A 130,789-nucleotide genomic window follows, 5' to 3' on the forward strand; every position below is an offset into this window, starting at 1 on the left:
CTAACGGAAGAATACTAATGGAACAAATAGTTAAAAGGCTAAAAATAAATTATTACATGTGTCTCATTCTTATTGGCGGGTACACCAGCTAGCTGGTGTACCAGGTACCTGCAAAAATTTCTCGTTAGTTGGGTGTTAGTTTTTTCTTTAGGATGATGTGTCTACTTTCAAATTCCTTAGATTAAATTTAATGAGGTGGCGTATGGAGAACAAAAGTAAAGCAAATCACGAAAGAGAAAATCAGAACAGAGAATCCGAATCCCTAAAACAGAGAGTCCAAGAACTACAGGGAGCAAGAACACGTTCTTTCCCTTTGAACAAATTAATTTCAAACCATACAACTTTTAAATTCTTTTAGAGAGACTTTATTCTTTGTTTAATTTAATTAAAGTGAACTTTTTAAAAGCTTGAGAGAGGGAATTTAATATTTTAAAGCAACGCAACATGCGAGCACAACAACTTCATTTCTCTCACCAAAAATATGTGAAAACAGAATGACAACATTTCAGAAACTCATCATAATAAGAATTCAATATTCTTTTTATTTCATGAGAAACAGAGCCACCGTACATGCACCATATACATATCAATGAATTTTGAAACAAAGTTTTGCAATACTCAGTTAAGCAACGTGCACAAATTAATACACAAATTCAAATTTGAACAAACCTTAAAGACGAAGGCGATTCATTTCCTAATTATATGTCATACAACAATTTGGAAAATAATTTCATGTGCTCAGATTGCAGACAAAAGATAATTGATATACTCCCATCATTAGTTGTACTTGGTAACAACAAACACATCCCGTCCAACACAAATGGGCGGCCAGGCCCCATGAAAATGGGTCGACCCCAACCAAAATCAGCATCATGAATCGGCAGCTTGATCCAACTATTTATCGAAAGATTTGGGCACCGAATTGTTGGAAACCCCGTAACAAGTTGGGGATTACAATGAAGATGAAGCTCAAGAAAGTCAAGAACTGATCGAAGATAAGCATCGTCCCTCCGCACCAAAGCACTGCGAACACAGCTTGCAGCATACCAAGTTGGTTTCGATTGGAGATCTCCTGCTGCAGCTATTGGTGTGGTTCTGAACATGGCATTGCCGAAGAAACCAGGTGGGAGTGGGGGTCGCAATCTGTTCCGTCCATCTATTGGAATGTCTTGATCATCCGGAAGTTTACGTGCTTTGCAAACACATCTCCAAATATGACCTGCCAACATCTCAAATGTTGTATAGTTGACTGTATTAGTATTCTGGCCGTCTCCCTTTTCCTTAGACTTGGCTTTCAAGAGACTGAGCTGCTCCTGCTTGAATCTAAAAAGGGACGTAGTAATATTACTTGTGGTTTGCAGATGCTCATCAGAAGCTGATTTCATTTCTGGAAAAGGATGGTATTCGGTGTGGGGGAATTCAGGCTGAGGCGAGTCACGGGCATGAAGTAATGTCCTGTCCATAAAGAGTGGTGTAATATTTGAGAGATCCCCACGAGCAATACTAGACCATGTATTTACAAAATGGAGAGCAGAAACTCCATCTGCAATGCGGTGTTCGATTGCAACACCGAGTGACACTCCACCACATTTGAAGTAGGTCACCTGCATTTGTCAAATGGTGTCTAAACTTTACATAAATATTCATTGGGTGGCTGAGGGTTTCTAACCTCTACTTCGCATAAAACTTAAACTTAAATGGGCGTTTGATCTAGTTACCTGTAACACCAAAATGGGGTATGAGGATATGCCCGCAGCATAATCAATACGGGGGATGAGCGGAAGGAAATTGGGATAGGATGCAAAATCGCCGAAACCATAGACGGTAGAGAAGCTCTCCGCTACAACAAAGAGCACTCCCTCTGCATTGCAATCAACCTCCAAACGGCCATCCTGGTCGTTGAGCTTGAGGCGGCCGGCCATAGGCTAAAAGGGCACGAGGGCCTTGATGAGCGCCTGCTTGAGCCCTTCCGGGTGGAAGAAATTGTGCTCATGACCATGGCTTCGTCTGTAAAAGTAAACACTGGGCGTGTGAAGGGGCGGGAACACTAGGTCCAAGTTGGAGAGCCATAGGGAGCCCCGAGGCGTCGACTCCTCGGCTGGCTTCACCATGCTCGAATCCCTTATGCTAACTGTCACCTTCTCCCCCATCTCTTCACCTTTTTCTACTACTTTTTTCTTTAGGTTTTAAGAGGCTCACACTCTTCTTTTAATTTTATAATGGAAAGAAAATGAGGACCTCTTGGCTTTCTTGTGGTTACAACAGCTTAGAGTTCTCAGAGAAACATGCATGCCAATAGCCGTTAGGCTACATCTAACATTCATGAATAGATCAGAGGTTTGGTTTCCGAAGACCTCAAGAAGTGATTATTAAATTAATGGCCTTTGATTTCTCCTTTTGATAGTCCCAATGCCCCACTAAACCTAATCCCCAAATGCTGTCTTCATGCTCTTCACTAGTATAAAACAAACTCCAGCTACTTAAAATCCAAACATGCGATGTCACATGTCCGCTGGAAATCAACCAAGGGCCCAACAGCTCATCAAACTAAACCCTGATACATTAAGATGCACTTACAGACAAGGATTCTATATTCGTTTTGGACTAGTTGTTGATGTGGTTTAATTTTCAGTTTGGCCATTGGGCTCTAATCATCAATTTTAACAAATTGGTTTCTATCTGTCTGACTAAATTATTACAAGTAACCATAGAGTTTATACTCTGAGTGTGAGATTAACTAACTGACTACAGCCTAACTAAAACTAAGCATGTGCCTACTAACAACAATACTTACTAAATTGTTTTGATTTCTTGTTAGGTTGTACTATTGGAAGATATTGAAGATCAGGTTGCTGAGAAACTTGTGGCAATATGCCCAGTTAAAGTATTTGATATTGAAGATAATGGCAAAGGTAAAGGATTTTTCTTTAATGACATTTGTTCTCCAGCTGCTTTAGATACTAGACTGACAACAAAGAATTAGTCTAAAGATGATGCAATGCTGTAGGTTTGTCCCAATATATGGGTTTCAAAAACTATTGTTATATTTGCACTTGCACAATTTGTTTGCCTTGTTTGTCATTTTCTGGAGTGGCTTGATTGATGATTTCACTGGTTAGCAGGTAACAAGAGGGCTACTATAGCCAGACCACGAGCTTGCACACTCGTAGGGAAATGCAGAGAATGGAAGGGATGGGAGAATGCAATATCATTACGGAGTAAGAAGGATCATTTCATTTGCAAGTAATTTCCTCTGTAATCAAAGTTGGAATTATAAATTTCTCGTAGTTTCTCATTATTGTAAGTGTCCCAGAAATGTAAGGCAAGTAATCGCTAATGTATGAAATTTGTGTTTCAATCTTTTATTTGTAAAAATCACTTGCTCAGGAGTGAAAAATGGCGTCTATGCACGAGACAACCGGCATCAATTTTGTTTTTGTTTTTTTTTCTACTATAGAAGTTAGTAGGCACTGATCTTCAGTGCCTAGGGAATGCATACGGATGTATTTCATTAATAGAATACTTCAACGTGTATTGGGTATTACGAAAATGTGGGACCCATTGCAAAAATTAGGCACGGAGATTTATAATCAGTGACATAATATCAATAGAGGACCCCTTTAAAAGACACTGATATATTGTTTTCTTTCTTTTTTTGTCATTTCAATTTACTTACAGGGATGGTGGACACTTCAACTGGAGGGATGGAGGACACTTCAGTTGCTTCGATTAGAAAGTACTAGTTATAGGTCTTCTTAGGCGTGTATGTATTATTGTTTGTATAGGATTGTACAAATTTTTTTATTCATTAGGAAAATATTGTATTGCTTAATTACCACTAGCCCCTTGGCACATGCTCATGCATGTGCCAATTGATTTTCTTTTTATTTTTATTTATTTTTAGAATTGAGAAAATATAATATGGGTAGTTATGTTTCATAAAAGTAGGACCTATTATCTGATTTTGTTTTTAATTTTTAATTTTTTAATATTAAAAAATGTGTATTTATCATATTATCCTCATTTAATTGATAATTTCAATTCTAAATATTTGAATTAACCAATAGCATTTTTTGGTATTTTGAATGTTTCACCATTTTCTGCCTTTTACTTTATATATATAGATTATGTATCAATTGAATAATTATATTTAATTAAATAATAATATTAGAGGCCTCTTTTACACATGAAGTGCATTACCAAGGAATTATTATTATTATCTTATCAGAAAAAAAAGGAATTACTGTTATTATGCCATTAAAGTATATCAAAAGGAAATTGTAATTATTTAAAACATATATAATTCAGAAAATTATTAAACTAATTAAAGATGAATATATATATATATATATATATATAAGTGTAAAGGTACCTGAAAAGTCAACATATTGTTTGTCACTTTCTTTATTAATGGTGACAAAGGCCAATAGTGACGGTCACAAATCTCACCAACTCAAAATTTATAGCTGCATCGTTACTAAAGGTTTTAGTCACCAATAAAGGTGACCAATGCTTTCAAAAGTCAAGAAAAAAAAAGGTGACTATTGCAGATTTTTTTTTTTTTGATAGTGCGTGTTAAATTGTACTGTTAAAGTTTATCTAATAATTTATTGATAAATAAATAAAATAAGTTCTTCCTGCCTTATTCTCTATCTTAGATACTGTTCCTGTTTATGTTTATAGAGCCATTTTCTACTAGTGCGATTAATTTTTTTTTTAGTATAAGAGTAAATGAATAATGCCAAACAAATTTTAGTATTCAAAATCCTAAACATGAGATTATTTTTGTCGTTTATATATAAAACATGACTCACATGACTTCTCCGAAGATATGGAAAACCCAATAATATTGCTAATGTTACGTTTGATTAAATTGCTAATATTATCATGGGGACTTGAACTCAAGATCACTTGGGAGCACACCAAAAACTTGGGCTAATTCAACTAACACCCGATTGTCACAGTAATTGTTTGATCAACATACCAAACTGTTTCTTGACATATATTATGGGGTTGCTTGGACAGTAACTAATCAAAATGATTGTAGCAAACAGCTAGGAAAGAAGAAACTTGTAAATTCGTCTAGAAATACATTATAAAAACCATATATTAAAAACAAATACAAGGCTCAAATACGTCCCCTCCTCCTGTTGATCCTCTTGGCTGCCTCCACAAAGCATTCATGCTTCTTGTTTGTCCAAATGTCCCCAGAAATCACTCCAATTATTAAACCACTAATAATTCCTGGCAGAACAACGTACCAGTCTAGTTCAATTTGAAACCCAGAGTCTTCATCTTCTTCAAAGATTGATGGCGTTGGCGGTCTTGAGCTCTCACATTTCTTTGACAAAGGCTTTCTACACAAACCTGCGTTTCCAACATAGGAATCTTCTAGGAATGTACCAAATTGTTGGCCGAGTGGTATAGGCCCCCAAAGACGGTTATGGGAGACATTGAAATATGCAAGGAAATTGAGTTGTGCCAAACCACCGGGGATCCTTCCTGAGAACTGGTTTTGGGAGAGATCCAACGATTCAAGAGCAGTCAAGTTCCCTAAAGATGAGGGGATCTGACCAGTGAGAGCGTTGTTGGAAAGGTTAAGCGAGTGAAGGGCTCTTAGATTCCCAATGATACCTGCTGGAATCTCTCCTTCAAATCTATTACTTGAGAAATCTATCAACCTAAGCTGAGAAGGGGTCGCATCATATTTCAACTCAACACCTTTTGCAGTAGTCGTGATCGAGTATGGAACATCATAAGAGTCTGCATATGTATTTGACCTCTTTGACGTCGGAGAGACTCGAAAATAAATTTGGTGATTCTCATCGTCAACAAATTTCATGGAATTCCAGTTGTCTAAGTAGTTGGAGGGCAACTTACCTGAAAAACCATTGTTAGATAAATCAATGATGCACAACATTGGGAACTCATGGTTTGTTGCAGGCTTCCCAATCATGCCATGAAAACCATTGGACCTCAAACTGAGATACTGTAGAGCTGGAAGTGCCCCTAACCAAGATGGGAAGATGTCACTTAGCTGATTGTTTCCAAGGCTAAGAAACTCTAAATGAGTGCAATTGGCCATTGATCCTGGTACCTTACCCTGTAACTGATTGTTACTTAAATCAACCATTTTCAAACTATTTTCGGCCGGACATATTTGAGGAATACTGCCGTGAAAAGAATTGTGGCGCAGGTCCAATATTTCCAGAGAGCTGGAGTTCCCCAAACACCGTGGAAGCATGCCACTCAAGCTGTTGTTGGACAAATCAAGAGCTTGTAAATAATTCAAGTTGCAGAATGAGGGTGAAATATCTCCACTATAATTATTGTCTCTGACAACATAGTTTCTGATTGATTGTGGTGGAACTGGCAGTGTTCCTTGTAACATATTGGACTGGAGATCCAAAGAATTTAGATTCTTCCATGGGAGAATGATTGGATCTTGGTCAAATCCTGTTAAGAAGTTATGAGAGAGGTGGAGAGTGATCAATGTTTCTCTAGTTGCGTTCCACACCCATTTTGGTATTCGCCCGTGGATGCTGTTGTAACAAAGGCCTAGGTACGACAATTCGTATTGATATTTTAAAAATTCTGGAAACTCTGTTAAGTTGCACGAGACCAACTCCAGAACTTGAAGCTGTGGAAAAGTAGCACCCAAATTGGGTTTGCTCTGCAGAGATAACTTGTTGTCTGATAGTCGAAGGACCTTCAACTTTTTGAGCTTGGAAAACTGATCAAACTCAACAGTCAAGTTATTAGAGGAAAGGTCAAGATATTCAAGATTTTTAAGCTGAAAGAGTGACCCAGGAATTTCTCCTTGGAAATTGTTACCCATGAGGATTAGAGTACTTAACCGGGTCAGGTTAGCCACAAAAGATAGGAATTCTCCCTTAATGCCGGCATTCCCAAGGTGGATCGTGGTTAGCTTTCCAACCCATGACCAAGTAATTTGGCCTGTGAAAAAATTACTTGAAACGCCATAAAATGAAGACGTGTCTTGGATTTCCGGCCCCAAAGTAAAAAAGGACATGTCTAGGTAACTGAGTTGGGTAAGATTTCCCAGTGAAGATGGAACAAGGGGGAAAAATGACAGTGAGGAGATGTCCAATAACTGTAAAGAGTGAAGGTTTCCGAGGGAGCTAGGAAGTTGGCCAGAGAAATTCGTGTAGGCAACAGCCAATTCCTTGAAGAAATTACTCCTGTTAAAGGTGGGAAAATAACCTGTTAGGTTTGAGTTACCGTTCAGAACAAGAACCTCTAAGTTTGGTAGGTAGAAAATGCCTGCTGGGAATTCCCCATTCAACTCACAATTGCCAAGTTGGAGAGATGTGAGAGAAGATGCATTGACCAAGATATCAGGCACAGTGGATTGTATCACTACCCAATTAAGATGAAGTTGTTTTAGGTTGGTCGAGTTTTGAACCAGGCTTCTCATGTTTCCCTTGGTCAGTTTTAGAGAGTCACTATAAGCAGGAAGTTTCAGAGAATTGTAAGACAGATCAAGGGTAGACAGCTTCGACAACATTGAAATTTCTGATGGAATTTGGCCATAAAACAAGGAATTTGAAAGGTTGAGATATGTTAGACTCGAAAGATCTTGACCGAACCTTGATGGTATTTCAGAGAAATTGAAGTGATTATCTGAGAGGTCAAGCCTCTGCAGATGAACAAGGCGGAAGAGACTGTTGCTGGAATTGATAGAACCGTAGAGACAGGTGCTGCTGAGGTTAAGGCCAACAACATGGCCAGAGTCCTCATCACACTCTACACCATCCCATGAACAACAATTACTCCGATTTTGATCTCCTTGTAGCGTCCAAAATGCAACCTTCGGATAAGCAAGAGGATATGCAGAAACAGACTTGTTAATTGCGAAGCTTTCCTTGAACTGCAGCAAGGCTGAGCACTCATCAACCTGGCCAAGTGCCTGAGTCTGTACCAGTAAAAAACAGTGAGTGGCATTGAGTAATAGCAAAAGAAAACAACGTACATAAATAAACTTTGACGGCCACGATTCCATTCCCATCACAGCTATGTTTTCTGATTATGGTAATGCTTATGGCTCTTACGTAATTAAGGATCGAGAAATCCACCTCCTTTTACAGACACAGCTCATGCAAAATAATCAAGGAAAATGGGGATGATTGATGAGCGGGGATGAAGCCAAATCAATCACTCCAAGAATTGAAGTCAAAGTCGTCTGCTGGATTGATATTTATCTATAATTATTAAAAGTAGTGACATTTATCTATATTATTAAATGTGTTGCTTGCTGAGGAGGGAAGAGGGCATTTCCCTCCTCCACTCTCTTTTATTTCATTTTATTTTTTCAGGTTAGTGAAACAAATCTTGTGGTGACTTGGTCTGAGTCATGTCAGTTCGGCATCTTTGTTTGAAATATCTCCAGCGAAAATTCTACCATGCGCCGGGAGCATGGATGCGCCCAAATTTCAGCCATTAGATCACTTTGAATCTATGGCTCTTAACAAACACTGAAATTGAATCCCACCAATCCATACAACCGGTGAAGGAAGAAAGAGAAAGAACAAACCAATATAAATAGTAGGCTAGTTTTTTATTATTATTTATTACCTTCTCTTTTGGATTGATGTTTATGTATATGAAACTTTAAGTAAGAATGTAATTAACTGAAAAACCCAATATAAATTTTAAAAAAATTACAATAAACAGAAATTTTAAATATATTTAGATTAAAATAATAATAATAGGGATTAAAAAATTTGTTCCATGTTTTTCTTCCACTAATCTCACTTCTACTATTTCTCTATTACTCCACCAGTAATTAGGATGTAAATGATTTCTATAAATAAAAAACCAAATATTTTAGTAAAAGAAAAATAATAGAATGATCTAAAGTTTCAAAAAGTAGTAGTAAAACATTAGATTTTTACATGTCAAATATTTATTTATTTGTGGTTATGTTAAATTTCAATTTTAAGTAATAATGATAACATCTTGATTACCATTTATAAAATATATGTCTTGTTCATTGACAATTTTGTGTGCATAAAATACATAAAAAAAAAAATACAAATGTTATTTCACCAAATATTTTAAAATCTAAGGATATAGATTTTTATAAACTTGTTCTTAGTTTAAAGTATAGTTTATATTTGCATACAATATAACATATTATTGCTAATAATTTAAAATCTAAGAATATAGATTTTTATAAAATTGGTTCTTAATTTAAAGTATAGTCTTTTTTTTTGTCATATAATATAACATATTATTGCTAAGCAAAAGAACACTATCATACACAAGCATATGATCATATAAATACTTCTTTGTAAAATCGACCAATTATTAATCGAATTTTTTTCTTCAAGTTTTCAATGCGATTTCTTTTTTATTTTTTCATTGTGTTTTTATAAATATATATAAAATAAAAAAATCAAATATAATAATTCTATATTAATAATATAGAATTATAAATAAATATTAAATGAAAAATATATAAATATGTTATACCTTAATTTACAAAGAAAATGACCCATAGTACAATGCTAAAGTAAGAGTAGACATTGAAGAAGTAAAATTGGGTCCTTAGGCTTGTAAACACAAGAGTTTACATCATTAAGGACTACTATTACACTATCATGGACATATGCATTCCATAAGCTTGTAAATCATATCCTTAAGTTTGTACATTACAATATTTGGTTTTGCATTTAAGAGACTTTGCACCTTCGTTACAACGTTAAGGTGAATCCTAATCCATAACATTGTAATACTCATTTACAAAGAAAATGATCCCCTTACAACATTAAGGTAAATATGGACCTTAGAGAAGTAATTGTGAAACTTATTCTTGTAAACACTAGGGTTTACAAAATCTGATGTTACCTCCCTTCATCCTGAGATCTGCCATGGTCTTTGTTCTTCCACAATTATGTCATGGTTTCCGTTTAATCAAAGCAAAAAATAAAAAAAAACATGTCCAAACATTTTCACACTTAACATATATACACGTATCGTTTGTTTGCATCTATATAACCAGTTTAGATTTTATCATGTTGTAAACAAAAAAAGTTGAGATATTTATAGGCCCTCCTTGAAACAACTAGTACTAGGAAGCTATTGAAAGAGCTTGAATCTCAAAAGAGTTATATTTCTTGTAGCGAAAGTTTGTTGCATTCGGAATAGTGGTGAGTATAGAAAACGACATCTAATAATGTAAGGGACCAAGTTTCACGCTTAAAAACCCGGTGAAGAAACCAAAGATCAAAGAACTATAGCCGATGGCATTTTAAGACTGGGGAAAATGATATCCACTGAGAAAGAAAACAAATCCAAAAATTTTCACACTTCATATATGTGGGTTTGGATCTCAATGGTAATCGCATATTTGGGGGAATGGAGGCCATGACAGAACTGGGGATTGGCAAGGGTTTATTTGGTTTTTTACTTTTTTTCTATAAATGGTTTAAGTTTTTACTTTTAATTGTATACTAAATAATTAGGACAAAATATGAGTAATCAAAAAAAGATGATGTGGTAGTTGACACAAGTTGCCATGTCATCTGCCACATAAGTTGGTATCACTAAAATTGGTAAATAAGGTGGTGCCCGTAGCATTATTGTATACAAATATTCATTGAATATTTGGGATTTCAAACCTCTAAGCTATACCTTATTGATAAATTACGCGAGGGACTGAAGCTCTAAGAAATGTGGAATGAAATGAGTGAGAAATTTTTTGAGATATTTATAGACATATTTAAAATTTTAAAAAAATAATAATAATGAAAAAATTTTAAAAAAATACTGGCAGTATTTTAATGGTTCTAACCTCCAATGGTCATAACTAATTATATATATATATTCTTTTTAAACAAAACGAATTTAAAATATTTAAAAAGGTTTTAAATAATAATAATAATAAAAGTAACTTTTCAATCAATAGTTCTTAACTCCAACTGTCAGAAACCAATTATATACAATATATAAATATTTTAAAAATCAAACGAATTTAAAAACATTTTAAAAGTTATAAAAAAAAAAACTAATTGCTAGCTGACGTCATCGATAACGTCCGTACGCCTTTAATATTGGTTGTTAGATTTGTAGGTACACGAGATGTTTCGATCTTACCCACGCATGATACTTTCTCTCAAGGAAAGCACATGCGTTAGACAATAAAATTTGACCTAAGCCAAAATTGGGCTACAAGTGGCACAGTTGGAGGCTAAAGGGCAAAATGTGGCCCTTCAAATTTGGCCAAATTTTTTTTTTAGCCCATGACTGTAGATAGGTTTTTCATTATTTTAAGGCTATATTTGGCCTATGGTCCATTATTGGAGATGGCCTTACTTTCTTCAATTTATACTCATGCATGGCTCATTGCCTCAGAGAGTGAGAAATGGGGCACTTATTGTCGGATGAACAACATTCATTACTTCACAATTTATTTAATTTAATAAATAAATAACAACAACAATATATAAATTCCTCTCTCTTTCTCATGCCACTCTCTCTCCTCTCTCTCTTTCACGGCCACGCTCCACCACATACACGGCTCTGGCCACCTGACTTTCCTCGAGAGAGAAAACTATGACCTTTTCATTATTTTCGTATCTTCCTAAAGATTATCTAACTGATTTAGGCATTGGAGGACCTTTGGTCAACACCCCTCAATGTGGTTTATTGACTCCAATATATTTTATAGAAACCGAGGAAGAAGAAAAAGAAGGAAGCTCAAAAGGTGTAAGAATCTCTCGCGAATATTCTCCCTCATATCATTGTTCCATCCATGAGTATCGAGGTGAGTAACATTGATCATAATTGCGACCAGATGAAGTTCAACCTTGACCTGCCTGAGGAAGAATGTGAAAAGGCCATTGTTCGAGTTGCAATTTATAAGCAGTAGTTGATGTCCTACTACAACAAGAGAGCCAAAGTCAGAAAATTCCAACCTGAGGACCTTGTGCTTAGAAAAGCCTTCATTTCAGCATAAAATCAAGGGTCGAAGAAGATGAAACCCAGTTGGGAAGACCCTTATCTGATCAGCCGATCTGGAGGCAGAGGAAGTGATACACTTAGTACCCTGGTGGGAAATGAAGTTCTGAGACAGTGGAATGCCCATCACCTCCAAAGATACTATCCGTGAAGCTTCCGCTTACCAGCTTGGATTCCAGCACACGACCTAGCCTTCTTCACCTTAGTTGAAGAAAAAGCTACTTCAGATGTTTTTTTTAAAAAGTTGTTCATCCATTTATTTCCATGCAATAAAGCAATGTAATCACATAAACATCAATACAAGTTCGAGTTTTCATTCAATAAAGTGTACGAGAGAAGATCCAAAGCGTCCTAAGGGAGACGCAGACCAACGTCCAAAGCATCCTAAGGGATACGCATGCCAACGTCCAAAACGTCTTAAGGGAGACACAGGACAACAACCAAATTGTCTTTAGGGAGACACATGGACAACAACCAAAACGTCCTAAGGGAGACGCAAGTCAACCGTCCAAAGTGTCTTAAGTGAGATGCAAGGTAGCGTCCAAAGCATCTTAAGGGAGACGCATGACAACATTCAAAGCATCTTAAGAGAGATGCAGAAGAGCACCCTTTAAGTATAAGGACTTTGAGTTATATTTGAAGAAAGCTGCATATTGTACAAGCAATATAACAGATAAACGTTTTACATTAGGTTACTTCACTTTCATTGGGAGCAATTTGGTTACATGGTGAAGTAAGAAGCAACATGTAGTGGCTCGATCTTTAGTTGAGGCAGAATATAGGGGCATAGCACAAGGAGTTTGTCAGCTTCTCTAGCTAATGGTACTTTTGTCCGAAATTGGTTTTGCACCAAAGAAAGTCATGGAGCTTTACTGTGACAAGAGATAGCAAATAATCCAGTTCAACATGACAGAACTAAGCACGTTGAAGTGGATATGCATTATATTAAGGAGAAGATGGTAGATAAGCTAATCGATGTACCATTTGTAAAGTCAAAAGAACAACTGACAGATGTCTTAACGCATGGTTTTTCATGACTCACTTGACAAGTTGGGCATAGGAGATATCTATGCACCAACTTGAGGAGGAGTGTTGACGTGAGCTATAATTCAAGGATCTCGTGATCCCTGGTTTCCTGGTATAATTCACGCTACCTAATTAGAATCATTACCTAGTTAGGATTCCTTGTAATTAGCTAATTACTTTTCTTTGTAGGAAAAGTCAACTTGTACTTGTATATATATCGTCCTCTTAAAGAAATATAATATCAATCACAATTATTTAATAATGTGTTCAGTTTGAGTCTTGTTACTAGCTGGCATGCAAGGTGACATATGTCAATGATGATTTGATTAAGACCAATTCCAAGTCTCTACACATGGAAAACAAGAATGGTGTCATCTTTCACCTAAAGGAATAATCTCATACTTAACTTAAAATTTAATAACATATAGGTCTCCACAATAAATATTAAATAAGGAAAAGTCATCTTAATAAACCATAAATATGTAGTATGAATATTTCTTTAACATAATAATATATATAGTTTTTTTTAAAATTGAAAAAAGAAAAGAAATAGATTCTCACAATACGGGTGACATGACCTAACCCAAATTCCACTTTAGAATCTGAGTTGAACCCTGTGCATGTCCGACACCTGGCGGGTGCCGAGCACAAATGACTAAATTGCACTTCTAATTAAAATTCAAAGTTTATTACAAGTTCGACTTCTGCTGAAAATTCAGCAGAGCTTCCCCTGTAATTTGATTATTTCCCAATTCCAACCTGTCAACAAAGCATATACATAAATATCTCAACTGCCAGCATGCTTCCAATTTACATCTAAACAATTCTGCTCAACTAAACTGCCTTAGGCCACACAGAAAGTCCTAGGGCAATTCATCAGAGCAACTAATTCAAGAATATACAACAGAACAATTTGATTCAAAAGAAAATCCTACATAAGAGAGAGAGAGAGAGAGAGAGAGAGAGAGAGAGAGAGAGAGAGAGAGAGAGTGTGTGTGTGTGTGTGTGTGTGTGTGTGTGTGTGTGTGTGTGTGTGTGGAGCATTTTATTCAACCACGAGGAGGTCCAATTTGGATGGCAAGTGGCCAGAATTTCAATTCGAAATCTGGGCCAAAACCCAAGTTCAAAATTGAATTTCAAAACTCTACAATCGTTCAAATCCTACACAACAGGCAGCTAGGGCATGGAAAAAGAGGAGGAAACCTCACTTGATCCATCGGATTTGGACGGCGGTTGTGACGACGCGACGGCGGGAGGAGACCGGTTCAAACTAGTCGAAACTGTCGGCGGTTCTTGAGTTTTTCTGCCCGAAAAAGAGGTGGGTCGAGAAGGCGAGGTCGAGCCAGTTCGATCGTGACCGGTGCCGGCCCTTGCCGTGGTTGAGGTTGGGAGAATTAAAGAGATAGAGAGGGGAGAACAACGTCAGGGAGAGAGAGAGGGAAAATGTCGCGCGAGGAGGAGAGAGGAAATTCTGATTTTTCTAAAATCAAGTTCGAGTTATTTATGATTATGCCACTAGCCTATTTTTTATCACCATTCCTTCGTTACAACTCCGATTTGAGCCCACTACGTGTCTACGGACTCATTTCGAAGTGCTGTATGCAACGGTCCAATCAAAATTTTCAGATTCCTTCCTGGTAAAAAATTCAACTTTAATCCTAATAAAATATTCCAAAGGGCATTTTAGTTTTTTTCTTGAATAAATTAATAATTAAAAATTATTTAAAGTTTGGGTTGTTGCAACGGGCCCCACAAAATTATTACCCGGACTACAAAAAGGTTTCAAATTCCGCCACAAAACTCAGCTAGGTAATAATTTGGCCCGTTCCTATACGTGCGTTGGTGGAGTTTTTTGGGCTCAAATCCTAAATTTTGAGTTTAGCCCCTTGCATTGGAGATGGCCTTAAGAAGCTAATTGTCAACTCAAACTAAGGCCCTGTTTGGTTTGTGAAATGGTTCTTTTGGAAGAGGTCTTGGGCAGTGGACCTAAGAATCTTATCTCATAGGGTCATAGTGTAAAAGTTCAATTTTTCTTTTTTAAAGATTAAAATAACATTAAAAATGAAACTATAGTACATTCATTCATAATTCATGTCAAAAAAAACATTACAAATTACAACTGTCCACAACGAGGTTTCATATTTTGAAAAGGTAACATTATAGCTTCATTTTCAATACAATAAAAAAACATCATTCTCAATGTAAACAAGCAAGCTATCACTCAACCATTGATCTCCCATTTTGTTCCGAAGTGGACCCTTGATAATATTCATGACGGAAAATGCCCTCTCGACTTAAGCAATTGCAACCTGTAAAACTAAAGCCAATGTAATAAGCAAATACACATAATTGAATGCTCGATACATCCTTGTCTTCATCATTGTTTTTGCAAGACCAACAATCCCTTGCAATTTAGATAAATCACTATGAACGACGTGATAGGTCAAGTTGATCTTCAAGTGCCAAAAGATCCCCATTCAAAAAATCTTGAGGGCAAAATTGAGCAAGACAATGTAACTTTTGTTTATCAAAAGCTATGAATAAATCATTCAAACTCAAACATACCAAACAAATAAGAAACTCAGCATTTACCTTATTAAAATGATCATCTAACTCCGTAATTTGCTCATCAATAACATGGATGAGGCATTCATACTTCCAACGATTTGTCTTTATTGGAACATTACACCTTGACCTCCCTGGAAGTATGAATGCCTCATCCATGTTAGGAACATCAATTTGATGTTTGTCACAAAATAAAGATGCCTCATCAACCAATACATCAAACCCATTATTCCTCATCCAATGTAGCTTTTCCTTGCATGATTTCACTAAAGCCATTGCATTCACAATTTCTTGATCTTTCTTTTGCAATGCTTGTGACACATCATTTGTGAGTCTCAATATAGCTTTCATTAAGAATATGTGAAACACAAACTCAAAAGTAAGCATTTCTCTTTGAATCTTATTTGCTTCATCGGCATACCATTGAGATTATCATCAATAATCATTTGAAGCACGTAAATTACAGATGAAAACATGGAATATGCTAATAATGGTACCATAATGTGTGTTCCATCGTGTGTCGCCGGAACATTTGAGACTTATTTCTTGATGCAAACCTCGCCCTTATAAGACAATCATTGTCAAAAGCTATCACAAGCTCTTCTTGGAGTTGCCATCTAAGTGCATCACGCCGCTTACAAGATACTACAACATGGTTAACCACACTATTAGTGGTTGTGACGAAAGAGGCAATATCAATATTCTTCTTTCCCACGGCAACAAGTACTAGTTGAAGTTGATGAGCAAAGCAATGAACATAATATGCACATGGTTGTTCTCTCAAAATCTTTGTTTTAAGGCCATTCAACTCACCTTTCATATTGCTAGCTTCATCATAACCTTATCCTCATAGCTTGGAAAGGCTTTAATTGTTGGAAGAAAAGGATATGTGTCAATGGCATCCTTTAGTGAACTTGAAGTAGTGTCATGTTGAATCCCCACAAACCTTTCAATTACATGCCCTTAGTCGTTCACATAATGCAACGCCATAGCCATTTGCTCTTTCAATAAAACATCACGTGCTTCATTCACCAATTTAAAAAAGAATCTATCTTTTAAACCACTCATGATAACATCAAGTATTTCAAAGGCACATGCATTGACAATATCTTTTTGAATCTTTGGAGCTACTAACTTGAGAATCCCTGGAACATTTTCCAACATAACTTCTTTAACTTTCTCATCATTGTCTGCAATGAATTGCAATAGCTCCAAGTAATTTCTCATATTGCTTGAAGTGGCACTTTCATCATTTCCATGAAAAGAAAGACTTTGTCGTAACAGAAATTTAGTGCACTTGATTGATGCAATTAAGCATCTTCGATATGCCATACGAGCCTGTTCGGAGTGTTTGCTCACAGTCGTTTCAATATGTGTATTTTGATTCATCAAATTTGTGCAGCTTCTCTAGCTTTATTATGAACACTACCAACTGGTCTAACATGCACCTTCATTCTTTTTCTCCCTTTCTTCCAATTCTTAAACCCTGCTCCAGTGAAGGCTTCAGTACCCACTTGTTCAAAATTGGATTTAAAGAGATAGAAATAAAGACAAAATGCAGCATCTTTAAATACAATATACTCTAGCCAATCAAATTCATCAAACCATTGGGGAATGAAACGTCGATTAATTCCTGATATATTACTTTGTGGGAAAGAATGAACTCTAGGTTAACAATGTCCTTTTTGTAGATATGCTCCTCATCTCTAATATTAGTATCATACTCAATCATATGAATTCTTAGTCTAGGGTCTGTCTAAAGATTAGCCAAAACCTCGTCTAACTCATTTTGTCTTGAACTTGAAGTTCTTGAACTACCCACATTATCTGGACTAACCAATGATGACTTTCTCTTAAAAAATCTTTCCATAATTCTACATAAATTAATCAAAATAATAACTCAAATGATTTAAAGTGAACACCAAATTTATACCAATTAACCACAAAAAATTCATAAATGAAACATCCAATAAATCAAAACAATATAATACAATCATAAATTCAATTTCAATTCAAGTAATTTAGGTTTAGAGTTAGAATTTACTTCAATTGTGAGGTGATGGAAATGGAGGCAAGCTTTTGGCGGCGGTAGCACTGTTGACGAGGGCGGCAATGGAGGAACTGGGCTTAAAGGATTTTTTTGGGGGTGGGGGAGGGGATGGAGATTGGGGATTTAGGGTTGAGGAGAAAAGAATGGGGTTTTGGAGACACTGGGGTAGGTTGGAGGGTTTTGAAACTTTTTTTTTTTTTTTTAAGACTTGGACCAAAACGACATCGTTTTGGCCATGTCTTTATTTATTTATTTATTTATATATATAATTTTTTATAAAAAAATTGTTGGGCCAAAATGACGTCGTTTTGGCCAGCGTGTTTTAAAAAATAAATAATAAAAGCTGGGCCAAAACGATGCCTTTTTGGCAAGCATGTTTTTATAAATTATAAATAAATAAAAACGTTGGGCAGCTTCTTCTTCCTCACACTAGCATTTTTCAACTGTCTGGGGGCCTATCATTAGAATTCGTGTGAGAACGTTTCACAAACAGGTTGGGAAAAGGCACACCAATGCTAGCACAAGTAGTGACGACCTTCGTTATGAAACACCTATCTCTCTCTCTCTCTCTCTCTCAAATGGGTGGTGGCATGCTTATAATTTCTTGAACTCTGAATGGTTTTTATTGTTTGCATACTAGCCAACATTTCCCTTATACGGAATAAAAACATACTATCGAGATTTGTAGTACATTGGTTGAGAGGATCACGCTACGCCCTATCCACTCTCCCTAGCCTCCCTTGTAGCCAAAGATAACAAAAAATTAAACTGAAAACAGCACTTGTTCGACCTAATTAATGCAATACAACCTTATGTTTTGGGACATATATCTCTAACTTACCCTTAAATGAGAGGTGCTTCTCCCCAAAAATGATTAGAATTACTCCCAAACGAGTCCTTAAATATGATCATTGCATAGTGTATCACTTCACTATTGTTAAAGTCAATCACATCTATTATGTATTTCCCTATTTCATCTCCTGTAATTTAGATGATTAGTCAACTAAGTCTCTTATTTTATATGCTGTAATTTAGAGCTATGTTTCAGCTATGTAATTAGTCAACTTTAGGCTTGTATATATACATGGGTTCTCACCCAAGTAAATATATTGAATCATTATAATCAGAAAATCTTGTCTCTCTCAACATGGTATCAGAGCTTTTTCTCTGATTAGCTTTTCTCGTTTTCTTGTATCATTGCTACTATTCCCTATCCTGTATCTCGATGTCCCCTACAGCTTTGAAACTCTTGCTTTACATATGATATATTCACTATCCCTTTTCAATTATCTAATGGCCTTGGAATCTGCCCAACCTATCACTATTAGACAGATGGACACAACTACAACCACTGGTCCTTTCTCATGAGAAGCTTTATCAAGGGAAGGGGTCTTTGGAAGTACATTAGTGGTGATTCAAAGTGTCCTGGCAAAGATGATTCAAAATATGCTGACTGGGAGATCAACAACAACAAAATTCTCACATGGATTGCCAACACCGTCACACCGTCAATCAGCATGCAACTTGGGAAATTTGATACAGCCAAGCAAGCATGAGATTTTTTGCCTCAAAGATATGTCCACAAAAACTTTGCCCACATATACAAATTGGAAGGGGACATACGATCTCTTAAACAGCAAAAGGGACAATCTATTTCAGATTTCCATTCCGAAATGTCTGTCATATGGGATCAATTGGCACGCACAGAACCTCAATGGACCGTAGATGCACCTTTGTGGGATACCTATCGTGAGGAAACAAGACTGGTACAGCTCTTGATGGCACTTCGAGATGAGTTCGAATCTGTAAAAGCATCAATTTTACATGAGTCACCTCTCCCAATAACAGATACTGCCATGACCAAGCTCCTTACATAAGATACAAGAAATGGCATTAATCCTGACATAAACTCAGTATTTGTTGCCCCTCGCTCCTATAATACTTTTCATAAAGGAAATCCAGATATACCTCAACGTGATTTATCTCAAATTCAATGGCGTTATTGCAAAGAGTATGGACACAAGGTCAGCTTCTGTCCTCATCCCAACTCTCGCTATATGAGGCAGAAGAAAAGCTCAACTACTACTGTATCGTCTATAGCAGCCTCTGTTCCATATGATGGCAGAAACATCACTGCTCAATCCACTACACCAACTGCAGCAGATATCCAAGAGATGATTCATCAAGCTCTTAATATGAAAAACAATGTCAGTAATAATTCTAAGGTTGCATATGCTTTTTCTGTACCATCAGGTAAATATTAAACATAATGTTTTTTGGACTCATGTGCATCAAATCATATGACATATGATCCATCATCTTTTCACCACTCTACACCTATTACTTCATCACCAATAATTCATACTGCAGATGGATCACCTGTTACAGCTAGTCATATTGGTTATATTAAAATAACTGATGTTTTGTCACTTCCAAATGTATTCTTAATCCCTAAATTGTCCATGAATTTGTTATCTGTCAAACAACTATGTGATCTTGGGCTTAATGTTATCTTTTCTTCCTCTGGTTGTATAATTCAGGATCACTTGACAAAGAAGTAGATTGAGACCGGCCGTAGAGTTGGTCGAATATATGCGGTAGACAAGCTTCACATTCCTTGCTCACCCATCATATCGCTCTTTGCTGCCTCTACACCTACTTGTACACCGTTCATGTCTTGGCACTCACGTCTATGCCATATTTCATTTTCTCGTCTTCGCTATATGTTCAATAAAAGGTTGTTAGATCAATCTAAAATTGACAAAGAACCTTGTTGTGTCACTTGTATATTGGCAAAACAACTTGCTCTTCCTTTTAATAATAGTACAACATCTTCCTCCGCTCCTTTTGACCTTGTGCACTCTGATATTTGGGGTAAAGCTCCAATTTCCTCCATGGGAGGTGCTTTATATTATGTTTTATGTGTAGATGATTACTCTCGCTACACCTGGATATATTTATTACGTTCTCATTTAGATTTTCTTAAGATTTATATCGAGTTTAGCACCATGATTCAAACTCAGTTCTCCAAAACCATCAAAGTGTTTCGTTCTGATTCCGGTGAGGTATATATCTCCACTTCTTTTCTTGATTATCTAAAATCCCAAGGAACTACTCCACAACTTTCTTGTCCCGAAACACCACAACAAAACGGTGTTGTAGAACGTAAACACCGACATATTATAAAAACGGCTAGATCTTTACAGATTTCCTCATCCGTTCCTAGTCATTTTTACACTTCTGTATTTATCATTAATCGCATCCCCTCTTTGGAGATCTCGGTCGGGATTAGAGGAGTTCGCGGGCGGGATTGTGTGGAGATCTCGGCCGAGTATTGAGTGGTTGTTGCTACTGAATCTTTTGGGCTGGAGACTAGTGGTTTTGGCGGTCGAAATCTGGAAGTGTTGGAGCCTTGCGGAGTTGCGGCTGGAGGTATTTGAAATGTCGCAAATTGGGCTGAGGGACTTTTGGCTTTAGAACTGATTGTTTTAATTATATATAATATAGAGATATATAAATGGTGGCCGAATGTTTAGAGCTGGTGCTTTAGGAAGTTTTGCAAAGTGGGCGGCCGAATGGTTATTCTCATATTGATATAATATATATATATATATATATATATATAAGTATATATAAAAAGTGAATGAAGACGTGCAGCCAGGCTGGAAGTTAAGCCTTCCTCGTTCTATTGTATGCTTATACATACATACATATATATATATATATTGAATTATATGAAGTCTAATATATATTATATGGATGACAATATAAGAGAAATCGAATGCCCAAGTTTAAGCCAACGATTCAAGCCCAAATTTTCGGAGAATTATGTGCACTTGACGGAGGCCTCACAAGGAAAGAAATCAAGGGATTTTTTTATATAGTAACTTCAAGTGTTCCAAAGCAAGGAAGAATCAAGTATGTCAGAATATTTCAATCAATGCAATCCTACGGATTTAGGGGGGCCTTGAAAGGAAAGAAGTTTTAAAAAAGTTGACCTTTGGCCATTCAATGGCCAGCCCATGGGCTGACGAGTGCCCTATATAAACCTTGCTCAACAAAGACGAAGACACACAACATCAGATAAATAAACTTATCTTTCGTCTCACACTTTTCTTTTTCTAGACTTAGGATTTTACTTTTCAAGCACCTAGTGTAGTGAGTTCTTCCTTTTTCTAGTGTAAGTTTATATTTTTCTTGTCATTTAAATTCTTGTTCGATTTATATTTCTTGTCATTTAAATTCAAGTTTATTTCGATTCCTTTACATTTCATTGTTATCGCACTTCAATTAAGTTTAATTTCAAGTTTGTTTATTTTATCGTTTTTATCGTTCTTATTGCTTTTATTTCGTTCTTTCTTTATTTATCGATTTGATTTATTTTATCACACTTCATTTCTTGTCTTTACGTTTATACGCATATTTAGTTTAATTGCATTATTTTTATATAAAACCCTAAAAATCACAAAAATATCCGTACGAAACCTAACCATCCTCGAGCCAAGGAAGTGAAAGAATCTAGGCCAAGAGGAGGTTCCTTGCTTGGCCGATCAATCATTTGGTCAGAAGTTAGAAGCACAACACATCCATATATTCTCATTCCATTCAAGCCCAAATTCAAGGTTTGGTGGTGACACGCCCCGCATTCAAAAGAAGAAGGACCAAAAGTCCCTTCCGTCGGCCGTCTAGGCCGAAAAGAGGGAAACAGATCCACTGACCAAAAAATTACGTATCTCTCGCCATGTCACATTCTGGGGGAAAAAAAAAATCCCCTTTTACTCTCTCCCAAACACATAAACCTCATCTTCCCACACCTTTCAGTTTCTTGACCCATTCATTGAGTCCGCCTCTACTCATTCTCATAATCCCTCCTTGCTATCCATTGAGTCACTAACTAGCTCTTCCAATGCCCCATCAGTAAGCACACCAAGGGATAATTGTCTACCATTAATTTCAGACAACTCTATGCACCGCTTTCCATCTGCTCCTCTAGAAAGTGATCTGCCACCACAAGAAACTCATTTGCTGCCACTTGATAATGCTCTAATGGCTTCTTCTCGACCTCACCGTGATCATCATCCACCAGCTAAGTATTCATATTATCATTTTTATTTAACTAATATGTTGTCATTACATGAGCCTTCATCCTATATAGAGGCTTCTGCAAATCCCTTGTGGCAGCAAGCCATGTCCGAGGAACTAGATGCCCTGGCAAAAACAAGCACGTGGGAACTTGTTCAACTGCCTCGTGGTAAAATCACACTAGGGTGCAAATGGGTTTATAAGATTAAAACCAAATTTGATGGTTCTATTGACCGGTACAAGGCTCGCCTTGTTGCTAAAGGGTTTAATACGGAATACGGAGTCGACTATCCGGAGACCTTTGCTTATGTTGCTCGTATGCCTTATGTTCGAACTCTCATAGCAGTTGCTTCAGTCCGCCAATGGACACTTCATCAAATGGAAGTTAAAAATACATTCCTTCATGGGGATCTTCATGAAGAAGTTTATATGAAACCACCTCCTGGCTTTCCTCATTCCCCTCATCAAGTATGTAAACTTCAAAGAGCTTTATATGGGCTTAAGCAAGCTCCACGAGCGTGGTTTGAGAAATTTCGCACCTCTATTCTTACATATGGATTCTCTCAGAGTCCTCATGATTCTGCCATGTTCACTTGCACCTCCGATCATGCATTGTTATTCTTATTCTTTATGTAAATGACATGGTCATTACTGGCAGTGACTTAGATGGTATTCAATGTCTTAAATCTCATTTGCAGGCATGTTTTGAAATGAAAGATCTTGGCCAGCTTCGATATTTTCTTGGTATTGAAATTGATTACTCACCTGATGGTTATTTTCTCTTAAATTAAGTATGCTTCAGATATCTTACAGCGTGCAGGTTTAACTGATTCAAAGGTTGTCAACACCCCACTTGAGCAGAATGTTAAACTCCATGCTTCTGATGATACCTTGCTCTTCAACCCAATGTTGTACTGAGAATTTGTTGGGAGTCTTAACTATCTCACAATCACGAGACCAGATATTAGTCACGCCGTTCACATTGTGAGTCAATTCATGGCTGCCCCACAATCAGTGCACTTTGCTGTTGTGCTTTGCATCCTACGGTACCTCAAGGGTAATCTGTTTCAAGGACTTCATTTTTCCTCCAAATCTAATCTCACCCTTCAAGCTTATTTCGATTCAGATTGGGCTGGAGATATCGCTTATCGTTGTTCAACTACTGGATTTTGTATCTTGGCGATTCTCTGATTTCTTGGAAGAGTAAGAAACAAACAGTGGTTGCTTGTTCTAGCGCTAAAGCTGAATATCGTGCTCTAGCTCATACCACTTCTGAAGTTCTTTGGCTTCCCTGGCTCCTTCATGATATGGGTGTCATTCTTCCTTCATGTACTCCTTTGTTTTGTGACAATAAGAGTGCTATTCAAATTGCCCATAACGATGTGTTTCATGAGCGCACCAAGCATATCGAGGTTGATTGCCACTTCATTCGCCACCATGTCTCCCAAGGGACTATTTCTCTATTCTATCTTGCCTCTGAGCAGCAGTCTGCATACCTCTTTACTAAGTCTCACTCAGCAGTACGTTCTGGTTTTTGTTATCCAAACTTCACATGCTTTCTCGAGCATCTTCTGTTTGAGGGGGGTTGTTAAAGTCAATTACGTCTATTATGTATTTCCCTATTTCATATCATGTAATTTAGATGATTAGTCAACTAAGTCTCCTATTTTATACGCTGTAATTTAGAGCTATGTTTTAGCTATGTAATTAGTCAACTTTAGGCTTGTATATATACATGGGTTCTCACCAAGTAAATATATTGAATCATTATAATCAGAAAATCTTGTCTCTCTCAACAACTATTAGACCAAACATTGATTGTTTTACTTCCTAGAGTTTTTTCTTTTGGTTTCCCCCCTAAGGAAAAACCTTGCTAATATTGTTAAAACTACTAAAATATTATAACACATTGTTTGGGCCTTGAAGTTTTGCTTTTAAGATTTAGGCTTGATATTTGATGTTGGACTGTTAATGAGAAATCAATAAGGGACGACCCATGGATTTTGGCCCAGTGCGTTGAGAGGTTTCTTTTCTTGCTTTAATCACTAACTTGATTTAAGGCTTTCGACCAAGAAATAAACTTGATTTAAGGCATCCACCATACTACAACAAACAATTGTCTAATATGAATTTCTCTAATATACTACATTTCATTATGTTATGGCCAAAAAACAAACACAGCCTTTCTATTGGTTGAAAAGGCACCTCTTGTATAATAAATAAATCACTTTCAGAGTTCAAATATATTTCTTGTGAGATTTTACTATTTACGTATTATTTAAGGGTTTTTATCACAACAGAAGTTTATGAAATTATCAAGTTGCACCTTTATTTTATTTTATTTTTTGTCACTAATGGTTCTTGAAGTTAACCCCGTACTCAAAAGTAGTACATGCGGTCAGGTTCATCCAACATTGTATTCCCTATTTACTCTCCTTTGTACTTGAGAAAAATAAAAATGAATGCTGCTATTTCTACCTCATTGTCTCATTTTCCCACCCACTTTATCTTCAAAATTTTAAAGACAAATTTACCCGTTTATAAAATGAGTTCTAAGGTCACACAACCCACTCATTCTAGACTTAAGTTCCTTAGCTAATTTGTTCACACCTTGACACCAACTTAACTCTAAGTAACACTGTTGAGTCAACATAAAAGTAAAAATAAAAACAGAAAATTAGAAAGAAAAAACAAAAGCCCAGTAAACAACTACCAGACTATCCACTCGAACCCACGACAACCAACCTCCCCTCCTAATCTCATCACCAGCCACATCTCTCTCCCAACTGGGCAACTTGAGGAGGAAAGGGCGACCAAACTACCCACGCGACCAATTGTGTATTAGATGACTCTGTAACAAATAAGCTAGGCCATTCTTTTACCATTTGATGCAGGCAGTTGTGTTCTTCTAACCTTGTGTGTCTAGTCTGTACATAGGCAACCATCACACTAGGAAGTTGATTCGGCTCAATCTCATGCTTGTGTTTTGTCATTGAGGCTTAGGCAAATTGTTGAACTACTAAAACAGGAACTCAGAGAGAACACCATATATAAATCTTTTAAATTTATATAATAAATGGGAAGATAAGGAGTGTAGAAAAATAGGAGAAATAGCAGCACTCATAAGCGTAATTCCAAACTTACCCAATTAAACCAGAAATAAAGGCCCACAAAATACATCTTTCGTTATTAGCTCAAATAAAATAACATGAACTCAAATATATATGTCACAAGCAAGAGTACATTTTGTAATTTTTAATTAGATTTTTATTATTATTTTAATATTAAAGATAGAGAATGAAAAGGAATATGATAGTGAGAGGATAAAGGTAACAAATTTATAAAAAATTAAAAAATAAAAAATAAAAAGTAAAGACAAAGACTACAAAGCTGAATTGACTAGCTATACGATATTTGAAAATTATATTATGTTAAATTACAAGGTGTCGTGCGATAGTAAACTGTCACTTACAATTAACAAGCAATCTAGTACCTCAATGACAGGGGTTCGAAATCCATTGAATCCACTTTATGACCAAAAGTAAGTCAAATTCCGATCAGAGATTAATCCAACATACACCTTTGTATTCAATTTCATCCATTCGTCTCAAGAAAAAGATTAAAAGGATTTTAAGCCCATTGATCGAAGGGCGGTAGACATATTGGCTCAAATAAAAGCCCTCCACTTTTCTAAAGTTGCTCTTATACCCATAAAATTTGACCTTGAAAGGAAGATAAATTACTACAATTACCACTACCGCCCTACGAAAGAAAACGTTCTAAACATATACTCGGACCAAATATCAGCAGAAATCCATGGACTATTCATTATGGGTGGTTTTCGTCCAAAAAAAAAAACAATCATAATGGGTGGTTTAGTTTTTAGGTGTACATCTAATTATTTCTTTATATTAAATGATTAATTAAAGTTTCTATTGTTAAAAATAAAAAAGAAATATAATATAATATGGCATGGTATGCTATCGCCAATCAGTCAATGTACTATCACTGTCCATTGCCTATTAATGTCACTGACGCTTGCTGAACTGAACTGGTTTAGATTTCCAATATGACAGTAATACGATTTGGAGAGGTGACGTATAATCCGCATCTTATAGAAAATAGAAGCCTGCTGTGCATTTGCTCCCTCTCTCTCTCTCTCTCTCTCTCTCTCCCTCCCTGAGTGCCCCAGGTCATTCCTCGGTGGCAGTAAAAAAGAAAAGTAAATGAAGGAGTATCAGTTTAACTCTGTCTTTTTCCCTGTTGAAGCCAGAATGAGAAAACCTCCATGGTTTACGTTTTCTGTTTCTTTCACTCCTCCACCACCACACCCGTCTTTCATGGGGGTCTTCTTAAAACCATAGTAGTTTATTAGACTTCCCCTCTTTTCTTTTCTTTTTATTTTTTATTTTTATTTAGAATAAAGTTAGCTTTTGCAATAAAAAATAGTGATGATGTGACATATAAGTTCCATTTGTATACTTGTTTTTTGCAACTTTTGTATAAGAAAAGGCGGGATATACATATATACTGTTTTTTCGTTACCGAAGTTAGGAAACATGAGGGGTTTTTCGCTCACGCTTAGTAATTCGAATTTGAAATCATAGATCTACATATAAGAGTAAGACCATTCTCTCTCCACTGGGCTAGACTATACATATAAGCTGTTGCTCGCACTCCAATTTTAACCTTTTGGATTCCCAGATCAAAAAAATATGCAAACATGGAGTTGAAGGCAACAGTAAAAAAATGGTGTCAGTTTCATGTAAAACAGTGCAGCTAGGGTTTGGGTTTTAGCTAGACTTTATTGGTTATAAATTGTACTTGGTTGAGGGTCCTTTTTCTGATCCTGAGATCTCAGTGAGTGCAGTGCATAGAAAAAGGTCACCTATTTGGTTGGTTCTAATTGTACTCCGAGTTAAGGCCAGGAAATACTCAAAGTCTCCAGGCATACATCATCATCTGCTCAACAAAAATGTATGCTCAGCATTCAGTACGGATACAAGATAAAATCCTGCAAAATCAGAAACTTATCAGACTGTTACTTGAATGTATGTGTAAATATACCACATGAAGAATCTTAAACAAGGTCAAGCCTCGGAAGATTTCTTCAACACTAAAATCCCAGGTCACAAACATGATAATATTCTTGAAAACTTGAAATCTTAATACTTTATATATGGGCTACAAAATCCACCATAGCCATTTGCTTGCTTACATTGTCATGCACATCCAAGTTCCAACCCATGCATGACTTAGAACCCAGAAAGGAAAAATACCCAAAATAGAAAGTTAACTAAAGAACAGTTAGAACACATAATTTCCATTATGGGCTTGTTTTACCAATATCACTCACTCCAACTCCCAGCTTCAAATCAAGCTCCACATTTTCTTTGATCTCCATAACTTGGCTTCTAAGATGGGTTGGAGCCTCACTAAACAAATGAGCCACACAAGTCACCACTGAACATTTTCTCTTACTCTTCAAACCCTTAATATTATTTTTACCCCTAATCACTCTCTTTGCGTCTGAAGAAGAAGATGATGAGCAAGGTGAGGAGAGCGGAAACACTGATGGGATTTCAAAGTTGGTCCGAGCCTTTGCACCTCTCAGCCTCCTCGCCGCCGCGTCGTAAGCACGCGCCGCCTCCTCCGCCGTGTCGAACGTTCCTAGCCAGTGCCGGCACCTCCCGATTCGGTCTCTTATCTCCGCCGACCACCTTCCCCATGGACGCTTCCTCACTCCCCTGTAGTTCTTTTGCACCGAAAGGTTTCCGATACCCTTCTTGTGGTCGGCATCTTTTTTGGAAGTTTCGGCTGAACCGATACGCTCCGAACAGTAACCGAATTCCGAAATTTGTGTCGTTTCGCCGTTGGTTGGGACGTTACAACTCCTTTGGCTTCCATAGAGGACATGTTGGCCAACAACGGCCGCGATTCCGTCAAGAACCGGAGGAGTTTCGGTTTGGGACTCCGATTCTTTACTACTGACACCACAAATCGGGATTTCAGCCGACACGTTGGTATGACAAGGTGGGTTGAAGTTGTTAAGCTGGTTTGGGAACGAAACAGAAGAAACCGAGAAGTGTGTTTTGCTGAAAAAAGACTCGTAAAGAGAATTCGCCTCGGACAGAAACCGAAACGTTTCGGGTGCATAAAACGTTAACGGGTTATGACAGAACGGAACGGTAGCCATTGTCTTACTGTTCATAGTTGTGGTGAACGGAGAAAACGCGAGAGACATTAATGGAGGGTTTGTGAGCCCACAACCCCACGGCTTAAGAATTTATATATACAAAATAAAATAATAAAATAAAATAAAAATCCATTTTTAATATTAAAAAAACTCAGATTTTATTAAGATATTGCTGTCAAGTTCGATGAGACCGTAATCCCTCAGATTTACGTCATTGTCTATGCTTGGCAGGACGGGGATATATCTTTTAAAATGTCGATAGTACCACTATCATACTGATATTGGACTTGTCTGGTCAAGGGGCTGGCTGAGTAATTTAAGTTCCTTACAAAATGGGTTGAGTCATCATGGAAATGTAGAATTACGGAGTAGCCTCTATTGCTATGTCCACAAATTACTCCACTAAATAATTTTGCTCAGGTACTTGTTTTGTTTTATTTACGTAGACAAAGATTTGAAAAAAATGAGGTGTATACTTCGTACATGTGGCCCCAATACTTTGCAATAAGGAACTATTGCTTATGCACAAGGAGGCTCGACCTAGCCAAGCCCTCTAGGTGAAACACTTTCTTATTTTTGCATTGTTTTCTTTCTCTATTTCTTTTCTTATGTAAGTTATTTACATTACAAGAAACAACAAAGGGAAACAATGTAATTATGTAATGGATACAGAGATGTATGTCTGTTAATGAACATCTAACTATGTCCACAAAACTAGATTATATGTATTTTTTCTCGGTCACAAAAAATAGTCCAAAACCAGTTGATGAAAAATGATTTAGGTAGGATTTCAGTGGGTAGAAGAAGAATGGTTTGGGAAATCTTATATAATCAGGAATTTTTTGGCTAATTAATTTTATATGGTAGGATTTTTTTATATAGAAATTATGGTAGGATTTCAGTGGGTAGAAGAAGAAAAAAAAAATCTAATTTGGGTGGCTGGAATAGATGAATTCTAAAAGATAAGTGAGCTACTATTTAATCAGTGCGGATTTTATTGTACAATAAAGACTAAAGTACAAAATCAGCACTGGACTAAAGCCCAATTGAGACCCTTTATAGGGTCGCCTTTGCTCAAAACTTTATATATTTAGATGTGAAGTTCATATATCTAGTATGTGGTTGAATTGATCAAATACATGGATGAATTATATTACATCACAGAGAATTGTGGTTGAATTGTTGTTGACTTCTGGATAAATAGTCTCACTTTAATACTATGTTAAAGTTAAAATCATTCTAACTAAAAATATAGGAGAAAGAAACTGTTGGCACCCAAATTTCTCTCTACACCTGTTGTACTCGTACACCGTTACTTATTATAAATGTAGGGAGTGTAAAGAGTGTAGAGAGCATTCTAGAGGTTTCAAGGTTTATATTATATACCCCCACACAAGATACGTAGTCCATTGCATGGAGTCAATGAGGGTTCATCATGTACATAATGATTTGATGGGTTTTAAGAGTTTATGATCTCGAGACTTTGGATGGAGGGCAGTTAACGGCCGTTGGATTTAGTATCGGAGGGCGAGAAATGCGTCACATTGTGGTCAAGAAAAGATTGTTCGACTGATTACATCTAATTTGTGATATTATTTCTCGATTGCTTGCCTTAAGAGAAGACAAGTTCCGATGTTACGCAGGTGCGTGAAAGTGACCGTGAGGATGCAGGTGAAGAACCGCCATGCAAGAAGAAGATACCGTGATCAGGGATCTTGTGTAAAAATAAAAATAAAAGTTGACGATTGATATGATTTCATCATGTCAGTCAAAGGTTACTTGGTACCCACTAAAACGTTTTCATATTTTCCTATTGTAGCCTTGCGATGTTAGGTGATTGTCAGCAGATCCTACGGTCATGAGGTGCTACTGCAACTGCTGTATTTGTACATGAAATTTAATGGAATTATTGCCTCCATAATATAAATATACATTCTGAAGTTATCATTACATATATGTCGTCAGAGATATGCTCCTGGCTCATAGATAAAAGCAAATTGATGGCTGGGGACAAATCATATGGCATGCAATAAGAACACGTAGATGAACACGGTTTTAGAGGCCTTCTCAAAAGACATTTACCCAACGAAAACTTAGTTGCAATCAGAATACAAAAAGTTATTTCTGGCTAATTATACTATTTTATGTCAAAGTGTTATTATTTGTGTCATAGTGTTATTGGTTGTTGATAGCAAAATGATGATAACAGAAGTTTTTCTCCTATACCAGAGATACTAAAATGATATTTATCTTTACACCAGATGTCTTAAGTTCGATTATCTCATCTTTCAATAACGCTTGTATAGAAAGTTAGGTGGAAAAATAGGTTCATATTGATTAAAAAATATGCATAATTTGACTTGGACATCATTTGAAGAGTTGTGCAGGGTTTTTTAATGAAAGAAAAAAGGTTCAATTTTACTAAGACCCTTGAGATATTTGGCATAATTTTATAAAGGCACCACACGTTTCGTTTATTACACGAGAACTTTTTACAACATGGTATTGCAGTCTCATGAATATTTTTCTTTTCTGTATTTTAACAAATATGTTACGCGTCGGATATGAATGTCTAATTTGCAGTCAATGCATATATACACACAACACAAGACTTGAGGCTCTTCCCAACAAGATTCTATTGCCTGAGCTGAACCCTAATCCAACCACCTTAAAGAAAAGAAAAGAAAAACTATACAGTACTAGTGTTTGTAGGATAGAGATTTATAATTTCTATGCATATAAATCCACGAAAATTTAGGCTTTTCCCAACAAGGTTTGGTCACCTCACCTAAACCCTAATCCAATCACCAAAAGCTGCGTGCCTGTCTGAGGATATGCATGCATGGACAACATGGAGTTGATGCAACAAAAATAGCAATGGAGTTGCATTAAAATCTGCACGCAAAGGTCTATAAACCTAATAACGTTTCTCAGTTGAAGCCTTAAGGTCCCAATCTTTTCTACCTTATCAAACGTGTGCACAATGAGCACGCAAAGGTCACGTGAGAACCTCTCAGAACATGAGCTTTGGAATTATAAAATAATGCAAATCAATGTTTCTCATTTTGGTCTTAACCTTTGCAATAAACAAACCAACTTCAGAGGCCTTGTAGAAAACCGTGGATACAAAAAATTAATCGGTGGTCCATAAGGTGGACTATATTATCCTACCCAGAAAAAAACAGATTAGTTTATTTGAAAGTAAACTTTGAAGTTTGAAGTCAATCTTCTGCTTCTCGTTAATCTTCTCTCTGCCACACTCTCAGGCATACAGACGAAATGTGAATCTATTGAATATAAATTGTTGGCTTGTTTTGGGCAATACCCAAGGTGATGGTGTGTAATGAACTTATCGATGTTTTGATATTTGCAGAAACATTTGGTGGGAACAAAAGAGAATGTCTGTCTATATATATGACCCTAGGCTCACTCTATGTTATGTGTTTGAGAGAGAGAGAGAGAGAGAGAGAGAGAGATGTTTATAGAGAAAGGAAAAGATTGTTTTCCCAAGAGAGAGGAGGGGTGAAGCACGCGAGGGCTTTAGTGTTTTACACTCTTTGGACTGAGAGTTTTTTGTATTGCCATGAGAGAGAGAAGTGAAACATTTTCTCACTTGGGTTTCGAGAAAGAGAGAGAGAGAGTCAGTGAGAAAATCCCAAGAAGAAAGAAGACAAAGAAAGTGTGCTATCATGATATCTTTATGATTTCCTACTTTGGATTATTTTGTGTAAACTTGTGTGCAAGTGACTTTGAAAGTTTCATGGCTTATGGGAAATGTGAAATTGCCCAAGTTTCTCTTTTTTGGGTCAACTTGTAGAGGCACTTGTGAATATTCCTTATCGCTTGGTTTCTTTTTGGGTGAAAGTAGCTAGTAATGAAATAACTCGGGATGAATAGCGATCAATCTGGTTTTGGGTTGACACGAAAATAGATTTTTCGTGTGTGTCAAAGTGCGAGTTTGAGATCATTTATAAAAATTAGTGACTATTGCTAAATATTGTAGTAGTGGAATAAAAAGGCCATACGTTATGCTTTGTCATGTTGGTAGGTGTATAGGAGGTTGCTCCTTAGGCAGCTTATTGAGGCCATGTCATGTGCACAAATAAAAGTTGAGCCTTATCATTCAACACTTGACTGTCAAGAAGTCAAGCATTTCCCATATATAATACAGTACTAAATTGAACTAGAAAAACAGGTAATCATTTGAATAGGACAACAACCCCTGAAAATATATAAAATTCAATTGCGAGGACAAGTAGCGACCTTGCATGATGGATATATGTAAACACCATAAATGATGACACTAAGATGGATTATGACACTAATTATGAAGATAATGATGGGATTAGTTTTACTTGTGTTGTGCTAGTTGCAGGGCTAGCCAATGAGGAAGAGATTCCTTATGCTTCTCTTCCCTCTTCTCAACTTCCCTTAAGAATACCAACTTTGGATATTGTAAGAGCTTCTCTCCTCCATGGTACTCTTGCACTCTCATTTTGTGTTTCGTTCCATTAATTATGTTCGGTTACATCTTACTCGAAATTTTGGGATAGTTTCTACATGCATGTTGATATCCAAATTCTACATCAATTTTTGCCTAATATTATTAATTTCAATAAGTTTTGATCGTGGCAAATTATCAACTTCAGCTCCTTCATGCATGTTCATACTTATATTCTAAAGTTGACTTCAAGAGTTCATCGATATAGGGTTGGAGTGGATTCTCCATTGTTTGTTTTTTAACTTGCCCCTCACCACACCGGTCTGTGTATAAATTTGCTTTCTCATGTACTGGGGTGTGCGTACAGGAGGTTGGGGGAAGGGGTTTACACAAATATTCATTGGGTGTGTAGGGGTTTAGAACTTCTGCGCAAATTAATGGGTGGAGGTAGAAGCTCAATCAACTGAGCTATACCCCACTGATTTTTTGTTTTTCTGTGTTTTTTATTATTATTATTTTAGATACAAGCAATATATTCAGTATAAAAAAATAAAATAAAAAGATAAAAGTGATATTAGGGGAAGGGGGATTGGAGAACATATATTCAAATGCATATAGGTAATTACTCTTAACTACTTGAACAACTAACAAACCTCTTGCATTGATAGAGAAGTTTTAATGAAATACAATCATGTAGCAACATACATGTGGATACAAACTCCCTCTGTTTGTTTAGTTAATTATTGATAGTATGTATCATAAGCAAATCATTGTTATTTACAGTTGGTATATGTATAAACAATATATTCAATACGAATATTACTATTAATTCCACCGATTTTCAAACCTAGCCAAGGGGTGAGTTTTACTCACCTCAATAATGTTGATGTATAACCCTTTGAGCTAAAAGTCTTGGTGCCAAAGTTTTCTTTATGTTTGAATTTTCTATTTCAGTTTTATATGCTACTTTGCTGGGTGTAATATGAGCCTTTGGATCATAGTCCAAGTGGTCACTTATGTGTTATGTTAGATTGTGACAAGTGTAATTATCTCATAGGATGATAGGATCAAAGGCTAAGATTAAATCCCTGTGTAAATCAGTTAAGAGAAGCATCTCACTTCTCTCTTCTGATATACGAAAATAGATGAATAGAAAGGAAATATATGAACAGTAGCTTTCAGCTTTCTTCTACAGAGCAACGTTCTCTTTGTTCATCCGTTTGCTGATTTCCTTTCTCCCAAACATCCAAAACACTAAAAATAATGAATTCTAACATAGCCTCAGAGCCAGGTTCGATTGTTTGAGCTAGGCGTGTATTTATGAACAGTAAATCGGACTCATTTTTCGAGCTATTTTGAGCTAGTATGAAGATTGAAGCTGTGATTTCTTGGACCCAATGTCTAATATGGCAGGATCTGGAGCAGCTGAGCTTTGCACACCAGTTTTCAATGGAGAAAACTATGAGTTTTGGAGTATTAGGATGAAAACCATTCTGAAATCTCATGGATTGTGGGAGCTGGTCGAGAATGGGTTCAATAGCTCAGATCCGAAGAAGGAGAAAGAGGAGGCTACGGATACTGAGAAGTCTATGATGGCTCAGATTCTGATGAAGGATGCTCGTGCACTTGGATTGATCCAAAGTGCGTTTGATCGATTATTCCCAGGATTGTGAATGAGGAGACCTCAAAGGGTGCCTGGGATATTCTGAAGCTGGAATTTAGAGGAGATAAACAGGTAAGAAATGTTAAATTGCAAGGGTTGCGTAGGGAATTTGAATATACTCGCATGAAGGATAGTGAATCTCTATCTGTCTACCTTGTTAGATTGTTTGATATGTTGAATCAAATGAAGAGTTATGGTGAGGAATTATCTAGGGAGAGAGTTGTGCAGAAACTGTTGTTTAGTCTGCCAAAATCATATGATTCTATATGCTCTGTGATAGAACACTCTAAGGACCTTGAAACTCTGGAAGTTCAAGAGGTGGTTGCCTCCTTGAAGAGCTTTGAGCTTAGATTGGATAGGCACACTGAGAACTCTTCAGAGAGGGCCTTTGCTAGTCTGAATATTGAAGAAAAGAAGTCTAAGAATGAAAGTTTTTTGGAAATCAGAGTTTTCAGAAAAGTTGGAAGCCTAATGATGGAAACAAAGCAGCTTGTAAGCATTATGATAAGCTACATTATGGCAAATGCTGGTTTGAAGGCAAGCCTAAATGCCATGGATGTGGAAAATTTGGACATATGATCCAAGAATGCAATGGAAATAAGAATGCACATAGGGTGAATTATGCAAATGAGATGGAAGAAACTGGTACTTTGTTTTATGTGTGTAATGCTGCAACTGATGTGAAGGTAAATCACTCTTGGTATATTGACAGTGGTTGTAGTAACAACATGACAGGAGATGAGGGACTCTTAGTGAATATTCAAAGGGATTTGACCTCTAAGGTGAAGATGGAAACTGGAGAAGTAGTTCCAGTTGCTGGAAAAGGAACTCTGGTGATCAAAACCAAGTTGGGTAAGAAACACATTCATGAAGTAATACTTGTACTTGGTCTTGAAGAAAACTTGCTTAGTGTTGGGCAAATGATGGAGCATGGATACCATCTTGTGTTTGGAGGAAATATGGTGAATGTCTATGATGATCAGTCACTGGAAAATCTTATTGTGAGGGTGCAAATGACAAACAACAGATGTTTTCCACTTACAATGATGCCTGCAAGGGATATGGCTTTGAGAACAAGTGTTTCACACTGCTTGCAGACATGGCATAAGAGGTTGGGACACTTAAATGAAAGGAGCATAAAAATGCTTGAAAATCAAGGCATGGTTCATGGCTTACCTCATTTGGAGCAGATTTCAGTGGTTTGTGATGGTTGTATGCAAGGAAAGCAGCACAGAGACTCTTTTCCTTTGGAATCCAGTTGGTCCTTTGGAATTGGTTCACACAGAAATCTGTGGACCAATGAAAACAGAATCATTATCTGGAAACAAGTATTTTCTGCTTTTTACAGATGATTGCACTAGAATGTCGTGGGTGTATTTCATTAGAAACAAGTCAAGTGCATTGGAGTGTTTTAGAAAATTCAAGGCTATGACTGAGCTGCAAAGTGGGTTCAAGATAAAAAGCTTGAGAAGTGACAGGGGTGGAGAGTTTTTATCGGAGAATTTAACAGTTCTGTGAAGAATCTGCATTCAAAGGCGATTAACAGTGGTATACTCCTCAGCAAAATGGAGTAGCTGAGAGGAAGAATAGAACAGTGGTGGAAATGGCCAAATCCATGTTGCATGAGAAAGGTATCCTTTATGAATTTTGGGCAGAAGCTGTAAATACTGCAGTTTATTTGCTAAATAGATGTCCCACCAAGGCTCTCAAGAAGGTAACACCATTTGAAGCCTTATACTGGCAGAAAACCAGGAATTGCATACTTAAAAATATTTGGATCTCCTTGTCATGTGCTTATTCCTTCAGCTTTGAGGCATAAGCTTGAAGAAAACAGTCACAAATGTATTTTTGTAGGCTCTGGTCTCTGTGAAAAGGGATATAGGCTGTTTGATCCAAGTACTAGGAAGGTTATTCTGTCCAGAGATGTGCAATTTGATGAAAATGGTTTATGGAAATGGGAGAATGCTAGAGAATGAGAAATGATAGTTCTTGTGCCTACTGAAAACCAAGACTGTGCTCAAAGTTCAAACTTGGATACACCACTACAAATAGATGAAGAAACCACATTACAAGATGAACCAAGTCAAAGCTTGGATACACAAACACAAATAGATGAAGATACTACTTTGCAGGATGAAAGCATTGGTGGAAGTTCTCAAGCTATGGATCATACACCAAAGAAATGGAGAAGTATTAATGACATTATGGCTCAGTGCAATATGTGCATTGTGGAACCTGAGAATTTTGAAGAGGCTGATCTAGATGAGTCATGGAGAAAGGCAATGGAAGCTGAGTTGGAAATGATAGAGAAGAATAACACTTGGCAGCTTGTTGAAAGACCTTTTAATAAACCTGTCATTGGTGTCAAATGGGTCTACAAGACCAAACTCAATCTAGATGGTACTATTCAGAAAAATAAGGCTCGTTTAGTGGCTAAAGGCTACTCACAAAAGCCTGGGATTGATTACAATGAAACCTTTGCCCCAGTGGCAAGGTTAGACACCATTAGAACCTTGATTGCTCTTGCTGCACAGAATGAATGGAATATGTACCAACTGGATGTCAAATTTGCTTTCTTGAATGAAGTCTTAAAGGAAGAGGTATATGTGGAGCAACCACAGGGTTTTGTGAAGGAGAATGAAGAAATCAAGGTGTATAAGCTGAACAAGACTTTGTATGGACTAAAACAAGCCCCAAGGGCCTGGTATGATGAGATAGACTCCTACTTCAACAAAGCAGGATTCAAGAAAAGTCCTAGTGAAGCTACACTTTATATCAAAACTGATGAAGGGTCAGGTATTCTTATTGTCTCTCTTCATGTGGATGATATTGTTTATACTGGAAGTTGTGCAAAGCTACTTGAAGAATTCAAAAATGACATGATGAAACATTATGAGATGACTGATCTTGGACTACTCTATCATTTTCTTGGCATGGGAGTAGTACAAACAGATAAGCATATATTTCTTCATCAGAAGAAATATGCAATGAAAGTGATTGAGAAATTTGGTTTGAAAGGTTGTAAATCTGTGATAACTCCATTGGTTGCAAGTGAAAGGTTGTGCAAGGAAGATGGAAGTGAGATGGCAGATGATAGTGAATATAGGCAGATTGTAGGCAGCCTGCTATATCTGACAGCTACTAGACCAGACATAATGTTTGCCTCTAGTTTGCTTGCTAGATTCATACACAATCCTACTAGGAAACACATGAGAACAACTAAAAGAGTCTTGAAGATACATTTAGGTCACACTGGATTATGGAATTGAGTTTAAAAAGGGGAAGGCAGCTACCTTGATAGGTTATTGTGACAGTGGTGGCAGGTGAAGTGAAGATGATGTAAGGAGTACCTCAGGGTATGCATCCACTCTTAGATCTGGTATGTTCTCATGGGCTTCAATTAAACAAAATACAGTAGCTCTATCCACTGCAGAAGCAGAATATGTGAGTGCTGCTAAAGCAACATCACAGGCTAAATGGCTAAGGTTTGAGCTTGAAGACTTTGGAGAGGAGCAAGTGGAAGACACACCAATCTTGTGTGATAACACCTCTGCCATAGCAATGGCAAAGAACCCTATCTTTCATCAGAAATCCAGGCATATTAGCAGAAAGTTTCATTTCATCCGAGAGGCTATCCAAGCAAAGGAAATTGAGCTAATCTACTGCAAAACTGAAGATCAAATTGCAGACATCCTAACCAAGGCTTTATCCAAGGATCGTTTTGTGCATCTCAGAGATCTACTTGGAGTAAAGTCAGCCAAAGGTTAGAAGGGAGTGTTGATGTATAACCCTTTGAGCTGAAAGTCTTGGTGCCAAAGTTTTCTTTCTGTTTGAATTTTCTATTTCAGTTTTATATGCTACTTTGCTGGGTGTAATATGAGCCGTTGGATCATAGTCCAAATGGCCACTTATGTGTTATGTTAGATTGTGACAAGTGTAATCATCTCATAGGATGATAGGATCAAAGGCTAGGATTAAATCCCTGTGTAAATCAGTTAAGAGAAGAATCTCACTTCTCTCTTATGATATACGAAAGTAGATGAATAGAAAGGAAATATATGAACAGTAGCTTTCAGCTTTCTTCTACAGAGAAACGTTCTCTTTGTTCATCTGTTTGCTGATTTCCTTTCTCCCAAACATCCAAAACACTGAAAATAATGAATTCTAACAAATAAGCTACAATCTCAAGTGATGACTTTCAGGTCCTGTGCAGGGAGGAGCTGATGTGCTGAATTAGGGTTGTGGCTGGCATCTGTGTCTTGTTGTGTTTGTCTTTCTAGTAGTGTTATGGGACTATTTGATCATATCAATGTTCATGCTTGTAATTACTATGTACTTATGAACTACTTTCTCACAAATAAGAATCAAAGAGATGGATCTTATCCATCCATATCAAATCTAACAGCTAAGATGTAAATCCTCATGAGAATACCTACCACCATAACCATTACATATAGCTCTATGTATATAAAGATGCAATTGATAGCTTAACGATCGGACTGCGTAAAACAAAGAGGCATGCACAAACTAACATAAAACCCAGCAATAATGTACATGTCATATATGAAGCTAAATTTTCGACCAAAAAATACATGAAGCTAAAATGGTTATAGGTACTTCAACTTCAATTAAGAGCCATCGAAGACCGGCAAACATTCAAGCAAGACCTCAGCTGCATGCTCCAATTCTTGCTTAGAGATAATCAAAGGGGGCACAAGCCTGAGAACATTTCCTTTTCCTGCTGTTATTATTAGAAGACCCAAATTTCGACAGGCATCGACAAGTGGTGAAGCAGAAACATCTAGCTCTACCCCAACGATAAGTCCCGAACCACGTACTTCTCTCACGTGTGGATTTTTTCCCAGCATCTTTGTTAACAATTCTTTGAAGTACTGACCTTTGTTTGAGACGCTGGATAGAAACTCAGGCTTTGAGATTTTGTCCAAAACAGCAAGGGCTGCATTGCATATAAGCGGCCCTCCAGCAAATGTGCTTCCATGTTCTCCATATTTTATTGAAGCAGCGACTTTTTCTGTAACTAAAACAGCTCCTATGGGGAGACCTCCTGCGAGAGGCTTGGCCAGCGTCATTATGTCTGGGAATACACCATAAGCTTCATGTGCCCAGAGATAACCAGTTCGGCCTAAGCCGCATTGAACCTGGGAGTAGTTAAAACATCATAAGGAGCTTTTCAGCATCAGAATAGGAAAATAGGATGTCTATATCAGAGAAGGTTAAACAAAACAATAAACAACAATTAACTTTTAAAGTATTGATATGAGTTATAAATCCTAGGATGTGCAGAGCTTAAAAGTACGCAGAGAATATTTTACGTGGTAAAACCCCACCTATCATCCTCAGATATATCAGAAGTACTACGCACTTATAGAAACATTCATAATGTTTATAAACAACAATTTCCATAGCGATCTTCATCAGAAAGTGAAGTTAAGTTAGACATGTTTTTTGGGACTAGAAAACTACCAATGTACCAGTTTCTCCGAGCAATTAAGAATGATAACTTTGATTCAATATCAACTACCTATAAGGAAAACATGAGACTACAAATAGTATCAATCATGAAATCAATTTTGATCTAGTGTGGACTCTAAATGATAATGCCAAGCGAGAAACAATATCTCCTAAAACAAACTAATTTGACCAATGAAGTTTCATAACGGGAAAAGATAAAACTTAAATCAAAATAGAGTCAACTAGTAATCTCAAGAGATAAAATCTAATCCTATTAAAAATAAGTTAAGATAAAAATACTTTGAGTGAAAATAACTAATTAGAAATCTTATAATGAATACTGATTATGTCATGATTTACCTGAAATCAGTTTTTCACCAGTAGCGACCCCGAATCATCACAAGCACCACGCAAGGATAGGATATATCACAAAACTAAGTATCCCCAAAAGTATACATATATGATATATCAGAAACTAATTTAGTAAATAAACAACAATTTCCATAGCGATCTTCATCAGAAAGTGAAGTTAAGTTAGACATGTTTTTTGGGACTGAAAACTGCTTTCTCCGAGCACCAACTTAAATGATTATTGAGACAAGCTGAAGCCTACCTCATCAAAGACCAGTAGCGACCCCGAATGGAGAGGTTCAAGAAACACAGCAGCAATTTTGCCAGAATGAACTAGTTTTGTTGCAGCTTGTATATCGCCATACTCCAAGAAAGTAACTCCAGGCATGACAGGCTCAAATGGCGACCGATAATGCTCCTTACTCGTCAAAGCAACGGCCCCCATCGTTCTCCCATGGAAGCTGTTGGTGAAAGAAATGAATTCTGTTGCAGGCTCTTTCTTTTCAGGAAATGAGAATCTTTGAAACTTTCTTGCAAATTTTATGGCAGCTTCATTTGCTTCTGTGCCAGAATTGGAGAAAAAGACACGATCAGCAAAGGAGCAAGCCACCAGACGTTTTGCTAGCTCCACCTAAAGTAAGAACAACTGCCATATTCGTGAGCAAATTTCACGAGGAATAAAAATACATTTACAAGCGATGGTACTGAAACGCGGCGTCTGTCATTGAAAGTGCCCTCTGGCTGGCCCCTTTTTTTTTGGACAAGGAGATATCTACTCTGTGTGTCAAATGGGACAGGCCAGCCCAGCATGTCACGAGCCCAGCTCGTTTAAATTAGGCACGGCACAGCACGAGCATGAATAGTAGTGGACCGTGTTCACCATGGCAAGAAAGCTTATGTCGGACTGAAATTAAAAAATGAAGTCCAATGGACCGGACCAACCTGTGACCTAACATGGGCCGGACTTGGCCTGACATGAGCCTGACTTGGCCCAAGCCCGCTTCAAGCACGGCCCGTTTTAATCTCTGCTTTATATTGTATGTTGTGTTTTGTGTAAACAAAATGTAGCCTTTTTCTTTGTTGCAGTTAAACCAACTATCTTATTCATTTCCCCACATTTTTCTCTGCTGCCAAACACTATATATACAGTTATTTTAGTATATCATTACACAAAGATCACAACACAAGGTTAAATTTTAACATTTTTTTCTCTAAGATGTTAGTATGCCTCCTCTTTGGTTCTTCCTCCCCTGGTTTGCCGATTTGCTGCTCAATGTAGCCAAATGCTTGTTTATTTGTTTGTTTGTTTTTTTTCAAGAAAAGTTATACCATAGGCTCTATAGGGGTAATCTTGGGTAAATATTGAATTTCATGAACTTTTTAGGTGGTGGTGATGATGAACAAGTTTAGATTTGGAGTGCATTAGAATAAATAATGGTGATATCTTTTGTGGGTTACTTTCACAAATTGTCTTGTTGGGTTGACAAAACAAAGCCTTTGTTTTATTAAGTGCTATTTCGCAATAAACATATTATTCGAATTTTCAATTGTTCTCAAATTTTCTTAGCAATTAACACAGCCCTTGCATATTTTTTTTTTTTTTTGACCTTTTTTAAAATTCGATTAGGGATACATTGGCTTCCAAAATGAAAAGAGAGAATTTCAAATTAAATGGGCTAGTTCTTGGGCCTAAGCCAGATCCAGCTCGTTTCAATATGGATTTGGACTTTGAGTCAGATTAAAATCAATAGTTTTACTAAATGAACCAACACAACACCGGTCGATAAATTAAATGAGCCAGCCCAATCAAGTACAAATATGTTTAAGGCACGAATTTAAATGAACCAGATTGACCTGTTTGACATCTTTACTCAAACTTATGTACAACTAGCTTAACCCATGTACACAGGTTGGCCCTATATTATATATAATATATATATATTTTCGTTTTTCGGTTTTAATAAGAAAAATGACAGTAGAGATATAATTGCAATGAAGAATTCAATTGTGACCTGAGGGATGGAATAGTAGGCGTTGCTGACGTGGGTGAGCGTACGGGCTTGCTCTGTGACCGCCCTTATCCAATCAGGATCCCCGTGTCCAAGCGCGTTCACAGCAATCCCAGAATACAAATCCAAATACTCTCGTCCTTCAGGATCGTACAATTTACATCCTTTGCCACTGTACAACACCACGGGCGGCCTTTTGTACGTCCCCACCAGAACCCTCCCCTCCGCCTCCATCACCTCCTGGCTCCCCACCGCCACCCCTGGCTTCGATTGATCGGCCGTGCGCACGTCCACGCTAAGGCACGCACGTGGCGTGGCCGCATTGGCGGGGGCGAGAGTGCTTCGCGCTCCGGCGAATATTGGGGGTTTGAGAAGGCGGAGAGAAAGCATTTTGATTGTGCGCTTCGTTTTGTTATTGGAAAATAGAACCGCGGGTTCATATAGCGGTTTCTGGGAGAGGGGGAGATTGGGACGAAGTGATAATTGAGGAATAAATTTGATTCCGATGTGTGAGAGGTGGATGATGATTTGATTCGAAGGAATTTAAATGTAGGGGGACGAAAACGACGTCGTATGAGGCTGCGTGGGGTTAAGCAGCTTGACAACTTTGAGCTCAGGCATCTGGAATTTTCAGTTGAACGTTATGCTTTCAAAATAGATGGTATTTGTCTGGTTTCGAGAGAGAGAGGGAGGAAGGGAGGGAGAGGGAAACGGGCAAGGAGCGGGTCTTATTCGGGTACTAATTCGTGTCACTGTCTGAGTGGTCGAATTCCCATTTACGTTTAAGTTCGTATGGACCAGTAACCAAAAAATGCAAATTACGAACACATGATTTAGTCGGTTGGTCAAGATAGTGTGCACGTGCTTTTAGTAGGGGTGGACATTGGAACCGAAGAACCGATCAATCGAACCAAACTAGATTGAAAAAATTGAAAAAAATCGTGTTGACCAAAAAGTCAAACTCAATTAAAAAAACCGAACCGAACTGGTTTTATAACCCAACAAACTAAACCTAATCGGCCAAATTAAAAAATATATAATTTTAATATTTATTTATATCCAAAGATATATTTTTGATCTCATAATTAATATTTACCCAAGTTCAATTTCAAAACATCTTTCTTTTATAGCCTTAATATTTATTTTTGTATGAAATTGAATAATTTGTTAATTTTCAAGCCAAAAAAAGTATAAAATAATAATAATAATTCAGTTCAAAATTGAATCGGACCGAAATCGGTTCAACCCGAACTAGACAATTTTATAATTTTTTTGTTAAAACCAGACTGAACTAAATCGGGTAAATAGTACTAGATTCGATTCCAATTTGAGGCAAAAACCAATCCAAACCAAACCGTACTCACCCTTAGCTTTTAGAGCACTTTCGTTCATGATGTCAAAGGATAAGGGCAAGTAAGGACATACACTATTCATGTGAATAGTGATTTCCATATCCTTTTTTTATTTTGCTTTTTCCATCCATTGCTATAGCAACCCAAAGACAATTACTATTCATATGAGATTAATAATAAATAAATAAAAATTACTAGGTATGTATTTTAAAAAAATTTGAATTTTTTAGAATTTTTTTCAATTTAAAAAAAAAAATTATGCTGATGACATTAGCCTGATCGCCTTCAAGCAACAACTCAGGCTATTCATGCTTTCGGTCTTGCCTAAACTTTGTGGAGCCCACCATCTGCCCAAGCTGGATTGCTGCGCTGGAAATGGTTTTTAAGGCCTAGGGGGCCTTTTGCTTGGACTATGCTGCTGGGTGGAAATGCTCTTACAACCTTATTCGTTACTTTGTTTATAAAAAAACCAAATACATCCATACTTGGTTATTGTAGTTCATGTAAGAACCTTCTTACTACTTTATTACTATTCACTGTTTGGCATATATGCAAAAAATTTATTTTTGTGATTATGATAAATTATTTTTGCTTATATGTTAAACTATTATTTGTAGAAAGTATAGAATATGTCTTCTTTCCCGAACGGAGGCAAGCAATGTCCTTGTACACGTTCTTTCTTCAGTAAGACTTTTCTGTCTCTCTGTAGTGTATTGAGTGTGCATCCTTTTATCTGTATTCTTCTTAGCATCAAACTGTGATATCATCTCTTTGTATCTCTCGGCAAACTCTCTTTCCATGGAATGGGTTCCAGTGGACAACATTGTTAAACATCGCCCTTCAACTCCTCACCCGCTGAAAACTAACACTTGAGACAGATATGGCGTAGACACGGCTAGAGATCGATTGTCCTTGTACACGTGTTGTAACGTCAAAATTTCTGGTCATTCAATCATAAAATGTAAGGGATCATCCTTGATATATTGTTTTTGTAATGAAAAGGATAATTAAAAAATTAAAAAGAGAGATCAGATATGTGTAATGAATTATTAATTCTTTTGTTTATTATTATAATAGGTCTATAATGGACATTACACTGACAGCAATTGACAAAAACTCCTCTTATAGATGAAATTAGCATTGTCATGCACTGTGGTAGCTGTTTCAATGAATCAGAAGCTTGCAAAGATAAATATGAATCTCACAATTGCCATTTCATTATGTGGTCATCAGCGAAGGCAAATAAATCAATACAATTATTTATTCTTACAGATCATTGAGTTAAATTTAAAAAAAAATAACATTCACAACACAATAGTTTACTTACACTAAGCCATCTAAACCTAATACAACAACTGGATAAATGAAATGCTGCAGAAACCAAACAAGCCCTTGATACTGCTTTTACCTGATCCAGTCACACGTTTTCAGTACAGCCATGACAAGTCTTGTCTGAAAGATACAGACTTTGCAGCTCCCAGAACTCCTCTTTCAGAAATTTGAGGACAATCTTCCACAGCCAACAATTCCAATTTGTATGACCCTACAAGTGGCTTTAACCCATCATCAGAAACCCCTAAACATTTGATTAAACGCAGAATGGACAACCGGGGAAACTGCCCCACATGCTGCAGCCCCTCGTCGCTTATCTCTTGGCATCTGACCAGCTCCAAGGTCTCAAGATACTGAGCCAAGCAAAGAGCTTCCATTCCAACATCGTTAAAGGAATACACTTGGTCGAAAGCAAGTTCCCGCAAAGGGCACTTCTGAATCAAACTAAGGATTCCATCCAATGTAAATGAGGAAAATGAAGGGAAATCCCCATCAGAATACGATATCCTGACAGATTCAAGCATCGAACAGTTCTGAGCCATGGCTTTTAGACATTCATCGGTTAATCTCAGTGGATTATTCATCAGAAGAGGAAGTGAGAAATCCAATGGAACTCGAAGGAAAATGGAGCGGAGGTTTTTTGATTTTTGGGCTAAGCCTATAATGTCAGAGTCCCTTACCCCAACACACTTGTCCAAGTGAATCTTCTCCAAATTCTTGCACTTCCCCAGCACACAAGCAAGGCCCCTCCCAGGGCTGATGATACAATTTACCAAGCTAAGTTCCACCATGTTCTCACATGCGACCCACTGCTTTTGCCAGCGATCCACAGCTGAACGATCATAAACTTTCATATATCTGTAATTCACATCTACCTCAAATTGCAAGCATTTTAGTTTTTTCCAACTAGAACCTAGCTTAATCAAATCACCCTCCCCAATAGCTCTACAATTCTTAATTGAGAGATCTTCAAGAGTTTCAAGCTTTCCAAGATATTCAAGCCACTCAAAACTGCTAACATTTAGACATCGTACAAGGTGGAGGATAGTGAGAACTTTGCAGCCTGCAACAAGAGATAATATGCCACAGCCAGTAATTCTTGTTGTGAAATTCAACTTCAAAGCTGAAAGTTTTGAGCAAGAAGACAAGTGACCAAGGCCCAAATCAGTGATGAAGGTGCAGTAGCTTAATGTGAGATCAACCATAGAAGGGCAGCAATTGGAAAGAATAAGAAGCCCTTCGTCATCCAACTGCTTTCCTAGTTTGGACATCCAACCAGCGTAAGTTATCTCTACCTTTGTCAAGTTGGAAAACCTACTGCAGAGAGAAGTCAAAGCTTCATTTGCAGGGTCTAATCCACAACCAACCCGAAGAGATTGTCTCTGTTCATTATCCAATCCGTGCAGGCGTTTACACGCCAAAGACAAAGAGTTTCTATCAGTGGTTTTCTTAACCCTGCTCAAGATCTCCCATACTAACTGGTCCGGCAAACAATCCATCATAACTCTGTAATTTCCTTTATTGAGAATAGACTAGCACCACCTGAGATTACAACAAAAGCCAATACGAGAAGTTTTAGTCTGATTACGGGAAAATTGGAACTTGGAACAAGAATATTCATAATAAAAGCTTAAGAGATGCTGTTTAAAACAACTTGATATCGTTGTTCTAAACACTTGAATAAACAGTAATGAGTGTCATGAGACTTTCTCACATGTGCACCCACCCTCTTTTCATGAACTGGAAAGGAAAATGAAAGCTCTCCATCAAGACACCATTACCGTCAAGGAAGCCATTCCGATGACGCTCAGATACCAACAAAACTAGGTTCTTTACGACAGTTTCTGTTATGAAATTACATAAAACTAACAATTCTGTGGTATGAAATGAAGCTTTCGGTATCCTCCTTAGAATTTACAAACTCAAGGATAAAATCCCAAGAAAACCAAAAGGCCACTTGCTAAATAAGGAATAAGAAAACAACCGAAAGAAAGCAAATTAACCACGAACGGATAAAGAAAGCTATCATCACCCAAAAATGAGGGCCTGTCCTACAAATTAGTGATACCCTATAATTCCGGAAACCCATAGAAAGAAAGGAAAACATACTTTAATTCCACTATTTGATCCAAAGAAATTGAAGAAACACCATTTCCCATGAGACCAAAAACAACCAACCCACAAAATTTTCACAAATTAAAAGAATTAAAATTGACAATTACCCATTAATCATGCCAATCCCTACAATAACCAAACTGCATACAACAATAACAAAGGTAATCAGATATAGTTAATCTCAAAGGAAATTAAGAGATGAAATGACAAACAGACCAGAGCTATAACGTCGAAAGCTGGAAGCCAAAGCACAGAAACATGAAAAATCATACCATAATTTGGACAGGAGCAGAGGGACAAGATGATGATGATGCTCAGGATTAAGGAAGGGCGAGGAAGATGGATATTATGAAAATGCCAAATTTATTTGTGTTTATTTTTCAGTCGGTGCATATGTTTGAAGATCTAAATCCTCTGAGGTTGGTCAGACGATCATAGAGTGCCAGATAGATCTGGATGGTTCAGGTGGCAGCATCAACGGTAACAGTTATCACCTCATATAGTCAACCTTATTAAACTAACTAAAGTAAGACGAATGTTTTTGACGAAGAAAAGAAGGAGGGAGTTTGTGGGTTTAGAATTTAGGAGCACTGGTCTATAAATTAAAGCCTTTTTTTACTAAGCTAAACTCCATTAACAAGAATGAATCTCTTAGTTAAACATTTTTCATGTTGGTAGCTAATATGGTTAAAACATTCATACCTACCTAAAGCCCGAGTTGCGTGTTCGAAACCTCATATCCCAATGTCACTTGTATAAAGAAAACATTTTTCTTGTGAAAAGAGATAGACAATAACACCAAGTGTGTTCCGGACGCCATGGGAACTCCAGAGTCCAGACATTAAAGTCTTATCCAATATATATAAGTTATTGAAAGAATCAAATAAAGGGGTTGCAATAATATTTGAAAATAAAATATGTAGAGTTGACTTTACTACTTTAACCCAATATCATCTCTAAGAGCATGTCCACCCCAAGGCTAAGGCTAAGAGCAACTCCAGTGGCATGACAGAGCCTCGGGCTGGGGGAAAAAAAATGCTAAAATTTGTTTTCAGCGAGGAGTCCAAGCCCGGGCACAAGGTGGGACCCAAGAACCTGGTTGGCCTGAGAGCAAGATTGGCCCAAGCTCCACCCTTGTTTTGACACACTACTACATTGCTCACGTATCTTGCTACAATCACGTGTCGTGCTTTGGGCTATCCAATAAGTTTTTTCTCCAATCCAACGACCAATTTTGTGCAATAAAAAATAAAAAAATTGAATTTTTTAAAAAAACCAAAAAATTATTGATTTTTTTCTATAAATAGCAAAATTTTATCCGATTGAGATATGAATTTTAGAATAAATATTGACACGTACAAAAAAAATCTTATCCGAAAATATTATCCAAATTAATTGTTTAAGTAAACAAATTTGTGAAAAAAATAAAAAAATGAATAGTAATTGCCCTTTGTCATGGCAACGAGTGAAAACATACAATACTATTTGCAAGGGCAACTACTATTCAAGTGAATAATAGCTGCCTAGCTCTTGCCATGGCAAGGAAAAATGGGTGGAGTTGCTCTAAGAGCACTTCCACCAGCTAACCCATTGCCATGGCAAGAGGAGCCCTAGGGCATTACTATTCACATAAATAGTGGTTGCCCTACCCTCCCTTAGCAAAATATGTTTCCAGCAGTTTAGGTTTGCCATGGCAAATACTATTCTTTTTTTTTTCCCCACAAATTTGTTTACTTAAACAATTAATTTGGATAATATTTTCGGATAAGATTTTTGGGTTCCTACGTATGAAAAATCATTTTCTCAAGATTTTTAGCGGAGGTGCAATATTGACTAAGTATGAAAAATGGTTTTTCGAAATAATCATTTTCTCAAGAAAATTTTTGGCGGCTTTTATTTCTTATACATCAAATAAGAAAACTTGATTTTATGAGATTTTAATATGAAGTATATATTGACTTAATGAACCATCATTTTTAGCCTAAATCGTATTTTGCACTATAACCGATTTTTCATATTTTGATTTGGTGGGAATTTGATTTTCTAGTATTTTTATTTGAATCCAAATGGGAGGTACTTCCTTATTTACATTGTAAACTTAAGTAAATGGAGTAATATAAAAATAAATAAAAGTAAAAGGACAAAGACATTTACTTAAATGTTGAAAATGGAAATAAGGTATAGAGAGAAAAAAAAAAGAAGAAGTAATTTTTTGGTATTTTTTTCAATTTTTTATTACAAAAATATTGGTTGTTGGTGTTAAAAGTGAAGAGTATTGATTGGTGTTTATAGAAAACAATTTGGGTATTTTTTTACATTTTTTTCGATTTGTTTTCCTTTTTATTGGGAAAAAATTAGCTTGGATTCTTTGGAAAAAGGAGATCAAGAGCCTAGAGCCACCACGTTAGCTCACCGCAAGCACTGGGTGAACCCCACCTCGGGCCAGCCAGCATCGCCCCACCTCTTGCCGGCTCCATTTTGTTGCCGGAAACGCCTACAAGACCCAAAACCCCACCGAGCCCACTGCATTGGAAATGCTCTAAGGCAAAGGCAAGGGCTACTACTATTCACGTGAATAGTGGCAGCCTTGCCTTTTTTGTTCCACCCCAAAAGGCTAGGTCAAAGGCAAGAAAAAGAAAAGAATATGCAACAAAATATAATCAATTTAGAAATGCAAGAAATAAAATGATTATGCAAGAAAAAAAAAATATGGAAAAAAATATAAACAATTTACAAATGCAAGAAAAAAAAAATTACAATTTACAAATATTGGAAGGAGAAGAGTTTGTATGAGGATTTGGTGTGAAAAGTGAATAAAATTGTTATGTATTTATAGGGAAAACATCCATAATTTTTTGGTTTTTTTATTAAAAAAATTGACTTTTTTTCTTCTTTTTTTTGCTTGTTGACGTCTGCACCTTCGGGCTGAAGCTCAGCAAGATGTGCCCTTGGGCTTGCCCGGGCTGCTTCTCCTGCTATGGAGGTCCAAACCCCAGCAAAGGGGCCTCCTGCCCTAGCAAAAGTGCCTGCGGTGGAGGTGGCCTAAGAAAGAAAAATAAGGAACAAGTAGTTTAGGTATTTAAAAGAGTGTTTTGAGTGTAAATGGATAAAATAGGAGTGGAGAAATCATTGCCCATTTAAAATGTTTTGCTCAAGAGCTTTTTACACTCTAGCAATGCAAAATTCTTTTGGGATGTGCAGCTGCTAGGTTTGGAGTGCACCCTGGATGATATATGAATATACACAAATTTTTTACATAACCTTGAGCATCTTTACAAGTATCCACCCCTTTACCATCCATCATCACCTAGGGGGGTTTGAATGCATAAATTCCCAACAACCATCAAGCATTACCATAATTTTGCAACTCATAACCCCCTTACCATACACAACTTGGCAACCACCAAAAAAAAAAAGAACCAAACAGGCACCCGAGATGAAACAGAACCAGCTCAAGGAGCAGTACAAGAGGGGAACCATCCATCCTTCAACTTAGCTTCTCCTCCACCTGTTATTAGTCTTTGAGCCCGCTTCCATACATTCATTGAAAACTTCTGGAAGAGTGGAGTCCTTAATATCATTTGCTACTTGATGGCTGCGACAACTCTATTGATGCTGGCAAGGCAGTGCCATCCTTTATTTCATTTGATATCGATGGCTGCTCCACTGTCTTCCCAGTCTCAAGATAGAGCATCAAATCCCTAAGCTGTAAAAAGGTGTAAATTAACAAAGGAAGTCCTTAGTTTACATGGATGCTTAAATATTAAGGCCAGCCAGATACGAAGGTATCGAGCTTTAAAAATTGTCTAGTATGAAATTTCTTTCCCTCTCTCTCTGAAAGGAAAGGAAAAATGACAATCTTATATCACCTGCTCTTCTAAGTCGCTAATTTTATCATCCTTCAGTTTCAAAGTCTTTTTCTCCCTGAAAAGTACAAGAATTAGGACCAGTTAGGCAATAATAGCAGAAAAACAACCAAATAAATTTACACTATATTGCAACATCTACAAAATGGTTCAACAAGATTCTCATAAACGTTAAAAACAAAACAAAACAAATCAAGGAGAAAATGGTAATTTCATTTTAGTGAGGAAATGATAAATAAATCAACTTTTTTTTTTTTATGATAAATTTTTTTTTAAAAAAAAACCTGTTGCATAGACTACTTTAGTATGATACAAAAAGAGCAACTTTTCAAGGGAAAAAATTGCATAATCTTAAAGAGTGGGTCAAGGGATTACAATCTATATTAGCTCTTAACAAGTGCCAAAAAAAAATTGTACACTGCAACAAGAAAGCCTAAGTGATCAGACATCTAATAGTGCATACATCTCAAATATTCACCACATCTCCATTTTGATATTGCCATAATCTTAAACCTTGGTGGTATAAGTCAAATCAGTAGGACATCCAACCATGCGAAAGTTTTCTGTTCCTTATCGATGACAATAAGGCATAAAATCCAAAGAGAAAAAATTAGCTTGAAGTTGATGATCTGTGCCCGCTTAGGTTAACGTAAAAACAAATCAAAAGTCAAATTACTTACTATCACATCAAGTCAATGAACTTAGGATGATGTAGAAAATAAAATTCAGAAAACAAGAAAGAGAGGGAGAAACCAATACCTCTCTTCAGCTTCAAGTATCTTTGCTTTCCAAATCTCCTGATTCTTTAAAAGGTTTTCATTAAGCTGCATGTAGAAGCAAAAAGATCTCTAGATAGTTACTGGCTAGGTGATAACTCATACCAAACTCTAAAGTGTGGCCCAATTAGAAGGACATGAGTTTCTCAACCAGCTACTCTAGAAGCACAAGAGTTAACACTTACATCATCAAGAAATTTCTTCTCTTTTACACATCTGTCCAGCTTGGCCTGCATTTTCTTTAGTGGTACAGCCTTCTCAACAGCATTAGAAATTTCTCTTTCAGTTCCTTCTTTAACTTCTTGCAGTAACAATTCAAAATACTGCAATCCACATATCAATTATGGGTAATGTAACACTACATGTCAAGCTCAAACAAGTTGAAATAGTAAACTATTTCAGCAAGGAATAAGAAGAATGATCTTACCACTTTTTGGTTCTCAAGTTGAGTAGCAAGCAGTTCATTGTACTCATTAACAATCTGCAGATAATGTTACAAAATGTGAGAAATGCAAACTACAAAGAACATAATGGCAATGTTACTGTCTGTATCAAGTGACATGAAGGGTAAACTTATTACCGCTTCTACTTTACTGTTCAAAAGGGCCTCACTGAATCCAGAATCTACACATTCGCAGCTTCCACACTCATTATACGGTGAATTCAATTCAACCAATTTCCCGTCAGTTTTAGACTGAATTAGGCGGTGAACATAATTGTCTCCAGCATAATCCCACACACGCTGCGTTTCCAATTCAAGAGAATAACAATGTTCTGTATCTTTCCAATGTCTTATGGCATGTCCTTCTTTATACCTACACCAAATATTTCAGAGTATGCAACAGAGTATGATAAAGATACATACAGAGAGAGGGAGAGATTTTTTTCCCCCAAAAGTGATAAGAAAAATAAGAATTAAATGGTCAAATAATATACCTCCCACAGCCAACAAAGCCACAGATAACACACATCCACAAATTCTCAGAAGTTTGGCAAACAAAACAGTTAGACTTTTCAGGCTGCTGCTGACAATATCGACATACCTGACATAACATGTGGTAGACAAGTCAATGAATATTAAGGACCTACCTTGCAAAGTCATTTGCAACTCTTTAGCCGCAACCTAGCTAACGCTAGCAGGAAAGTGAATGTAATAAATTTGAAGAACAAAAGCTGTAGCCAAATCATAGACTGCAGCTTAACCATAGGTTGACCAAAGAGAACTGGTAACCTAGGTTCACCACCTCTTACGCATTCAAAGAACTTAGATGTATTCCGTCAATAGGCACATTTGTAAGTTTTATTTATCACAAATGAGAAAATTTATACTAGGTATTATGACAACGTATTAGAATATGAGAGTTACCTTAACGTGCTTTCTTTTTTTGGCTTTTAACTGCTCTATCATGGCTTTGGTTTCTTTTTAAGCCCAGTTCAAACTTTGAATTATAGGGTCTTAGTGTCATGTTCTTTGAATTATAGGGTCTTAGTGTCATGTTTTCCTTTTGTTCATGTTTTGCTCTCTTTTATTTTCCCTAGTCTCCCCTTTTATTTTTGTGAATGATTCTTTGTAATCATGTACTTGGTCTCCATCCCCTCTGCACTTCTTGCTTAATCATTTATCAATAATAAGAGGGCTAAACCATAAGTGGGGAATAAACACCCAGCACAGGTGGAAAATTGATATTGTGATATAAACGGATAAACTCTCAAAGAATTCATGCATGACCTTGAAATTCAAGTTTGTATGTTATAACTTTCCTACTATATTACTTAATTGATTTTTTCCTTGACTGTTCACGGTCTGATGCAACAAAAGCGATTCTAGATGTGAAATCAGGGTGGGCAGCTCTAAGTTTTTTCTTTTTAACCCCAGTAAAGAGGGTTGAAGAGGGTAGATGACCTGAAAAAAGATAGTCTAATTGCAGAGGCACTGATACAAAGACAAATTTTCCCATTAGCATGGCTGTCATGTCTACTACAGTACTACTGCTGAGCAGAAAAAGAAAGAAAGAAAAACATATTTATCTTCGAAGATAGAAACCATTTCATCCAAAAGCAATATGATGGACTATTGTCTACATCAGTAGATTGTCCTATTTTCTGCTCGAAACTACCCCTTTAAGATCCATAGATTAAATTTTCACCAATTACAGTCCTTTTGTAGAAACAACTAATTGCAACAGGTGACCAAGCGTTGGTCCAACTACCCTGGGAGAGGAGATTTGGATACAGACATCTTTCTCCACTTCCATGAATCAAACACAATCTAGAGTCCAATCACTTTGATTGAGTTCTATCACTTTGTACATAAGGTGGTGCCCGAGTCTCACAATATTATAAACAAGCATGTGATAGAGCATGCTAGGGAGAGGGAAGGGGAAAAAAGAGAGGAGTCCAATCAATTTAGTGCGCTAACTTCTGAACATGGTCTTGTACATGCATTTATGCCTGTTCACACACGTATACACATGTACACAAATCTAAAGGGAGAAAAAAGTTGAAACACTTGCAAAAATTACTTACAGGACAAGAAGAATCCGTCCATTTTGAAATGCAAGAACAATGAAAAGAATGATTGCAGATAGTCGTGAGAATTCCACCCATATCTTGGTCTAGTCTCTCTGTAAAATAAGGTTAAGTAAGAAATCTCCAAACATTAAAGACAAAAGGAAAAACAAAAAGTAAACCATAAATATACAACTTAAATTTTCACATAGATAAGTGCATACCAAGGCAGACTGGACATGATGGCTGCTCGGTTGAGCTTCCCGATGATGCCTGTGCATGTTCTATTGAACCAGTGTATTGAACATCTACCGTGAAGAGAATGCGACAAGCCTCCACCTATATTAAATCCCAGATAATAAATAGGACGACAACAATAAAAGCTTAAAACTGTTGTAACTGTTGAAAATTTGTACAAGTCCTCCCAAGTCAAGGGTCTATGTATCTAATGTCTATGGGTATAGAGTATGGAGTTAGTGGAGAAAACCTCAAGCGACGAAAATCGGCTTCCATTGAAATGCTTGTAAAAATCATCTGTGGAGTCCTGACTATCAAACCTAATCAAAATGCTGTATCGATCTTCCATTCCATCATTCCTAAACCACAAACAAGAAAATAACATCAAGATTAAATTCAACAACACAACAAAAGGAAATACAGGATCAGAAATGACAAAACTTTCAAAGATGAAACCTGACAATCCGCATCTCCAAAATATGCTGAATGAATGAACCACAAAACTGGCAAAAGTCTGCATATGTCATGTGATTTGGCACTCCAAGCACACAAACAAGTGGCTTCCTTCCAACCTACATAAAATGGACATCCACATCAATCTTGCATTGTCGTTTTTGCTTTACCCCAGGTTCTTCAATTACATCTAACAAACTTCGACATTTTTAAAGACTCCGGAACAATAAATTTGTTGGAAGAGGTTACCAAAGTTCAACACCTCTTGAACAATTGGAAAATCAATTTAGACTTTGACTAGCCAAAAAATCAATTCTTAGAAAGGAACAAGTTTGGTCCTTTCAATAATAACCTCCCTAGAAAGGGATCTTTTTAATGCTCTTTGTAGTCGTCAAATATGGAGTTCATAGGATAAGAATATACTTTGTATTGTTAAAGAAACTTTAACATAAGTGCTACTTACTATTTTCCTATCATTTTCTTCGCAAAATCATCTCCACATTACTGGATGCTGAGAAACATTTTATTTACTGTTAAAATTTCCTTAAATTTTGCTTCATAATGGACGAACACAAATCCAGTAAACGCCCAATTCTACCAATTTCCATGCATTTTTTTCAATGAACTGAAAATGCAAAACATTCCCTTAAATTTGATATTAACACTTTAATTTTACTAAGTTTAGGGCCGAAACATTACTTAGCACATCGAAAGACACAACAGAAAGGGCAGTCAAGATGAAATGAAATGAAAGGAAATAAGCTTACGGGGAGGTGAGAGGGCGAGGTGGAAACGACGTCGGCGTCATCGCGGTAGAGAAGCATGATGCCTCTGGTCTCTTCGATTCTAGGGTTTCCAGAAGAGAAAGGAAAGGCCTGCGTGATGTTGGAGATTGAGGAAGACGACGAATATGAGGAGTCACTGGGATCGCCGGAGATAATGGCCGGCTGCGACCTGAAAACCTCGCCGGGCGAGGCTCCGGCATGTGCCGTGCTTGAACTCGGTGACATGGAAGTAATAGAGATGACAGAGTCTTCAGTTTAGCGGGAGATTTTTGGGCTGGCGCTCAATCTATATATGTAGTCTGGAGTCCAATCTATATATAGATTTTTTCTTAGATGTTTTTAATGTGTTACATGTAAATTGTTTTTCAAAATTAAAAAAAAAAAAAAAAGTTTAGAGCTTGTTTTTTTACCTTATAATTTTTTTTTATCATTCTTTCCTTAATTAATTTTATTATTATTCATATCCTTTTTTTATACAAATGATCTTCTATTTTAATTTACTCTAAATTAAGGAAAATTTGAACTCGGTTGCAAAGTGAGTACATCCTTCATATCCTTTTTACATTTAACTAATAAAAATTATTCTCCATGTAAAAATCCGAGTTTTATATAGTTCTTATTTTTATCAAGCGTCTGCATAAGTGACAAAAAATGTACATTGAAACCACTTTTAACCTTTGAGTTTGACATTCAAAGAATGTCTAGATTTGATACAATTGAAGTTTACCCTGTAATTCAAAAGTGCTTGTATTTTACAAACTAATCTTGGTCTGATACTAAATTGAAGTTCTCATAATTCAAATGTGCCTTTTGCGATTGACCCCATTTTATTTTGACATAATGTACAATATCAAAAGATTTGGGATTTTCAAATAAATATGCCTTTTTTTGTCATTGTCAAAGTTAAGAAGGGAAAGAGAGGGTTTTCTTACACAAACACTAACAAAGTGTCATGAAAATCTGAACATGAAACCACTGATTTGCAGGTCAATTAAATGAAAACTTTTACGTTATCTTAAATGAGAATTTTATATTAAGTATGAAAGAGATATTTGCACTTCAACATAAAACTGTGGAAGTACAACAATGCAGTCTTGAAATGCAACTTTCATATCCAATTTGCATGAATATGAATGTTTAACACATAAATCCATGGTGAAGGGAGAAATATGCAATTACATTCATTAGATAAACTATGTTCTTTACAGATAAATTACAATGTATTTGTGCACTGATTTTTAGGAGAAGATTGACAAATACTACACTATTCAAAATTCATTTTTATTGATTCTATGTAATCAATTCTACACTCATGCTTTTCTCACACACACTGCTAAAGTGCCATGAAAATTTAAATAGCTAAGTTCTTTGTCCGAATACCTTTCTATATATATAATTATTCTTTCTTCTCTTAATTTTTTGAAGTAATTTATAGTGTTGATAACTTATGTACAAGTCCAAAGTGGACAAAGAAAAAAAGAAGAAGCCACAATACACCAAACATGCCCCAATCGACACATTATGGCAAGTTCTCATGTCAAACTCCTAAACCTGAGAAAGGCCAAAGTAAAATCACTACGCCCGCATCAAATGAAGCCCAATAAGTTAAGTTTGGCATGTAAATTTGACTTGTTTAAGGAAATAATGGCTTTTTCATGTTATTTATTTATTTCTAAGTGAAAGGGTGGATTCTTATACATCAATCATAACATTTATATTTGTTAGCATCTCTCCAAAAGTTAAAAAAAAAATATCTTAGTTTTAGGAAATGACCCTCAACTCATGATAAAGTCGACCAGCTCGTGTGGGAGCATTTCTAAAGTAATTTTCATTATGGATAAAGAATGAATCCTTGAAATAGTTTTCAAGTGATAACTTAGTAAAATTACTATTCAGAGGAGATAATCAAAATTAAAAAAGAGTTATATGTATTGCCAGTCGGGAAAAAGCCACACGAACAGCCGCCGACGCCTAGATCAAAACGGAGAATATAAATAGCTTCAGCAGGAAGAGAACGAAATGATCGTACAAGCTTCAAAATGTAATGTCTTTCAATCTCCACTCTAGGCAACAATGTTTCCGAGTTACAACAATCCCTTGATGGACATGCATATTTTAAACAAGGATAATGTCTAGGACATAATTCTAAGTCAAAAGGTTAAAATTAAATAAAATCTCAGGGACAGTTACAAAAATGGTCTTATTTCACCTCAAGATGCCCTCCAAATTATGAACAAAAGAAAATCATACTGGATGACATCTTTGGATTTGCTTTCAACTGACCAAAATGACATCTTCACTCCAGATATCATGCATTGAACGATATTGAGCCCTTGTTGTCAGTGCTGATCAATGCGTGCATCACTTCATATTGGAGAAGGAACTAGCGAATCTACCGACTTCAATACCTCTTCACCCATTTCTTTGCACCCTACCAACTTCTGTATAAAGCCAATATTAGCCATCAATGGTCAATCAATCAAAATAGGAGAAGCTTACACCGATAAGTAGGCAACTATTACTGCACAAATATATGAAAAACAAATTTAGACTCAAGAATTTCAATTGAATTTTCAAATAGCCCATAACTTAATAAAATATATATTATTCTCACTTCTTTTTTCCCTTCTTTTTCACCTCAAGGAACTATTGCACACCATACCCAAGGAATGCTGGTTTACCAACCAGGATAGTTAAATCAATGGTTCTCACCCAATTGTAAGATGATCAAACCAAACATCAAGATAGGCTAAACCATCGACTTAAAATATTACAACATGAGAAGTTGCATTACTTACTCAAAGACTTTTAACAAGGATGCAAAGAGATTAAGAGAACAAATTGTTATTTGATGAGGACTTAGGTAGAAGATGGGAAATAGGGATGCCAACAACTAATTTATGCTATACATTCCATAGCTTCTTTTGTTTTTCACAAAAGAGAAGAGCATTGCAATATTTTGTGGTATCACGTTTTCCAACCAAAGAGAGTAACAAATAAAGAAGTGAGAAATAAAAAATGTACATACAGTTCCTGCCGAATAAATGTCACCCGTTCGAAACCCCTTATTCAAAGTATCTAGAACTGCAGCCTCAATTCTCTTGGCAGCATTTTCTTCCCCTAGACCGTACTTTAAAAGCATAGCAGCACTGAGAATTGTTGCTAATGGATTTGCTTTATCCTGCATTTATTCCGTTATATTCCACATATTAAATGGCATGTTACTCCAAGGAAAAAAAAAACATGATAATGTAGGCAAACCAACCTGTCCAGCAATATCAGGAGCAGAACCATGTATGGGTTCAAAAAGTCCAGGACCCTGTGCCAACAGGAATTTTAATATAGTTAGATAAAATGGAATCCAAACTTAAGGCACAGCCGGAAATCCCCATCAGAAGGAAATTCCTAACACATATAAAGCTTAACTAGAACCACTGAGAGACAAAAGTTTGCATTACTGATTCCCCAAGACTAGCAGATGGAAGCATCCCAATACTTCCAGTAATCATCGACGCCTCATCAGATAATATATCACCAAATATGTTGTTTGTTACAATCGTATCAAACTGCAAATTTTCATTGGCAAAGATCATGAGACTAGCAATTATCATTTAGGATGCTCTACAATTTTGTTCCTCTTGTCCAATATTCTTGATCCTATTAGGATTAAAGGAGGATAATTCTAACGGACTTAGACAAACCTGTTTTGGATCACGAACAAGCTGCATTGCAGCATTATCAACATACATGTGTGAGAGTTCAACGTCAGGATATTCCAAGGCTATTGCCATGATTCTTTTCCTCCAAAACATTGATGCCTGGATATCCATTGAATCAAATATATCAATATTATAAACATACACTATATCTTAAGCATGCCTGCACGGAAGAAAAAGCAAGAGGCATACATCAGAAACAATATTGTCAAGTAGCCGATCAATATTTGCAAGCATTTTTTCCCAAAATATCACAGGCAACATTTGTAGTAATCCAAATTTAGCCTGCAGTGTCAATGGATCATCAATTACCTTTCGTTTTTATTTCAGTCACACAAACTAAAAAGGAATTGGACATCGCCCTTTACCCTTTGTAAGATGGAGGAGATGTTATCAGGCCCAAAGGCCATTGGCTTGATTACTCATTTTCAGCAGTAATTTGATAATTATAAGATATATTAATATCTCCGGCACTTATTGATTTTAGATTGGCATGAATTTAGCACAAGAACTTATTTAGCCTCCTTTGCAACCACATATGCCAATATACAGAGAGACACGTGTCACAGATGCTACCATATATGGTGTATCATTATGAAATATTTGGTGCCGCTTAATCAACAAACATCCAGGTTAAAAAAAGGTTAAAGTGTACAGGTCAAGCATCATCTGCATATAGAAGCCAGGTTAAACACCCATAAATTTCTTTTACAAGTGAAAGGATTTTATTTACAGTACCGAAACAGTACTGAAGAGGCACAACTGGGTATTTTTTATGCTTTTCACAACTCAAGCCAAAAACTAAGCTGAAATACTCAACCCACAAAATCATAAATGCACATGTGTAGAAACCATGTCATCTTTGCTGACAAGATGCCAAATTTCTTGTAATCTCTAGGGGAGAGATCAGACACAATCAACGTACTGGTTATGCATCAGGATGTTGAAGAGAAGACTCGCTAGTCTCATAGCATGTAATGCCGTTATAAACACAACAAAATGTTTGATGCTTCTCTTTGGGAAAAATCTTAAACAAATTCTCACAATTTTCCCAAACAACCTTAAATTGAAATGAGCAGAAAAAAAAAAAAATTTCTTCTAACAAAAAGTACCTCCAACACATTTGCTTTATCAACACTGCAGAGCTTTCCCTTCCGCTTGCGAGCAGTCTCAAACGCAACACGAGCAATGCGATCGATCTGCCAAGAAAATTTGTCCATGTTAAATAACCATTGACACACGGACCTGGCAATTATAAAGTTATAAAAGGAGGAAAAACTAACGAAACAACTTCTGAATAGAATTTACTAAAAGCAGACCTGGCAATTTTAAAGTTCCCATTACAACTAAGAAGTTCCATATTGGTCATAATTTACCAGTAGTCCCAATACAATGAAAATGCTTGTGAATTCTTCACAGGGAAAAGTCAACACAAACTCACAAGGATTTTGCATATTTGTTTTACACCAAGAAACTATGTTTCATGTTATAGACCCCCTTACCCAGCTCCCACCACCCATTATAAAATATGAACAAAATATTAGGCCAAACAGTAAGCCAAATGGGTGGTCCTCTCCCAGCTTTCTTCACCTTTAGCATGGATAAACTATTTATAAAATTTACGTGCCTAATTTATGCATTATTGATTGTTATCGCATATCCTCAAGTTCCATTTGAAATTTCTATGTTTCGAAGCACACTTTTGTGAGTTTTTGTTTTTCACGATATCAATAAATCTATCGATATTTCCATAAATCTGAACCACCAACATATCTGTTGATATCGATATCTTAATCCTTGGTCACAGTGAAGTTAATTTTTCTGAATGCAGACCAAAACTTTCACTCTCACAGAAAAAAGCATCCCCCTTAATACACTTTTACAACAACTATGAATTTCAGTTGTTCCTGACTAAATCAGTCCACTGATATTACAAGGAAAAGTCTACAGGCTTGAATTAGAGATAAAAGAATATAAGAGTGACTCTGTTTAAACCCAGAAAATTGCTTCTTTTTTTGGGTAAAATTATATCTATACCCCACCATTTCTTTTTTGGGTAAAATTACATCCTGATTTTACAGGCTGTAGTTTTACCCCCAAAAAAAATGGCTCTTTTTTCTTGAAAAATATTTCCCCCCCTGTCCCTCTAGCCATGGTCAGCGATGGCGCCGAGGCTATGCACTGGTGACCAGCCACCAATCTTTTGACCTTTTAGCTTTTTGAAGAGTATAGGATAAAATGGTAGTTTCAATAACTTTTCTGGGTGGGGTATAGAGATAAATTCTTTGAGTTTATATACAACCACAGTAGATATAATCTCCATTTGGAACCACTAATGACTCCCACTATCATCAGAAAACCAAGAATTGAATGTGGAACTCTCAGAGAAATCAGAAAACAACCTCATAGGTGGCATACACCTCCGTATTGAAGCCAATCTCCTCTCCGTTTTCATTGGTGCCAAAACCCCTTGGCTTTCCAAAATATATACCTATTCCCAGCAACAACAAAAAAGAAAGAATCATAGTTAATTCAAGTGGGAAAAAACCAACACAAGAAAGTTCATTTGATTGATTACTATTCGAGTCTCGTATACTAACCTCCAGTTAGCTCTCTTACAACCATAAGGTCCACCCCTTCAGCAACCTCTCTCTTCAAAGTTGAAGCATCCACCAACTGAAAGAGCAAATACCATAAAATGAGACACTTTTCATAGACAAGTTTGAAATGAAGATACATTGGTTTTAAGAGAATAAATCAATTATGTACACTTTAGTTACTCAATTATCATTATATTACATACAAAAACATCAAAATTCATATGGGTCAATCACCACTTTTCAATGCAATCATTTGCAGTTTGATGTTCTGAACACAATCCTAATGTACCAAGGCGCATTTAAATTAAGAACTAACAACTAAGAGGAAAAGCGAAAAAAGTACAGGCGCATTTAAACTAACAACTATACACTAAACCAAATTCTGAATCATTTGCATTAGAACAGATATTACCTGCGGTAAAACAGTTGCAGGCCTCAAATTCGCAAATACTTTAAGACCTTCTCGAAGCTTAAGTAACCCAGTTTCTGGTTTCAAATGCTTTTCGTTTTTGTCCCATTTGTACCTTAAAACCCAATAATCTAATTAAGTAAAATTACACCACTTGCAAATGTCGGCATACTGAAAAAAAAAGTAACGAGAAAGGAATTTTGAGATCTACCCCCCAATTGCTCCAAGCAGAACTGCATCAGATTGCTTAGCAGCCAAAAGGGTCTCTTCTGGTAATGGAACTCCGGTCAAATCCAATGCAGCTCCGCCCACAGGAACTTCTTGATACTTGAACTCAATCCCTAATTATACAAATATATTCAGTTATATAAATAGCAAACAGTAAATAAATACCAAATTCCCAGCAAAAGTTACTTGATTACACACAGAGGCGCTTTATTGTTAAACACTAACTCTGAAAACTATAGGCACTAACGTAATAAGTGAGAAATGTTGGGAAAGTAAGGGACAGAGGAACTAAAGAGAACCCAAAAAAGACATAATGAAAATCCAAGTACGGCCTTCCTTTTCCGTTTCTATTTTCCTTTCCTTTCTCGGAAACCAAACAAGCAAGATCGAACTTAAAATGAACAAATAAAGAAACGAAACGGAATTGAAGGAACCTTCGATAGAGGCGGCGAGGTTGAGAACGTTCCTGGCGACGGAGATGACTTCGGGGCCAATGCCATCGCCAGGAAGCAAAGTGATGGTGTGGCGTTTGGAAGGCGAGGCTGCGGAGCAGCTGATCCTACCCAATTTCCGGGTGCGTGTGGAAACGGGGTTCGGAGAGAGAAGGGGGCTGAAGGGTTTAGCGTTGAGTTGCGGGCAAGCAGCCATTGTTGTCAAACTCTGGCTCCACTTTGTTTGCAGTCGCCAAAGAAAGACTCGTATTTTTGTTTTTGTTTTTTCTTATTCTTTCTGTGTGTTTTTGCGAAGCGTAGGCTAAAAAGGCCCAACCCACGCACAAATGCTAAAACCGTTATTTCTTTTTTTATTATTACTTCAAATGAAGTAAGGATGCGTTCACGCCATGGTTGCATGTTTACTTACTATACCAAGGGAAGTTGTAGCCTTTGGTGTCACCAAAAAAAAATTATGACAAAAATGTCTCTGCAAGAAAAATACAAAGACATTCACGTGTCAAGGATTGCTTGAATTTATGCTTATCCCATTGATTTTGCTTGAATTTACAGTGATGCCATCGATTTTGCTTGAATTTATGATTATGCCATCGATTTTGCTTGAATTTATAGTGATGCCATAGATGTTTCTTGAATTTACGATTATGTCATTGATTTTGCTTGAATTTATGATTATGCCATCAATTTTGCTTTAATATATGATTATGCCATCAATTATGTTTGAATTCACAGTGATGCCATCGATTTGCTTGAATTTAAGATTATTCCATCGATTTTTCTTGAATTTACGATTATGCCATCGTTGTTTCTTGAATTTATGATTATGTCATTGATTTTTCTTGAATTTACAATAAAGCCATCAATTTTGCTTGCATTAATGATTATGCCATTACTTTTGCTTGAAAAGGGGATTCTTTTGCTTGACGATTATGCCATCAATTTTGCTAGAATTTACAGTGATGTCATCGCTTTTGCTAGAATTTTCAGTGATGCATCGATTTTGCTTGAATTTACGATTATGCATTGAATTTTCTTGAATTTACAGTGATGCCATTGATTTTGCTTCAATTAACGATTATGCCATCGATTTTGCTTCAATTTACGATTATGCATCGATTTTGCTTGAATTTACAATGATGCCATTGATTTTGATTGAATTTACGATTATGCTACAATTTATGATTATGCCATCGATTATGCTTGAATTTATAGTGAAGCCATCAATTTGCTTGAATTTACGATTATGTCATCGATTTTGCTTGAATTTAAGATTATATCATCGATTTTTTTAAATTTACGATTATGCTATTGATTTTGCTTGAATTTACAGTAATGCCCTCAATTTTGCTTGAATTAACGACTACGCCGTTACTTTTGCTTGAATTTGCACAATTATATGCCATTGATTTTCCTTGATTTTACTATTATGTCATTGATTTTGCTTAAATTTACAATTATTCTATTAAGTCTAGTTGGCATTAATCGTTGAGTAGAGCATATGTTTTGCTTTTGACTTGTTCATAAAATAACGTCTTTTTTCTTTTGCATGGCATAATTTTGCCTGACTGATATATATTTTTTTGCATGTATATATTTGGTGTGGAAATATTCACAAATGCTTGTATATGTTGAAGGAGAGACAAGCTTGAGAAAGCATAAGAGAGTTGGGTGTGTTGCCTCCTTGAAGAATTCATTTATCTTTTGCACTGTGTGATTTTACTTGACTGGTTTGGCAGAAAAATTAGATTTTTTTATCTTCTTTTGGCTGGGGTGATCCCACTTTGGTTTTTTTTCCCTTCTTTCTTCAACTCGTACCCGTTTCTTCTTCTTTATTCTTTCTTCTTCTTCTCCTCTCTCCATCTTCATAGTCTGAACGCTTAGGTACTATTCATCAGTACAAAAATCATATTTCAGAATCTCAAATAAGAAAACTTCCTTCATGAAAGTTGTTTAGCTGCTCTAGCACTATCCTATAAAAATTTGAGTTTTTGTTTTGAATTTTTTTAGCGCCTCAAACTTGGTCTACAACTTTTGCGCTCATCCATGGCTGGTGACTTTTTGTAGATTTGGTTTCTACACTTGTTTTTAATTTCTGATGCTCAAATTCTTGTTATTCCATCATGAAAGTTGCTCAAAATTGTGTTGTTTATAACATATCCAAAATTAAGAATCATCCAACCATTGCAGTGTTCTCTGCCTTCATTTTTCTAAAGTACGTTCATGAATTGATGTTGATGCCTTTGTTGCATGTTTGTTTTCTATGCTTGAAGCTTGAATTACTTTGTACTCTCAGAATTTATGAGTTAGATACTGATTGCTGAGGTTGATCTTTTGATTTAAGGTAAAGCAAGGTGATGAAAAAAACTCATACAAGCTCACTTACATAATGCATACCAAGTGTTTGTGAAAATATTTCAAGGTAGCTTGTGGGCTGTGTTCTTTGTACTTTCAAGATATATTTTTTTATATAATTTGAACTGGATTTGGGGTTGATTTTGACTTGATGTTTAGGAATTTAGACTGGATCTCAATGGTTATGTTGGAATTAGTCTTGTGTCATTTGAACCTAAATTGAAATTTTGGTGCAATTTCAAATTAAGATTTAAGTTGTTGGAATGGTGCAGTTTTCTGCTGCATTGCCTATTTTTGGGAATCTGTTTGACATGTTTCTCCTAGAGTGCAACGAAATTTTGGGAACATGAAGATATTTCTAGTTATAATATGGAAAGTTGATATTTGTTGGTTGTACACTTGATTTCAAGTGATTTTCCAAAGGTGGGATGCAGGTAGAATGCTTGGAAAGCTTGTGTATAAGTTTTGCTTGGCATGTTTTAGCATTGAGCATTGTCCTCATTCATTTCTTTATGAGCTTGAAGTGTGGACATAGTATATGCTATGTGAATTGGTATTATGCCATGTGAAATTGTCAAATGCTTGATTAATGAGTTTGCTTGCTACTTATGCATCCTTTTCTACTTTGCAAGAGTTTCTTTAAAGAAAATGAGAGCAATGATGCAAGTCCAAAGTGTTGAAGCATCTATCTCCATAAAACAAGAATCTTAAGTTTGCTTGAGAAGAAATGATGGTGATGAGGTTATGATACAAGGGAGATGATAGATTTCAAGGATGAGAAGATATGAGAAATTACATGAGGGAGTGATGGTCGTTGGATGCTTGCAACCACCTATGGTATGAGGTGATTCCTTTACTCTTTGTTATTTTGAGTGCCAAATACAAACATTCTATCTCCATTTACCTTTTCCTTTTGTAAGCAGGATTTTGGGATCTTTCTGCCATGTAGGGTATGTTGCAATCCGAATTTTGGGCTATGTGTTATCCCAAGTATGACACTTCACTATCGAAATGGTTTGATGCTGTGAAAAGTAAAAATATTACCGATGATCAGAATATAGTTTTTAATGTTAATCAAGATTGTTTGAGCACCTACTGGTGAGATTCCATTAGGTGAGTTTAAATATTGTTACATTTCCGTGTTTGATTGATGAATTTTATTATTTTATGAACAGTCAACTGTTGGATACCATTAACAATATTCATGATCATAATCTCTATCATGGCGGCTTGGCACATAAAGATTCATATGTGTTTTGTAATGGAAAGCTGAAAATATTGAATATTCAGAAGAGGTTGGATATGGAATCGCCCATGCAGGATTCCTTCAAGAAGCAAGATTTCAATGACTTCCGAAATGTGTTGCGGGATTTAATTGAACCAACAAATGGTAATTGGGTAGAAAGGCTTAGCTTTTGTGATTGCTTCGAGGCAGCCTCACACCATTCATAAGTTGTTTAGTTTTACAATTAATTTGTTATTTCAAGTTTTGATTTTTGAAATTTAGTTTTTAAGTTTTATCTCGTCTCTCAGGTATTCTACCTATGTCGCAAAACTTAAAAGACATCTTTTTTGAAATCAGCCAAGGACAGAATGGCTTACATATTTCACCTTTATCGTGACTCTGACTCTACTATGAAGAGTGCATTGGACGACACCTCAACCCATATTTTTTCCATCCCTCGATGTAAATAACCCAATATTGGAGAATTCAAGAGAAGGTCACAACGAGACGAGTCGATTATCATTACAATACATGTCAAGTGGAAGTGCAGTGATGAGAGAAACATATCTTTGCATAAGTATGAAGAAGAAAACTGAAGCGCATGATTGCTCGCTTGATTTTATTTTTTTTCTCTGCAAAAGCATGATTGCTTGATTAAAGGGAACATTATACAATTATGTCATAATTGTACAATATATATTATGTATTGGTATTGTTGTGATCATAGTCTAAAATATCGATAATATCGGCGAAATATCGAGGGTATTATCGTTTTTTCAATTAACAGATATTTCGGAACGTATCTATACACATATCGTATAATATCGATAATATCGGAAATATCGATGTTGATAATGCTCCCTTTAAACTTACATATCATGGCGGCTTGGCACATAAGGATTCATATGTGTTTTGTAATGGAAAGCTGAAAATATTGAATATTCAGAAGAGGTTGGATATGGAATCGCCCATGCAAGATTCCTTCAAGAAGCAAGATTTCAAGGACTTCGAAATGTGTTGCGGGATTTAATTGAACCAACAAATGGTAATTGGGTAGAAAGGCTTAGCTTTTGTGATTGCTTTGAGGCAGCCTCACATCATTCGTAAGTTGTTTAGTCTTTCATAAAACTTGAAGGTTCAATAGTTATTACATAGTTAACCAATCTTTATTCTACAACAAACATAATTCCTAACAAGACCTACATACTCCTAATCCAAGCATTCCTCATCCAAACATACAAATGATGCACAACCAAAGTCTCCTCCATCATCCCTGTAAATAAATCAAAATGATAGAGAGAGAAAAAAAAAAAAAGCTAAGATTATAAACATAAAAAATTAGGTGGAAGAGAAATTTTACCATTGGTCCATATTTCCATTGAAAACTTGTAAAATGAGCATAAAAAAGACCATCGATAACCTGCAAATTTTCAACAACAAAAAAACATACGACTCACATAGAAAACCTGCAAAAGAAAAAGTTATAAATCTGCAAGCTTCCTCCTCATCTCCTAATAACCAAATTAGAAAATCTAAAAAGAAACCAGAAATATAAAAAAATATGTAAACAAACCAGACAAATCAAGAGATACAAAATCTGAAATTAGGGAGACAAAGAACATACCAGAAACGCAAAGAGACTAATCCAGAATTCACTAGCAAGATATAGAAGGGTATTAAGAGATTATGTGACTTTCAAATCAAACCTTTCAACCAGCTTTGATTCTCAAATACAGAACATCCCTCTACATCTTATGGATCTGCGAAGACCTCAATCTTTCAACTCCTTCATTGATATCGATTTTTTCATGATTTTGTAGAGAGTTTCATGATGGTGTTTTAGAGAGTGCAAGAGGGTTTCAAGGAAGGAGAGATAAGGTTTTCAGAGACGGGGGAAAATCTGAAAATTTGTCAAGTGCGAATTCACTTAAGTAGCCTTTTTTTAGCGTGTTTTAAAAGACGACGCTTGTTAATAAGAGATAAGGTTTTCAAAGACGGGTGAAAATTTGAAAATTAGTCGATCGCGAATTCACTTAAGTGGCCATTTTTTAGCGTGTTTTAAAAGACGGCACTTTTTTTTTAAAAAAAATGTCATCTTTACATACAATAGACGACGGCCCAACCCCGACCTCGACCGACCCTATTTTGACAACCCCCGACCTCGACCTATGACGACGACGACCCGACTCGATGACGACCTCGACCCCAACTCCGATGATGACCACAACCCCGAATTTGTCTATGATTCACCTCGATCCCGATTTCGACTCGACTCCGACTCGGCTCATATCCCGATCCGAATTCCTACTCAACCTGTATCCTATGCATCTTCCACTGCACAGATTATGACTTCTCGACTAACAACCCCGACACATGGACTAGATTGCACATATTGTGGTGATATGAGACACACTCGTGAGACTTGTTTTAAATTGCATGGCTACCCCAATTGGTGGGCTACTCTTAAAGATCGAGGATAATGCCATACAACCATTAATGGTACTGGTTATGGATTCCATACTTTCGATAAGATTGATTCCAGGAGTTGGATAATTGATTCCGGTGCAACTGATCATATGACGTTTGATCCTGCTGATTTTCTGAATACTAGACAACCTCGACGAACCAGTATTACAAATGCCAATGGCGTTACTTATCTTGTGACAGGGGCTGGCACTGTTGCACTCTCATCATCTCTCACACTGTCTAATACTTTACTTGTTCCATCTTTATCCACTAAATTGTTGTCCGTTAGTCAGCTTACTGAACAATTGAATTGTTGTGTACTCATTTACCCGAGTTTTTGTTTGCTTCAGGATATTCACACTAAGGAGATTCTTGGTCGTGGTACTAAGAGAGGGGGGCTATATTATGTCGATGACTTCAGTCCTGGCATGGTTAACAGTGTGACGCATCCCTTTGATACCAAACAAAAGCAAATCTGGTTATAGCACCATCGATTGGAACATCTGTCTTTTAGTTATATGAAGCATCTTATACCAGATTTATTCTCAGCTTTCAATGACTCCGACTTCACATGTGATACTTGTATTTTGGCCAAGAGTCACCGTGTGCCCTACCCGTTGAGTACGAACAAGTGTACTACTCCATTTACGTTAATTCACTCTGATGTCTGGGGACCTTCACCTATCACTGCTCCTTCTGGTGTTCGATGGTTTGTCATATTCATAGATGATTGTACACGGATGACATGGCTTTATTTGCTGAAGAATAAAAACGAAGTGTTTTCCCGTTTTCAGTCCTTCCACAAACAGATGAAAACTCAGTTTAATGCTCACATCCAGATTCTTCGCTCCGACAATGGTGGAGAATTTGTCAATCATGACTTTCAAACTTACTTCCAACAACATGGAATTATCCATGAGACGACTTGTCCTCAGACACCGCAACAAAATGGTGTTGCTGAATGAAAGAATCGACATCTTCTTGAAACCGCCCGAGCATTTCTGATTGGCGCTCATGTTCCTCGCCATCACTGGGATGATGCTATTGTCACCGCAGTTCATCTAATCAACCGCATGCCTTCTGGTGTGTTGACCTTTAAAACTCCCTTACAAGTGCTTGCGCAACACAGACCTCTGCCCTCTGTTTTGGTACTCACACCCCGAATCTTTGGATGTGTGGCTTTCGTTCATCTCCACAAAAATCAACGTAGCAAACTTGATCCATGTGCGCTTCGTTGTGTTTTTGTGGGTTATGCCACTCATCAGAAAGGCTACCGTTGTTATCACCCTCCTACCCGACGTACCTATGTCACTTTGGATGTGACCTTTCAAGAATCTGAGCTGTTCTTCCATGACCTATCATCCAATTCTACGCTTCAGGGGGAGATACAAAGTGAAGAGCAGAATGGAGCAACTTGGAAAACGAAGAAATTCTCCTATGTACGAAATGATTGATCATCCCGAGTCCGGAGCACAAGATTACTCTCTGCCGAAAAGCCACCAATCGCCCATTCATAGAGATCAATTACCTGACCCACCTGATCCATACAAAGATATTTCGATCCGAGTCTCACACCTACAGACAATACAGAACAACAGGATGAAGACCCTCATCTAACTCAACAGCATACAATGCAGACCAATCTCCGAGAATATCCTTGAGGTAACTGCTCCTACTAGACTTGTGCATTTAGATGATAAAACTACTGGATATCAATTACCTTTCAAGAAAAATCGTGGGAAGCCACCAAACCGCTATTCACCTGATATTGGCAAGACATCCAAGTATCCAATTGCAAATCATGTATCCACTGAGAAGCTGTCTGAACCACTCAAGGCTTTTGTGCATCAGTTGTCTGCTATCCATATTCCAACCAAGGTCTCTGAAGCATTGAAAGATCCTAAGTGGGTCCAAGCTATAAAAGAGGAGATGAAAGCTCTTGAGAAAAATCAGACTTGGACATTGGAGACTATACCACGAGGAAAAAAGACTATCGGATGTAGATGGGTGTTTACTATAAAACACAATGCAGATGGATCTATCGAGCGATACAAGGCAAGACTTGTGGCAAAAGGGTACACACAGACCTATGGTATAGACTATGAAGAAACCTTTGCTCCAATTGCAAAGTTAAACACCGTCAGAGGAGGCGAACTCACGGAGGAGGTGTACATGGACATTCCTCCTGGTTATAATACTACTCAAACTAGAACAGTTTGCAGGTTACGAAAAGCATTGTATAGGTTGAAACAGTCACCACGTGCATAGTTTGGACGGTTCACTATGGCAATGAAGAACAATGGTTTCAAACAGTGCAACTTCGATCATACTTGTTCTTGAAATTTCGGAAAGGAAAGGTAACAGCATTAATAATTTATGTTGATGATATGATTATTACTGGGAATGATAAACAAGAAATATCACAGCTACAAGACTATCTGGCTACAGAGTTTGAGATGAAGGATCTAGGTGGACTCAAGTATTTCTTGGGAATTGAAGTGGCTCGATCGCAGCAAGGCATATTTCTTTCTCAAATGAAATATGTCTTGGACTTGTTGACAGACACAGGAATGCTAGATTGCAAACCTGCAGACACTCCTATTGTTCAAAATCATCATCTTGGAGAATATCCAGATCAAGTTCCAACTAACAAAGAAAGATACCAAAGGTTAGTGGGAAGATTGATCTATTTGTCACATACTCGACCAGACATTGCTTATGCAGTAAGCGTTGTCAGTCAATTTATGCACTCTCCAAGTGAAGACCACATAAATGTAGTTCTTCGGATACTTAGATATTTGAAGTCTGCACATGGAAAAGAACTTATGTTCTCAAAGCATGGTCATTTAAATATTGATGGTTATTCAGATGCAGATTGGGCAGGTAATGTAACAGATAGAAAATCCACATTGGGTTACTTCACATTTGTGGGAGGTAATTTGATGACATGGAGGAGCAAGAAACAAAATGTAGTAGCTTTATCCAGTGCAGAAGCTGAGTTTAGAGGTATGACTAAAGGGATTTGTGAACTTCTTTGGTTAAGAAAGATGCTTACTGAACTTGAATATAAACCTACATCTACAATGAATCTTTTTTGACAACAAGGCTGTTATAGCAATTGCACAGAATCCGGTTCAGATGATCGTACTAAACATGTTGAGGTGGATCGACACTTCATCAAACAGAAGCTTGAGGCTAAAGTGTTTCAGTTTCCTTTTGTGAAATCCGAGGATCAATTGGCGGATATTTTGACAAAGGCGATTTCCAGTAAAGCATTCCACAATTCACTATATCAGTTGGGCATTGACGACATCTATGCACCAACGTGAGGGGGAGTGTTGATGTGACTTGTGGATATTGACTTAATTTCCTTACACACCAAGAATTCCTATTATAATTATAATTGATTTACTTTAATTCTTGATTTCCTATTGTAAATAGATTTAGGAATTTATTATTTACTTGCCCATTCAGGTTTCGTTGTATTATAAATATGACCTCCTACAAGGAGAAGAATATATAGAAAATTCTCACAAACAAATATTCTCTCATAGTTTTCATATTTTAGCATAATATACGACGGTTTTTTTTATATAAAAAGCGTCATCTTTACTTCATAATAGACGACCCTTTTTTAAACAAACCATCATCTTTACATATAATAGATGACACTAGTGGATACCACAAAATCTTATGTTATATTTAACGAAAGTATAAATAAACTCTTAATTGTTAGTGAATATATTATTTTGATGGCATACGCATTTTAAGAAACTAGTTTCAACGATCCAACAGTCAAACTTGTTTGTTTCTACTTCGACATCATATACGCCAAAAATCGGAAAAAATAAACATTCAGAGATCAAGTAACGGGACAAAAAATTTCGACGGTTATAAATGAAAAATCATGATTTAACGGTTATTTTAACTCCGATTTTGATGATTTTTTACCGCTGCACTCATTGACCCTATATGAATACAATGACTGAATTTGATCTTCAATTTAAAATATTTACACTAGTGGATACCACAAAATCTTATATTATATTTAACGAAAGTATAAATAAACTCTTAATTGTTAGTGAATATATTTTTTTTATGGCATACGCATTTTAAGAAACTAGTTTCAACGATCCAACCATCAAACTTGTTTGTTTATACTTCGAGATCATATACGCCAAAAATTGGAAAAAATAAACATTCAGAGATCAAATAACGGGACAAAAAATTTCGACGGTTATAAATAAAAAATTATGATGTAACGGTTATTTTAACTCCGATTTTGATGATTTTTTACCGCTACACTCCTTGACCCTATATGAATACAATGACTGAATTCGATCTTCAATTTAAAATATTTACACTAGTGGATACCACAAAATCTTATGCTATATTTAACGAAAGTATAAATAAACTTTTAATTGTTAGTGAATATATTGTTTTGATGGCATACGCATTCTAAGAAACTAGTTTCAAGGATCCAACCATCAAACTTGTTTGTTTATATTTCGAGATCATATACACCAAAAATTGGAAAAAATAAACATTCAGAGATCAAGTAATGAGACAAAAAATTTCAACGGTTATAAATGAAAAATCATGATTCAACTGTTATTTTAACTCGATTTTGATGATTTTTTACCGCTACACTCCTTGACCCTATATGAATACAATGATTGAATTTGATCTTCAATTTAAAATATTTACACTAGTGGATACCACAAAATCTTATGTTATATTTAATGAAAGTATAAATAAACTCTTAATTGTTAGTGAATATATTGTTTTGATGGCATACGCATTCTAAGAAACTAGTTTCAATGATCCAACCGTCAAACTTGTTTGTTTATACTTCGAGATCATATACACCAAAAATTGGAAAAAATAAACATTCAGAGATCAAGTAACGAGACAAAAAATTTCAACGGTTATAAATGAAAAATCATGATTTAACTGTTATTTTAACTCCGATTTTGATGATTTTTTACCGCTACACTCCTTGACCCTATATGAATACAATGACTGAATTTGATCTTCAATTTAAAATATTTACACTAGTGGATACCACAAAATCTTATGTTATATTTAACGAAAGTATAAATAAACTCTTAATTGTTAGTGAATATATTGTTTTGATGGCATACGCATTCTAAGAAACTAGTTTCAATGATCCAACCGTCAAACTTGTTTGTTTATACTTCAAGATCATATACACCAAAAATCGGAAAAAATAAACATTCAGAGATCAAGTAACGGACAAAAAATTTCGACGGTTATAAATGAAAAATCATGATTTAACGGTTATTTTAACAAACCATCATTTTTACATATAATAGACGACCCTTTTTTATATATAAAAAGTGTCATTTTTACATATAATAGACGACCTTTTTTTATAAAAAGCGTCATCTTTATATATAATAGACGACCATTTTTTAAAAAAACTGTCATCTTTACTTCATAATAGATGATGGTTTTTATAAAAGTCGCATCTTTACATACAATAGACGGCCGTTTTTTTATAAAAAGCGTCATCTTTACATATAATAGACGACGGTTTTATAAAAAGAGTCATCTTTACATATAATAGACGACGGTTTGTATAAAAATCGTCATCTTTACATATAATAGACAACGGTTTTTATAAAAAGGGTCATCTTTACAGATAATAGATTACGGTTGTTATAAAAAGCGTCATCTTTACCTATAATAAACGATGATTTTTTTATTTATAAAAACGTCATAGTGCGGATGAAACTGCAAGAAACTCACCAATTTCCATGCATCAGATTTTAGGCTATAAACGTGCAGTACATAGTGCGGATGAAACTGCAAGAAACTCACCAATTTATAGTCATCGTTGACGGAATCATACCTGAATCCACCATAGTTGTCTTCATGGCAGTGAATACTAGATGGCGACGAGGGGATCCTCTTGAACTTCTGGATGGACAGGTTCCATAAAAGAAAGCCTTCACCATCTTGAATGCAAACCAGGCCATTACAGAAGCCGAAGATTAGGTCTCTAATTAACAAAGGTTGTTCCCAAGGCAACTTGATTTTCAAAACTTGGCCCAACGTTGTATCTTTTTCAAAAAAGTTGAGTGAAAAATAGCAGCTCATCGAGGTAGATGGGATGAGTAAAATGACGGGATGGGATTTGGTTTTGATGGAGCGTTGGAGATAGGTTATGGCGAACTGTGGATCTTGGATGGTAGCTTTCCATTCTTTAGAAACGCACATGAAGCTCACCAAGTCCTTGGGTGAGAACCGTGGGACGATGTCGATCGCAGTTCTGTTGGGAGGCATGGCATGCTGAATTTCTTTTGCCGAGAGGTAGGGTTTGCCGTTTGTGAGTGAACTGTGACTGTTGTGTGAAGAGTGGGGTTTTTCTTTTTCGCGTTTTATTTGAGGGAGAGCCATTCGCATAAAGTCAAAGAGGCCCACATGACTGAATGCTGTTCAATCTGGCCCAACTTCAAACACATGCTTAATGAACTCTCTAAAAGCATCCCCTATCCTCTCGTCCGTATATACTTTGGCTAAAAAGAAGGAAAATCCTCATTTCAGTGGACTCCTTACTTGGCTCTCTATTTTGGAGAACCAACTTTTGGCTCTCTACATCTAGCAAGGAGGAGAGAAAAATGGAGCTTGCCAAATTGAATATAAAAAGAAAGAGAGAGAAAAATGGGGAGAGAGATAGAGACATTTGGGAGGTTGGTGGGGGTTAGGTTTCTACTTTTCTTTTTAATATATTTGATTTACAAGAGAAAGAGGGAGAAAGAGAAAGATAAAATAATAATGAAATATTTCAAATTAGTCAAAATAAAGAACATTGTTGGAGGAAACACATTTTAAGTGATTTGCTATAATAGCTTTCTAGCTATTTTAGATAGAATTTGGCTAAATTTGGAGACTCTTGGAGATGCTCTAAGCGACCCTTTTATCTTCTTTTTTTTCTTCCAAAAAAAAAAAGCGTCCTCTTTTTTTCTTTCCTTCTTTCTTATATAACGTTCTAACTTCTAACTTCAAATTGATAACATTGAGACTTATTAAACTAGGAACAAAAAAAAAAAAAAAAGTGCCAAACCTAAAATTCATTATATCAACCTCATTTGATCCGAGGTCAAAATATCGGTTTACGTAAGAAATTTTGGGTTATTGAAAGTTTGGAACGGTTAATGGATTGCCCTCTCCTGAAACAAACCGATATGTGCTTAGATCTAGATCTTCAATTTAGAAAAATATCACTCCAACCTGGTTGTCACTGCATTTGGAAAAGGATTTGGAGAATAGCTAGAATGTTTTTTCAGTTTTTTCAGATGTTATGATACTCTTTTTTCTTGACCGGATTTTCCTCCACTCGAGTTTTCAAGATAAGGTTTTAATAAAGCCACATCGATGACATCTGGTTTGCAAGGAATTCTTGTACTTGAGTGATTACTGAATAAATTTTTTTCACCTTCTTGATCAAACAAGAAAAAGAAAAAGTAGTTCTCACACACACACACTCTCTCTCTTCTCGTTTCTTCCCTTCATTTTGCTTTCTCTTTTAATCGACAATATACTAATTCATTCATTTCCATTCTTGAATGGAAAATATTTGATAACAGAAAATTCAACTTTGGAGGTGTCAATATATTCAAATGACCTTTTTGAATTTAAAAAAAAAAAAACTTGAGCTTTATTTTGTCATATGGGTAGATAGTTTGTATTTTGATGAAAATTACCCCTTCTAAGTAAACTGATGACTAATTTCATTGAAATTTTTGATGGAATATTATAACACGGAACAATTTGATATGTAGACCAAAACTTTGAGCCCAAGATTGATTGATTTCAAGGACTTCAACAATTTTTTTTTAAAACAAATTCAAGGACCATTTAAATAAAAAATTCAACTCTTTATTTATTAATGAGTTATTTAAACTAACATCCCCTAAGGTTTTCAATTTTTTTTTTCACAAAACCCCCTTAAGGTTTAAGAAATTATACGAACACCCCTCGAGTTTATTTACACAAAACGACTTTCCGTTGATTTTTTGTCCAAAGATTGGTGATTTTATATAAAAATTAATGACAAAGTTAGGCTTGGAGATTAGATTGCACATACATTTATTAATGTTAATTTTGTAATTTTTTTTTTATATGAAATCATCAATTTTTGGATGAATAGTCAACGAAAAGTAGTTTTATGAAATTACGGGTTTTATGAAAACACCGAAAATATCAGGAAGTGTTAGCGTAAATAACTCTTTCCCAATTAAATAAGCCTTTGAAATAATGGTTATCTCAATGAGTTAATGACTAATTGTAAATTGACATGTGGTCCTTCCTACACAGAATCAACCCCACAAACCGAACACCCAAAAATCCCTCATTTTTGTATCTACTCTCATCTTCTCTGCCTCAGCCCTTCCCTCTGCAGCTCTTCTGCCGCCCAGCGTCGCCTGCAACTATGTTGCTCTTTGGACTAATGGTATCTCTCTCTAGCACATTACCTATTTGGTATCTGGTTTACTTAACGTTGATGCATTTGTGTAGTGTGTTTGTTTGCTTGAGCTAATTTGTTATTATTATGATTATCTTTAGTTTAATTATTTTCTTAATTTAGCCTGCTGTTAATTATTTATTTGACATGTTCACTCTCTGTTTCTGTTGATTTGTTCTGTAATTTTTTTGGGTTCGCGTGCTTGTGTTGATTTAATTGTTCTGTTAATTGTATTTTCCATTGTGTGTGCCTCTGTTAATTCTATTTTCAATTTCGTTTTTTAATGTTCCGTTGGCTAATTGTGCTGTTAATTGTAATTTTTATGGTTGCAGACTTGCTGGTTGAGTTAGTATAAGGCTCTTGAACTAGGAGGTTTACCTGCAGTTTCTGACTACTTGTAAGTTTATTTCTCTTCCATACTTTGAGGGCAATGTATAAGAATTCAATTTTGCATCGTAGCCCTGCAGAAACTATGATATTTATCCAACTGCAATGTGTGGTTAGAAGATAAAACAATTTAGGGCCCCATAGTGTATGCGATTGCTACACTCAACGGAAGGTGGTGAATGCGAGAGTACCGAAGGACTGCATCTAATACTATGAGGTGTGAGATATGAATCATTTGGTTAATCATTGTAAGAAACACCCATACAGAGTCCCAGTAACAGAGCTACGACTTTGTTTTAGGGAAAGTGGGGTGTATGTGTTAAGGGGCGGGAGGCTGGAGCCTGTAAACTGGGCTGAAGATGGAAACTTTTGAGTACAAATTTTATTTAAGAATTTTTTGTTTTTCTGTGGGCTAGCCTGGGGTATAGCACGGATTATCCAACTAGTACCTTGGCCCCCTAAGAGTGCTGGACAAAGGGAAAATAAAGAAAATGATGAGTAGTAATGCTAATAACATCATTGCTGCAGGGTCTAGTGAAGAAGTGTGTATAAAAGTATGTATTGGGATGAAATTCTTAATGAGCTAGCTTGTGGTTCATAGAGGGAGAAAGGCTTTGATCCTGTTGTAATGTGGTCTAAAGGCTTTGATCCTGTTGTAATGTGGTCTGTTTGAAGTTTGGAGATGACACGAAAGGAGATTTGAATGTTTTCATTGAATCATGTTTGCCATATTGGGGTTTACAAAGGGTGTTTATCATTATTGTTTGATGATGGGTCTGCAAATGATTTCAAGTATATGAAGAAGAAATTGAGAGACTGAAATGTTAGTGTTATTACAATTTTATGTTTCCGGCGTTGTGATCTAGTTTAATTGGAACTTAGGGTAGATATGCATGATGGCATTGCGAGTATTCATAGGGAGAAAGACGATATACTCCTGATAAGGTTACAAAAAATTACAGCATGTTCATCAATTTGATGTCATCCTCTGTTTTAAAATTCAGAAAGTTGTTAAGCTGTTGGAAGAGGATTACAATATTGTCCTCTCTACAGTTTGAATTTTGAACCATTCAATTTTTCAAATGCATAGAGTTTACTCTTCTGTTAAAATCAGCCTGCCCACTTATGTTCATTTTTATTGTACTTAAGTTTTGATTAATCATTTTTATCCAAATTGGAAGACTCAACAACCAATGAAAAGGGGAAAATCATTCACGTTGGAACAAGATGTGGCTATTTGCAATGCTCGGTTAAATATCTTCCAAGATCCGTTCAATGTTGTTTCAAAACCGCAATATAATTTCTGGGATCGAATATACCAAAATTATGTTGAGTTAACTGGTGATCAAAATGTGCGATCCCAATGTTCAGTTCAGTCTAGGTGGAAATCAATCTTCGGGAGTTGCAAAAAATTTCATGATTGTCTTGCTCGGGTAGAAGATAAACAAAGTGGATTGACAGAATCTAACAAGGTAAGAATTCGTACTTTCCTTTTTCCTAGCAATAATATTTCTCAAATACTTCTCTTTTTCTTAGCAGTTAGTAATAATAATCCTTTGCTAACTTCTTTAAACCCTCACTAGGTTCTTCGAGCAAATATGCTGTACTTTGAGCATGAGAAGAAACGTTTTGCATTCAATCATTGTTGGGAAATTTTGCAACATAAGATGAAAGATTTGGTACCAGCTAAGAGTCCTGGTCCTCGTACTAAGGATAGAGACCCCAACATCCATTCCTCATTCTCCTCGCATCCTCTGGACCCTAACACACTTGTTTCACCTGAATCTGATAAAGATTCATATTATATAATGGAATCTCGAAAAAGCAAAAGGCCTACAAGAAGAAGAGCTGAAAAAGAAGCACACAGGAGGAGCAAGGTAGTCAATACTTTGGATTCTCGCATTTGCGACTTGATGGAGCAATTTACAAAACAATTGGCAGAGAGTGACAAAAGAAAGGCAGAAGTTGCAGAAAGAAAGGTAAAGGTCGTGGAGGAAATGAATGAAAGGCAGCAAAGAGAGCAAGATGACCGCATTATGAGTATGGACACTTCAAACATGGGACCACGAGCAAGAGCTTACTATGAGCACAGAAAGAGTGATATTTATTTCAAAACCATGGGGCACACTGCAGACAAGTCCAATATGGAGGACAAGAGCTAGCTCAACGACATTTATGCCAAAATGACGGCATAAAATTCATGATACGAATATTGTGTACGAATCACATTCTGCATATGCATTGATGTTTGTATGAATTCATTCATGTTGATCTATCTTGAATTATGAATATTGTGTAGGAATCACATCCCACACTATCGATCAAGCTCATGACACTAGCCGTTATGTATACATACTTTAAAAATAAAAAGCCTTCATAGTACGCCAAGCAAAATTTGAACGAACAACAAAGAAGGTCTTTTCGCAAACCATGAGTTAAAAAACAGACAAACCAAAGCAAAGATCGCAACGAAAACACAAGAGAAAACCCTATGAAATAGGATCAAGGCAAGGGTAAAGGCAAGGCAAATCAAAGCCAAATAAAGGCAAAGACAAACAGATCAGAAAGGTTGGAGATGTTGAGTTCCATGAGAGAGAGGTCTTGCACGTACATATTCCTCTATGGTTCGTTGTGTTGCTTTGTATTGCTTGTGTTTGTGTTTCAAGTTTCAACCGCTATAGTATTCGCAACATATGAAGCTGGATTTTTTTTTTCCTTTTGTATTGTTGTTGATTTATGATTTAGTTGTAAATGCATGTAGGCTGTAGCTGAGTAGCGCATTATAAAATGGTACTAGAGTAAGGCCACTTGATATAGCTTGTACATGTGTTATAATATGGGTGGACGACAGACTACTAGTTATCCTTGCTTAGTCTTAGTGCCACTTGTAGAGGAGCTGTGATCTATAGGATCTCTAGGAAAAGGAAAGTAGGGAATTTGAGGACGCCTAGGAAGAGGAGTACGTTTAGGATTAGGAATGAAAATAATGGGAGCTTCAGGATGAGGAATGAAAGGAATGGGAGCTTCAGGCATCCGATGTTTAGGAATGTGAGGTTCATGAACAGAAGTTTTGGGGTTGTTAGGTTTAGCAGTTCCTTTTAATGTGGCAAGAGCTCTAAGAGCTTTGGAAATGTTAGGGATTTTTTAAAATAAAAAAATCATGATACGGAAGGTGTGAGCCAGGGAAAGAGGACATTTTGAACGGGAAATAGGTTGCATAGAGAGAAGAAGCATCTTCTTCATGAGCTCGCACTGCAAGAACCACGACTACAATCGATACAATCATCACCTTCATAACTAGCATGAAAATAGAAAAGGAGAAAGTTGCACAGTTTTTTGTCTTCTAATAATGTTCTTGTTTGCTCAAAAGAAGACTACAACTTCAAACCATAGTAGCTAAATTTGTAGTATCAAAGAAATGATGTCTATTAGTTTGTCTTCTTTTGGGGTTATTGTCCATTGGGGTGGTTTAAAAAATTTAAAAACAAAGCTCCAAATCACAAAACAAACCTCAACTGCTGTGAAGCTAGGCTCTTTGAAGTTGTTAGGGATTCCTTTTCCTGTTTTGGGAACATATGTTGCATAAAGTCCACTAACCCTCTGTTAGTAAGGACTTTATAATAATACATCTATTTCTATAAGTTTACATTTATTTCCACACCAGTTGGTCCAATAACATTTTATGCTAATGACTTTCAAATACAGTGTGTGTGAGAAAACACCCCCTTTCAAATATCGCTTATACAAAAAATAAATAAAAAATAAAAACCAGATGGAAGAAGTTCCATATAATCAAGAGTTAATACCAAAAGTCACAAGCACTTACGGAAATAATATTCAGGAAAATCATCCACATCCCAAAAGACTTAAAAGCTCAGATTGATCAAAAGCAAATAGATCCGCTTTACATGACCCACACAAATATCTATCAAAACCACCCAAATCACGTCCAATTATTCAAAGATCATCCTCCATCCTCAAGTACTCTCCAATATCTGTCTGGTGAAGCACCACAATTCCATTGGGATCCAACTTCCTACAATCCTGAGTAGACTTGGCTGCAATCCCGAAACCCAAAGGAACATCTGACATCGAAAACACCACCACGCCATCACCTGGCACAATATTCTCTGTAATCCTCCCCAAACCACCTTTCAAGACATGGTTTCCGTACAAGAACGACATCTCAGAGGTAGGTTTGAGCCAGACCTTGTGTTTAGCATTTGAGGCCACTAAACTCAAGCACTGAACTGTTAAGTGGAAACTACCACCATGAGTAAACCTACCGATACAAGTGCCCAGAGAGACTAACTGAGTCCGAGCTATATTTGTAGCACGCTTTACTAGTGATTCGCTAACATAGTACACCTTGTTCTTGTGGAGGCGAAAGCAATAACGGCCTGAATCTGGGTCTGGGCCTTCATGAGAAGGGTTCTCGACGATGTTTTTGAGGTTGTTGCCTGTGAACTTGAAAAGCTTTTCGAACACTGCTGTGGTCTCAGTCTCATCTAAAGGTCTCATCTTTGTCCAGGACTTGAGGAAGGCTTTAGGACGGAGGTTTCTGGGGCCTGCTTAGCTATACACATACACAAGGATGAGGGAGATACAGATACAGAGGATAGCATAACAAAGCATAACATAAAAAATAAACATCCAATAAAGCATAACATAAAAAATAAGCATCCCACAAAGCATAACATACTTAAAGCTGTCCAGAAACAGCCTTATTTATATCCTCAAGCTCAGACAGGACAACCTCAGACCTGGAGATGGAGGACGAGCACCATTTCTCCTCTCATACCTCCTTTATTCACAGACAAGCCTTTGGATATGACTTTATCAATAGACATTAAACTAAATTCATGGAATGCATTATCTTAGAACACATAATTGTAATAAAACTAATGACACAAAAGTGAGCTACTCCTAGCCATCCTATCCTTGTACATACATACTACATAGTCTCAAGTTTTTTAGCCACCAACTTGATCAACTATCTTTGAGTAGCAAAATTAGTTCCAATTTTTGAATTCGTTTGATTTTGTTCTCTACCAAGCTGAAGACATCAGAAGAACACAGTACAAATCACTGCATGTGTATCGAACAGTTTGTTCATTTCCACAATAGTTTCCTTCATGCACAGCATAATTGACATCAAGATAGAACAATAAAAATACAGAACAAACCAAACCCAGATGAAAAAACAGCAAGGTAAATGTCATGAATAAAAAAAATTTATACAAAGAAAAGAAAACAAAAACAAAAACAAAAACGTATGCCTTGATTTCAATGGTAAAACCCAAAAACCTATGCATTTGTCCCTTTCTCCTTTCAAGTCTTCTTTGTTCTAATACACTATGCTTTGACACAGCAATGACAACCAAAATCAGTCTAAATATCAATTACCAGCATATTAAAACAGTCCAAATACCAAATCTGAAACACCCAATTATTGAAACAGCCAAAAACAAAAAATAAAGAGAAACTCAGAAATTTTCATACCTTTATGGAAAGCCAGAGGCAGTGAGAGGGAAGGATGTGAGTGAGACAGAGAACTGAGGTAGGGAGCTCGAACGAGGTGAGAGGAGGCGGAGCGAAAGTCGAGAGAACGAGGGTTGAAAGTGAAAACTAAAATCTGATTTTGAATCAAATTTCCCTTTACCCTAAAACCCTAAACCCAAAGGTCGTGCTGTGAGGAAGACAAGAGAAGCGTTGCGAATTGACAAAAGAAAGAAACTTTGAGGGTTTAGGTCTGATCAAGTGTGTTAGGTGTAACATAATACAAAACATATAACACATTAAATGTTTGACACGTGGCAATCAAATTAGAATGGGCTTTAGCCCATTGAGAAAAGAAAATCATATTACAAAATAGTTAACTTGTATCTTCTTTGTGTTAAGTCTAACCAAATATCTTTTTAAAAAAATTATTTTTTCTATACATGAATCATGAGGTAAACTTAAAAACCAAGTTATATTCAAATTTGGCAATCAAAAGAGACACTGTAATGAATTTCGAATCCCTAATTTCTAATATAATAAAAGAAAAAGAAAATTTCCGTATAATCTTCTAAAAACAGCCGCGCCACGACAATATAATATTTGATAATTACCATCTCCGGCCAATTAATTAGGCAAGTTTAAATAGTGGCTTTCGTGGACTTGACTATGTATTCAAGTAGACGAAAACAAAATTGCTGGACCCTAACCTATGGAGAAAAAGTTAGCACGGAACTTTCATCCCAGTGTCCTCATTAAGCAACATGTAAAATAAAAATCTCAATTCTCATACCGATATGTTATTCCCACCTACACAAGTGGGTTTAAAAAAGGTAAACAATCGAGCATGAGGAAAACGCATTGAACATTTTTTTAATTTAACACTCAATTAATGTACATTAATCACAGTATTAATTCATGGGTTCTCTCCTAAAGTCTCATTACTTCCTCAACAATCAATACTCTCACAAACTGCCATCAACCCTTTCAAAAGTTTCCCCCTAGCGACAAGAGAAGAACAAAAACATGTCTTCTCTCCAACCAACATTTTCTTCCAAATCCAGTATACACTTCAATGAGTTTCAATGGGTCATTCAAATCCAAAAAACACTAGAGGAAGAGCTTGAGGATGATGGGGAAATCCCTGTCTCCATTTTCAATGTCCCCAAGGCCCTTTTGGCTAGTGATCCAGATTCCTACATCCCTCAAGAAGTTGCAATTGGCCCTTACCACTATTTGCGCCCTGAGCTCTATGAGATGGAGAGGTACAAAGTGGCTGCAGCTAAAAGGACCCAAAAGCAGCTCCAATGCCTAAAGTTCCAAGACCTTGTTGAGCAATTGAAGAAGCTGGAGCCGCGGATTCGCGCTTGCTACCACAAGTATTTGGATTTCAATGGTGACACTTTAGGTTGGATGATGGCCATTGCTGCATCATTTTTCCTTGAGTTACTCCAAATCTATGGGGCCAAAGAAGGAAGGGTTTTGACCAGAGTTTCCTCAAGCATGTCACACTTGGTTGACGTTTCAGGGAGCAAGTCAGCTCACCATGCAATTCTTAGGGACTTGGTGATGCTTGAAAACCAAATCCCACTATTTGTGTCCAGAAGAATTTTGGAGTTTCAATTCACATCACTGGAACAAGTCGACGACCTTCTGCTTTCGATGCTGATGGGGTTGTGCAAGGAGCTTTCACCATTCAAGGTGGTGGATCAAGACCTGCCAAAGATCCAAGTCTCAGAATGTGCTCACTTGCTAGACTTTTTGTACCAAATGATCACCCCAAAGTTAGAACGTCGACCGTCTGAAATTGTGGAAGCTGAGGATGAAGGAGAATCCACACCACACAAGGGATCAGAATCTTCTGATAGCCCGAATTTCGTAAAGCAGTTTCTGCAGGAGGTATGGAAGCTGCTGTCGAAACTAAACAAAGGTCCGGTACGTCTTTTGAAAAAACTACTTGTATCTGGTCCTGTTAAAGTGTTTTTTAAATTGCCTTGGACAATCCTCTCCAACCTTCCTGGATTTGCAATGTTGAAACAACCTGTTTCTTATTTATTTTCCACCCAAGCCAAAGAAGAAACCAACCCCGAAAATGAGAATTCGAGCAATAGTATTAGTAAACCACCATTGATAGAGGAGATTACCATCCCTTCTGTTTCTGATCTTGTAAAATCCGGAGTCCGTTTTGTGAAAACAAAAGGTAGCCTTTCGACCATCTCCTTTGATCCTAAAACAGTCACATTTTACCTCCCTGCTACAAGCCTAGATGTAAATACAGAGGTGATCTTGAGAAACTTGGTAGCATATGAAGTATCAAATGCATCAGGGCCGTTGGTTTTCACCCGTTACACCGAATTAATGAACGGGATCATAGACACTGAGGAGGACGTGAAACTGCTTAGAGAGAAAGGTATAATTTTGAACCATTTGAAAAGCGATGAAGAAGTAGCCAACGTTTGGAATGGTATGAGCAAGTCCATTAGATTGACCAAAGTGCCATTCTTGGACAAGACAATTGAAGATGTGAACAAGTATTACAATGGCAGATGGAAGATCAAAATGACAAAGTTTATGAAGGTTTATGTTTTTGGTTCCTGGCAATTTCTTGCTGTGCTTGCTGGCTTGTTGCTCTTGCTCTTGATGACATTGCAAGCATTTTGCTCTGTCTATTCCTGCAGTCGCGTATTCCGTATCACCACCACTACTACTTAGTGATGCTTTATGCCTAATTAGCTTATTTCCTTCCCTTCTTTTGCTAATTGAAACCTCTTGATTTGTACTTCCTAAGCTTGGTGTGTGCTTTCTTTATTTTAATTGGTTGTATTTTCAAGGGTGGATTGTGTAATGATCTAAAGATTGCAGTAGTGATTATTTGCTAATGGCTTGATTCTCTCTTTTTCTTTTGTGTTCTCCTTTGAGGAAATTAATTAATTATGATTGTAATGATGATCATTATCCTCCAAATTTCTTGGCCACTATACTTTTAAAATTAAGATGACAAGCTTTATGTTTTCGCATTTCTTACTTTGAATTTCATGAGATTCCCATGATCGTGTGACGCAGAGCTTTTTATATATTTTTCATGATATACTAATTGTTTTTAAATATTTCATATGGTGGTAGGAGCATTTGGGCACACCACTAGAAAATAATCAAATGGATTGAATTATGTTACATTTCATGAAAACCTTAGAAAAATAATGAAAACCAACTCAGCTTAAGCTCAGGGTATTATTAACTGTCGGGATATATTTGTTTGAATACAAGCGATAATCTATTTTAAATTAATCTAAACTATAAGGAGGAGGATTTGAATTCGCAGAATAGATAGCACATATACTCTAAATTTGACTAAGTCTATATATACTGTCAGAATATATATACCTGTTACTTCTGAAGATTTATATTTAATAAGGGAATAAAAAGAACTAAGACAGTTGGGTCTTTCAGATATATACTCTACCTACCATTCCACAGTATGATCACCATAGAGATAACTTCCAAATTCTCCCATGTTTCATATAAAGCCTAACCAACATATATATATATATATATATATATCTTTATGTCTGTCCAAAAATAAAAACCAAAAGAAAAGGACTAGCATATAAGAATTAATAATGAAAGACTAAAGGTTGAAATATATATTATAATCATTGTGGAACATGTTCTACCTGCTACTTTATCAATATTGAACGGAGGAGGGTGCATTTGCTTCAATGGGTGCATAATATTTTAAGCTATATATAGGACCAGATGGCCAGCTGATGATTTTTATTTTTTATATTTTTTATGATGTTGATGGTGAGAGTGAGTGACAACTTTTACTTATTCATTCACATTTCTGATCAGGAATTGCGGAATTTACATTGATACACAGAGAAAGTACTTAAGTTTAATTAATCTAAAAGGAGTTGAGAATATCATGTTCAAACAAGATCAATGAAGTACAAAAACCACTGAAAGGAGAAGTCTTTTATTTTTTTTTTTTTTTAATAATAAATAGAAATTCTATGATTGCATTTATAATTCAGTTTAAAAAGTCACTAACTACAAAGGGCCAATGCTTATATGGCACAGACATTTCATCAAGTCGAAGTGTCGGGGTGTTGGACACGCAGACACAAGGACACGGCTTGGACACGGGTCAACAGTCAAGACACATTTTGGACACGGTTTAACACTTTTGGACGCGAATCAACTGAAGTCAAGAAACGAAGGGACCATTTTGAAAATTATAAAATAAAAACTGGGGTTAAAACAAAATTATTGAAAAATACGTGGACATATTTGAAATATTTTTTAAGAGTGGGCTAAAAATCTAAATAATTTTTTAAATTTTTTTTCCTTTTTTTTTTTCATAGCTGAGCTGATATTTTTGGTTGACTAAGGATATTGATAGCAATTTGGTTGTGAGAGAAGCATCTTTTTGAGTCTGTAATTCATTCACTTTTGTTTTTTTTTCTTTTTAATGCAAACTCGATTCTTATTTTATGAAGTAGGAAATCGTTTTTCTTATTTTGAATATGATAGAACATATACAGATATATGTGTGAAATTTGGTTTATGATAAATCATGAATATGTGTGAATAAATAGGTGTATCATTCTTTATTTTGTTTAGGGAAAGATGAGTAATGCTATGTTAACTAAAATGAGTATGAATTTGTTTTATGGTATTATGAAATTGAAGTATTAAGTATCAATTTTTAAAAAAATATATATAAGTATATATTATTATAATTTTATTAGGATTTATTATTATTTTAATTACCGTGTCCTAACCGTGTCTGTGTCTGTGTCGTATCCTAGTTTTTTGAGTTTTTCCATGTCGCATTTCTGTGTCCGTATGCGTGCAACACAGGCCAATGCAAACTAGTCACAAAAGGGTCATTACAATAACAGAGCAGTCTAACATCAAAATTAAAACAATCTGGTGCGTCTCCACTAACTATCATGCAGATTCGAAGAAACTCTAGCATAGACATCCCAACTAAGATTGCAAAATTTAGAATAATAAAAAAGAGCTAAAGCTTGAAAAACCCAAGTCATAAACAACACAAATAAAACTCTCACAAAAGAGAGATGAAAAAATCTCACAAATGAGAGGTGAAAACTACACAGAGAACAAATCGGATGCAACTTATACGAGTTGTGGTGTGATAAAATATTTTTTTCTCAAAAAAGTTTGAAAAAAAAAAGTAGGACATTATATTTTTTTGGGCTAATGTCAAAAGACTCCCTGAAGGTTTGGGGTCATTCTCAATATGGGCCCCCGAGTTTCAATTTTATCAATTTATATTATGGTTTTCAAATTTGACCAATTTAACCCTTTCGTTAAGTTGACCGTTTGGTTAGACATTAACTGATGACGTGTCCATATGGGACCCACCCACTAACCAATCAATTGCAAACTCAAAGGTCGCAACAAAGTAGCTGTCTGGGAATTAAGCTCTATTATTACGATAACAAGCATTAGGGTTTTAAGAGCTTTTTATAAGTTAAGGAGTTTTAGGGACAAAAGAAGGATTTTGAGGAGGAGGAGGGCTTTCGGGAGGAGGAGGAGTTTAAGGAAGAGAATAGCTTTCGGGATTAGAATTACGTGGAGGATGACAATTTTTAGTACCAGGAGGAGTTTTAGGAGGTTTTGGATGGGAAGTTCTATAAGAAAAGGGATCTTTCTCACAATAATATCTTGGAATATAGTTAGGATTTTTTTTTTTTCTGATACGAATAAATTCAAAAATTACATTGTTTGGAAATTTGAGAAAATCATTATCTTGAAAAATGGATGGATGAACATAAGAGGTAACTTTAGAAAGAAAGCAAGATTGAGGAAGAGAAGAAGCATCTTCTTCATGGGCTTGCACTACAACAAACGCAAATAAAACCAATACCAACTTCATCTCCATAGCTAGATAAAAATTGAAATAATGTTTCTCAAAGATAAAGTGAGCACATGTGGTGATAAATAATGTTTTTCAAAGCTTTTAAAGAAGAAACGAAAATAGTACTTTGTACTCAAAGTTTGAAGAGTTAGAGACTCCAATTTAATATAATTATTTCATCAAGCACGTTAAAATTTAACAATTACTTTCCTATTTTACCAAATTTCAAAAAATAAGAAGAAAATAAAATAATGAAAACAGGAAATCCAACATAACTCATTAAATTGTTTTTTCATCAATAGGAAGAGGGGAATCAAACTTACGACCTCTTGTAAATTACTTTTGTTTTTTCATAGCTCATCAACTTGTAACATTTTAAAGAGAAGTACCATTAAATTCTTAGCTAAATAAAAATTGAACAAGCTGGTACTAATTTTACTTTAGAAAAACATAGCTATTGAAATATATAACCTACATATTGACCTTTAAAGAATCTGTGAAAACAACTAACTGGATAAAAATTAAAAAAATTAAAAAAAAATATCCCAAGAAAGAAAAATGGATGAAGGTGCAAGGTGAAATCCTACCCAAAATAGTGCCTACATTTTTTAATACACCAACCACCAATGTTGGGGGCTTTTTTTGCGACTCTAATCGGCCAGAGAAAGAGACCGGTTTCCAATCCATTGTGGGTGGATTGGGTCTCTAATAGCTTGTCTCTCTTGAGGAATCTTAATTGAGAAACTTAAATGAGGACAGATCATAGTTATTGGATAAAATTGGGCAGTTGGATTAAAAGAGTAACTTAAGTTGCAACCGAGTTCTCTTCAACCCAAAACAAAAACCTATCCTGATGAAACACAAATAATTTAACTCATAATACACCACTAATTTGACTGAGAAGACACTCAGCTGGCTCTTCGTTGAGCTTGGACGAGATTTGAGGGCAAACTCATCTACTTTTTTTCTCAACCCACCTTGGTTGTACAGTCTGTGACATCATATGAAGCCCAACTCACCCAATTTTTCTCAACTCACCTTGGGAAGTGCATTACTAGTAAGTGATCATGAACATTTTGTAGTTTTTAGTCTGAATTTGGTTTTGGAATGTTTATGAATGCTAGTCTCTGTAGGTTACCCAAAGGCATGTTTCAGCTTTTCTTTGGTTCCCTAGTTTGTTTGGTTGTGAAGCAGTAGTTTGTGTTACCTCCTCCCTTCTCCATTTTCGTATTAAAAGTTCTTTTCAACCATAAAAAATAAAAAATAAACCCAATGGCGATGGGGAATATAGTATATGAACAGTCACTTAGACCGTTTGTTAGGTTTGCATCGAGTATGGTGGAGAGAAAAATTGTTGTTAGGTTAAAAGAACGAAAATTTCTAAAAGTGTCTTATACTTTAGTGCATATACCTATAATTTTCTTTATATGTTAAACAAATATCACTAAATTGTCAAATGTTGGTGATAAAATATGATAAAATAGTGAATAGGTACGAGAAACTGCCATAATGAATATATGTCTTATTGGTATAATTAAGAAATGAGTAATTGTTGTATTAAGAATAAATATTATGTAAGATTGCATTAAAATTGTACCATATATACTGAGAGTTGTGGCCTCAAATATAGTTGAGTCTAACAAGTACATAATTTCTTGGTTCACTGAGAAACATAACCATATAATGTCAACCCCAGATAAAGTGCATTTGTTGAGAAGCCACCGTATAGTTACGGATCTAAGAAAGTATTTAACCGAGACCTAAGTGCAGCCAATATATCTACCCATAAACAAATGAGTCTTCTTGAGGTACAAGTAGAAGAAATGGAAAACATTGGGTGGACTAGTAAAGATTTGTGTAATTAGGAGAGAGACCTTCATGCGAAGCTTTTTAAAAATTATTTTTTAGTCAAGAGACAAAAGAATGTTGGCTTTTACTTCAAGATGGAGGCAGATTCAGATGGAAGACTAACTTCTTTTTCTTTTTGGGCAGATGCAACCTCAAGTCGTTCATATGGATATTATGGAGATGTAGTCCTTTTTTATACCATGTACAACACCAACCAATATGGTATGGTGTTCGCGACACTGATAGGGTTAAATAATCATGGGTAAACAATTGTATTTGCATGTGTTTTTTTAGTTAATGAAATGATAGACTCCTTTGTTTGGTTGTTTGAAGAATTTAAAACAGCAATGTCAGGTACTGCTCCGAAAATGATCATTACGGACCAGGATGCAACCATGGCAAAGGCGATCGTGCAGTCTCTCCCTACGACATATCACATGTATTGTATATGGCATATAATGAATAAGTTCTCAAAGAAACTAAACAGTAGATATAATACCAAGGAATTGCATAATTGTATATGGGATATAGATAGGAAAGAAGAATTTGATGTCAAATGGTAGGAAGTAGTTGGAAGTAATGGATTGAAAGATCATATATGGTTGAATTCAATTTTTGATTTGCGTCATAAGTGGATTCCAGCCTATTATGAACATGTCTTTTCAGCTAAAAGTTCTCATGCATTTTTCAAGCAATACGTTTGTAGGAAAAATTCTTTTATAAAATTCATCGTAAGATTTGAGAGAGTTCTTGCTCATCAGCGCCATAAGGAGTTGACATGTAACCATATTGATCACAATGAAGTACCTCGAACGCAATTGTTTACTCCAATGGAAAAAAAAGTTAGGGACAATTACATGAGGGAAATGTTATATAATGTATTTCAGCGATAGCAAGGGAGAAGTGTTTCATGTTTTTTAGAACGTTCAAATTCAAATGATACTATTTGTGTGTATAACGTAACAGAGAGGGTAACACTAGGAGTTTCAAATGTCAAAGAGGTAGTTTATGACAAATCCGATGACGTAGTGTCGTGCAGTTGCAAATTATTTGAATTTTCTGAAATTCTATGCCGACACTAACTCATCTTTTTAAGGAAGAAGCAAGTAGAGCATTTACCAGAAAAGTACATATTCAAAAGGTGGATGAAAAGTGCGTAGTGAGGTGTTGTTTTTTATACGGAGGGCAATGTAATCAAAGATTGTGTTGATAATGGTCGTGTATCAAAGCGATCGATGTTGTCCATGCTTTCAGGTCAATTGATCGATGATGCATTACTATCAGAGAAAGGTTCCAAATTACTGCAACAAACTTTCTGAAGCCAACACTGAAGTGTTTGGGGAAGGCAAGTAACTACATCCCATCTACTACAGAAGATGTGAGAAATACTTCCAATCAAGTTAAACTGAAGGACCTGAAGCATGTGAGATCCAAAGGCAAGGTAATATGAGTGAAGAAAAATGTTATAGATCGATTGAGACGACGTTGCACTGACTGTAGGAAGACCCATCACAATAAACAGAAGCGTCCTCGAGTTGTTAACCCATATGCTATTATACAATTAAAGATGACATCCTTAATTTATATTTAACACTATTTGCAACAAAAAGTATTTGTTTTATGTTCATGTTTCATGTGTCATTTAGGTTCCCCTTGTAACAGAGAAGATACAAATCAAGCACAGCCCCTACACATAGTTCTCAAGATTTGTTCATGCTTTGACGCAATATTTGGGTCACTCGTCAACCCAAGGCAGTGATTGTACTCTTTATTCATTTGGCATTATTGTTTCCTATACAAACAGACATCGTTAATTATATAATTTTATTTATTTGTTATGATTGAGTGGCAAGGCTGTAATGGGCAACGCCTAATTTGTTTATTTTCAATTATCATTTTGGAATGAAAAGCAGTTTGACGTTTGACCATATTGCCAATATGTTATATATTTTGCTGGTTTAGGATATTATTGCATTAGGTGTACATTCGATCCAATAATTGACATTAGTTTTTCTTAGTTGAAAAGTGTGGTAGTACTAGACATACGTTTTTTATGCTTCTAGGGTTGTAATGGGCAACGACTAATTTGTTGATTTCAATGGTTATATTGGAATCAAAAGTGGTTTGTCGTTTCCTCTGAATTGCCAATATGTAATATATTTTATTTCATTTGGTGAACATTTGATCCAACAATTGACATTAGCTTTTCTTAGTTGCAAAGTGGTAGATATAAGCATATGTTTTTTATGCTTCCAGTGTTGTAATGGGCAACTACTTTGTTTTTTATACCAAATAGTCATATGGGACAAAGCGGGGTGTGACATAACCACGCAATTTTCCTTATGTTATATTCTAATTATTGACTGGTTGTTGATTATGAACTTGACTAACAACAGATATTGGTGCACGATTTTATAAACATTGTTAACTAAAGGATACATGAAATTTGCACTATGTTGGAATAGAATGACTAGAAAGCAGTGTTTGAAATTAAAAAACAAACTCCATTACAACATCTTCAGTACAAACATTACGCATGTTATGCAAGGTGCAACTAGTTAAAGTACTCCCAGCGCTCAGAAACTCAATGTATTTCAACATGAACATGCCATAATCACCTTTAAAGCAAAAGAAGAACCCAATCAATTTAAAGAATAAGTTCGAGTGTAATTGACAGTTTAAAGTAATAAAATCAGTTTGGTTTGTTGTGCTCACTCAATAGACTATTGTGGAACATCCACATGTTCTATTGGCCACGAACACCACCAGTTTTGGTTGCAATCGTTTGCGTAAAAACTGAATTCATAAAACTCTATAGCGTTCAAAACATTTAGAAGCGAAGTTGAAATCGGGGCAAGTTCTTCACTTAAGATCTCATCTGGAATAAGTGAAACCATTGAGTCGTACACTTTGATTTCATATTTAATGAGATCAATTATTAGAACCACCCAATGCTTATACTTCGTCAATATACAAGCGGCATAAACCTTATACACACTCTGCCAACTCATCACATAAGCCAAAATCTCGTCATTCATAACTTTTAGCAAATTGGTTCTAATTTTCCACCGACCATCCCTTTTTTATTACGACATGATCAACACATTCCTTTTGGTATCCTTTCATCCCAATTTACTGAGTTTTTAAGTTCATGATCTTGGATTTAATAGATACAAGTAAGCATATGTACTTAACAAAGAAAATCATACATCAATGAACTCTATAGAAACTTGGATCAAAATATGTTTGACATCACACAATGTTTTCCTAAGCAGAAAAAAAAAATCAAAATATGTTATGTCAATCTGTGTGCTTCCAAACGGTGCCTTAACTTTGACCTTTATCACACCACCCTATGTAGGATTCGACATGGAGACAATTTATTATCCATTCACCCAAGTCATAATCAAGATCCAAAGCTTTTTTAGAACAAGCAGTCTAGATTGCTCACAGAGTACGATGAGGTTAAAGTCCTTGGTAGTAGAGCCTTTGACGTTGTTGTCTCCTACAAGAGTAAGATAGACGAGACAACTTATGCAGTGAATAAAATTGCAACATGAGATGAACAAAAATTCAAGTTTGTGGGTTAGAAGGGAGGTGTTGATCATGTCGTAGCTACAGCATCAACATATCATACGGTACCATATGGTATGGCTTGAGCCATTTTTGTTTGGTCTAAATGATGTTGTGGATGATGATGATGAAAGGATTTCACCAGTCAACTATGTTGATCTCCCTCATCTATACATTCAAATGGAGTTGTGTGACAATATTTTAAAGGATATACTAGAGGATGACAAGATTATGACAGAGGATATGTGTTAGAACATTTTCGCAAACATTATTGCTGGTCTTACATATATGCATGCCCAAGGAATTATGTATGAAGATCTTTCTCCTGTTAATATTTTTAGGTGGTGATGTGTGGAAGATAGAAGACTTCTAACTAGCTCGAAATGTGAATGATGAAAATAATGATAAAGTGATTCAAATCATAGACATGAAAGGTAGATATAAAACACCAGATGAAATGGTGGATTGTGTTGTAGATATCTATAGTGCAGGTATTCTACTGTTCGTGATGATGTTAAAAACGAAACCCATCATAGACGTGGAAATGGTAGCAATAATTGTAGCATTGAAGAATCATGAGGAGCTACCGGAGGAGTGGAATCATTATCCACAGTGGCAGTTAATGATGTGGCTCGTGTAGAGGAGACTAGACTTAAGGCTTAGTGCTGGGGATGTTTGAACCATTATCAATGCCACCTTACACTAGCCTCTCCAACGTTTGTTTTGCGTGTGCCTCCACACCATACCTTATAGTGTCTCTATATTTGTATTTTTATTATAATTGTAAGCCTTGATGAAACTCTGTGTACAAAGTCAGCAGAGCACCACCTATGATGATCGCAATCCTCTAAGAAGTTATAAGCTCTTTTCCATCATAAATACCAAACTCAGCCCCCAACTCCCTAATATTCATGTTTTGATAATGATGATTGTTTCTTTTTAGATTTGTTTGTGCTTGTTAATTGTGCTTTGGTAGTCTTGTGTAAGTCTTTGTTAGGTTAAGTCCAGTTATAAATAAACCCTTGTGAAGCTGCAAACTTCAGTGAAGAAAAAAAAAAGTATGGATATGATTCTGTGAAATACAAAACAAAAGTTGTAAACATCTCCACAAAGCAAGTATGGATATAATGTTTCATCATTAAATGCACTCAGTCAAGGCCTATGACATACCATGAAAATTACATATGTGGATGTCCAATCCGATACTTCTACAACCTCAAATTCTTGTTGCCACTTCCGGAAGAGATACAACCTTAAATCAATGTGTTGCACATGTTTTTGTTGCCAATATCAAAAACTTTGTACATTAAAAGAAATGTATAATCAATTAAACTTACATCTCCTTGCAGCCAACCGTCGTTTTTGAAGAAGCGACAGAAAAATTCAATCACAGCTTCCATATAGCCAAATTCCATCACTAAACTATGAATGTAAAAAAGTTTTACATGAGAACATTTCAAATATATATACACTTATGTCATCTTTCTCAAAAATGTATACACTCATGTCATCTGAACTCGAGAACAGATATCGTAGTTCTCCATTGCAAAATAAGCGGGACAACTATTGGATCAACAATCTTCCAATAATTCAGGTCCGCCAACCTAGGAATTAATTCGTATGCCTAAATCTACACAATTCACATGATATATGTCACTATTTAAGTTTTAAAGTTCACAAAGCATAACTAACATGAACATTATTAACATATACCTGGAAAGCATATGTCAATCCTTTAAAACTCCATCCATGTCTTTGCCCTTCAACATGCTTACCCTTCTTGCCCTTTTGATTTCTCTGGCTTATTCCCGTTAATTTACATGAGGCCTTACTTTTCCCTTCCTATTCATCTTCCTTTTCACAGCTTTTGAGAAACTTTGTCGGTGTGGACAATAGACTATCTTAGGTTTTGTCAAAGGACACTGAACCCATAGACATTTGTTGAACGCATCCAAGTCCTCTACAAGGATCAAGTAATTGGCATTAATGTTCAAATGTTGTCCCTTCTCAAAACCACAAGCTCAGTAAAGCAAACAAGAGCTAGCTTGTAGATGTCATTGCCTTATGTGCACTTCACAAATGCGTGTTCTAAATCAGAATATGTAATTCCTTCATCTCGAAAATTTATTTCCTTAAGTTTGATTTCATCATTATCTCCACTGGAAATTTCAAACACTTTCCCAAAACGGAGCCTTGTGATCAAACAAAAATCCTAACAAGCGAACTGAGAAATGTCGCACCCCATTAAGAAACTTAGTCCATCCAAGTCTTTCACACCTCACTCGGCAACTAGACACAAGACAATCTCATGCACAATTTGTCCTCTAAACTAAATCTTATCAATATTTGCAAGATGACCAAAGCATGATTTGTTGAATTGTTCTAATTGTTCTTTCATCAACTTCGCTCGAATTTTAACTAGGCATGAATTCGCGTGTGAGCAGTTATTCACCCGTAAGACATATGTCTTTGATTTTGGTCATACTAGTTGCACGTTGAATCCCATTTCTTGAAAGGATTCTTACACAACTACAAGATGAAATAACGTAAGCACGTACATATATATTTTTTTAGAAATGCATATTTTCAATAAGGGTTTGATTGATGTGAGTGCATGAAGGTTTTCCTTCAATTAACATGGTAAATGTATCTAAATTTTCAATACACATGTCAAACGATACAATATACTTGATAAACTTGAATGAGCTTTATATTCCCAAGACTATATTGAAGCAAATCAACAATTTATGGTCTACTAATAATGTAGCAATTAGCTAGTAGAAAATGTATATATATATATATATCTAATGGTGGGTATATATATATGCCTATAATTACCTCAAGACTTCATATAATGCATATAATACCGTGAAAATCATATTAGTATGGGCTAAGGTAAGTGCATAAAACTTTTTTTTTAAATCTCCAATGCACAATGTCTAAATACCATGCTAATTTGAGATTGTTATTAACAAAACTTGATTTGCACTTACTACCAGGTACTTTATGCAACCAAATTTTAACCAAAATAAAAAAGAAAAATATGATTAATCAAGTGTAATGGATCCTCAATCAGACAATGGAATATATAAATTCATTATCGTTGTTTCTTTTATTATGAAGTTTCTGATGTTAATTTATCCCCATTTTTTTTTATCAAACGTTTATCCTCTACTACATGGTCAGGCCTGTGGTTTAGGGTCGATTCCTCAAGGTACTTATCTAGCTATTTTCTTGAGTTGCTTGCCTACCAGTGATTGCCCCAGTTACATTACAAAGCAATTGCATTACACTACACAACTAATCAATTAGTCACATTACAAAATTGACGAAATAGATGCGCATAGGGATTGCTGATAAATCTCATAGACTTTAACATCATCAAAGATTATCTTGTTCCTTTCATTATTGACAGTTTGTTACTTTGTAAATTGCATGTTACTGATATTTTATTGACATCATGTTCATTGGATTATTTTATATATGCCCAAGCAAAAACTACAATGCAAGTAAACCACAATCACGAAATGCCAAATCCAACACCATTGACCACAAAAATAGGGAAAAACGGTAACTTTAACCCTAAACTGAAATTCCACTAAACTACTTACAAATTACCAAATGTTGGTTCCACTTGAAACTTAGGGTTGTCTCAGCTCTCCTTCGTTGGAATATTCACACCTATCACTTCCGAAATGGAAGAATCGCAGGCTCTGTTCCAAGGAATATGGCTTTGCTCCTTCTGCTCAAACCAACTAATTTTTCAGGTAGAGTACAGAGCCTTCAACCATCGTTAAGCTAGATTTCAAACCAATTTAGCTATGTTTCTTAGTGCTTTGGGTTTTTGTGTTCAAACTTCAACCTCTTGGGTGTTGAACGTGTTCAACCTTTGCTGGTTATTAATTTCGGGTTTAGGTTTTACCTACCCGGTTGTATGTTAAGGGGGAAATTTGATCTCAACTGTCCATATGGATTTAATGGTTGAATTTTGGGTCCTCATTTATTGCACTCAAATAAGATTCCTCAAGAGAGAAAATTTTGGGTCTCTAAAGTAAATTGTGAGAAGGCCCATTTGGAGCCCTTATTATGGATGGCTTTAGGACTTTTTTAATTTTTCATTTTCTAGTACAAGTGATTGAGGTAGAGTACAGAGTTGCCTTTTCATCGAGCACCTGGTGTCACATCCCGGAATCAGCTCCGCCGTAGCACGATATTGTCAACTTTGGGCCCCCCCACTTTGCCCTCATGGTTTTGTTTCTAAGAACTCACAAGCAACTTCCCAGTCAGTGAGTCACCCATCCTAGGATTGCTCTAGCCCTAACTCGCTTAACTTCGGAGTTCCCATGACTCCGAAGCAAGTGAGCTCCCAAAATGCCTCGTGCTAAATGGAGGCAAGCATGTACATATAAAGCACATCAACTCATCTGCGTTAGTCGATGTGGGATGATACGATCCACCCCCTTCAAAGGCCCGACGCCCTCGTCGGCACACTCGCACCACACGGCAGAGTGGTTTTGATACCAAATTGTCACATCCCGGGGATTGGCTCAGCCGTAGCACGATATTGTCCACTTTGAGCCATTTTCTCTACCCTCACGGTTTTGTTTTTGAGAACTCACGAGCAACTTCCCAAAGGGGTCACCCATCTTGGGATTGCTCTAGCCTCAACTTGCGTAACTCGGAGTTCCCATGACTCTGAAGCCAGTGAGCTCCCAAAAGGCCTCGTGCTGGATAAAGACGGGCATGTACATATAAGGCACATCACCCCTTCTACGTTGGTCGATGTGAGATGTTACACATGGAGTGCACCACCCAACCTAGGCAAAGGTGCAATGTGTGGCATCTACAATGGTTTTTCTGGCGGAGGAGGTGCAACTACACCTCCTTACACCTTAATATATCTGCCACTGTATGTACATCCCAATTAATTTAACATACGACCCTACATTATTTATGAAGAACAAAACAATTTTTATTTTTATTTTTTGCTGGAAAAAGATCGATAGTAAGAATTTTTTTTTTTTTTTTTTTTTTTGGTAAATACCACGAGATGTCACCACATTCGAATGGTGGGATTAATCCCAGCTCAGGGTTCGGCTTGTCCCTGACGACAAAGTGCTTCCAATGGATTTTGAACCCTTGTCATTGAAGCACCAGGTAGCTCACCAGCTAAAGATAATAGTTTACCAACCACATCACACCTTTTTTTAACCGCACCACACCTTATGGTTGTAACAAATTATATTTTTATTAAGAGGGTTAACGGACTACAATAACATGGCAGCTAATGTGTTTAAGTCATTTCAATTTTGTGTTTATGTCATGTCAGTTAAAATTGATTGGTGTAGTTATATTTAAAATTATCTTTTATTAATTTATGGTTTTTTGTTAATTTCTTATTACCTCTCAACTTCTCATCCCTCTTAATTACCGCCTCTCCTCTCTAACCTACACTACTTTTGTCCTCCCCTTTATTCTCCTCCCTTCATTGATTCAACCACGGCTATTGCAAAAGGACCAGAAACAGAATTTTTTTTTTTTTTTTTTTTTTTTTTGGTCCATATTTAAATCCTATTTGTCATTCAAACGATGGTGTTTAACTTAGTGATTAGCTACCAACTGTTTGTTGACCACACAAAAAAAGAAGCTACCAACTGTTAGTGTTGCGGTTGCAACGAATTACTTTGTCAAATCTTGAATTCAAACTATTGACCAGATAGATGATATTCTCAGCATTCATTTAATTAATTATCAAACATAGACGTACTCATAGTAATCGAACACATCGCATGCAGGCAGGCTCTAATGGCAAACAAAAACCGAGCAGCATCATCATCTTTTGCTTCTTCTTCTTCTTCTTCTTCTTCTTCACGTACATGTCTATGCTCTCCTTCTACACATCCAGGCTCATTCAGATGCAGCCTGCACAGGGGGAGGGGCCCACAAACTGGGAAATCAAGCAGTTCTACAATCACAGCCGTCCATCATGTTAACAACCAATCCACGAAGATGAAGATGATGAAGAAACTGATGATGACCTACTCCAAAGCACACCTTCTCAATGCCTTTCTCAAACTGATGATCAAGCCCTCTAGCCATCACCTTCAACGGAGAATGAATTTCAAGCCCAGGCCCACCAGGTTTTGTTTGATGAACGTATAGCAAACATGGTGATGGGATCCTATAGGCTGTAATGTATTGCTATTGTCTTAAATATATTTAATAGTTAATTAATTTTAGGATTAGAAAAGATTATTTTCTATTTCTTCCTAATTCTCATGATTAATAAGTGCTTGAGAAAGTTTTGCGGTTTTTTTAACCCAGTTTCTAATAAAAATGAGTTTTTTTTTTTTTCATAATCAAATAGCAAATTTTCCATTTTCGCCTGCAAAACTCTCGATTATTCCACAAAATTATCTGGGATTAGAACAGATTGTGTCAAGCTCTCGATTATTCCAGATATTGTGTGTATCAAGAACACATACATAATTTTTTTGGTTTAAAAAAAACAAAGAATTCTATTAGTTATTCTACGTATTTATGTGAAGAAATGTAACTATTTTTCTCTTTGTTTGTTAACATATACGGAAGTAAAAAGTGTGTGAATCCCACATTAAACCATAATTTATAAATCCTACAATTTATACTGACTTTGTCAACAGGGTCTAACATAGTGAAAAATGACATTGATTTATAATATTAGTGGTCTCAAATTCAAACCCCCACGACACATTGAAATTGTGTATATATGACAAAACTCCCTCCTCCTTCATAACTTTGGCAACAACAAAAAAATTATACGTTGTTGTTTTCAAATTCGTTTTTTAGTCATTTTGATCATTCAACTCTTCATTTTTTCAAAGTAATTGTATCTAAATTAATTGATGATTTTCTTTTTCAACTTTACGTGATTGTGACGAAATGATCAAATTTGAACAAGTGCTAGAATTGCAGGACCAAAATGACTTTCTTTTTCTTTTAACAAGGTACATAATACAATGAGGAGGAGGAAAAGAAGATGCACAAGCTTGATCAAATACATGAATCATTAGCTTTTAAATCTTCTGCAAGCAAAGAACTCAACCGTAATGGCTCCTCCTCAATCCATGTGGAAAAACCAGCGTTGCTAATAACATATTATGACCTAAATAACTAAAATAAAACTCGGGTATAAATTTAAAAACTAAATTAAATTGTGTATTAAACACATTTGCTGGTCTATGCGTGCAGAAAATTTAGTTGGGCCATGCCATTGCCACCTTGTTCTCCTGATCAGTCCTATGGTCGGCACGTAAATCAAAACAAAAGTCGCCGCCTTCTAATCTTTAATGATACAAAAACCCAACACCGGCACGGCAGCTTCTGTGGTCCTCAAGTAAGCGCCAGGTGTCCAACTAAAAAAATAATCTAAGCGCCAGGTGTCAGTAGGCAGGCCAAACCCAATGTCTGTTTGGCCATAGAAACTTCCAAAATCCCAGGATCATAACTTGATGCCGTTAGAAGCTGGCACTTATCTTATTAATTAAATAATTGTTCAATGAATTTTCGAAAAAAGAAAAAATTGTTCCATGAAAGATTAATGAAATCATTGTTCAAAACCCTCCGTTTGGAAGGGAAAAACAAATCAGAATTTAACTAAAAGTTGAGAATTTAAGAGGAGAAATTAAAAATTCCTTTATTTGGCAAGTTTAGCGCGAAATTTATTAAATGATGCCTGGAAAAAATTGTGGAAATTAGATCACAAAATTCCCGAGTTTAATTTCCATCAAAATAGGAGTCATTTCACAATTTTCATAATGCCACTTACAAAATTATGTCATTTACAAAATTTGACATACATAAATTCAAATACTGAAATCTTGATTAACAGAAATTGAAATGATGGAAATCGAAATTCCGTCATTTTAAAATTCTATATAATTTTCAATTTCTTCATCCAAATAGAGGGATTAAAAATGTTTTGATCAATTTCAAATATCTGAGCATTAGGGATTTGGGAATAACGTGACTCGTAAGGGACAAGTTTTTGATCGATCACTAGCGGATGTCCCATTACGATTGCAATAAAACTAATTAAGCATTTTGGTGGCTATTATGTTACGTTTCTGTCAATGTTTGGTGCGTGTAAATGATGATATGGTGATAACTATGGTGTTGATAAGGACTGGTGGTGATGCTTAGCGAACTCCAGCATCAATCATGACGGTGCTAGCCAGTGGTGGTCCTAAGGTTTTGGAGGCCTTAGGCGAACCACCAAAATGTGGTCTTTTACTCTCTTTGTATATTTATGTGATTTTTTTTTTGTAAGTTAAAAAAAAATATATGAACTCAAAGTCACATTGTAACTTAAAAAGAAACAAACAATATGTAATTTACATAACAAATTAATAGAAAATAGAAGCAATAGTCTTGTAGGTTTTTACCTTATTGTTCTTCCTCCAAGAGTGCTTCCTCTTCCAATAGATATTCAATAAAATTCTTTTTTTTTTTTTTGGGTCAAGCAAAGCAGATTTTTCTATATGCTGCTAGGTTAACTTATTGAGATATTTATTAAAAAACTCATTTTAGCATGATATATTATACAAAAACTCATATAGAACCTATTTGGAGAGAAAAAACAAAAACTAGCCACTTATCATGGTCTAATTGGTTAAAATTTTATAAGAACCAATTAGAAAATGACAAATGGCTAGTTTTGGGTTTTTCTCTCTGAATAGGCTCTATAAGGGTTTTTGTATAATATGTCATGTTAGAATGAACCTATTTGTGGAAAGCCCACTTATTGAACTAGGTTTTTTTTTCTTTTCATTCAACTCAGTTAATTGACTTAAGCTAATTGATCCTTTATTGAGTTTCCTCTTTTTAGTTTTAGAGTAAATATAGGCTTTTTTTTATACAATATTTGGGTCTTACATAATATTAATATAGTACAATTTTTTCTAATGTAATATACATATATGTATATATAGAAATTTATACAAATTGGGGTCTCTCTCCAATTTAGAGGCCCTAGGCGGCCGCCTTGTCTGCCTATGCCCAATGCCTCCCCTAATGCTAGCTAGTGTCTCCATGGTCATCATGGGTGAAACCAGAAATTTTCAATGGAAAGTTATAGTTAGTGTTCTTGCTGTTGAGTGTAGAATGTCCTGGGGTACAAGGTTTAATTAGAGTGAGGTGCAAGATTTAATGTGAGAGACCTACATTAAAAATAAGCAATGTAAATAGTTTTTTGTTTATTGAATAGGAGAAAAGCTTAGTCAGAACGGAAAAAACACTGTTTTGTTATTCATGACCAATAATGTCATGTCACGTAAAAATATTATCACGCTTGTAATAACGTTATTAACCAAAAATAGCAAAATAGTAATATTCGGACATGAAAGTCTTTCTCATTGAAAAGATACTTGGGCTACAACTAACAGCAGCGACATAATCATCAAATTGAAATGACGAGTATAATTAAAAAGTGGTTCATTCGAAAAAATAAAATAAATATTAATAGTAATACAAATTTGTTCAAATTTATATTTCAAAATCTGGCTTTTTGCACAAGAATTTAAACGATAGGTGGTTTGGTGATACGAAAGGGATGGAGAACTAAGAAAACCAGTGGGCGGACTGACAATTAATCAATAGATCATGAATCATGATGATGCTGATATTTCATTGTTTCTGTGGCTTTCCCGCCATTACATTGAGCACCATGCTCATATTACACAAACGCGCCAAATTTGGCGCTTGATGAAGCTCAAAAGATTTCTTGGTCATGTTTCCCAAATTTTGGCTCCAAAATTATAATTCATGTTTTCAAAAAAATAAATAAATAAAAAATGAGTCTCTTAAAAATACAGCTTTATAAATATATATATATATAAATACATAAATTTTGAACGAAATGTGATGAGAATGAAATGGGTATGAGATTGACAACTCTTCTCTAATCCATTTAATTACTGATTTTTCAAGTATTTGATTACAAATTGTGATGCGAAAGCTACATATTATTTTTTGTTTCCTAAGCGTTAAAGGGATAAAATGTTACGAATAATTTCGATACTTGAAAGGTTAGGGTTTTGTGGGTTATCCCTATCTCAACTAACTTCCTCTATTTTCGAATAGTTTTAATCTAATTTTTCATTTACTAGTTTACCCTTTACATCAAATTATTATTTTTTAACATTTAAGTTTGTTAAGATCATTTCTTGGGTTCTTGAAGCTTTAATAAATATAGATTTACCTTGCGTACGCATTTCGCACTTGCAAGAGGTTTTTTTTAAAAAAAATTTAAATTTATTTTAGAATTAAAAAAGATAATGGGTAGTTGTATTCCATAAAAATAAAATTTATTATCTGATTTTTATTTTATTTTTATTTTTTTAATATGAAAAGTATGAATTTACCATATTATCCTCATTTAATTAATAATTTTAATTCTTAATATTTGCATTAACCAAAGGCATTTTCTGGTATTTGAATGTTTTACTATTCTCTTTTTGTGCTTTATATATATAGATTAATTATATTTTAATATTACTTGCACCCTATAGATTAATGATTTTTGAACTTAATTATACACTTAACCCTAAAATAAATGCATTGAGAAAAACAAAAAAACACCAACAAGAAATGTAATAAAACTTTCGGGCGCGTGGAAGTGGATGAAATTAACAATGGGCCCATAGCTTCCCATAGCTTTTGCCCATTGGATCCGAGAACGATGCCTTACCGTTCGGCGGTTTCTAACCCACAATCCAACTCCGAAACACAATGAAATTACAACTCGCCCACTCCCCCACAGACCACTATATATGCCCCCCTCGATTCTCTTTAGGTTTTTACCAAAGAAACAACCCAACGGCGCTTTCCAAAAATCACACACCGAAATTCGAATACTCAAATTCCTCTCTCTCTCTCTCTCATCACAAAATCGTCTCTGTTGCTCTCACCACTGTACAACAATGGCGTTGGCGTCATCGAGATCAAGATCGGACACGTACTCGTGTCGCAAATCGCAGCCGTTGTTTTCCTCGTCGGCCTCGGGCTTCGCTTCGTCCACCTCCTCCAGTTTCTCCTCCGCCACGTCAACGTTCTTCAATCGCTCTGCCTCCCCCACGCGCCTCTCCGTTTACGACCGCTCGCCGTCCCCGTCGTCGTCGTCTTTGCGGTTCGCTAACCGCTCGGGCTCTCCGGGCCGTTCTATTTCGGTGCAGAACCACTTTAACCACAGCAACAAGAATAACTACCAGAACGGCACTACCAGCAAGAAGACGTGCCTTTGTTCCCCTACGACGCACCCGGGCTCGTTCCGATGCGCCCTGCACAAGAACTCGCCAAGTGGGGGCGCGGCTCACCACTTGAATAGTAACGGCCGAACGTCGTCGTATCACTCGAGTATCAGACTGAACTACAGAAGGTCGGCGATGAAAAACTCGCTGGTGAGAATCGGAGGGGTTGAAGGGGACTTGGTGAAGAGGGCTTTGTCGGCTCTGATCAGGCCTTCTTCGCACAGCCAGAAGCGCAAAGTTGATTTTCAGCCCAAGCCAAGCCGACTCTCCGTAATGTCCAAAGCTTCCGACGACGATGACGACGACGTTTAAGTCCCGATTCTTGATTCTTTGTTTTGCTGTGGTGAAGTTAAGATTTAGGGGCAGTCTGGACATAAGAGCGAGTTAACGGTTGAGTTGACTCAGGAATCGTTCACCAGTTTTTTTTCGTGAAGGATGATGGGATGATGATAGCACTGTAGATGATGAATCTTTTTTCTAGGATTGAATTGCCAGATTTTTTTTTTTTTTAATTCATTTTTGTAAATTTGATTTTTATTCCACGAATTATTCTTTAAATTTGATTTGGGTGTTGGCAGATGAAACTGTGATGGGTTTTTTTGGTTGCAAATTGATGCTCATTTGAGATTCCGATTATGGGTTCTAACTGTATTGTGCTGTTGTTTATTTTTATTTTTAATATTTACCAATATTATAAACAAAATTGATCATGGGTAAGCAAACATGTACATGTTTGAGACGTTTGAGAACAAGATATGAGTACAAAAGATAAATATTTCCTTTGGGTAATTTTTCTGACAAATTAAAGAAATGTTGTAAACATGTTAAAAGTCAACTCTATTTTCACAATTTCTAACCTAAAGAATTGGAAATTAAACTCGGGTGTAAGGGACGAGCACAATGTTGGACTCACATCTGAAAAAAAAGTTGTATTGAAAATTTGGAAATTTGATTGAAGTTATTTTAGCTTCCATCTTGGGTTACAAGTTCACTTGTAATGACTAAGAATCAAGGTGTCTATTTGACACAGGTTGTATTCCATTAACGACAGTGAACAATATTAATGATTTAATCTGGGTACTAATCAGGGTTAAGAAGTTGCACTAAATTGTGGTTTGCTTGCTAATTGCTGAGTCAAGTTTTAATTAAAGTCTAAAATATAGGTGGCCAGAAGGGTCCCTTCTTTGTTTCCTTATTCTTAAAAAGCCATATAAAATTGGCCTTTCAAGATTTGGAATTCTATTTCTAATATAAAAGATTGTCGTTTCCTTTTCCTTTTCTACTTTTTAATAGGAATTTTGGGTTTAATTAAATTTTAAAATATTAAATTTGTTATAGAAAGTTTTGTGAAATCCTATTTAGTTATTAAAACTTGGGAAGGAAGAAAGGTCAAGCAATGATTGAGCATTGATTGTGCAATTTGAAAGGACATGGTTTAAGCTTTCTTCGCAGCTAAGATGAAATTGGTTGTTGATTAAACGCTTTAAGTAACAAAAGCTGGAGCAATTAAACGAGTGTCCTTATTAACGCACAGGCAATTAACTGTGCAAATCCATAGTCACCGATCTTGTTAGAGCATCCACCGTGGAGGGATGTAAATTCGGGGGGTGTAAAGCCAATTTTACATCTCCTTTACATCTCTGGGAGGTGTAAATATGTTTTTGGCTCCAATGGGGGGTGTAAATTCGGAGGTGTAGCATGGGTCCCAACTTTTTATATTGACTTTTCTTCATTTTTCTTCTCTTTTCTCGAGTGGGTCTCACTAGCAAGGAATGTAAAAATATATGTAAATATATATTTTAGTTTACATCCCCATGGTGATGATGTATATTTACATCCATTTATATCTCCTCATTTGAGACCATTCCGGTGACTCGGAATGTATATTTAACATACATCCTCATATACACCCCCCCACTGTGGATGCTCTTAGACCTAGTTTTTTCGTCCATGGACCTAAAAGACGGGTCGTTAAACATGGCGGCAATTAGAGAGAAAAAGAGCGGTTTGGGCTTAAAATAGACTTTCCAGATCACACTAGGGGCCTAGACAAATTGAAGGGACCGAATTCTTCAAAGTCTAGGAAGGATTTGCCTTACCAGATCACACTAGCAGCTTGCATCTTGAAAGGGAAAAGCTCGATCACACAGATAGACCAAAGAATCATGTACCCCGCTAAGGAGCAAACAACAAAGGTCGAAAGACTTGCTTGCCTCACTAAGAAAGAAAGAATTATATACTATAGCCAAGGCTGATCGGACGCGTGTCAAAGCACGACCAGGGTTATTGTCTCAGCTAGAGGAATACAAAGTCTATAAATATAAGCAAAATCAAAGAAATAAATGTCCATGATCAATCAGACAAATCAAGCCCAACGACTGCTCAAAATGCACCCTTTATCCTTTTTATCATGTAATTTCTAGTTTTTGTTGATGCTCTTTTTGGGAGGGTCAACTTAGAGAGAAGTGTATGGTCTTCAGCAAGGAAGAAGGTGAGGACCTTCGGAGTTAGAAGAACCTACAGAAGACAAGGAGGAAGAAGCGGTTGTCAAGCTTGGACACCGGTGTGGTGCCTGCCGAAGGCTCTCCAATACTTAAGTCAGCTATATGTGGTAATTTTGGCAGAGTAACAATAAAGGTGAGAAAATAGTTACCCTTTTTACTCGGGCACTATTCCCTATTTATAGAGAAGTGAAAATGGAGGTTTTGCACAAAGTTTCAATGTGGGACTTTGTGCAAATAACTGTAGAGGTGACACGTGTCATAGCTCTAGGTTCTGTAGTCGAAAGCTTCGGCAGGTGTCTACCGCTTCGGAAGGGGGCCTTCCTTCGGTAGGCTAAAGATGAGGTGATGTCACTCGTCTGCTAAGAGCTTGTCCGTATCCCTGTTTAGTGTATTTCCTCTCTTAAGTGTCAACCGTCTAATGCTAGACACGCTTGGTTGATTATGGTGTAAACAGTTTTCATTGTCTTCTCCTTTGATTTAGTGTAACTCTTGTTACAAAGAATTCAGAAACCGTTATGTGTTTGTGGGCAAACCCCACTTCTATCGTTCATTCAATATGTCAACAAGAAGTTCTTAGGATACCCGCATTACTTAAGTTATTTCTTGAGCACTTCCCCATCCATCCAGATTTCTTAGGATACTCGCATTTCTTAAGTTGTCTGAAACTACTACACTATCAAGCCCAGTGCCACCACCAAGCTACCAAGCTTGGTGATACTATCCAACCACACACTCATTCCACAAGGCCTTGTGGTCGAGCCCTAGAACCTCACGACTAATAATATGTTCCTATCTTGGCCACAATCACTCAACAAGTAGTCAAGACCAATAACGCATTCATCACTCACTCATATCCACAGCCATCTCTGATTGCGGTACTGGCACATCATACACACACCATTAAAGAATGACATCTTTGTTACCAAGTTCGCTCGGCCCACTTGATTATTTCATTTTGAAATAATTTACATGTAGCCGAAAAGATTCTGAGGTCAACACGATCATTATATCAAAACTTAATTCAAATTTAACTTTGTTTTAAATTTTATTTTAAAAAATTTAAGGCAAAAAGTCAATTTTTGTCCATGTGGTTTATCACTTATACCACTAAGCTCCTTGTGATTTCAATTTGAAGTAATTCGAGACAATTCTCAAGTTGTCTAATTTTTTTAATTTCCGTTACTTGTGAATTATTTATTTTTTAAAAAAAACTCATTCCTTTTAGAAATAAACAATACTAAATGGAAAAATTTATAATTAAAAAAAATATCTTCTTCTCCCTAAAATCTTGAGAAATTTTGTTGTGGGAGGGTGGTAAGGGTTGGTTGATGGGTGGGTGATGTTGGGCAGTGGCTTGTTGGGTGGTGGTTGTAATCTGATTGTGAACTTAGGGGAGGAGAGAGAGAGAGAGAGAGAGAGAGAGAGAGAGAGAGAGAGAGAGAGAGAGAGAGTAATTTTTTTATTCATTAATTTTTCCATTTGTATTGTTTATTTTTAAAAGGAATGAATTTTTTAATAATTTGACTGAATTGCCCCTCCAAAAGTAACGGAAGTTAAAAAAATTTGACAGAAAATTGATAATTATCCTTCAATTGCTTTAAATCGAAATTACAAGGACAAAAGTGACCAAATTGAAACCACAAGGACCTTAGTGGTAAAAGTGATCAACTACATAAACAAAAAATAACTTTTTGTGAAAAATTAATGTCAAATAATGAAATAATTCTAATTCATCTGATCATTACTTTTCATGGTAAAATATGACCACAATATCATGGTTGCATAACAGAAGAGATGAGAAGGTTAGGCATATAGGATGATGTAATACTAAACACAACAAATACACATGGTAACATGAATCATATATATACATAGTGATGGAATTTAAGTTGATTTATAAAAGCTCAAAATTGCAATTGAACCAAATTATTACGGTCTGGTTCAATTTTGAACTGTAATTAAACCAAATCAACTACCAAGCTGATTTGGTCAATTCGGCCCAATTGAAACGACCCCAGGCATCACAATGTTTCTCCTGTTATACATATCATGTGTGTGCGCGTTCTTAGTTCTTATTATTTTAATTGTAGGGATGCCACCAATGCTTATATGACAAAGAAGAGCATCCGTCTATCTATAAGTATAATACTCCATTAAAGAAATGAAGTGTGCTTTGAGGCAACTATATACGCAGCTTTGTTTGAGGAAAGGAGACATGCGCACGGCTCTCTCATAGTTCTGCGGTCTCTAGTAAATCTAGGACATGGAGTGTGGTTGGTTGGGATGACAGCATGACATGTGGTTGAAGAATCTATAGGCTACACTGTTGGGGCCATACATGTATCTCCAAGCTTCTGAAATCTTACAATTTCATACAAGTCGGGCAGGCTCTATCCTTGACAGGTTCTATCCTTTTCTTTTTCCTTTTAAAAAAATAAAATTGGTCTGGAAATCTTGCAGGTTCTATCGGATTCCAATTATATGGTCCCCAATCTGAATCTGTGCAAGAGCATCTTTAATGGACAAGACATGCGCAGGCAAACTCAACATTTCAACTCTTTCAATGGATGAGGCAACAAGTAGAGCAGTTTTGGCCTCAGGGGTTTGACATGGCAAACATTTGAACTCAGGAGTCTCTTGATATGTTTTATTGAGTTTATAGTAGTTTTTGTGTTGTAATAAGTGCATCAACTCTTTTGGAGTTTAGTGTCGTTGAACTCTTTCGTATTTGTATTTTATTTTTTGTGGTTAGTGTATTTGTATTGGTCATTGTGATTGACGGTCTTTATATCTGAATTATATGAATGCAATCTTTCGACTTTGAAAAACAAAACAAATTAGGTGAGCTTTCTATTGTAGGGCCCTTACGTAGTTAGAATAGTGAACATATCTCATTTCACTCAAGTTTGGACCAAGGAGGAACTTAAAGAAAAAGAAATCCACAGAGAAGGAGAAGAAGAGGCAAGAACAAGAAGAGATGAAGATGAAAAAAGAGGAGAAGTAGAAACATGAAGTGCTACTTACAATATTAGTTATTTATTTTTCTATATTATTGGGCCAACTTCATTATTTTGTAAATTATTTATTTTATTATAGGCGGGCTGGGCTGGGCCTAGACTGGCTCAAATCGACCGCTGAAAATTCAAAGCCTTGGCCCAAATTCTATCCATTCTTAAAGTGAATCAAACCAATCGAACCTAAACCACGGGCCAAATTTTGACCCATTGGGCCTCGCGTTATCCACTTCAGCCCACGGGCCAAATGGTGATCTCTCTGATGAATATAGATGATCTGTAAATTGACTGCGATGAAAACTGCTGCTTTTATGCGATCGTAATGAACGCATGCGGGCAAAGTACGTGTAAACAATGGAAAAGACAATGAATATTATTATTAAATGGAATAAATTTGATTCGCACACCTGCCCTCTGGTCTCCGGTCCTTTACCTTCTTCTTGATCTTGGCACTGTTTTCTCCATGATTGGATTATACTCCATTAACCTCTCAGAGTCACACTGCGTCGTCGTTTCCCTTCTTTTCCCACATTTTCTTCCCTTTTTTCTCTCTCTCGAACCCTTTTGTATATATAACCAATAGCAGAGCATCCAACTGCATCACAGAAGATGCCGAAACCAGTTTTGAAAGCTGGAAGCAGACCGCCATGGGTGGGTTTGGGAGCTGCAGTTTGGGCCCAAATTGCTGCTGGAAACGCCTATAACTTCCCACTCTATTCCCCTATGCTGAAATCCGTACTGGGTTTGAGTCAGCAGGAGCTGACGATACTTGGAGTGGCCAGTGACATTGGAGAGAGTGTGGGTTTTCTTCCTGGAATTGCCTGCAACAAGTTCCCTCCTTGGGCTGTGCTTTTGGTTGGTTGTGGGCTTTGCTTCTTGGGTTATGGTGTTCTCTGGCTTGCTGTTAGCCAAACTATTGCCAGCATGCCTTTTGTTGTGGTGAGTCACCCAGTTCATATCTCTATACCTCCATTTCTCTGTTTTGGATTGTTGGCATTTTGAAATTGTGATTGGTGGGATATTGAAATTTTCAGATAGAAAGTTTGTTGTTCTGGTAAGTGTTTCTTTCTGCAAATTCACTTGAAAGATTTTCTTGTCTGAAACTTTGAATTTTGATTGCAACAGTTATAGAATGCCACAATGGTCTTGGTTGTCCTTTATAAAATTTTGAAGATGATTTCTTAATCGTAGTACTTCTCAAATTTGGTAGTTTTACTACTTTTCTCCCTTCTTTCTAGTGATTTATCTAGTTTCTTGGGAAGCATGAGAGATTGGGTTAGAGCATGCTGATATTCCATCTGATGTTGAACTAGCATTAAATTTCACTCTTGAAAGGGAATGTAGTGATATTGAACTGCCAATTGTAGCCTACAATTTAAAGGAAATTCTTTAAATCAGTGATTAAGAAATACCAACATAGTCTCTTTTTTTTTCATTGTATTTTGTTTAAGGAGCTAAGCAGAATAACTGTAAACAAAAAGCATCCTTAACATGCTGAAAACCAATGCCTGCTATCGAAAATTAATTCCAGCTTCCTCTCCTTAAAGAACAAATTCCTTGCCGTATTTTCCCTTGTGATCGTTGTGTTCAGTTTATTTCCCTTTGCATTTTTTTAACAGAACTTTGTTCATTATTCTTGAGGACTGGAAACCTTAAGGATAGAATTCAGTTGCCAAATCCAGCAATTTTTATATCTAGTAGTCTATGCGTCTATCTAGTTCAGCGCATGTTGTAGGTATCAACATCTTTTAGTGCTTTTACTTAGCGTGTATCATCTAATAAATCAAGAGCATGTTGTATAAATGGTTTGCTTACTTGAATCCTCTTGTTAAGGGGCAGGTTGGGTGCAGATTTGGAAGCTACTTTGCAGAAGTATTAGTCAAATCTAGCAAAGACAACTTAGAGATCTTTAGGAGGAATATTGGGTTTGGAGAACCAGATTTATTTCTATTTTAATATTAAGATATTGTCCAGAGTTGGGTGGTGCAATTTTAATCATTGGGTAAGTTTTCATCGGAGCAACTTCTTTTGGATGTAAAAAGTGATTAATCTTCCCCTACGTTATTTGTGGTTGGAATAATTAACCATTGCTGATGCCTCGTCATATGCATTTGTTTTGAAGATGATTATTTACCAGCTGTGGCTTAAGGTGTTCTGATAATGGCATAAATATTTGTACTTAAGGTGTTCTGATAATGGGACTCTTCAGAAAACATTTTAGCACGAAAGGGAGGAATTCTTCATGTTTCCTGAAGATTATTGCACCAAAACTATTTAAGGTGCAAGTACCAATACATTGAAAAGTTTTAGTTATTGCATTCAAAGTCAACTTCTTGACAATACTGCACTGGACTCTGCAATATTGGAGCGTATTCATTTGTCTACTCAAGCATGAGTTTGGTCAAAGCTAGAGTGACAAAGCTGAGCATATTTGTGTCATAATATGGAAAAGTAAAAGCCGGGGACATGAATGTACCTTGTTTTCGTGCTTATTCTTGAATTCTAATTTTATTGTGGTTGAGTTGGGCTCCATACTCTTGAACCTCTTCTAATTTCCGAAGTCAATATAAAAAAAAGAATTATGATCCTAACTTTTTTTATTTGATAGGAAACTGATTAAAATATACAGATAGAAAAGGAGCCACCAGTCTTCTTTAACAAAATATGTTCCTGAGTTCAAGACATTATGTCTAACTGATTCAATTTTCAAAATTGGAATTATAAAGTTGTATAAATGTTGATTACTGATGACCAGACCTCATTTCCTCATTTCCCCATTTCCAGACCTCATTTCCTCATTTCCTATACTGTTTGTACTATCTTAATCTCACTTAAGGCGATACAAAATCTCTATAATATCTCTTATCCTCTCTTTGTGGAGCCTTCTACATGATTAAAATTGAAGAGATGCAAGTGGCATCATCCTCCATGTACATTGTATATGGACAAATGTTTTTCCTAAGAACACATTAAATAGATACAATCAAATTACATGATTTTTCGGTGTCTTTTTCGGTTGACATTAGTTCATCAGATATCCACTACATTGTGATTGGTTGTACATAAGAATCTTGTTTTGTGCATATTTTGTGTGGTGCAGTTGATTTACTTAGACTTTTCTATGTGAGCACGCTTTCATCTGAGTGGCATTCTGGTAATCTGTTGAAATAATTATCTCACCACTTTGGCATTCATTTAACTTGTCACCCCTTATAGTTATAACCGTTCTTTGACTGCCTGCAGCTGAGGCAGCATATATGTTTTAGCTTTCACATTTGGACCTCTAACATTTCTCTTTTAATGATATGGCAGTTATGCATCACACTTTGCATTGCCACAAATAGCAATGCTTGGATAGGCACAGCTGTGCTTGTAACCAACATGAGGAACTTCCCTCTCAGTAGAGGCACTGTTGCTGGCATTCTCAAAGGCTATATCGGGCTTAGCGCTGCAGTTTATACAGTGGTATACAGTGTGGTGCTTAAGGAATCTGCTTTGAATCTGTTGTTGGTCCTTGCTCTTGGGATTCCTGTTTTGTGTTTAGCCTTGATGTACTTTATTCGTCCATGTACTCCAGCTTCTGGAGAAGATTCTTCGGAGCATGTCCATTTTCTCTTCACCATAACTGTCAGTGTTTTGCTTGCAATCTATCTTCTCACAGTCACAGTAGTAAATGAGATAGTAACTCTTAGTGATGCTGTATCCTACATTTTGGTTGCGATAATGGTTATCCTTCTGCTTTCTCCCCTTGCAATTCCGTTGAAGATGACATTATTTCCTGCAAGGGCACGAGCTGAATCTTCGGACCATCTTGCTCTAGGAGAAGGCAATGCAACCCAAGCAGATCCTTTGTTGACACCATCCTCATCAGCTACATACCTTGGAAGTTTTCATGAGGCTGAGGATTCTTCAGATGTTGAAACACTTCTTGCTATTGGGGAAGGGGCAGTGAAGAAGAAAAGGAGGCCTAAGAGGGGAGAGGATTTCAAGTTTCATGAAGCTTTTATAAAGGCGGATTTTTGGCTTCTTTGGTTTGTATATTTTCTTGGGGTCGGTTCAGGAGTAACAGTGCTCAATAATTTGAGCCAGATTGGGATTGCATTGGGCGCTAGTGATACAACAATACTGTTGTCTCTCTTTAGCTTTTGCAATTTTGTTGGTCGTCTGGGTTCTGGTGCTGTTTCTGAACACTTTCTCAGGTTATTACTCATAAACTTCTATCTAACCGTTTCCGGAAAAACTTTTTTTTTTTCTTGTTTACAAGTTGTTATACAAAGTTCCGTACCATAACCAACACCACTTAATTGTTTTTGGATAGGGCATTAATATGTTCTATTTCTACTCTGGTTCTGATTTTTAGTTACAATGATGTTCTTAATAATCTTGCTAACTCACTTGGTTGACTTGTGCTCTTTTAACCTTCAATTTTGTTTTTCTGTTGAGAAAGCTTTCAAACATGGTTGCTTGTCCCTTACTGGGTGTTCTTCCGCTTTTTCCTTCGCTCTATTGTAGGGTTAGCAGATTGGAATTATATGTCTGAGTTTCTTGGATGCATTACTTTTATGTCAAGTAGAATGTGATCATTTTCTACTCTATATTTTAATAGATGAATAACTCTCTTCTGTAATAGCATAATACTAATTTGGTATATCATTTTGTACATTGCAGAACGAAAACAATTCCTCGCACATTCTGGATGGCATGTGCACACATACTTATGATTGTATCATTCGTTTTATATGCGTTAGCTCTCAGTGGTACTCTCTATGTTGCCACTGCTCTGTTTGGTATCTGCTATGGGACTCAGTATTCAATAATGGTTCCAACTTCCTCTGAACTTTTCGGCTTGAAACATTTTGGTGTAAATTACAGCTTCATGGGACTTGGCAATCCTATTGGTGCAATACTTTTCTCAGTTCTACTAGCTGGTAATGTATATGATGCTGAAGCTGCAAAGCAAGGAGGGTCCACTTGCATAGGTTCTAGTTGTTTCAGGCTCACATTTATAGTTTTAGCCGGTGCCTGTGGTTTGGGGACAATCTTGAGCATAATTTTGACTATTAGAGTACGACCAGTTTACCAAATGCTTTATGCTGGGGGTTCTTTCCGTCTGCCTCAAAGTGCAAACCACTAATGATTGGAGATGTTATTATCTGTTAACATCAATCCATACAGGTTTGTGGAAGCATGCTCCAATAAATTTATTCAGATGACTTGGGAATATTTGCGGCTTCAGTCTGCTATATTATAGATACTGCCATTGCTGAGATTTGAGCTATGCGTTGCCCTCCAAGTTGGCCTTTGTTGGCTTTGTGCAAATGGCAGATTAAAGAAGAGTCATTTAGTTTCTTTTGTAACTAGCATATAAACCAAAGTCTATGGGGTATGATTTTGATTTTGATGTGCAATTAGAATTGATATATGTAATGTTTCCAATGAGCTAAGAATAAATTCTCTTTAGAAGTATTCAGGCAGGATTTGCGGATGACGCTTGTTGTGCAACCATTTCCCACAGGGAATGCTGCATTGTTTCGATACTACAATACCATATTGGCTGTTATACCACATAAGAATTGAACTTTCTCGATTATATTCCATCACACTTGCAGACTTGCAGTTCACTTTTCTCATTTCTTCTGCCTTTTGAAATGCTGTTATGTAGCTTAGTAACTTCTTTTGATGCTTGTCCCAAACGTGACGGTGGAATGGAAAAGTCTTTTCTGGTTAACACTTGGGTACCTCATTTGCGTTGAGGGGTCTTTTTTTTTCCTTCCCTTTATTTTGAGGGGTTGTGGTCCTCATAATTACTTTAGCAGTATGTCTTAAGGATTCTAAAAAGAAATCTAGTTGATAGCAAATCTTCACGGTTGGTGAGTATTTATGCTTCCAAGATGGAAATTTTTCCAAGACATTTAAAGGATAAGAAGCACAATTTTCACTCAATATCTTCACAAAAAACAAAAAATGATACAAATAACCAACCAACCATCAGTGATGCAAAATGATGGCCTTGTTTACTATAGTTTTGCATTCCTGACAACATCATACAAGAACACTAAAATACTAGAAGTGCTTTCAATTATAATCAAAGATAAGGATAAGTGACATACAAAAAAGCAGGAGAGGCCCTCTTGGCTATTAAAGTTTGCCAAATGCATAACCCACTACACTCAAAAAAGCTAAGCAAAGTCTTGTGATGCACAAAGCCAAAACCTCACTTGGTGGAAGAACCCAAAAAATCCCATCTCTCACCATTAAATTTATATCATAAACAAATGACAATAAGGAAGAAGACCAAACTAAAACTAAAACTAAAACCAAATTAGAAAATGTATATAAGAAAAAAAAAACAAGGAACTAAAATTTCATGTGGGTTTCAAGTCCTGGAACATAGTATCCCACCTGATCTCTTCAACCCCAGTCGACCAATAACCATCATCATTATATTGATCATCACCGTCCATCTTTCCTTCCTTTTGAAGATCATAAACCACAGGACTCGAAAAGCTATCGACATAAGGCCCAGAAACCACCACTGGGCTACCATTTGTGAGCAACAACCTGCTGCCTTGGTTGTTGGCCATGATAATCTTCTTGTTCCTCTTCAACATGGCGCCTCTAAACCTTGACCTGTAATTGCTTGGCCTTGTCACAAGCGCCAGAGCTGATGCGTCTTGTTCGCGACGAATCCACGTCCTTACGTACTCAGCTAAGCACCTCTTGGTCCTCTTGATTGCCACCAAGAGCTTTCGAATGGGACGCGGACTTGTTCCCTTTTCTTTTCTAGCAAGCTTGAGGATCTCCAGCCTGTGTTTGGCTATGGAAATTCCCATGCTTTGAAGAAACTCATGGTTGAAGTGGACTATGTCTTCTTCTTCCAGCTCATTGTGAGCAAAAGCAAGACCATACTCATAAACAAGTGAGGGCTCTAGGCCAGTTTTGGACAGCCATGAGAACCAATCCATGGCTTCAAATGATGTAGGGTGACAAATAAACAAAAATAAACTTGATTTTGTGGGTGATATGATTTAGGATTTAGAGAGAGAGAGAGATGTGAAAGTAAGGATGGTGAAGTTAGTTGCGGTGACTTAGGCTTACTTTTGGGAGAGAGAGATCATATATATAAAGTAGGAGGAGAGGGAATGTGGAAGTAAGGATGGTGAGTTAGTTGTGGTGACTTAGGCTTACTTTTGGCTTTGGGGGGGTTTTGATTTTTGTATTGCAGATTGGTTGTTAGTTGAAACTTGAGAGAGACCAAAGAAAAAGGAAAAATGTGGGTGTGGGGTACGCATGTCCATTATCCTCCAAAATAGGTTAAATGGCTATCTAACTTTATGGAGTGAGAGCTACAAGGGTTCCATGTGGAATTGTAGTGCCATCAATCACGGCTTCGGAACAAAGTAGGGTGTGGCAGTGGGCAATTTCCCATTACTTGTTTTTGTGCGTTTACTTTAGTTGGAAGAAAGCAGAAAAAGAAAAAAACTCTTTTTTTTTATACAAGCGATAATGGAGGAAGGGAATTTGAACCTTCAGGTGCAAAGAATCTTCTTAACCACCTGAGCCCTTACAAATAAACTCAAATTTTTACTACCCTTGTTGCAAGAGGTTAATGACTTCGTTTAAACCAAATTAAGTAAAAGCTACCCAATTACTAAAATGATGTCTAATTATATGAATAACATATGATGGATTGAAATTTCTGCTCTTGTTGGCCTGAATTACCAACCAAATTTTGTTTCAAATTTCTCCTTTTGTTCCCCTATTTTCTGGACCTAACCCTTTTGCATGAGTGCAATATATATTTCCCCAAACCACCTAAAATGATTAAAGAAATTTTGAGTCCACTAAGTTTACTTAATCATGCAATTTTTCTAATTAATAAGTTGAAGGAGGCCCTAAAGAAGTCAATATCCTAACTGGTTGTTGTGCCATTTGATTGCTGAAATCCTATATAAGCAATCTCTGTGACATGGGATTGTGCAGACTAACTTTTTCTATATTATTCTGGGAGAAGTAACAATGATTACCATCTTCCTTAATCTCACAGTATCAATCAGTAATGCAGAAAAGCTCTTTCACATCTCTAGGCCAATCTAGCTTCTGAGAACGTTACAAACGTGAGAAGGCTGTGCTTGAAAATGGCCTGATCAATTTATGGTAGTAGGTTTTGGTCTGCCGTCAACAACAAGCGATTTCTAGCATTTGTCATCTGGGGCCCTTTTCTACAGTGAGACAATGTTCTCATATAGCCATGCCCTAACAACTTATGAAAATGATTTTATATAGCGTTACCAAAAACAATTGAGAAAACAAATAATTTCCCGAACATGTTTCATATGTTGCTTAGTCACTCATATTCTTTCAAGTAAACCAAGAGTTCAAGGGCAAAATAATTATATATTCCTCTACTCTATTTTTTTTTTATTATCAAAGGTAGGAAAGGGAAGTTGGATTTAGTCTCACACACACTAGTGCTTAGAGGTCTCCTACTGATCTTAGACCGAACATAATTTTTCACTATGATATGACCCGAGTGGCAATATATATTACTTTACTTGACTATTCAAAAATAATGAAAGGGGATATGAAAGGACATGGAATTGGCAGTCATACTGGACTATTCCGTTTTTTTTTTTCTTTTTCTTTTTTTTGGGTACCACACATACTTGACTATTCTATTGCAAAGTTTAGCATGCAAGTTTTAAGTCAATCTGTACCTTGACTTCTGCTTTAGCCTTGTAGTAATAAAACAGTAAACTGACCTCATAAAGGCAAATCATAGTGTTCAAAACACCAAAAAATCCCCAGTGCAGCTTTGGTCGGTCGGCTAGCTGCCTTTAATTGAGAGACTTGTCTTTGACTGTCCTCCAATCTGCCCAATGAAAAGAAAAGGAATAAACTGGCTTTGTTCTTTTTGTTGGATCAAAACTCAAATTAGTCTCTCAAAATGCTAATTTAATAGTAAACAATTGTGTTTTGTTTGCGTCCAAATTTGTGGCATGAACTCACATGCTCCTATATCAATTACGTTTTAGACTAGAAGAGGTTCACGGGCCCAATCTGTGGAGCACTATTTCCATGTGATTCATAGCAAATATTCTTTCTTTCCAGAGTGTATAAATGATTCTGTCGATGATTAAATATTAGGAGTCTTTGAAACAAACAAAAAATAAAAGGCATCTGATTTTATACGAATGAGGTTTAAGATCCTGCAACAGGAGCCCAGTTTTCACCTCTCACATGATGTTCTTGCAGTAATGGATGCAGTGATTTTATGGATGCTGTTTGTGCAAATAATCTCACGGGAGAATATTCGCTTCTAGATCCTTCAACCTTCGATCTTCCTTCTCTCTCTTCCTCGATTCCTGTAAAACAGATTGAGTAAATAGACCACACCGGGGGTGTTGGCCAAAGGCCCTCCGATGCCTAAGTTAATTGAGTGTTTGTAGAAAAACAATAGCTAAGCAAAGGGCACGGAGTAGTGTTTATGTAGGGTGTGAACCGGCCGGAGCCGTGTGTGGTGGCCGGAGCCGTGTGGAGAGAATATATGGAGAGTGGAGAGGGAGAAAGAGCTTCGGGTATTTTTCTCGGGTATAAGGAGTAGGTTTAGATGTACCTGAATGATGAATGAAGTCATCTATTTATAGGAGCCTCGGGGCTAGGGTTTCGTAGAGAATATACTGAGTTTATTCTCTACCCAAATTCGTAGGGATCAAGTTGGACTGAGATAATATCTAATTAAATGATATTATCTCTTTTTATGGAGATAATATATGAGATAATGACATTATCTTCTCTTTATTAGGATAATATCTTAATTAATGATATTATCTTATTAAATAAAGATAATATCATGTTAATTAAGATATTTATCCCAATTAATTAATTGGCCAGATAAACTGCTTCAATTAATTAATTAAAAGATAATCTTCTTTTCCACGTGTTGTGATTGGAGACGAAATATCTGCTCCTACAAATGCCCCACTGCATGACACTGTGTGGCATGTAGGAGATGAAATTATTTTTTGGCTCTCCAACTGAGTTTGGGCTTTCTTCTGTGAGTTGGACTCCTTTTGCATATTAGATTCTCAATTGGTGTAGGCTTCTGACTGTTGTTAGAGTTGGATTCCTAGTAGGAAAGAGCTTGAGATTCCTTCTTGACCCGGGTTGTCCAACTTGTATAAATACAGGGCTTCTCTTCACTCTTTCTTACATCGCAAACTTAACTTCTCTACTTTCTAGCTTGAGAAAGATCTTGGAGAATTTTGTACTGCTTGTCGAAGAGAGGAGTTGCCGTGCATCCCAAAGTAAGTCTAGTCTGCTGAGCGACGATCAGGAGGAAGTTGGTGGACTGCCCCCTGCTAAGGATGTCGATAGATGGAAGCGGATGGTCCGAGCCTTGATGATTTGCCTGCTGGACATGATGAGTGTTTCGCTAAACTCCCCTAAAAGAGGGAGGTGATGTCAGATCTTCGAGAGCTCAAGCCTGATGAGTTTGGAGATCGTGATATGCTCCGTAAAGTAGTCCGTGGGCGATCTAGCTCACTTGTTGAGAGGCAAAGAGATGCGGATGCTCCTTTTCGAAATTTGAGTCGTTTGTACCAGTCGAAGATTGGAAGTCGATCTGGGCAATCTGCTCATCCATCCAACCATCATGTTTCAACTGTTGAGTCACGAGTAGTCAAGCTTGAAGTGGATTCATCGTCGCCAATTCCTTTGGAAGTGAGGTTGAGAGGCTAAGAAAGCAAGAGAGTCATTTGTGGGTGAAGGGCTCTTCTGCAACGTCGGCTGATCCCAAGGTGGATAAGTCCACCCTTGCAGAGGATGCACGGCGTGTCGATCCGCTCAAGATGAACTTTCATCAAGTCCATCCACTTGTGCTAAGCCGTTCATCAAATCCGTCAGGTGGCGATCTTGGTACTTTCCCAAGTCTTTCCTTGGAAAAACAAAAGGAAACAACATTTCTTCTCCTTCAAAAAGGAGGTGGGGCAGACGTGGAGGATCAGGCGGTGGAGCTGAGAGTGTGGTTGATCAGACAGACGCGAAGTGGCTGCGGATCGGGGATCTCTGCCAGGCGTCTCTGAGTAGATGAAGACATCGAGATGCTCTATCGCACTTTGCCTGCGAAAAGTGAGGAGGCTAATCTTGTGAATATCGAAGGAGCCGACGGTGGCTAAAGAGGCGAATGGCGAGGAAGATGGAGCGAGAGGAGGATGCAGCCGATAAGGTGGTGGCGAGCGTCATAGATCAGCCATGTGGAGCTGCTGAAGCGTGGCTGATCAGGACGGAAGAGGTCAGATCGTGATCTCCTGCTGGTGTTTGAGTAGACGAAGACTCCTTTATTTCTTTTCAGCTTTTGTAGTCTGCTTTCGTTTAGAATAATTGGTCTTGTTTGACTATCTTCTTTTGTTTGAACTTGGCCGGTTGATCGCTTTGCTATGAAAATCTCAGTCTTTATTTTTCAACTTCAATTTGCATATTGTCTTGTGAACTGCTTGAGTAACCGGCTAGTGTCTTGATTGCACATCTCCTTTTGGAGATTCATGAGTGTTAGGGTTCCTCTTGAAGGACTTCGGACGTGTTCTGCATATCTCTTAGGATAGCTCCCCTTAGGAAGTTGGCGAATGTCGGGCCCCCTTAAGGGGCTCAGGCGTGTTCTTCATATCCCTTAGGATGGCTTAGTCGCTGTGTCTCGAAGGACGCTACTTATGGGCAAGCTGTGTGACTATCCCTCCTTAGAAGCGGATAGGAACTCGATGCTTCGGGGCGCATGGAGACCTCCTTTTAAGAAATTCTGGCGCACCTGCGTCTCCCTTAGGAGCTTTTTAGTGGGCTGCGTCTCCAAGCGGGCTTTTAGTAAATCGCCTGCGTCTCAGAAGGGCGCTCCTTATGGGCAGCTGTGTAACTATCACGCCTCCTTAGGAAGCGGATAGGAACTGGATACTTCCGCGGAGGCATGGAGACCTCCTTTTAAGAAATTCTGGCGCACCTGTGTCTCCCTTAGGGCCTTTTTAGTGGGCTGCGTCTCCAAACGGACGCTTAGTCGCCCTGCGTCTCGAAGGGCGCTCCTTATGAGCAATTGTGTGACTATCCCGCCTCCCTTAGGAAGCGGATAGGAACACGGATACTCCCGCATGAGGCATGGAGACCTCCTTTTAAAAATTCTGGCGCACCTGCGTCTCCCTTAGGGCAGCTTTTTGGGTGCGTCTCAAGCGGACGCTTTTAGTCGCCGCTGCGTCTCCTTAGGGCGCTCCTTATGGGCAACTATATGACTATCACGCCCCAGAGCGGATAGGAACACAGATACCTCCTTAGGAAATTCTGGCGCACCTGCGTCTCCTTAGACGCTTATGGGCGTCTCCGAAGACGCCGTCGTTGCCTGCGTCTCCCGAAGAGCCTTATGGACAACTGATTGTGTTTTGTGGTATATGAGACATTTTGGAATAAGAAACGAGCTTATATTAATATTCATAAGATTACAGATCCTTTATTCGAAAATGAAAATCATGAGTACAAAAACTTGGAGCTTCTAGCATCAGTAGGAAGCATTACGGATAATACTTTCGGAGATGGTAGGCATTCCATTGCCGTGGTATTTCCTTCCCATTCATGGTGTCCAGTGTGTAGCTTCCTCTGCCCCGGACCGGTGATCACATAAGGGCCTTCCCAATTGGGTTTCATTTTTTAGACCCTTGTCTTTGTGCAGTGATGAAGGCCTTTCTTAGCACAAGGTCGCCAGAGTTGAAACTGCTGATCTTAGCTCTTTTGTCGTAGTAGGACTTCAACTGCTGTTGATAGGAGGCGACTTCGGATAATGGCCTTCTCGCGCTCTCCTTCAAGTAAGTCAAGGTTGAGTCTCATCTGCTCGGAGTTCTGCTCTATACTGCCGACTTTAATGCATATAGAGGGGGTGGCGTGAGGAGGAATGATCGCTGTTCCATAGGCAAGGGAAAATGGGGTTTTGCCATCGACCTTCGTTTGGTGGTGCGATAAGCGCATAGTACTCCGGGGAGTTCGTCCACCCATTTCCCTTCGGCGCCTTCTAGCCTTTTCTTCAAGCAGTCTAATATGACTTTGTTGGATGCCTCGGCCTGCCCATTTCCTTGTGGATACCTTGGAGTGGATAGGTGTTGCTTGATCTTGTATTTTGCAAAGAAGGCGGTGATCTGCTTGCCAATGAGCTGTGAGCCATTGTCAGTGACCAATGATTGTGGGCAGCCGAACCGGCAGATGATATTTCTCCAGACGATTTATCGCTCCACATCGGCTTCTTTAGTAGAGGATAGAGCTTCGGCCTCGATCCATTTAGTAAAGTAGTCGGTGGCGACGATCATCATTTCTTTCTTGGCGGGCGCCGGTGGCAAGGGACCCACTAAGTCGATGGCCCATTGCATGAATGGCCATGGACTGTTTTGCGGATGATAAACTTCGGCAGGCAGATTAAGGATCGGCTTGTATCGTTGGCAACGATCACATTTTTGACATATTCGGTAGTCGTGGCGCATGGTAGGTCGAAATAGCCTACGTCTAGAGTTTTACGGGCGGTGACACCTTACTGAGTGGTTGCCACACTCGCCGTCGTGAATTTTGCGAGAGGACTTCAAGTATTTGAGGGTACTTTATGCAGGTGAGATGAGGGCGGAGTATGATCTACGGATGAGCTTCTTGTCGTGCATATAGTATCTCGCAGCCTTCTGCTGACCTTCCTAGCCGGACTTATCCATTGGCAGGTTTTCATTCACTAAGTAGTCGATGATAGGGTCTTGCCAGCTGGGGTCCTCATCAATCTGCATTGAGTCGATCGGCTCTATTTCTTCGATGCTTGGCGGTCAAGGTGTTCAAGGGATGGGCGTCTGAGCCCGGGTGTTGATGCGATCCTAGGCTCGCCAATGCATCTGCATGAGTGTTCTCTGCCCGTAGAACTTGTTGGATGGTGAAAGTAGGGAATTCTTTCAAAAGTCCTTGAACTTTGTCGAGGTCTGGACCATTCTTGGATGCTTTGCCACGTACTACTTTGAGGCTTGATTCGTGATCGGTTGGGAGTCTGAGTAGATGGCGATCTCTTGATCGGCAGTTCTTTCGCTAGGCATAGTCCCCGCAAGCGTGCCTCATATTCGACTCGTTGTTTGAAGCGAAAAGCCTAGTGTGATAGCTTGTTCCAACAAGGTTCCGTCTGCAAGTGATTATGACAACTCCTGCTCCCGCTCTTTTGTGATTTGATGCTCCGTCTACATGCAACTGCCACATGTCGTTAAGTGGGTTCGAATCAGTGGGGGAGGTGTCGTCCGCTTTTTCCTTACTTTTCGTGACCATCTTCTTTTCTTCGGCTGTCGGAGTAAATTCTACAACAAAATCTGCTAAAGCTTGGACTTTTATAGCAGTCTTGGCCGGTAGAGGAGGTCGTATTGGTGAGTTCGATAGCCCATTTCATGAGTCGCTGAGAAGCGTCGGGGCTATGAAGGATCGATCTCAAAGGAAATTCTATTATGACAATTATCCGGTGTACTTGATAGTAGGACCTTAACTTTCTCGCAGAAACCACAAGCGAAAAAATGAGCTTATCCATTTTCGGATAGCGAGTCTCTACATCGAGGAGAGCTTTTAAAGTGTAGAATACCGGATGTTGTGCCTGACTCTTCTGGATGAGAGGTAGTCGGGACACCGCTAGGTAGATGTACAAGTCTTCGCCTGGTATCGGCTTTGAGAGTAATGGAGGTGAAGTGAGGTAAGTTTTCAAGTTTTGAAAAGCTACTTCACACTCGTCATCCCACTTGTCTTTGTGTCCCTTCTTCAAGGCTTTAAAAATGGCCTGCATTTGTCGGTAGATCTAGAGAGGAATCGGTTGAGAGCTGCCGCCCTACCCGTTAGACTTTGTATCTCCTTTGTTGTGGCAGGTGACTTCATGTTGAGTATAGCCTTGATTTGATTTGGATGTGCCTCAATTCCTCTTTGGGTGACTAAGTATCCAAGGAAATCGGCCGGACGAGACTCCAAATGTGCATTTGCTCGGGTTCAACTTCATATTGTATTTTCGGAGTAGAATTTTGAATGCCTCGGCAAGATTCTTGATGTGGTCTGCTCGCTCAGGGAGCTTTGACTAGCATGTCGTCTACGTAGACCTCCATAGTCTTGCCGATTTGCTCCTTGAAAATTTTGTTCACCAGCCTTTGGTAGGTTGCCCAGTTCTTCACCCAAAGGGCATGACCTTATGTGAGAGGTACCTCTTTCGATGATGAAAGAGGTCTTTGCCTTGTCGTCTTCATGCATCATGATCAGTTGTAACCGGGTAGGCGTCCATGAAGCTTAGCTTGATTGCCGGAAGTTGAATCAACGAGTGGTCAATTCTCGGCGTGGAAAGTTATCTTTAGGACATGCCTTGTTGAGGTCGTATAGTCGACGCACACTCTCCACAGTGCCTTTATCTTTCTTTGCTACTAGAACAACGCTCGCCAGCCATTCTGCGTATGAGACTTCTTCAATGAAACCGGCAGCTAGAAGCTTGTCGATCTCGGCTTCAATGATGGCAACCCGCTCGAAGCGAAGTTGCGTCTCTTACGTACTATGAGCTTGATGGTCGGGTTGGCGTGTAGGCGATGGCGGATGATCCGGGGATCGATGCGGGCATGTCGATAGTGACCATGCAAATACGTCTTTGTTGTTCGGAGGAAGGCTACAAGCTCGCCTTTTCCTCCGGCTTAGGCGCGAGCCGATCTGCGCTATTCTCGGCTTGTCGTGATCAAGGGGTACTAGCTCAACGTCCTCCTCGGGCTTCCATCCTTCTTGGATAGACCTCGGACGGATTCCCCGACTTGGTCCCGATTCTTTGATTGCTATTGGGAGTAGTCATTCCCTTTCCTTTTTGCTCGGCCGTCGAAACGGGATCTGCTTTCTCATCCGCTTGTTCTACTCCCTTTAGATCTCGCTTGATTCACGGGAGGAACTGTGTTTGCTTGCCTTTCTTCAGCCCTTGAGTGAGCATTTCCTTGCCATTGCTCGATCATTGTTGATTTGGCGATCCCACCCCAAGGAATGGGGTAGCGAATCTTCGATGCGTGGCGGAGGTGATGGCGTTAATCTTATCGCTGATCCATGGTCTGCCTAGAATGCCATTGTAGGGTGAGACTTCATCAATGACCATGAACGTTTGCGCTGACTACAGGTGGGGCGTAGACGCCGAGCTCTATCGTGCCTACGGTAACCGTTGTTGCTCCATTGAAGCGAGCGACTTGGCTGATTTATTGATATTTGCCTCTAAGCCCATCCGCTGGATAATCAATTGTAGGATGTTGGCTGCACCGCCTCGCTCGCATGGATTCGGTCGATCATGGCACGAGCGATTTGAATGCGATGACAAGAGCGTCATTGTGTGGTAGATCAAGGCCAATTAGATCTTTCTTTGGAAGCCGATTACAGATCGTCCTTCTGCTAGCGTAAGGTCGGTTGAGACTTGGAAGATCATAGTGGCTTGTTTGATCTTCCTTTTTTTTTCCTTGCTGGTCAACCCAGATTCCTCGAGTCGGCTAGGATTGTGTTAATCCTTATGACCTTTGGGGCGGCTCCTTGGCGGTGTCGCGGTCCTCTATCTGTCGGATGGCCTTAGCGATGAATTCCGTTGACCTTCCCTCACGAGTTCTTCGAGGTGTGCTTTCAAGCGGCAGCTTGTTCGTAGTGTGTCCATGCGTCCCATGGAAGGCACATATTTGCTAGTATCCCTCCTGTCTGGATCTCCTTTCAAGGGTGGCGGTCTTCTTACCCAAGGTTTGTTTTTCACTTGGGCTAGGATTTGATGTATAGGGATAGTGAATTTAGTGTAGTTCTCTCCTTCCTTAGCGTCCTCTTGTGGTTGTGACCTGCGCTTGTCCTTATTCATGTTGCTAAATCCATCGCTTCTTTGGCCCGCCCGCTTGGTCCCGATCTCCTGCTCGGTGGACTTCTTCGCGGCAATTCGATCATCATCCCGAGCGCGTAGCGCTCGTGGTCGCAAGACCTCTACTAAAGTCCGGCTGGAGTGATAGTCACCGCGGTATAACTCGTGCTCTGCTGGAAGACCTTTCTTGAAGGCGATGATGCGATTTGGTCGTCGCACCCTACGATGTTGGCCTTTTTGCTTTGAACCTCTTGATGTAATCTCGAATGGATTCGTCGGGCTTCTTGCGCAGGTTGAACAAATGATCTGGGTTCTTCTTAATCGTCCGATAAGAAGTGTATTCTTTAGTGAAGACATAGGCAAGCTCCTTGAAACTGTTGATCGACCCAGATGGGGGTGTGGAACCGATCTGGTGTTCCCTCGCAAGGTCATTGCAAACGCCTTGCACATCAGTGCATCGTCGGCCTTGTGGAGGATCATGACACTTTTGAAGTGTTTTAGATGGTTCTCGGGATCGGAATCTCCCTTGAAATGCGTAAACGAAGGCGCTGAGAATTGCTTCGAGGAGCAGCCGCTCGATTTCGAGGTGAAAGGAGTAGAGATCGCTGGTCCATCTCCTTACGTAGTGCATCCTCGAGGTTCCCGCTTCAAGTCTCGAAGTCGGTCATTCACAAGCTTCTCAACGTCTTCGCGCGCATTGCTGGTCGATCTCGTTGGCGACTTTTGCGATTCGGGCGACGCTGATTGACCTCCTCGTTGGTCCGCGAGGTCGGTCCTCTCGTTCTCTGCCTAGAGGCGTGTTGGTGGATCTCGCGCTATAGGATTTTCTGCAGCTTGACGGCCGCAGCAAGTGGAGTGCCTCTCTTCACGATCCTCGTTGCGAGGGTTACCGGTTTGACCTCACGGGGCCTAGCCTTTGTGAATATTTCTGCGAGTGGGCAGCGGAGCGCTTATCTTCACGATCCTCATTGCGGCGATTGTCGCCTCGATCTCCCGAGCCTAGCCTTTAAAGTACATTTCCTGCGGGCCCAGGCGAGCAAGGACATCAAGTCGTGGGCCGAGCCTTTCTCGCACGTTGCTTTGTGTGTGGCTTGCAAATGCTTGCGACATGTCGGCAAGCCGATCACGTGGTTGTGCATCCTTGTCTGCTCGCTCTGCCGACCCGCTTGGTGCCCGCTGAGCTGCCCACCGGTGCGTTCGTCTATTCTTCTCTCTTCGCCTGGTTGTCCAAGGCCAAGATTTTGGGCCACGCTTATTTGATTAATGAGCTGCCTCATAAGAGCATTTTGGTCGTCCATTCTCTGAGCTAGCTGGTCAACTCTCAGGTTGAGATCTGCTTGACTTTGTGGATCGGGAGGAGAGAAGCGTGTGGAGCCCAATTGCACATGGCCTAGGGTTTCATTGGATGTGTACCCGAGAGCGTGCGTCGAGCGCGGAGGCAATGGAGGGAACGCAAGTTGCTCCAAGACCGGGCCTAAATCGGTGGTGGTAACGAGCCCACCTTCTTTGGGGAGGTTCCACCATGTTCAGCGGCGGTGCCACGGAGATTGCTAGATTCGGTCGCGGGTCCGGTAGGTGGCACGGTGGCGAGAAGTGGTGGTGCCACCATGTCGATCGCGGGATCGTGGGTGGAATGGCCTTGGGCCATCTAGGATTGAGCCGCGGCGGTTTTGCTCCTAGTGCGTTTGCTTCCAACCATGGTTGTTTGGAAGGCTTCGGTGGATT

General features: G+C 37.2%; 14 protein-coding genes and 3 pseudogenes across 19 annotated transcripts; 6 read left to right on the top strand and 11 right to left on the bottom strand.

Moving 5' to 3' along the window:
• Positions 1-698: 698 nt before the first annotated feature.
• Positions 699-1,244, bottom strand: LOC148917854 (shikimate O-hydroxycinnamoyltransferase pseudogene; annotated as a pseudogene).
• A 37-nt stretch (positions 1,245-1,281) lies between these two features.
• On the bottom strand, positions 1,282-1,922 carry LOC103328155 (shikimate O-hydroxycinnamoyltransferase pseudogene; annotated as a pseudogene).
• Positions 1,923-4,972: 3,050 nt separating this feature from the next.
• Positions 4,973-8,112, bottom strand: LOC107880958 (receptor-like protein 6). The gene has a single exon (XM_089049614.1). It carries the CDS (start codon positions 8,027-8,029, stop codon positions 5,129-5,131), a length of 2,901 nt encoding a protein of 966 aa, XP_088905740.1. The 5' UTR covers positions 8,030-8,112; the 3' UTR covers positions 4,973-5,128.
• A 7,190-nt stretch (positions 8,113-15,302) lies between these two features.
• Positions 15,303-15,960, bottom strand: LOC103328154 (uncharacterized). The gene is made up of 2 exons (XM_089050420.1): positions 15,574-15,960; positions 15,303-15,461 (listed from the first exon to the last, which is right to left on the bottom strand). Exons 1-2 carry the CDS (start codon positions 15,958-15,960, stop codon positions 15,303-15,305), a joined length of 546 nt encoding a protein of 181 aa, XP_088906546.1.
• Positions 15,961-28,031: 12,071 nt separating this feature from the next.
• Positions 28,032-28,937, bottom strand: LOC103328153 (Integrase-type DNA-binding superfamily protein). Its single transcript, XM_008230546.2, has one exon. It carries the CDS (start codon positions 28,914-28,916, stop codon positions 28,032-28,034), a length of 885 nt encoding a protein of 294 aa, XP_008228768.2. The 5' UTR covers positions 28,917-28,937.
• A 10,532-nt stretch (positions 28,938-39,469) lies between these two features.
• LOC103328139 (acetylornithine aminotransferase, mitochondrial) lies at positions 39,470-43,622 on the bottom strand. Its single transcript, XM_008230532.3, has 3 exons — positions 42,841-43,622; positions 41,091-41,459; positions 39,470-40,164 (listed from the first exon to the last, which is right to left on the bottom strand). The coding sequence occupies exons 1-3, from the start codon at positions 43,225-43,227 to the stop codon at positions 39,634-39,636; spliced, it is 1,287 nt and encodes a 428-aa protein (XP_008228754.2). The 5' UTR covers positions 43,228-43,622; the 3' UTR covers positions 39,470-39,633.
• Positions 43,623-45,378: 1,756 nt separating this feature from the next.
• On the bottom strand, positions 45,379-48,257 carry LOC103328138 (RNI-like superfamily protein). Of its 4 annotated transcripts, XM_016794035.2 has the most exons (3): positions 47,909-48,257; positions 47,744-47,776; positions 45,379-47,063 (listed from the first exon to the last, which is right to left on the bottom strand). In XM_016794035.2, exon 3 carries the CDS (start codon positions 47,021-47,023, stop codon positions 45,617-45,619), a length of 1,407 nt encoding a protein of 468 aa, XP_016649521.2. In that variant the 5' UTR covers positions 47,024-47,063; positions 47,744-47,776; positions 47,909-48,257; the 3' UTR covers positions 45,379-45,616. The 4 variants fall into 4 exon arrangements, with proteins under 4 accessions (XP_016649521.2, XP_008228752.2, XP_008228751.2 ...); XM_008230530.3 differs by having other exon boundaries at positions 47,248-48,257; XM_008230529.3 differs by lacking the exon at positions 47,744-47,776 and having other exon boundaries at positions 47,909-48,256.
• Positions 48,258-50,863: 2,606 nt separating this feature from the next.
• On the bottom strand, positions 50,864-56,553 carry BRIZ2 (zinc finger (C3HC4-type RING finger) family protein). The gene is made up of 12 exons (XM_008230528.2): positions 56,244-56,553; positions 55,480-55,595; positions 55,274-55,382; positions 55,011-55,125; positions 54,805-54,902; positions 53,215-53,321; positions 52,859-53,093; positions 52,706-52,759; positions 52,464-52,601; positions 52,262-52,326; positions 51,506-51,560; positions 50,864-51,342 (listed from the first exon to the last, which is right to left on the bottom strand). The coding sequence occupies exons 1-12, from the start codon at positions 56,484-56,486 to the stop codon at positions 51,214-51,216; spliced, it is 1,464 nt and encodes a 487-aa protein (XP_008228750.2). The 5' UTR covers positions 56,487-56,553; the 3' UTR covers positions 50,864-51,213.
• Positions 56,554-58,287: 1,734 nt separating this feature from the next.
• Positions 58,288-63,962, bottom strand: LOC103328136 (3-isopropylmalate dehydrogenase 2, chloroplastic-like). Its single transcript, XM_008230527.3, has 11 exons — positions 63,649-63,962; positions 63,198-63,327; positions 62,990-63,101; positions 62,578-62,653; positions 62,380-62,468; positions 61,090-61,176; positions 59,963-60,079; positions 59,720-59,827; positions 59,527-59,580; positions 59,290-59,442; positions 58,288-58,702 (listed from the first exon to the last, which is right to left on the bottom strand). The coding sequence occupies exons 1-11, from the start codon at positions 63,860-63,862 to the stop codon at positions 58,628-58,630; spliced, it is 1,215 nt and encodes a 404-aa protein (XP_008228749.1). The 5' UTR covers positions 63,863-63,962; the 3' UTR covers positions 58,288-58,627.
• Positions 63,963-78,040: 14,078 nt separating this feature from the next.
• Positions 78,041-80,876, top strand: LOC103328135 (uncharacterized). The gene is made up of 4 exons (XM_008230526.2): positions 78,041-78,188; positions 78,533-78,597; positions 79,769-80,059; positions 80,171-80,876. Exons 3-4 carry the CDS (start codon positions 79,781-79,783, stop codon positions 80,747-80,749), a joined length of 858 nt encoding a protein of 285 aa, XP_008228748.2. The 5' UTR covers positions 78,041-78,188; positions 78,533-78,597; positions 79,769-79,780; the 3' UTR covers positions 80,750-80,876.
• Positions 80,877-82,342: 1,466 nt separating this feature from the next.
• On the bottom strand, positions 82,343-84,344 carry LOC103328134 (uncharacterized). Of its 2 annotated transcripts, none has more exons than XM_089050707.1 (2): positions 84,090-84,344; positions 82,343-83,155 (listed from the first exon to the last, which is right to left on the bottom strand). In XM_089050707.1, the coding sequence occupies exon 2, from the start codon at positions 83,106-83,108 to the stop codon at positions 82,545-82,547; it is 564 nt and encodes a 187-aa protein (XP_088906833.1). In that variant the 5' UTR covers positions 83,109-83,155; positions 84,090-84,344; the 3' UTR covers positions 82,343-82,544. The 2 variants fall into 2 exon arrangements, with proteins under 2 accessions (XP_088906833.1, XP_008228747.1); XM_008230525.3 differs by having other exon boundaries at positions 82,343-83,163; positions 84,090-84,342.
• A 695-nt stretch (positions 84,345-85,039) lies between these two features.
• Positions 85,040-87,050, top strand: LOC103328133 (transmembrane protein, putative (DUF247)). The gene has a single exon (XM_016794057.2). It carries the CDS (start codon positions 85,113-85,115, stop codon positions 86,796-86,798), a length of 1,686 nt encoding a protein of 561 aa, XP_016649543.2. The 5' UTR covers positions 85,040-85,112; the 3' UTR covers positions 86,799-87,050.
• Positions 87,051-95,190: 8,140 nt separating this feature from the next.
• LOC148917855 (eIF-2-alpha kinase GCN2-like) lies at positions 95,191-96,100 on the top strand (annotated as a pseudogene).
• Positions 96,101-101,106: 5,006 nt separating this feature from the next.
• Positions 101,107-101,644, top strand: LOC103328152 (uncharacterized). The gene has a single exon (XM_008230545.3). It carries the CDS (start codon positions 101,200-101,202, stop codon positions 101,554-101,556), a length of 357 nt encoding a protein of 118 aa, XP_008228767.2. The 5' UTR covers positions 101,107-101,199; the 3' UTR covers positions 101,557-101,644.
• A 4,576-nt stretch (positions 101,645-106,220) lies between these two features.
• LOC103328132 (uncharacterized) lies at positions 106,221-107,263 on the top strand. Its single transcript, XM_008230520.2, has one exon. The coding sequence runs from the start codon at positions 106,353-106,355 to the stop codon at positions 106,989-106,991; it is 639 nt and encodes a 212-aa protein (XP_008228742.2). The 5' UTR covers positions 106,221-106,352; the 3' UTR covers positions 106,992-107,263.
• A 5,268-nt stretch (positions 107,264-112,531) lies between these two features.
• LOC103328129 (Major facilitator superfamily protein) lies at positions 112,532-117,787 on the top strand. Of its 2 annotated transcripts, XM_089050350.1 has the most exons (5): positions 112,709-113,136; positions 114,037-114,199; positions 114,320-114,476; positions 115,510-116,396; positions 116,866-117,787. In XM_089050350.1, exons 3-5 carry the CDS (start codon positions 114,393-114,395, stop codon positions 117,329-117,331), a joined length of 1,437 nt encoding a protein of 478 aa, XP_088906476.1. In that variant the 5' UTR covers positions 112,709-113,136; positions 114,037-114,199; positions 114,320-114,392; the 3' UTR covers positions 117,332-117,787. The 2 variants fall into 2 exon arrangements, with proteins under 2 accessions (XP_008228741.2, XP_088906476.1); XM_008230519.3 differs by lacking the exons at positions 114,037-114,199; positions 114,320-114,476 and having other exon boundaries at positions 112,532-113,136.
• Positions 117,788-118,258: 471 nt separating this feature from the next.
• Positions 118,259-119,344, bottom strand: LOC103328127 (uncharacterized). Its single transcript, XM_008230517.3, has one exon. The coding sequence runs from the start codon at positions 119,160-119,162 to the stop codon at positions 118,563-118,565; it is 600 nt and encodes a 199-aa protein (XP_008228739.2). The 5' UTR covers positions 119,163-119,344; the 3' UTR covers positions 118,259-118,562.
• Positions 119,345-130,789: the final 11,445 nt, after the last annotated feature.

The sequence above is a fragment of the Prunus mume genome, linkage group LG4, assembly GCF_029339155.1.
Source record: "Prunus mume cultivar Tortuosa linkage group LG4, ASM2933915v1, whole genome shotgun sequence".
NCBI classification, from domain to species: Eukaryota; Viridiplantae; Streptophyta; class Magnoliopsida; order Rosales; family Rosaceae; genus Prunus; species Prunus mume.

What these genes read in the sequence shown, in the direction of transcription:
- LOC107880958 (XM_089049614.1), bottom strand. Translation starts at nt 8,029, where the DNA reads ATGGGAATGGAATCGTGGCCGTCAAAGTTTATTTATGTACGTTGTTTT.
- LOC103328154 (XM_089050420.1), bottom strand. Translation starts at nt 15,960, where the DNA reads ATGCTTACTTTTGAGTTTGTGTTTCACATATTCTTAATGAAAGCTATA. An exon ending in CTGAGTTTCTTATTTGTTTG is followed by an intron (nt 15,462 to 15,573) that starts GTATGTTTGAGT and finishes TGGCACTTGAAG; the next exon opens with ATCAACTTGACCTATCACGT.
- LOC103328153 (XM_008230546.2), bottom strand. Translation starts at nt 28,916, where the DNA reads ATGAACAGTAAGACAATGGCTACCGTTCCGTTCTGTCATAACCCGTTA.
- LOC103328139 (XM_008230532.3), bottom strand. Translation starts at nt 43,227, where the DNA reads ATGCTTTCTCTCCGCCTTCTCAAACCCCCAATATTCGCCGGAGCGCGA. An exon ending in CCTACTATTCCATCCCTCAG is followed by an intron (nt 41,460 to 42,840) that starts GTCACAATTGAA and finishes TTCTTACTTTAG; the next exon opens with GTGGAGCTAGCAAAACGTCT. An exon ending in CGCTACTGGTCTTTGATGAG is followed by an intron (nt 40,165 to 41,090) that starts GTAGGCTTCAGC and finishes AACTACTCCCAG; the next exon opens with GTTCAATGCGGCTTAGGCCG.
- LOC103328138 (XM_016794035.2), bottom strand. Translation starts at nt 47,023, where the DNA reads ATGATGGATTGTTTGCCGGACCAGTTAGTATGGGAGATCTTGAGCAGG.
- BRIZ2 (XM_008230528.2), bottom strand. Translation starts at nt 56,486, where the DNA reads ATGTCACCGAGTTCAAGCACGGCACATGCCGGAGCCTCGCCCGGCGAG. An exon ending in AACTTGAGAACCAAAAAGTG is followed by an intron (nt 52,602 to 52,705) that starts GTAAGATCATTC and finishes TGTGGATTGCAG; the next exon opens with TATTTTGAATTGTTACTGCA. An exon ending in TTAGCGACTTAGAAGAGCAG is followed by an intron (nt 51,343 to 51,505) that starts GTGATATAAGAT and finishes ACCTTTTTACAG; the next exon opens with CTTAGGGATTTGATGCTCTA.
- LOC103328136 (XM_008230527.3), bottom strand. Translation starts at nt 63,862, where the DNA reads ATGGCTGCTTGCCCGCAACTCAACGCTAAACCCTTCAGCCCCCTTCTC. An exon ending in CTGCAACTGTTTTACCGCAG is followed by an intron (nt 62,654 to 62,989) that starts GTAATATCTGTT and finishes TTGCTCTTTCAG; the next exon opens with TTGGTGGATGCTTCAACTTT. An exon ending in ATAAAGCAAATGTGTTGGAG is followed by an intron (nt 60,080 to 61,089) that starts GTACTTTTTGTT and finishes ATGGATATCCAG; the next exon opens with GCATCAATGTTTTGGAGGAA.
- LOC103328135 (XM_008230526.2), top strand. Translation starts at nt 79,781, where the DNA reads ATGAAAAGGGGAAAATCATTCACGTTGGAACAAGATGTGGCTATTTGC. An exon ending in GATTGACAGAATCTAACAAG is followed by an intron (nt 80,060 to 80,170) that starts GTAAGAATTCGT and finishes AACCCTCACTAG; the next exon opens with GTTCTTCGAGCAAATATGCT.
- LOC103328134 (XM_089050707.1), bottom strand. Translation starts at nt 83,108, where the DNA reads ATGAGACCTTTAGATGAGACTGAGACCACAGCAGTGTTCGAAAAGCTT.
- LOC103328133 (XM_016794057.2), top strand. Translation starts at nt 85,113, where the DNA reads ATGTCTTCTCTCCAACCAACATTTTCTTCCAAATCCAGTATACACTTC.
- LOC103328152 (XM_008230545.3), top strand. Translation starts at nt 101,200, where the DNA reads ATGGCAAACAAAAACCGAGCAGCATCATCATCTTTTGCTTCTTCTTCT.
- LOC103328132 (XM_008230520.2), top strand. Translation starts at nt 106,353, where the DNA reads ATGGCGTTGGCGTCATCGAGATCAAGATCGGACACGTACTCGTGTCGC.
- LOC103328129 (XM_008230519.3), top strand. Translation starts at nt 112,807, where the DNA reads ATGCCGAAACCAGTTTTGAAAGCTGGAAGCAGACCGCCATGGGTGGGT. An exon ending in CCAGCATGCCTTTTGTTGTG is followed by an intron (nt 113,137 to 115,509) that starts GTGAGTCACCCA and finishes ATGATATGGCAG; the next exon opens with TTATGCATCACACTTTGCAT. An exon ending in GTTTCTGAACACTTTCTCAG is followed by an intron (nt 116,397 to 116,865) that starts GTTATTACTCAT and finishes TGTACATTGCAG; the next exon opens with AACGAAAACAATTCCTCGCA.
- LOC103328127 (XM_008230517.3), bottom strand. Translation starts at nt 119,162, where the DNA reads ATGGATTGGTTCTCATGGCTGTCCAAAACTGGCCTAGAGCCCTCACTT.